The sequence below is a fragment of the Mytilus trossulus genome, chromosome 5, assembly GCF_036588685.1.
Source record: "Mytilus trossulus isolate FHL-02 chromosome 5, PNRI_Mtr1.1.1.hap1, whole genome shotgun sequence".
Taxonomy (NCBI): domain Eukaryota; kingdom Metazoa; phylum Mollusca; class Bivalvia; order Mytilida; family Mytilidae; genus Mytilus; species Mytilus trossulus.
In genome coordinates this window covers 15,855,461-15,999,639 of record NC_086377.1, presented here as the reverse complement: position 1 = coordinate 15,999,639, position 144,179 = coordinate 15,855,461, and the positions used below count along the sequence as shown (strand labels likewise).

The 144,179-nt window shown below is 32.2% G+C and overlaps 4 protein-coding genes and 2 long non-coding RNA genes across 12 annotated transcripts; 3 read left to right on the top strand and 3 right to left on the bottom strand.

Annotated features, from left to right (window-relative positions):
* Positions 1-42,729: 42,729 nt before the first annotated feature.
* LOC134717655 (uncharacterized) lies at positions 42,730-45,434 on the bottom strand. Its single transcript, XM_063580151.1, has 3 exons — positions 45,344-45,434; positions 43,399-44,870; positions 42,730-43,299 (listed from the first exon to the last, which is right to left on the bottom strand). Exons 1-3 carry the CDS (start codon positions 45,432-45,434, stop codon positions 42,916-42,918), a joined length of 1,947 nt encoding a protein of 648 aa, XP_063436221.1. The 3' UTR covers positions 42,730-42,915.
* A 10,077-nt stretch (positions 45,435-55,511) lies between these two features.
* LOC134719449 (uncharacterized) lies at positions 55,512-60,243 on the bottom strand. The gene is made up of 4 exons (XR_010107585.1): positions 60,163-60,243; positions 58,764-58,861; positions 57,598-57,674; positions 55,512-55,934 (listed from the first exon to the last, which is right to left on the bottom strand). It is a non-coding gene; the product is annotated as an uncharacterized LOC134719449 (long non-coding RNA).
* Positions 60,244-65,162: 4,919 nt separating this feature from the next.
* Positions 65,163-81,994, bottom strand: LOC134718585 (gamma-aminobutyric acid receptor subunit beta-1-like). 6 transcript variants are annotated; one of them, XM_063581205.1, is made up of 9 exons: positions 80,040-80,065; positions 76,641-76,673; positions 75,680-75,802; positions 73,870-74,067; positions 72,294-72,554; positions 70,603-70,758; positions 69,112-69,288; positions 68,164-68,211; positions 65,163-67,636 (listed from the first exon to the last, which is right to left on the bottom strand). In XM_063581205.1, the coding sequence occupies exons 2-9, from the start codon at positions 76,653-76,655 to the stop codon at positions 67,535-67,537; spliced, it is 1,080 nt and encodes a 359-aa protein (XP_063437275.1). In that variant the 5' UTR covers positions 76,656-76,673; positions 80,040-80,065; the 3' UTR covers positions 65,163-67,534. The 6 variants fall into 6 exon arrangements, with proteins under 6 accessions (XP_063437275.1, XP_063437273.1, XP_063437272.1 ...); XM_063581203.1 differs by lacking the exons at positions 76,641-76,673; positions 80,040-80,065 and adding an exon at positions 81,858-81,994; XM_063581202.1 differs by lacking the exon at positions 76,641-76,673 and having other exon boundaries at positions 80,040-80,142.
* Positions 79,332-88,382, top strand: LOC134718586 (gamma-aminobutyric acid receptor subunit beta-4-like). 2 transcript variants are annotated; one of them, XM_063581209.1, is made up of 9 exons: positions 79,352-79,443; positions 79,794-79,814; positions 81,313-81,438; positions 83,006-83,197; positions 83,882-84,142; positions 84,824-84,979; positions 86,183-86,359; positions 87,715-87,762; positions 88,277-88,382. In XM_063581209.1, the coding sequence occupies exons 1-9, from the start codon at positions 79,429-79,431 to the stop codon at positions 88,328-88,330; spliced, it is 1,050 nt and encodes a 349-aa protein (XP_063437279.1). In that variant the 5' UTR covers positions 79,352-79,428; the 3' UTR covers positions 88,331-88,382. The 2 variants fall into 2 exon arrangements, with proteins under 2 accessions (XP_063437280.1, XP_063437279.1); XM_063581210.1 differs by lacking the exon at positions 79,794-79,814 and having other exon boundaries at positions 79,332-79,443.
* An 8,213-nt stretch (positions 88,383-96,595) lies between these two features.
* Positions 96,596-112,141, top strand: LOC134719448 (uncharacterized). The gene is made up of 7 exons (XR_010107584.1): positions 96,596-96,694; positions 98,397-98,423; positions 102,165-102,191; positions 105,384-105,404; positions 107,216-107,236; positions 109,020-109,040; positions 112,121-112,141. It is a non-coding gene; the product is annotated as an uncharacterized LOC134719448 (long non-coding RNA).
* Positions 112,142-116,526: 4,385 nt separating this feature from the next.
* LOC134717654 (uncharacterized) lies at positions 116,527-128,998 on the top strand. Its single transcript, XM_063580150.1, has 9 exons — positions 116,527-116,578; positions 117,321-117,545; positions 118,056-118,418; positions 119,246-119,352; positions 123,824-125,035; positions 125,283-125,313; positions 125,899-126,158; positions 127,082-127,109; positions 127,904-128,998. The coding sequence occupies exons 1-9, from the start codon at positions 116,527-116,529 to the stop codon at positions 128,221-128,223; spliced, it is 2,598 nt and encodes an 865-aa protein (XP_063436220.1). The 3' UTR covers positions 128,224-128,998.
* Positions 128,999-144,179: the final 15,181 nt, after the last annotated feature.

Here is a 144,179-nt window from a genome sequence, read left to right as displayed (position 1 = left end):
GCTCAAATGTCCCCTAGTAGTTTTATTTTTTTTCGCTCAAATGTCCTGCGCCCTACAAAAAAACAAGCAGACGTTTAATTTTTAATTATACGTCGGTTACATCAAACATGAATATAGATAGTAATACTCCCTCAACTTGAAACTGTGAATCGTCGAAGTTTAGATATGTTCGCTATGGACATGTTATTACAAGGGACCTCAATATCGTCCAGGACAGAGAGGTTAAAACCTTTTTGAAAAAAGTACCAAAACATCGTCCTCCATCTAAAATAGATTGGAGTGAATGTCGTCAAGTCAGATGCTCTTTCCTCATTTTGTAAAAAATAGTGTAAACGGGAAAAATCTGATAAAAAAATCTCTTGATTCTTATTTAAATAAATGTATAAAGGTAGTAGATAAGAGAATTTCACATTTTAGTTTAGTTTAAACATATCTATTTAGAGTGGATTGGGAAACAAGTTTTGCAACTTATATTAATCCCTTTCTACTTTGCGGGTGCGAGTGCTGCCTTGTAGCGGCATTAGCCTACTCTTTTTCGAAATCTACAAGGGTGTCTTTAACGTGCAAGAGATATGGCTCTCTCTTAACACGGGTCTATGGCGTATCATAAGGGTCAAAAGTATATTTTGTTGCAAAAGCTATATCTTCAATTGCAAATGCTATATTAAATACTGCAAATGCTATATAAGTATTGCAAATGCTATAATAAATACTGCAAATGCTGTAATTATTATAGCAAAAGGTATTTTACCTGTATTTGTAGCAAATGCTGTATACTTACGTACCAAAAGGCTCAAAAGTATATAATGGTGCATTTGCCATCACAAATGTTGTATTTGGACTAATAAGTATAGCATTTGCACTAATATTTATAGCATTTGCACTAATTAAAATACCGTTTGCACTAATATTCAGTTACCATTTGCAGTTATAAATATAGCATTTGCAATAGTTCAAATTATTTAAATTTTCAAGAATTGTGGAAACGCCTTGTTATTTCGTTTTACTTGAGACTCCACCTATTTCTAAATTTACCTCAGCCTCTTTTAATTACATAATTGACATGGCAGAATAAGAACTCTTCTGACATTATTCCTGTAAAATTGGTACACTTCTACAACATGTGCAGCGTTTTTTCGTTAATGGCGTATACAAATAATTTGCACGGATTGATAAACATATACAAAATGTGATCTATATGAGAACACGTTGTACTAATCTAAGGATATGTCATCAGATGTGGAGATGTCTCTAATCATAAAGAATAGTGTTTACATGATAAGGTCTTGGTAACACAATTTATCAAGGAAAAACTTCAACTCGAGCAAGATATCTTGAAGCAGAGAAGACCGTCGTTTATAAAAAAAAAATTAAAAAAAAAACCAAAGTGATATTATCCTTCAACCTAAAAAGTCAATATGTAAGTATCCCCTCCAGAAATTGAATATGTACATCAACTAAGGTGAAGATCGGTGGAAAAAACACCAAGTTGGTCGTGTTCACAAGAGTGTGATACGGACGGAGGGTCCGTTATTCTTTTCATAAATTTAAAAAAAAAGACATAAAAGCTTTTACGCCAACAATTAAATCGTTATTGGCATGCGGCAAATATTTGGCGAAAGACTCACATTATCACAAAAGTGAAGAGAAAATGGGAAAGGATTCAGAATGATTGAATATGAAATGTCGTGAATATAAATACGAAATAAGAATATATGACAGAGCCATATGTATGGTGGACAGTTGGGACGTTTCCCCTTTTCGTGTTTTCGGGGAAATCCATAAATCAAGAAATTGAGAAATCAGGAAATCTAGAAATCAAGAAATTGGGAAATCATGAAAATTTTCCAAAGTTAAAAGGGTGAAAATTAATTCCTTTTATGTGTATCCATGGCAACATTCAGCATTTATTTACCATAAAATCTTGCAAAAAGGGGGGTGAACATGTCATATATCCCCCCAAAATTTGGATCAAACTAGAATTTCAATGTCTTTGAATGATACCTATTTAGAAACTGTTTTCTTAAATCTTCCTAATGATCAAATAAAAAATGGGTGTCTTTCGCCTCATTTTTTCGTAAAATCCAATCACAAAGTTCGTGCGATAAAAAGTTGGAAAAAAACATTACAATAATTGCCGGACCAATGTATGGTATGGACATGCAAATACGGACTGTCATACAGAAAACAGCCTATATTACATACATTACATAACCTTGATGTTCATATAAACCCAATACAAAGGCTATTTTAATACTCAGCTATCCAAAAATGAATTTTATTGCACACTAGCTCTCATATTTAAAAAAATCCACAGGGGCCAAAATGCGAAACTACACACCTAACTGTGGAGTGCTACCTTATCTATTTCCCAATTTCTCTATTTCCCGATTTCCCCGGCCCACTTCTCAATATATCTCGATTTCTCGAATTCCTAATTTCGTGTTTGCAAAGTGAAAGGAGAAGTCACGAAAACGCGAAATAAATGGCCGCATTCAAAAATTTGAGAAGGTCAACATTTCGAGATCAAGTCGAAATTCTAAGATTTGGAATGTCAAAATTTCGACTTTGAAAAATATTTTAATACAAATTTTATGTTTACTATGTCCCTAATACGCTTTCGTAAGAAATACTTTGAAAGAAGAAGGGTTCATGATTTTTATTAGATATATATTCTCTTGGGAGTAAAGACCAGTGAATTGATCTTTTGATAATAAAAAAAATGTTTGGACTTTAACGGCGTTTTCTTGTGGACTTTAGCGGAGGTCATTTTGTGGACTTTAGCGGAAAATTTGTGGACTTTAGCGGAAAATTGTTGTGGACTTAAGCGGTGTTGTGGACTTTAGAGGAATTGTTGACTTTAACGGTGCCACAGTGCATGATAAAGCTAAACAGGAAATTCACATAGTTAAGTCTGTGGCTGCTGTTTTATTTTTAAACTCATGATCAAGTTTATAACAAAATTACTAGATTACAAAAGGAATGCAACACTAACAGAATACAGAAGGACAATCAATGAACAAAAACAAATAAATAAGAAACATTGATCCCGAAAAATCAGGGTTACATCTGAGGGAAAATAGAACTTGCTTCTTGCAAGGCACTCACTCTGAACACAATTTGATATGGAGACAAGCATTTGGTTATGATATTTCCTACATGAGGCATTTGCCTCAATGTAGTTACGGCCCTGTTAAAATAAAAGTGAGGTAAGGTTCCCTGAGACAATATATCTCAAGTTAAATGAAACCAATTTTAAGACATTTCAAGTATATTTAAATAATATTTATACTTTTATTATAAAAAAAAATTGTGATGTGTTTCCCGATTTTTTTTGGGAAAAAAATAAATTATGAAGGAATCTGGTGCCATCTCAAACTTTCGATTAGACCTGCTGAGTTATTTATTTTCAATACATTGCAAGTCAAGTAATTTATTTTCAAACTACCACATAACAAACCATTTATTTTTGTTATTATCAAGGCTGAGTTATTTATCCCCCCCCCCCCCCCCCCCCCGAAATATCAAATGGTCGTCCCCTTAGTAATTTTTTTTATTATAAAATGTTTAAAAGTGAGTTCTCACTCAAAAAATGTCTTATCATCTGAACTTATATCAATATTTGTCAAAAGAATATTTTAAAATACCTGCATGACTGATTTATAATATCTTGTGGTACTTATTTTATATATTATGAAATAAATACCATAAGATGTAGAAATGTTTAAAGTTTAATTGACCTGACGGGTTAAAATGCACACATAATATACACATGTTACAAGAAACATAAATACATGCACTTGTTAAAATGATTATATCATTAAAGGGCAACTTAAAAAATCACTAAATACTGCGATTGGGCATCTTTGTTAATACATGTATTACATAAATAAGGCCGTTAGTTTTCTCGTTTGAATTGTTTTACATTGTCTTATCGGGGCCTTTTATAGCTGACTATGCGATATGGGCTTTGCTCATTGTTGAACGCCGTATGATGACCTATAGTTGTTAATGTTTGTGTCATTTTGGTCTTTTGTGGATAGTTGTCTCATTGGCAAATATTAAGTTGTCCTAAGATATTTTTTATGACAAATCTTAGGACACTTTTGATGTCACAGCCCAGGCCCCATTTCTCAGTCCCAGTTTAACTGTATATTATGTTTCATAAATAAAAAATGTGTTTATTAGTTTTATTACTGAAATATTTTTCCTTCATCAATAAGTAGATTCCAAATTTATTGAATCGAGAAAAGGGTTAAAAGTACCCCCCCCCCCCCCCCCCAAAAAAAAACAAAAAAAACCAACCCGGTAAAAAGGAAGAACATAAATGGTCGGTGTCTGATATTAACAAAGTGTTAAAAAAAAATCTTGAATCCCTTGATCTTTGGCTAGTTTCGGGTATAATTCTGCAATTATTGACACTGCATAGATGACTGACTAACACACCTGCAATGTGCATTATAGAATTTTATAATTGGCATGAATGTATAATAAAACTAATTCATTGTAATATTTATTATTCATTCATGCCATATTTCACCATTTCATAAAATAAGGTGGATTATATATTTTTATTCTAATAAGATAATAATCATTTAGCAAAAAGTAGGTGGACCTAGTGAAGATTAACCCATTTATTCTGAATGCATTTGCGAAATGAAATTACGAATGGTGCAAATGCTACAATTTGTTGCTTTTGCAGTAATTTACTTTTGACCCTTTTGATACGTGAGATAATAGCAAATGCTACATTTAAAACAAAAATGGCATTTGCAGTTTTAATTTTTGCATTTGGACTTACAATTGTCGCATTTGCATTTACAATTGTCGCATTTGCTGTTACAATTTGTCGCATTTGCAGTTACAATTACCGCATTTGCAGTATAATTTATAGCATTTGCTATATCTATTAGAGCATTTGCAGTATTTAATATAGCATTTGCAACAAAATATACTTTTGACCCTAATAATACGCCATACGGGTCAGCCATTTATCGTCCCCTTCCGACGGACTATCATCGTTTCCTTAAGACCATACTCGCTAATGGTGTCAAGGGAGAGCCGAAAATTGAGTTCCTAAAATTTTCATCCCAAACGGGAATCGAACCAGGAACCTTTGTGTTAGTAGTCCGATGCACTAACCACTACACCACGGCTCTCTTTTTGAAAACAAGTGAAACTGCGAGCTACTTACTGCTCACTGATGATACCCGCCGCAAGTGGATAATATTAATAGTGTAAAAATATGCAAGTGTTCAGTAAAGAGGACTGAGTTGTCAAGTGATCAATCTGAAAACGCATCATACGGTATAGCTGACTTATATAAATCCTGAAACCAAATTTTCAGAAATCCTTGTATTGTAGTTCCTAAGAAAAATGTGACGAAAAATATTCATGGGACGGACGGACTGACTAACGGACTGACAGAAGGGCAGACAGATGTAAAACAGTATACCCCCCCTTTTTTAAAGCGGGGTATAATAATTTTGAATTGAATAATAGAGAACATAATACACCTATTTCCAGAATAAGAAATAAACTTTAAATACTGTCAAAGCGGTTTGTGTTTGTATCGACCAACAAAGCAGCCAACAATGTGGTTGTGGTATGACGAAAATACTACACGGACGTTCTTAGGAATGTAATTTTAAATTCATCTACATTCAAGTCCATCCGCTTCACAGAGAGTCATATAGTAACAAACATATCACAACCGCATCAAAGCTTAAGGCTTCTTCTGAACATTTGAAGGTCCCTACTATGTATTGGCTACCTAAGCTACACAAAAAAACATTTAAATATCGTTTCATCTCGGCCTCTTGTAAGTTTTCTACAACTAATCTGTCAGTGTTCTTAACTAGTTCATTAACAACCATTATTTTTAAATAAAAGAGCTTATCATAAACTATTGTAATAAAATATATGAACATAGTGGTATAAACCATTTTTGGAGTGTAAAAAAATCTTTGGATGTTTTAGATAAATTACGGGCTTTTGATGGTCCTTTTGATTCTGCAAATAGTTTTGATTTCTCTACTCTTTACACTACACTTCCACACTATCTAATTAAACAAAAGTTTTCCTATTTAATTAAATGGTCGTTTGGTAAAGCTGAATGTAGATATATTTGCTGCAACTCATTTAAAGCATGAGAAAGTTAAATATGCTAGATAATACTTACTGGAGGTGTGATGAGATGATTGAAGCTGTTAATTTTCTCCTTGATAATATTTACGTACGTTTCGGCAACAAAGTTTATTGACAGGTTGTAGGTATCCCCATGGGCACTAATTGTGCTCCTTTAATAACAGACTTGTTTTTGTACTGTTACGAGTCACAGTTTATGACTAAACTCAGTAAAGACCCGTCGAAATTGCATTTAATTGATAAATTCAACAACACTTACCGTTATCTTGATGATATTTTTTCGTTAAATAATCAAGAATTTTCTCAATATACTGCTGAAATTTACCCCAAGGAACTTACTTTAAATAAATCAAATGTATTCGGTAATAACTGTCCTTTCCTGGATTTAGATATTTCAGTTTAAAACGGGAAACTACACACTCAAATTTACGACAAAAGAAACGATTTTTCGATCCCTATTGTTAATTTTTCCTTTTTAGATGGTGATGTTCCTTTGGCACCATCTCACGGTGTTTACATTTCACAACTTGATCGCTATGCCCGTGTCTGTTGTGACGTTTTTGATATTAACGAATGCAACCTATGTATTACTGGTAAAATACGTTATTGAACCAGGGATATCGTTACCATAAATTACTTAAAACCTTTACTAATTTTTTCCATAGATATATAAATTTGGTTTTGAAGTTTGGTTGTACCTGTAGAAAACTTATTTCAAACGGGATAGCACATCCTCATTTTTACGAAAATGTTGTTAACCGTGCCCGGAAATTTAGAAATGATCCATGTAAACCTATTGCTCCTTTAAATAAACTTATTCTAAAAGGTTACCTATTCAACACTGTAATACGATCATTGAATATTTTTTTTATTGGTATAAATATTGATTTTGTTATCAGTAGATTAAAAGTAACTAAATATTACTAGTATGTTATATACATATACACTTTCATAGATCTACAATATGTCGATACCTGTAACTTGGCATTGCACAAGGACATGGTCTTCTCTGGCTGTTTATGCCGTCTTTACAAAGTTTACACTAAATCCATTGTAAGTTGGATGTGTACGGATTGAGTGTTTAATCTTAGATGCATGATTTTTTATTAGTTGTTAGTGGCTTTGAACTAGCTGTCAGATAACTGCGAGTACTCTCAGATCTGTTCATTGTGTCTTTTTTTGTCGGGATGTATAAGTACCCGGCCACGTCCACTTGTATTTTTTGTCTATCTGATGAGTAAAGCCTTTTTCAACTGATTGTCATAGTTCGTTCTTATGTTGTACTGTTATACCACTGTCCCAGGTAAGGGGAGGGTTGGGATCCCGCTAACATGTTAAACCCCCGCCACATTATTTATGTATGTGCCTGTCCCAAGTCAGGAGCCTGTAATTCAGTGGTTGTCGTTTATTTATGTGTTACATATTTGTTTTCGTTCTTTTTTTTACCTAAATAAGGCCGTTAGTTTTCTCGTTTGAATTGTTTGTCTATCTTGTCTATCTATCTATCTTGTCTATCTGTCTTGTCTGTCTATCTATCTATCTTGTCTATCTATATATCTTGTCTGTCTGTCTTGTATGTCTATCTGTCTATCTGTCTATCCGTCTTGTCTGTCTATCTATCTATCTTGTCTATCTGTCTTGTCTGTCTATCCATCTATCTTGTCTATCTGTCTTGTCTGTCTATATATCTATCTTGTCTATCTGTCTTGTCTGTCTATCCATCTATCTTGTCTATCTGTTTTGTCTGTCTATCTGTCTTGTCTCTCTATCTGTCTTGTCTGTCTATCTATCTATCTGTCTTGTCTGTCTATCTATCTATCTTGTCTATCTATCTTGTCTATCTATCTTGTCTATCTATCTTGTCTATCTATCTTGTCTATATGTCTTGTCTGTCTATCAATCTGTCTGGTCTGTCTGTCTTATCTGTCTTGTCTGCCTATCTATCCATCTTGTCTGTCTATCTGTCTTGTCTTTCTATCTGTCTTGTCTATCTATCTTGTCTTTCTATCTGTCTTGTCTGTCTTGTCTGCCTATCTGTCTTGTCTGTCTAACTGTCTTGTCTGTCTGTCTGTCTGTCTGTCTGTCTGTCTGTCTGTCCGTCCGTCCGTCCGTCCGTCCGTCCGTCCATCCATTCATCCATCCATCCATCCATGGGTCATATCAGCAGGTAAGGTCATAAGTAAAGAAAGGATTAATAGAGACACTTTCTATGGTGTCTTTATCGAGGGTCGTATTAGAAGGTGATGTTTTAAGTAAAGAAAGGATCAATAGAGACACTTTCTATGGTGTCTTCATCGAGGGGTCATATCAGCAGGAAATGTCATTTGTAAAGAAAGGATCAATAGAGACACTTTCTATGGTGTCTCTATCGAGGGTCATATCAGCAGGTGATGTTATAAGTAATGAAAGGATCAATACAGACACTTTCTATGGTGTCTATAGGAAGGGGTCATATCAGCAGGTGATGTTATAAGTAAAGAAAGGATCAATAGAGACACTTTCTATGGTGTCTATATCGAGGGGTCATCAGCAGGTGATGTTATAAGTAAAGAAAGGATCAATACAGACACTTTCTATGGTGTCTATATCGAGGGGTCATATCAGCAGGTGATGTTATAAGTAAAGAAAGGATCAATAGATACACTTTCTATGGTGTCTATAGGAAGGGGTCATATCAGCAGGTGATGTTATAAGTAAAGAAAGGATCAATAGAGACACTTGTTATGGTGCCTATAGGGAGGGGTCATAACAGCAGGTGATGTTATAAGTGAAGAAAGGATCAATAGAGACACTTTCTATGGTGTCTATATCGAGGGGTCTTATCAGCAGGTGATTTTATAAGTAAAGAAAGGATCAATAGATACACTTTCTATGGTGTCTATAGGAAGGGGTCATATCAGCAGGTGATGTTATAAGTAAAAAAAGGATCAATAGAGACACTTTTTATGGTGCCTATAGGGAGGGGTCATATCAGCAGGTGATGTTATAAGTGAAGAAAGGATCAATAGAGACACTTTCTATGGTGTCTATATCGAGGGGTCATATCAGCAGGTGATGTCATAAGTAAAGAAATGATCAATAGATACACTTTCTATGGTGTCTATAGGAAGCGGTCATATCAGCAGGTGATGTTATAAGTGTAAAGAAAGGATCAATAGAGACACTTTCTAAGCTTTATAAATCGAGGGTCATATCAGTAGGTAATGTCATAAGTAAAGAAAGGATCAATAGATACACTTTCTATGGTGCCTATAGGGAGAGGTCATATCAGCAGGTGATTTTATAAGTAAAGAAAGGATCAATAGAGACACTTTCTATTGTGTCTATAGGAAGGGGTCATATCAGCAGGTGATGTTATAAGTAAAGAAAGGACCAATAGAGGACACTTTCTATGGTGTATATATCGAGGGGTCATATCAGCAGGTGATGTTATAAGTAAATAAAGGATCAATAGGATCATGTCAGCAGGTGATATTATAAGTAAAGAAAGGATCAATAGATACACTTTCTATGGTGTCTATAGGAAGGGGTCATATCAGCAGGTGATGTTTTAATTAAAGAAAGGATCAATAGAGACACTTTCTATGGTGTCTTTATCGAGGGGTCATATCAGCAGCTAATGTCATAAGTAAAGAAAGGATCAATAGATACACTTTCTATGGTGTTTATATCGAGGGGTCATATCAGCAGGTGATTTTATAAGTAAAAAAAGGATCAGTAGAGACACTTTCTTATGTGTCTATAGGAAGGGGTCATATTAGCAGGTGATGTTATAAGTAAAGAAAGGATCAATAGAGACATTTTCTATGGTGTCTTTATCGAGGGGTCATATCAGCAGGTGATGTTATAAGTAAAGAAAGGATCAGTAGAGACACTTTCTATGGTGTCTATATCGAGGGGTCATATCAGCAGGTGATGTTATAAGTAAAAAAAGGATCAGTAGAGACACTTTCTTATGTGTCTATAGGAAGGGGTCATATTAGCAGGTGATGTCATAAGTAAAGAACGGATCAATAGGATCATGTCAGCAGGTGATATTTTAAGTAAAGAAAGGGTCAATAGAGACACTGTGTTTGGTGTCTACACGAAGGGGTCGTATCAGCCGATGATGTTATAAGTAAAGAAAGGGCCGAAAGAGAAACTTTATATATATTTATATATATATGGTTCATCTTTCACAAAAAAAATACCGAAAGAATTGAGTATAATTTTACAAAATATTCATCATGTTTAGTGCAAAAAATATTTAACCACATCTACATCATGGTGTCATCTTTTATCCCAATTTAATAGTGTAATTTGGGAATAATGTTTAAGTGTAAGTGTCTACTTAAATTTAGCGGTATCCTTTACTAATGAAAAAAAGCTAGGAAAGTATTTTGTATGATTAAGAAAACAATTGGATTGGATAATCCTTGTAAACTTTTAGAAAAATTAGTTGATTCATTAGTAAGTCCGATATTGCTGTATTGTAGTGAGATTTGTGGTGTTTTTGTATTCGGGAGACAATTCCATTTCGGAAAAAATCCATATGAAATTATAAAAGATATTCTAGGTGTTCATTGCAAATCAAATAATGCTGCTTTATTGTAGAGCCGAACTTTGAAGGCTATCGTTGTGGTAAATGTTTTTTATATAATTAAGTTTTTTTAACAAATGTTTAGGTGTGAAAACACACTAGTATCTAAAATTTTCTGGCAACTGAAAAAAAGAACCCAATGCATGCACAAAGAAATGTATTCTATTTTAAACACTCTAGGATTTTCAAACCTAGCTGGGGGGGGGGGGGGGGGGGGGGGGGGGGGCGAGGTTGTCTATTAAACAATGTTCACCAAGTATTAAACAACGAGTATTTGATCAGTACACACAGGATCAATCATAAGAAAATCATGATTCATCAAAACTAAAACTTTTATCAATAATTTCATAATTCAAATCAGCGTAGTTCTTATGTTGATGTTCTAGGTAATATATGAGATAGGTCATCTCTGTGTAAAATAAGATTGAGGGCACACAATCTTGCTATTGAAAAAGGGCGACATTTCGGTTCACCCACCGATGAACGAGTTTGTCATGTATGTAAATCGGGTGAGGTAAAAGATGAAAATCACTTTTTACTGAAATGTAAAAAAAAAAAAAAAATAACTACAGAATAAACTTTAAAACTATTATATTAAATATACTTCCTACATGAAGTAGTGAAAATCAGCCTGATACATGTAGGAAATTCTTTGAAAGGCCCGAAAGTGACAAGTTCTTATCTACATAAATATCTGGTATATAGAAATGTGAATTTGACTTCTTTTAAAACTATAAAATATTTAATTATGCTGTATTCATTGTTATAATGTACTGAAATATATAATTGTGTTTTTGCCAATGAAATATTTGTATTTGAATTTATTCTGATATAAGAGCAAAGTCCTGTAAGACCCCTTATTAATATTTTGAAAAATGATGATATTTGCGTTAAACCCCAAAAGTGACTCAGGAACATGCAGAAATATTATCACTTTTGTCTTTGAACCGACAGTAAAGTTCCTGAGAATGTTGGGCGTTCTTTGGATGAATAAATACGCAGCCACGTCTAGTCAGAAAGGAGATTTTGCATCCTTTGTCTCGTGATGTGATAGAGTGCCAGGCTCTCTGCACGTTAATAACCCCTGGAGGAACTTCTTCTGACAGGGTCTGGAGGTGGGCTGTTGCAAGGCTAAATTTCACCCAATATACCCTTATTTACCAGTGTTATTTCAAGTGTGTCAACATTGATTTCGGCAAGGATTTGTATATCTTACTATACCGGGCCCTACTATACAAATCCTTGATTTCGGTTAAAGACCTTCTGGTTGTATTAAAGATTATTGATTTGATATCCCCATGAGCACGATATTGGTGCCACTCAGCGTTACACGACGTTCCTAATAAAACGACGATTTTGACGTTGTTCCACGAAAAGTTTCAAACGTTGACCTTAAATTCTTGTCATTTTAAAATGCCGATTAAAATAAAGAGATGTTCGAAGTTGCTTCTTTATATGGTTTTATTTTTTTCAAGCCGGTGCAAATTCAAAATTCCATTGAATTGAAACAAAATTTTAGATACATGAACAATTTTTAATTTTTATGAAGAATTGTCTGCAACAATAGCACAAAATGACAATTTGATGTCTTGCAAAATGATTTAGGTATATAAAAAGAAGGTGTGGTATGATTGCTAATGAGACATCTCTCCGCAAGAGATCAAAATGACACAGAAATTAACATTCATTGTATGGCCTTCAACAATTAGTTTCTTCTATATTTCTTAAAAGTTAAGCAATGTTCTCTCTGCCAGAAGACGTCTCCTATCTTTGATAGTAAAATTGTAAATATTTCGTTTCCTGTTTCTGTCTCTTTTCCCCAATTACACGTTTATATATGTTTGTTGTAATTTGATAATTTCGCTCCTTCAATTAGTATTCAAATGTTCTTGATTTATAAAGTAGGAGTGTGGTCATTAGTAAGTTATCTCTTTGTTATACCTCCGGGGCATTGTCTTTTTGAAATGTCCGAGTAAAACATTTCGATCTTATATGCATTAATTAATGCAGATCTCACGGTATTTTAATGCATATCAAACGAGAACTTTATTTTATATAGATTAGACCATTTCATGAAATTATGTTATGCCAAATATGCAAGAAAGTTTCTATACAGTTTAAACGTTATTATAACGCAAACGTCAAATTACGGTTACGGGGACATTTCATTGGACATCTTAGATTGTTTCGGATTTTCTACCTGCAACTCAAACAAACATACATATCATATCATTTTAAAGAAAATTAAATGTTTTTTCCATTCATATCAGTTAACAGGTGCTACAAAATGAGATATAGTAAAATTTCGTTTGATTAAAACAAGGATTTGTATAGCTATACAAATCCTTGACTAAAAACCTCTGAATTATTCTTTGTGTTATTTTGTTCATCGGGACATTTTATTGGACACGAGAAAAATGACGATGTTTTTAAAATAAGACCGCAATTACATAATGATGACTTCAGATAGGTTCTTCGGGACATGTATAATTTTTTTGATATTATCAAAATCCATTTTTGTCCGCTTTATGTTATGAAAGTGAAGACAGAAAAAGTTTGACTGGTTGAGCAGCTAATTGGGACATTTTTTCTCTTTTTATTTAAACTCTTTTGACGATCTTCCAGTTAAAAATGTCTCTTACTTCATTTTAAGTTAAATGTATACAAAACAATTGAAAATTTTTAACCATTCTAATCCGCACTGGGATTTTAAAGACTCACATTAAACAAAATTGTAACAGCGGGACACCCTGGAAATAACGTTATAGGCATCGAAATAAGTAAAGCTGTTCACTAAAAATTAGACAAAGCACAAAATCATCTATGTTATTGATTTCTGTGGGTTATTTCTTTTCGAATGATATGCATAACATGGATCTTTATTGTATAGGATAAGGGCTCGAATTTTAATAACCCGCCTTCTAAGTTAACCTATATTTCCAAAGTGACACCAATATCGTGCGCAACGTCAAAGCAAATTAACACTAGTGATATTAAGGTTCCTCTATAAAAATATAAGTAAATAAAATGCACAATGATTGTATGTATTTAGTCAGCAACCATTTGATTTTTCGAAAAAAAGTCGAAAACAATTTTTTTGAATCAATTTTGGCATTACATATAGGATCATATAGTGGCAGCTGAGGGTAAAAACAAACATTTCTTTTTCTCAGAATCAAAAACAAATTATTTTTTCTCCAAAAACTGGAAACACACTTTTTTCCTAAAAAAACATAGCTGTCCTCCCCACTTTTTACATCTCGTAAATTACTCAAATAATCGTTTTGCATTCCATGCATTCATTATAAAATCATAGATACAATTATATTAATTGTGTGGTTAACTTCTTTTAGTGGTGTCCAAACAATAAAATTTTAAGAAAAATTAAACCTAACAGTCATATATTTTAAAGAAATATAAGTTAATTTCCTCCTTTAATTAAGTTTAAATAATTTCATTTCACTTGTTTTTGATCGTTGCAAGATTAATACAAGCTATTGTTTCCCAAATAAAATTTTATATTCTATTAAAAAAAAGACTAAAGTTTTAAAAGTGAATTCAAATTTTACAAACCATTTTTAAATTATACTTTCCTGCAATCTTACATAATTAATGTTAGCTGTTATTCAACTTAATTAATAAAGTAACATGGCATTAATTTTTAATTTAAAACCCATTAGTGTACAAAGGGAAGCAACTTTAGTTGTTCTACGTAGGGGTGAAATTGGCAGGTTAATGGTGCAAAATCAGCAGGTGCCATATCAGCAGATGAGTGATCTAGACCCGTCTCGAAAAATCTAAAGCTCAACGCATCAATGAAATGACAGAAAACAAGTATTATTTTTTTTCCTTGACTGTACAGGAATAATTCCCCTTTTTAAATGATGGATAAAACCTAGTTTTATAGCTATCGAAATCTCTCACTTGTATGACATGCAAATGTTAAAAAAAATCAATTATATCAACAATATTTGTTAAAACATGTAACCTATCAAAGTATTGCGGTAGTTTTTTTTTTATTGTAGCACGTCGTATAACTGGTTTGTCGTTACAGTTGGATAAGAATCAACAACAGATAGCAAATGTCAGTAATGCAGGTAAGTTTGTTGTATATTTTGTTCATAGAGATTACATGGTATTATATTAAAAGGGTGCTAAAAATATAGTGGTTTCTTAATTTTATACATTTTGTACATGCACAGAAAGACAAATTCCTGATTTGTACCCAACCAACACTATAAAAATAAAAACAGGTGATATAGTCCAACAGATAGGTGAATAATTGTGCACTGTGTGTTAAAAGCATAAAATTTGGACCATTCTAAACAAAATAAGATATGGAGGCAAGCTTGATTTAATCCACTTCCGGTTTTATCATCAAAATGGCGGACATGCATTTGATAACTGATTAAATGTTATTTATTTCTCACAACTGATAGCCAAAGTTTGCTTTGTAGACTATACATAATATTGTGTGTTCGTGGTTTTGAATTATGTATCATTTCTTTGAAACCATCGGGGTATTTTACTCAGATTGTTGTCACTTCCGGTAAAAATATCACAATAATAAATAAGCAATGTTGTCCAAAAAAGGTTGAATATCATAGACCTTCCCCGATATATTTGTTCGATCATATATCAGAATGACGAATCGTTCGAGTAATGTAATAGTGGTTTCGACATTCAGAGTACTTGCCGGGGTTGTGTTCAATATCGTAGAGCTACATAGGGCTACGTAGATAACACCAACACCAACCTTAACACCAACAAGGCAGCAGGACCAGATAAAATACCAACCAAAATACTACAAATAACTGCTGCAGAATTATCACCAATTCTGACAAGAATCTTTCAATTTTCACTTGATACAGGAGAAGTTCCACAAGATTGGAGAGATGCCAACATAGTGCCACCATACAAGAAAGGGGATACTCACCTAGCGGCCAACTATCGTCCAGTCTCCCTTACCTCCATCACTTGTAAGCTGTTAGAGCATATAGTTCACAGCAACATAATAAAAGATTTTGATCAACAAAATATACTCTGTGACAACCAACATGGTTTCAGGAAACGCAGATCATGTGAAAGTCAGCTCATCATCACTATCGATCGTATAGCCAAATACCTTTCAAATGGAACCCAGATTGACATCATACTTCTGGATTTTGAAAAAGCATTTGACAAGGTTCCTCATTCAAGACTGCTGTACAAACTCCAATTTCATGGAGTAAGGGGCCGGACAAACTCCTTGATCAGTTCATTCCTATCAAACAGGAAACAACAGGTAGTATTGGAAGGGGCTAGATCTCAACAAGACGATGTTCTGTCAGGTGTGCCACAGGGCACAGTATTATGTCCTTTATTGTTCCTAACATACATCAATGACATGCCCGGATATACTCAATCATATGTCCGCCTCTTTGCTGATGACAGTCTACTATACAGGGAAATGAGTAACGCCAAAGATACAGAACAACTTCAGAAAGACATTGAAGCATTATAAAATTGGGAAAACATGGATGATGAGATTCATTCCAACAAAATGCAATATTATCCGCATACCACCAAAGAACAAAGAACCTATACAATACCCATACACTCTACATGGAAACATACTCGAACCAGTAGATAGTGCCAAGTACTTGTGAGTTTCAATATCAAACAACCTATCATGGAACAAACATATCCAGAGTGTTAAAGCAAAGGGTAACCGAACACTAGGGTTTGTCAAGCGAAACATGAAAGAATGTACCAGGAAAGTAAAGGCTGCTGGCTATACAACACTCGTGCGACCTGTCATAGAGTATGCTTCTACTATATGGGACCCAACCAACCAAGCAAGCATCAACACACTAGAACTTATACAGAGGAGAGCTAATAGATTTGTCTATAATGACTACACATCACGAACACCAGGGTGCGTCACTACAATGGTAGAAGATCTTAAATGGGACACATTACAGACAAGACGCCGTGACAACAGGCTATGCATGCTCTATCGTATCCAGAATGAGTTGATAGACATCAACAAGAGTACTTACCTCAAAGGTGGCGACAGTAGAACTCGTGGAGGACACAAGTTTTACCAACAGAGGGTCACCAGTGATGTCTACAGGAACTCCTTCTTGCCAAGAACAATCATGGAATGGAATACATTACCTGCCAGGGTTGCTGAAGCGGGATCAGTTGAAGATTTTCGCTCAGGGCTACAGACAACACATTAATACCAGACTGGACGATTGTACATAATATTAATTGTAACAACCTGATTTTATAGTAAATACTGTATAAATCCTTAGGGGACTAGATATGTGATGTCACCATGCGTAGTCCCGCAGAGTTTAAACGTTTCATTAAAGGAACCCAACTCTTATATGGAAGAAGAAGAAGACGATAAATGACTATCCTAACTGCTGCATAGATATTGATAGCAGCTAGGCTAGCTAATAATTCTGTAGACATTCAACACAACCCTCAGCTTAGGTCTCTCGTAACGGTGAATGTTATTGTAAAACCAATAAATGCTATCCATCATGTATCCCATGCTGTTTTTCCCCCTTCCCACAGTGTCGAATCCAATAATGGCATGGAAATAGGCAATGCATATGTGCTTTCTTGTCCTAAAAAGTTAGCAAGCTCACGAATTGAAATGTATCCGAAGTATTTTCCTGTCCTTAAGCAACTTATAAATATCAGCTGTATTTGTGACATAAAAGCAGGACACAGCCAGTACTACTACATCGGTATCATCTGTATCAATAATTCTCTTCCCGAAAATGTGTTCATCCATCAGTTATTTGACAGAAATAGAATATACTCTGTTTTGATTTTATCTACACCTGAGAAATCTATCAGTTTCGTGGTTAGCATGTTTGCCTTTGACTAAGTTTCCTTGTATCGTCAATCTTTAGATTGTCTACATTAGTTACATCTCGTCAATGTTTCGAAAGACTTCGTATTGAAGTAAATACTGGTGGATGGATGTGATTTTCTTGTGTAAAGGAATCGTCCAAGTTTCCTCTTAGATAAACTTTTCATTCTGGTACTATCCATCTATTAACATTCAACGAACGACGAATAGTATCAACAACTGCTGAGGGAGCTATATTTTTAATTGGTATACAGTCCATTGCTGTCTTCAAGAAATTGATTTCCTAGCTCTTCTATCACAGACGCTTCATCGTGGATAAACGACGTGTGAGCACTTAGTTTCTGTTCGTGGTGAGTTATATCCTCCTCATCAAGAAATCGATATATGACTGTCCCTCTGTTATCTTTCGGCCCTTTTTCAAACCCTCCATCTAGTCTTGCATTTTCTTGTTAAGCTGTCATCCATCTTCGCAGGGCTAATGGGTTTTCTGTTAACAGTATCTCCATCTGACTTAAGAACATGTGTATTTCATGTTGTTTGTCTGATAGTCAATCATTATTCCTAGGTGCATACAAAAGAGGTTTCTTAAGATGCATGATGACGGACCTTTGGAGAGTTAACGTTAGGGATTAATGTGCAGCTGTTGAAAATTAACATCTTTTCAATCGTTAGTGTTTCCTGCTAATAAGAGTTTGTTTATACAACAACATACTAACACGATTAACGAGAGTTCTTGGAACAGAATTTTCCTCACAGTGAACTGGAAAACTATTTTCATGGTAAGCTGGTTTCAAGCTGCGAGTGCCTGTTTTTTTTTTACATATCATCTGTATCCTTTTGATGTATTATTTAAGCTCTCTTTAGTTCTGTATAAAGATGGCAGGCCTTATGGTTTTTGTGTGCATAGTACAAGGAAGACCTCTATACCATCATATTGTGTATACAGATTGGTCGTAGACGATTCTTTGTATATAACGAGATTTCAAGTCAAAGTAACCCACCCGGCACTAATATTTATACACTTTGGGGATGTAGGGCATTGCAGCTATTCGTCTGTCATATTTTGACATATTATCAATTTAACTTTGAGAATGGAAATGGGAATATTTCATAGAGACAACAAACTGACCAAAGAGCAAACAACAGCCACATGCTATTAATGGGTGTTCACTGCAGTGAGTAATTACCGTACCCGGGGGTGGTCCGCAGCTGGTCCCTTTACAAAATTGTGTACTAGTTCAGTGAAAATGGATGTCACGCTAAACTCCAAAACATATTAATGAACTTAAAATAAAGTCCAGTTAACCTCTTCAGCATTTGAAGAAGAACTATCTGATGTCTCAATAAGTTTAAATCTTTAAAAGCTCATCTTTGAAGTATTATTTAGACTGTTGACTGTCTTGGTTTCTATCTTCATTCAAATATGATAGGGGAACAATTTTGTTCACCATATTAATTGCATTTTAATGGTTACTAAATAGATAAATCCATGATTCTATAACATCCTTCTTCTCACTTTTTCCAAATTAAAAGTCGACATTCTTCTTGAATTTGAACATTAAATTTCGACCGGCAGTTGATCAAACGTCCCCAAAATGCTGCTTCAACAATATTGAACAACGTTTAATGTGATTCTGATGAATTAAAACATCAGTTTTTGTAGTTTAAACTAAAAAAAAATGAGAGAGAATTAAAAAAAGTTGAAATTTTGACATGCATCCGCCATTTTGGATTTTACCGGAAGTTAACTATATTTCCAGCTTGCCTCCATATCTTAAATTAAAGAGTATAGACAGAATTATGTTTGTGTAAAATTTGGTGCTTTTAACACGAAGTGCACAATTTCTTCATGTATTGCACCTATCTGCTGGACTAATATGATTGCCTGTAAATCAACCATCCGTCAATCAAACATTGTCAAATTATAAATAAATAAACTGATCATACTATTATATACAGTAGATGTAAATAACTAAAGGTAATATATGGCTTTCAATAATCACAAAAATGCCTGCAGTACAGTCGGCTTTAAAAGGCTTGGACTTTCAAAAAGGGATACAACTCAATTGAGAAACAAAACGTTGAATTGTTTATATTTAAAGGGACACTAGCTACGAGATATATAAAACATCTAATATATTATTTTATTTGCTCAATCGTTAATGAAATGCAAATAGTGAAATGAAAAATCTCTTTTGAAAGCCAATATGGTTCAATTTTGTCAAAAATAATCTGAAAAAAGCATTTATTATGAATGATTTACTTGCAAGTGAATAATTTGACCTCATTGATCCGTTTTCATGGGAACTTTAATTTAACCCCTTAGCTTTAGATGAATAACATGTGGATTGTATGTGTAAAATTATTTAAAGGAAAAGAATGCAAACATTGAAAGCAAAACAAAGCTAAATTCTTTGATTGACTGGTTCGATCCATAGTAAATCGTTTTTATACATGTAAAACCTATGATAAACATTTATTTTTCATCCATGATATGCAATCAAATAAACCTAGAATAATCCAACAGCACGAGATGGCTAAATCAATTCATCAGTATAAGGAAATAATTCGTAAATATAACTCAACATGCAGAAATTTATAACTTCAGGTATCTCACATTCAAATGTTTATGGTAATATTCTTTACAAAGCACAACAATGTCAGTATTCACCTCAAAAACTTACAAAACCTTTAAACAGACTTATTAAGAAGAGTTATAGTTACGATATTGTTGTCAGATCATTAAAGATTGCATATTTTTGTTTTAATATTGATTCACTTGTAGGGTCTTTGCATCGGAACTAAACACATCTATTTAAAAAAAAAACAGTTGTTAGAATGACACGGGTTATGTTCTTCTCATATATTTTATGATAGTATTATACTAAACCCCCAACGGGAGGGATTGTGCCTGATATTCATATGATGAAGACATAATCTTTCAATCAGTGTAATTGAGGTCTGGAGCTGGCTTATCAGTTAACTGCTAGTAGTCTGTTGTTATTAATGTATTATTGTCATTTTGTTTATTTTCTTTTGTAACATCTTATGACATCGGACTCGGACTTCTCCTGAACTGAATTTTAATGTGCGTATTGTTATGCGTTTACTTTTCTACATTGGCGAGAAGGTACATGTATAGGGGGAGGGTTGAGATCTTATAAACATGTTTAATTCCGCCTTAATTTTGTGTCTGTCCGAAGTCAGGAGCATCTGGCCTTTGTTAGTCTTGTATAATTTTTAATTTAAGTTTCTTATGTATAATTCGGAATTTAGTATGACGTCCATTATCACTGAACTAGTATACATAATTTTATTTGTTAAAAAGCCACCTGAAGAACGCCTCCGGGTGCGGGAGTTTCTCGCTACATTGAAGACCCATTGGGTGCCTTCGGCTTGTGTCTGCTCTATCGTCGGGTTGCTGTCGCTTTGACACATTCACCATTTTCTTTCTCAATTCTACATCTATATTTATGTTTACATCGCGTATATGGTCTCAATTTTATATCTATATTTATGTTTAAATCGGTTATATGGTGATCGCATGTCTTTAGAGGTCTGACTCAACTCGATAATTAATTACATGGCGTCTAGACTAAAAATCAGTTTACAAAAAACTGATATTAGCAGAGAGACGCAGCTCCTGCAGGCAAAATAGCAGCATCAGATCTGACTACAAAATTACGATATTTATTAACTTTGTATTGGCAAGTGTATTGTTGACATTTTGAGTATCTTGTAACATTTAATTTAATGAAATATTTTGTTTCGAATATTGGAACTTGTTTTTGAATGCCCACAAAAGGGCATTAAGTTTTCTGGATTGTGCGTCCGTTAGTTCGTCCGTCCGTCCGCCCCTTCATTCGTTCTTAAATCCGTTCGTTCGTCCATCTGTCCCTCTTAATGTTTAAGTTTTTGATCACGGTAGTTTTTGATGAAGTTTGAGTGCAATTAACTTATAAATTCAGTACACAAGTTTCCTATGATATGATCTTTCTAATAATTTAATTTCCAAAGTACAATTTCGAAACAAAAGAGTAAGTCCAGTAAGACCCCTGTTTTGCCCCAAAGTATATCATTTGACAAAATTGTTAAAATGTAGACTTTTAGCGATTTATTGGTAAGAAGAATACGTTTGTTACATACATTAAATATGGGTTGTTTTTGTCAAAACTATGCAAATATATCGGATACTAGCATCATAAAGTCATGCTAAATTACTGAAGTTTAGCATTTGAGGTAAATTAAGACGGTTTCCATCATCTTAAATGGAAGTTGTCGCAATTATATTCATTCTTTTAAATTTAAATGCAAGTTGTATTTGATGTTTATACATAACATATATAAAGGTTGAAAGTGAACATGGATGCGGCCACAGATAAATGATGAATTTCTATATTTAAGTTTAAACTGGAAATCTTTCATCAGATGAACCTGCAATTTAAGGCCAAAATCAGCCCTTACCGGCGCAATCTTTTCACTGTTCAATGAACATAGACATTGATAGTGCAAATTGAGGCATTCGTGTAACATGGACACATTTTTTTTATTGTTTTTTTTAAGTCAAACGGGTGTTTGTGCTTAGGAGAATGTGTCCTTTTTAATATCTTTTTTTCAATTATTATAAAACAAGAAGATGTGGTATGATTTCCAATGAGACAACTCTTCACAGAATACCAAAATGAAACAGAAATTAACAACTATAGGTCACTGTGTGGCCTTCAACAATGAGCAAAGACCATTCCGGCATAGTCAGCTATAAATGGTCCCAAAATGACATCGTAAAACAATTCAAGCGAAAAAACTAACGGCCTTATATCTGTACAAAAAAATAACGAAAAAAATGTAACAAATGACCAAACGACAACCACTGAATTACAGGCTCCTGACTTGGGACAGCACATACATGTACATACATAATGTGGAGGGTTAAACGTGCAAAACATGGAACCCAACCCTCCCCTAACCTGGGACAGTGGTATCACAGTACAACATGCATGTAAAAACGAACTAACGGCTTAATTCATCAGATGGACAAAAATACAATTGGACCTGTAATGCAAAGAAAAACAATTATAAGTTGCTAAAAATTTTAGCCTAAAAATTAAATGTGCAAAAAAAAACAAAACAAAAAAAACAAAAAACAAAAAACGTAACAATGTCATTTTAAAAAAGTGAAAGATTGAAGGTGCGAAATTGTGAGATCTTTTTTATATTCGTTGTGTACATCAGCTTATGCTTTCTCGATTATTTCACCTTTTACTATTTTCAGTGAGTTTGACAGCCTGTCTTGATTCAGATAAGATCCATTCTGCGGAGTCAGTAATTTTATTTTCGGATATAAAAACAAGCATTGGTGTACCTAATGCAACATCATTTCAAATTAATGGTACATTTAGATGTCCTTCTGCAGGATTGTATCTTATCACGGTAACAGTGACGTCTGGGACTTTTAATGCACATTATTTCGTATACATAAACTCTAAGAAGGAATTCAATGGTTTTGTGTCGAAACACTCTCCAACAGATTACACCGACATTGGAAATTTTGAACATTCTGGAACCATCAGCGTTACTGCAAGACTTGAAGTAAATGACACATTGTACGTGCAGACTGGAAAGATTATGTATATAAGTACTTGGAACTCGTGTCTGTCAATAACTAAAATCAAATAATTATTAAAACAAAGTACATATTGTTGTGATGTAAAAGTACCCGGCCACGTCCACTTTGTATTTTTGTAGGGTTTATTTCTATTTGTATCAATCTGATGAGTTTTCAACTGATTTTTATAGTTTGTTCTTTTTTAGTACTGTACCATCACTGTCCAAGATCAGGAGAGGTTTTGGATCCTGCTAAAATGTTCAACCCGTCACTGTATGTACATTTTGGTATGCAACTGTTCGGGAGCCTGTAACTAAGTGGTTATCGTATGTTGCTATGTTGCATATTTGTGCTTCGTTTTTATTTTTGTACATGAATTGGAACGTTAATTTTCTCGTTTGATAAAAGTACATTGTCAATTTTCTCTGTACGTCTGGTGCACGCCGGTACATACGCCAATGTGTAACGCCTGCATAACACTAGATGTGAGCTATACAAATAATACAGCAATCAAAAAACAATATCATAAGGACACATGGAGAGTAACACTAGTGATCAACAATGGAAAGGTGTTCAAACAATGTTACATTCGCCTATTTGGTATAAAATTTTTGGAAAATATAGTCATCAATGCTCTTCAAGTTTGTACTTGTTTTGCTTTGAAACTATTTTGATCTGAGCGTGTCTGGTGTATCAAATTATAAGCCTGATACGTTTGATAGTTTGGATCAAGCAGGGTCACCAGAGCCGTGCAAACTAATTGACAGATACCAACTTGATATACGAGATTTTAGTCAGTCGATATTCTGTATTAGTAACGATTTATTATCCTGTTATAATTCTCACAACTTCCGGGTGAATATTGTTTGATAAGCAAACCCCAGAATTGTAGGTTGTGGGTTCGAACCCCGGCCGGGTCAAACTAAAGACTAAAACAATTGATATTTGATGCTTCTCCGTTAAACACGCTGCGTTAGGGCGTAAGAGAAAAGACTAGTCGGCCCGAAGTCAGAATAATATGTCTGGGTTAGATGACATGTGTTCCTGCAGACTGTCACCTTGTAAACTAGCACGTTAAAAATACGACTCAGCGTGTCGATCTTGTGCAAAACATGGGACATTAACATGCTCTATTCTTAAATACATATGCATATTAATTCATAATTACCGCTGGACTTTAAGCAGCAATCCATCATCAGAATCACAAGCCTACTCACAGATAGGACGAATATAGACTACAGACAAAGTTTTTGTCTGTTTACCTTAGATTTATTTTTTTAAGGCTCCTTAATGTTTGGTTCTATGTTTTAGCGATATTGTCTACGTACTCTTTGTACTTTGTATCCCGGGAAAGAATAAACCAAAGTTTATGACCTGATTTGTAAAATATAAATCTTCTATTGAAAGAAACAAAGATTCTGAGATACTTATTCACACAATTCATTTGTTCAGTTTTATCTGTGTTAAAGGAAATATGCCCCTTTTTAAACAAACAAATATTTAGTTTTTTCATGGTGATATTTGAAGCATCTTCTGACTGATTATATCTGGCTCAGATCCTTTCTAAAAAAGTCAGTAGTATATTGACTATTTTACTCTCCGTATTTTGTAACATCATATATAATATTTCATTTTAGCATGTTCAGGAAGTTCAGAACTCACAAAGCAGCCGTAAATTTCCGTTTATTTTTTTTCGAAATTTACAATGGCATTTCAGGTCTTCGTTGAATGTTCGGCGAACATTATCAGGTACACGAGATATTATAACTAAAATGGTTAGTTAGATTAAATGGTAAAAATCTAGAACATCATATTCAAGTTTGACCTTGATCTCAATTTCCAGATAAAAAAACAAGAACCTCAAATCAGAAACCCTAAGTCTGTCCCATACATGGTTGATACGATATATCACCATACAGCTATTTAAACTAAAAGAGGGGAATTATTAACTGAATTTTAACGTACCATTAAAACCAAAATCTATATGTTACGACCTGTAGCAGCTTACAACTTAGTAAAAGTATTTTGTTGATATCTTTACCGGTTCTTCGGAATAGTTGATAATGAGCCAAATTCAAAATTTAGAACATGAACTTGACTTTTGACCTCATTCTTTTTTTGGAAAACGGACAAAGGACCTCAAATATAAATATCCTATGTCTCTATCACATATGGTTTGTCAGTTTAAAAATATGTTTTTCACTTATATCAAATACAAAAGGGGAAATAACTGTCATACTTGTTTTTGTTAATGTTTTTAAAATAAATCAGACCGTTAGTTTGTTCTTTTGAGCTGTTTCACTTTTTGTCAAGTTGTAGCCGTTTTTATATCTGATTATTCAGTTGTTTATATGTTTACGGTGCTTTTTGAGGCTTACACCCACATTATTTTTGTCTCGGTGGTAGATACTTGGTGGATAGTTGCCTCATTGGCAATCATACCAAGTCTAATTATTTTTATATACATTCACATTAAAAGTCAGACTGCGGCCGTCTTATCTTACATATATTATATCAACCCTTTTATATGAATCACCAGCTGTATGTATAATTTGCGTAATAGCAAAATTTATAAAGAGCCTATACTTCGACGTAATATGTATCAATAATCCTTTCTTTATGATACATCTCAGGCTCTAAATCTGGAACAACTTGTCCATATCTGTATCAAATTTATGATCCAGTCATACCCTTAAAAAATCTTGACAACAGAAGAAGACAGGGTCACAACATACATTTTATTTACGTTTTATTGTTTGTATGATTTTGTTTTTAGTTGATAATTTAAACTAGGATGTAAATTACACTTAATATTGATTGAAAGAGAAATTGTTTTCAATATTTTAACCTATTTTTTTCATATTTCGGAACATATTGTAAAATAGATCAAAATTGCCCTACATATCACAAATGTTTAGTTATTTTATGATAACATTTTTAGTATATTATCTATTTCTGTTAGTTCTCTAATGTTGTGAGCTTCCAAAAACAATTATTTTTGCTATGTTAAAAATCGAGTTACAACTGAGAATTTTTCAGGTTTCCTATTTTCATTGAATTTTTGATAAAATCTTAGTTTATGTCTCAAATTATTGATTTCTAGTCGGGGGAATTCGTCAGCTTCCTTATACAATCCTGTTTGTGATTTTATAAAAATAGAGTCATAAAGTAATAACGGATGCTGTTTCATAATAACACAAATTAAAAAATTTCCCAGTTTTCATTTACCTATTTTTTCATTAAAGTTAGTTGAAATCAACCCAAACTCATATATTTATTCATCACTATTAAGTTGTGAATGCGCTTGTAGTATCCATCAAAAACGTAAAACTTGAGAGGTAAACTGGGAAAAATACCCTTCTAGTCAGATTTTATCCATCGTTATGTAACATGCCAAAAATTATATTAGAAATTTTTGAGTTACCTCTCTTTGTATATATAGAGTTCAGCTCTTGAAGTTTTGTAACATGTCAAATACATTGTATTACATTAAAAATGTTTGAGTTATCTATCTTTGTATAGAGTTAAACAATTGAAGTAAAATTTGGAAATTAATTAAATTGGAAAAAAGAGAAAAGATAATTTTATATTAGCTTTTATATATTTTATCAAATCATATTTATGATACAGTTTGATTATTTTGTCCAAATATTATTTAAAGGTATTTCAAAATATTATTTACTTCATTCTAGTAATAAGTGTACAGGTAAAAACTGTTCACTACATTGTATATTTTTACCATTGATAAATAACTGATCGACAGGTGTAGTTGTGTCTCAGTTTTGTGAACAAGAATATTTGAAGATTTAAGGTTGGTGTATTTTGTAAATATTTATAATGAATGTGAATATGACTGTTTGATATAAAAGAGTTTTATAAAATACAAAAAGAACAAAAATATGATATGTACATGTAAATAACATTCTATATTTTTATCTGAAGTTTTGCAAATGCAAATATGATACTGAAATTTTGTTTAATCATTTGAATTTGAAATATAGTTTTATTGAACTAATTGATAGGCATTGTTGAGAAATATTTATACTATGAAAGATGTGTTTTACATTTTAAATATAAAAGGTTCTGATAAAGTAAATATTGTTCACAGGTAGATCAATGTGATTTTCATACTAGAGGATGATATTATTGCAGTAAAATTGTCTGCCATTTCCTTATTTAGGGTATGTATATTGAATTGTTATTATGTGCCCTTGATTGATATTATGATTATGTTTAGTTAATTTTTGATATTTCTACTTGAAACATTATTGATTATTCATAAACAAATGTTGTTTACTTTGAAGACTTTCTCTTGTGTTCATATTTTGATTTGAGAAATGTTATGAATTGTAATATTCAGAAAGGGAGATAATCAAGTTCTTAACGCTTTTATATAGCTTTGGTTAAATAAATGTTTCTATTGTATTGAATTGATATTTGGAAAAGCAATCTTTATTTCAAGTTAAATTTAATTGAATTTATATCTGCATTTCATTAGACTTATGATGTTTTGTGTTTTTCTATTTTTCCACAAATATTGAACTATTCAGCGTTGCCAATAATTAATGTTATTTTCAATATATGTATAATGTGAATAGAATATATGAATCCAGTATAATAAATTCATGAACCTTACATTTGTGCTTTCGTAAGCCAGTTTTATCGTTTTCGGAGGTTACAAAAATGGCGTCGTCGACAGGATAATTATATATATACTTATAAATTGGCAACGTTGGTTAGGACAATATTTTCTAGGGTTAAAGTACTAGATATTTCAAGCAAGATGGAAACTAAAGAAGAAAAGTTACAGAAAGAAGTAGATGAATTGAGTAAGAAATTATACCATATGCACAAGGAAAAAGGTGAAAACTTACAGTTAAAGCAACAATTAGAACATAATAACAAAATCATTGAACAATTACAAAAATCAACAAAAACTGTATATGTTGCAAAAGACAGACCGTTTACAAAATTATCCGGTAGATCCGAAAAAGACAAAGATCCGATTATAAGTGATTGATTGGAAGATGCCCGAGAACATCTCGTTACAATACCAGACGAAAAAGCCAAAATTGACTTTCTTATGCAAAATCTAATATCTCCAGCTAAAGATGAGATAAGACTTAGACCGTTATTAGAAAGAGATTCTGCTGATAAAATTTTGCTTTTGATTCATAGTATTTATGATGGTGATGACTCAGTAAGTCAATTACAACAGCTATTTTTTCAAAGAAATCAAAAAGAGAATGAAACTTTGCAAGACTATTCTTTGAATCTGATGAAAATTTTTGACCAAATAAACAAGCGAGATAACACAGTTTTGGGTGACAAAGATAAAGTTCTTAAAGATCGATTTATTGAAGGTATTAAAGAACCACACTTGAAACGAGAAGTCAAACGATTCAGTTATGAGCACAAAACAATGAAATTTCTTGAGTTTAGACAGGAAGTGTTACTTTGGGTAAATGAAAATACACAAAGTTGGAAAGTTAAACTACAAATGCAAGATGCCGAAGTTGTTAGCAATCAAGCAATAAAATCAGAACACACATCGAAAGACAACTCCGAGATATTAAAACTTCTCACAAAACAACAGGAAATGTTAGAAAAGCAACAACAGCAAATTGATAGGTTGTCTAACAGGTCTAATGTTAAAACATATAGTGATTCAACAAATAATGATGTATATAATAGCAATAAACCAATTGTTTGTTATAATTGTGGTGGTAAGGGTCATAAACGTCCGGAATGTCCATCAGCTTTTCAAGCACAAAGAAGTGACGGAGATACACAGAAAACACATACTCGAGGACAATTTAGAGGTAGCGGAAGAGGTTATCGTGGTAGATATAACCAAAGAGGTAACAGATATCAAGGCCGAGGTGGTGGTGGTCCTAGTGAGTCAGAAGAGGTAAAAGAGTAGCTTCTACTGCGGTGAGTCGATCAGTAGAAGATACTACAGTACAAGTAGACTCCAATTCATTTCAGAGTAATATTTTTAAAAACATTGCTAGTAAAAGTCCAGTGACAGAAATTGTTGTTGAAAATCAATCAGCTATAGCACTTATAGATACTGGTTCCCAGGTTTCAACAGTTACTGAAACATATTTTAAAACATTATTACAAAAGAAACCAATACTACACGATATAACAAAATGGATGAAAGTCACTGGAGCCAATGATTTACCAATCCCATATTTAGGTTATATTGAACTCAATATTTCAGTAGCGAAAACAATGATTCCGAAGGTTGGTTTTCTTGTTGTGAAAGACACTGATAACGTTTGTAAATTACCGTTTTTACTAGGAAGTAATTTCTATATGAAGATGAAAGAAGCTTTAGAAGTTTATAATGAAACCGAAATAAACGCTCTTATTGGGAAGCAATTGTCAGGTATTTTAACTGTATACAATAATTCTTTTGACTGTGAAATACTAGATTCTCCGAAAATATCTTTTGTTAAGATAGCAGGTAGCAATCCAGTACATATACCGGGAATTTCAATGAAGACAGTAATGTGTACAACCAGACAAAAAGACAATAATGAAAAGTATGGTGCAGTTGTTCAGGCATTACAAGGTAACCAAGGTTCTTTACCAAGAAACATTATGGTAGTTGATAGTTATGCTGAGATAAGTCAAGGAACAGTACCGGTACGTATGATTAATATAGGATTCGAAGATATATGGATTAATCAGAAAACAAGAGTTGGTACATTACATTCAGCTTCACTGATACACGAGGTGTCACAAGACAATATTGACATTGATATAGATCAGACTCAAATTAATGTTCAAATAAAGAAAATAGATATTGCTGTTTGTAAGCAAGCTACAACAAATACAGAGAATAAGAAAATACAATTGAATGACCTCGACATAGAAAAGGAAAACCTTACCGATGAACAAATAGAAAAAGTTAAAGATTTGTTAAACAAGAACACCGATATATTTTGTAAGAACGATTTAGATTTAGGATATACAGACATTGTAAAGCATAGAATTCTTACAACAGACGAGAAACCAATTGCGATTCCTCATAGACGCATCCCACCTAATCAAATGGAAGAAGTTAGAGCACATATCAAACAATTGTTAAATCAAAACATTATCCGTAAGAGTAGTAGTCCTTATGCTGCGCCCGTAGTAATAGTACGCAAGCACGACAAGTCTATTAGACTGTGCGTAGATTACAGATTACTGAATAAAAAGACTATACGTGACGCATATCCACTTCCAAGAATCGAGGAGGCGTTAGACACCTTGCACGGAACAAAGTTTTATACTACTTTAGACTTATCCCAAGGTTATTATCAGGTAGCGACCGATGAAAGAGATATACATAAGACTGCATTTCGTGTTGGCACGGGAGGTCTTTATGAGTACCTAAGAATGCCGATGGGACTTTCTAATAGTGCGGCTACATTTCAAAAGATAATGGAAGCATGTTTTAATGACAAAAATTTTGAAATATTACTAATTTATTTAGATGATATTCTTATCTTTTCAAAGACAGTTGAAGAACAGTTAGAACGCCTGGAGTTTGTGTTTCAACGACTAAGACAGCATGGTTTGAAATTAAAATTGTCAAAATGTCATTTCTTCAAGAAGGAGGTAAGATACTTAGGACACGTTATTTCACAAGATGGCATAAAAACAAACCCAGACAAAACAAAAGCAATCCAAGATTGGAAAGTACCTACCACAGAAAAAGAACTCCGATCATTCCTAGGACTATGTAGTTACTATAGGAAGTTTGTTCCAAAGTTCAGTAAGATAGCTGCTCCGTTACATTCACTCATTACAAAAACAAATGGAAAGAAGGGAAAATCAAAACAATTCAAATTACTAAGTGCAAAAGAATTTCTAGAAAAATGGGATTCGAAATGTTTAGAGTCATTTGAAGAGCTAAAACAGAAGTTAGTAAGTTCACCAATTCTAGGCTTTCCTGATTTCAAAAAGCCATTTCGTTTAGAAACCGATGCCTGTATAGAAGGTTTAGGCGCTGTTCTATCGCAAGAACAAGAACAAGGAACTGTTGTAATAGCGTACGCATCACGCAGCTTACATCCGAATGAAAAGAATATGGAAAACTACAGTTCTATGAAACTTGAAATGTTGGCTCTAAAATGGGCTGTGACCGAAAAATTCAGAGACTATTTGATAGGAAGTAAATTTACAGTTTATACCGATAACAATCCTTTATGTTACCTACAAACTGCAAAACTGGGTGCGACTGAAATGAGATGGGTTTCTCAACTTGCACAATTTGACTATGAAGTTAAATATAGATCAGGACGATCTAATGTCAATGCAGATGTATTGAGCAGGAATGCATTAGATGTTGAGACAAATATCAGACAAATCGTACAAAGTTCTTCTTTAAGCAAATTGCGAGAGTGTAAAAACAACGATGTACAACACATACAGATAAACCAAATAAATTTGACTGATCAAATAGAGACAATGTCAACATTTCCAGAGTATACTGCAAACGAAATAAAACAATTACAAAGTAGTGATAATGTTCTCTCTGTTGTTTTAAATTTTGTAGAGCAGGGTAAACTGACAACACAGATGCTGACGAGACAAACGAAACCAGTGAAGAAGTTACTGAGGAAATTCGATTCATTGGTGATAGACAATGGTATTTTATACAGAAAGATAAATGACATAGAATGTGGTGAGTGTAAACAGTTAGTAATACCAGAAACATTGAAACACTATGTTCTTGAAACACTACACAATCTATCAGGACACCAAGGTACAGAACGAACATTAGCGTTATTACATAAACGATGTTACTGGTCAGATATGGTAAACGATGTAAAACATTGGATCAAAACATGTGAACGTTGTTTAGTTGCTAAAAATCCGTTACCAAAAGTTCGTCCATCAATGGGTTCGTTAATAGCATGTAAACCACTAGATATTTTAGCTATGGATTTTACAGTGTTGGAGAAATCTTCGGATGGTAGAGAAAACGTTTTAGTACTAACTGATGTGTTTACTAAATTCACACAAGCATTTCCGACGAGAGACCAGAAGGCAACAACTGTCGCTAAAGTATTAGTTAAGGACTGGTTTTTGAAACTAGGGATACCAAAACGGTTACACAGTGATCAGGGTAGGAATTTTGAGGGTGTAGTGATACGTGAACTCTGTAGGATATACGACATTAAGAAATCACGCACAACACCGTACAAACCAGAAGGAAATGCTCAAACTGAGAGATTCAATAGGACTATGCATGACAGATTAAGAACATTAATGCCCGAAAAGAAAGCTAAATGGCCCGAGTATTTGCCAGAACTAACTTTTATGTACAATGCAACACCGTATTCTTCAACTGGATATACTCCATATTTTCTTATGTTTGGTCATGAGCCGAGACTCCCTATTGACAATCTTTTTCATAATGATATGACAGAAATAGACACCGATTTAGACACTTATTTAGCTAATCATCAAAAGCGAATGACTGAAGCTTTGAAGACAGCTAATGAGAACATTCACAAGAAAGCGAGTGAAAGACAAGACATTATGAACAGAGGAACAGATGACAAGTCTATAGACATTGGTTCCAACATCTTATTGAAGAAACATGTACAAGGACGAAACAAAATGCAAGACAATTGGCATCCAACACCGTACAGAGTTGTTCACCGTTTTAAAGACAATGTGTACGGAATTCAGTTAGCGGATGGTAGTGGTCCCGTTAGGAATGTCACTAGAAGAGAAATCTGTGACACAGGAAAAGTAGACATGATGCAAAACTCAAGTTCAGATATTACTGAGGACAGTAATTCGAGTTTTGGAGGATGGAATGTGACCATTGTTGACCCGAATTCGTTACCGATTCAAATTGATCATCAGGAATCTGGCGAAGATGAACAAGATGTAACTACAGCTAGCGTAGATGATGACAGTTCATTAAGGAGATCAAAACGAACAAACGCTGGAAAACATTCAAATCCTTTTAACTTGCCAAAGTCTGTCTTGTTAAAAGAAACATCTGTTCATGGAAACATAGAACCAGTGAAATTTGAACAATTGGGCGAAGCAATTGCTGCATTAGGAACTAGTCTTGGACAGAGTTTAGGACAAACACTCCAAGAAGGATGGTTAAAGCATAATATGTCAAACAATTAGATTTATGTTGAAAAATGTTAATTTTGAGAGAATTATATTTTATTTGTATAGTCAAACGATCAGAATATTTTTATGCTAGATCATTATGATAAGTATGGTAATGATATTGAATATGTAGTTGTGTATTTTTTATATTGTTTGTTGAGGGCAACAAAAAGAAAACAAGGCAGATTTGTAACATGCCAAAAATTATATTAGAAATTTTTGAGTTACCTCTCTTTGTATATATAGAGTTCAGCTCTTGAAGTTTTGTAACATGTCAAATACATTGTATTACATTAAAAATGTTTGAGTTATCTATCTTTGTATAGAGTTAAACAATTGAAGTAAAATTTGGAAATTAATTAAATTGGAAAAAAGAGAAAAGATAATTGTATATTAGCTTTTATATATTTTATCAAATCATATTTATGATACAGTTTGATTATTTTGTCCAAATATTATTTAAAGGTATTTCAAAATATTATTTACTTCATTCTAGTAATAAGTGTACAGGTAAAAACTGTTCACTACATTGTATATTTTTACCATTGATAAATAACTGATCGACAGGTGTAGTTGTGTCTCAGTTTTGTGAACAAGAATATTTGAAGATTTAAGGTTGGTGTATTTTGTAAATATTTATAATGAATGTGAATATGACTGTTTGATATAAAAGAGTTTTATAAAATACAAAAAGAACAAAAATATGATATGTACATGTAAATAACATTCTATATTTTTATCTGAAGTTTTGCAAATGCAAATATGATATTGAAATTTTGTTTAATCATTTGAATTTGAAATATAGTTTTATTGAACTAATTGATAGGCATTGTTGAGAAATATTTATACTATGAAAGATGTGTTTTACATTTTAAATATAAAAGGTTCTGATAAAGTAAATATTGTTCACAGGTAGATCAATGTGATTTTCATACTAGAGGATGATATTATTGCAGTAAAATTGTCTGCCATTTCCTTATTTAGGGTATGTATATTGAATTGTTATTATGTGCCCTTGATTGATATTATGATTATGTTTAGTTAATTTTTGATATTTCTACTTGAAACATTATTGATTATTCATAAACAAATGTTGTTTACTTTGAAGACTTTCTCTTGTGTTCATATTTTGATTTGAGAAATGTTATGAATTGTAATATTCAGAAAGGGAGATAATCAAGTTCTTAACGCTTTTATATAGCTTTGGTTAAATAAATGTTTCTATTGTATTGAATTGATATTTGGAAAAGCAATCTTTATTTCAAGTTAAATTTAATTGAATTTATATCTGCATTTCATTAGACTTATGATGTTTTGTGTTTTTCTATTTTTCCACAAATATTGAACTATTCAGCGTTGCCAATAATTAATGTTATTTTCAATATATGTATAATGTGAATAGAATATATGAATCCAGTATAATAAATTCATGAACCTTACATTTGTGCTTTCGTAAGCCAGTTTTATCGTTTTCGGAGGTTACAGTTATAAGGGCGTCTTTTTTTTCTGATTCCACTACAGTAACAGTTTTCCGCTCTACAAACTTGGCTATCACGGGATCTGTTTGTTAAGGGTTCTTCTTTTTTTTTTTTTAAGTCAACATGGCCTCAATACTGAAGAAAACATCTTGTTGTTGGTTACAATTCATGATTAATACGTATATCCGTGTGTATATATAAAACGACGTGAAATATATAAATACAATAAGAGACTTTTAAGGGCAACTAAGGGGAATAATTCATTTAGAAAATGCAATGTATCAGCAAAAAACAGATAAGAAACAAAAGTAGAATGACGGATGGGTTACTTTTAACATATTGCTTAACATGAAAGCAAAAATATTACGACATTACGGATGCGTTTAATACTGGATCAAGATAGTGTTTAACATAAAGTAAATTAAATTGCCTTTACTATAAGCAACTAGCCACCAATTTACCAAACAAATAACATATTTAAGAAATATACTGAAATAAGTAAATTTTGGAAATAAATAACCATGGTTATCTGTACTTAACATATAAATGGACTTAGTTTGTATACTAGTCAACATTACATTCATTCTGTGGTAAAAGTTTTAAATTGAATAACTCACTTAACCTTACCTTAATCTTAACTTTCTCCGCGCCAGAAGTTAAATAAGGCCTCCAAGATGCTATTCCACCCTTTTCTATATTTTTCGCTGTTATGGCTACGTTCCATCCATAACATATTCTATGCAAACTAAATTCTTGCCCTTGTTTTACTTTTTATATTGAAAACTAGTAGAACTATTGTCCATCGTGTAGTATATTAGCACGCATTTCATATTTTTCATGTCCGGGCCTTACATAGTCGACTACACGGTATGTCATTTTCTCACATTGTTTAAGGCCACATGGTTGCCTATAATTGCTAACATACAGTTCATATGCACTTTGTTGGATAGTTGTTTTTCATTGCCATTATACTACATCTCTTTTTGTATTTTGATTGGTAAACTTCTACCACATTTATATCTGTGCATAAAACGACAGGTGAATTATAAAATGAATGTTTTATTTACAAATTGTTCGACATTTAGAAAGATCTTCCTTTCACGATGAATAGCTGGTGCATGGTAATCAATGTCAATGTCTATGTCATGCGTCTTTTTTTAAATGTTCATGTAAATGCATATACAGTTTTGCACAAAAGATCGCGAATATTTTTTTTATATATTTACAGTGGGAAAATGTGTCACCGATATAAATGGTTCCGTATATGGACGATAACGCTATGGATACATCATTAAAGTAATTTTAGGGAACGTGACAAACACATTGTTTTTTTTAAGGAGAACTGTGCTGTAAACCAACCCAATCAAACAGCTCTACAACAGTGGATCAACAAATATCCATTGGGATTTCATAAACATGTTTAACCACGCCGCATGTTTGCGCCTGTCCCAAGTCAGGAACCTCTGGCCTTTGTTAGTCTTGTATTATTTTTAGTTTTGTTTCTTGTGTATAATTTGGAGTTTAGTATGGCGTTCATCATCACTTAACTAATATATATATTTGTTTAGGGACCAGCTAAAGGAGGCCTCCGTGTGCGGAAATTTCTCGCTGCATTGAAGACCTATTGGTGACCTTCTGTTGTTGTCTATTCTATGGTCGGGTTGTTGTCTCTTTGACACATTCCACATTTCCATTCTCAATTTTATTACATAAATTGTTTTTGATAAAATTTAAATGAAGGCAGAGGAATTACCACCGCAGGCCGAATCAGGTAGTGTCATTACATGGTTTAAATTAAATGTATGCCTTCATGTTGCTTTTTTGAAATTTATTTTAGAAATGATGCTTTTTATAAGAATACGTTGAAAATTTGAGCATAATTTACCACATTATTTTCAAATACTATACAATTTGACATATTGCATGTTCCACAGTCATTGCAATCTTTATAAATCATAAGATTTCAGATGACGTCGAAATTGAATTCATTGTCTCACAATCAGAAACTCGTTATTTATCTTGATACATTTATCATCTATTCCGTTTATTAAACTTTATACCTGCCACGGGACTTTAGGCAAACAACAATATATCAATCAATTAAACTTTATAAAATCACAACATAATTCATCTTTATGCATTCAGTACTTCACATTTTTTGATACTGATTAAGTTGATTGGATAACTTGCCATGCTGCTTATGTGTGTAGACAAAAACATATCCTTCCTAAATCTTTTATTAATGTTTTCAATCTGGTTAACGGTTCTACACCCTTAACACACTATCTCTTCAATCGTATTTAAATATAATTGTTCTTCCATTTTTGTTAAAAGTCACTGTGTATTTTTAATATACAAAAATCGAACATTTCATTTTTTACTGTATTATGTGATATATAATGTAGTTAAATGCAGGTAAATCAAAAGTCCTCTAAATGCTGTTGGTGACATTTAATGCTGGTGAATCTAAAAGCCATCTTAACACTACAGTAACTTATTACTCGAATTGCAGTTAAATTTAAAGTTACAATTAAAGTTAAGACTTCTTAACGTTACTGATAACATGTTATGCAGGTACATGGACATGCCTTTAATCGCTATTGATAACATTTAATTCATAAGCCCTCTAAATTTCTTCTGATTATGCTTAATAATATACAATTAATACATGATGATCTTAATCTTAAGTAGTGGTGACCATTTATATGGGTATTTTAATACCTATGATAAAAATAAATATACATATCATGAATGTTTTTTTCTTTTCTTTCGTTTAAGTGGCATTTACAGCTTGCTTAAGTGCAGATGCAACTATGAAAAGGGAATACTACATCCAATTTGGAGACATGAACACATCATTTGGAGTTGGAAGTTTGACAGAAGTTAAATCCTCAGGAAGATTTACAACCAGGGATGCTGGGCTTTACCAAGTCATAGCAAATGTAAATTCGTATATACATTAAGCAGCCTTCGCCATTAAACAAATCACGCTGTCATCATGTCTGGTTTTGTTGCTGAGCATTCCAATAGAGGCGAGAGTCTTGACTTCGAACACTCTAGTATGACTTCTGTTATGATATACTTGGGAGTCGGCGATAGAATTTCTGTATTTCAGATATGAATGTTTATCTTCACACGCAAACTTGTTTGTCGATGGTCAAGATATAAACAATGACACATTTGTTTTTAGTTTTAGAGCCAGCTGAGGTCCAACTCCCGGTACACGATTTTCTCGCTGCTTTGAAGGCCCATTGGTGGCCGTCGTTGGTTGTCTGCTTTTTGTTTGGGTTGATATCTTTTTGACGTATTCCCCATTTTCATTCTCAATTTTGATAATGAAGATGCATATCTGATGACTACTTTTCATTTCTATGAATAATAAAATGTTTAATTCTTTAAATAAATTTCAATTTATAGAATATTTGGTCTATTTTATGTTTAATAGATTTAAGAAGATGTGGAATAAGTGCCAATCAGACAACTCTCCATCCAAGTCACATTTTATGAAATAAACCATTATAAGTCAAAGTACGGTCTTCAACACGTGCACTAATAGTCTTTCGCTTACTAAACCGAAAGCGTTTGAAAATGTTTTGGATACGAATCAACTAAATTCCTTCTTTACAGGATTATTTAAAAAAGTATCGTTATGAAGTTTAATGAATTTTCAGAATTTTGTTTAGTGATACTTATAAATTATGTTTTTTTCTATGAATATCAGATTATTACATGGCATTTTTCATATCGCATGTATTATCAGCCCTAGGTTTAATATCAGCTCAAGAGCCGCATGGCTCGAGGGATGATATTGATCGAGGGCTGATAAGACATGCGATATGAAAAATTACATGTTATGATCTTTTTATCATATGCTTCAACAATGGAGAAAAATAAAACATTAATTTATTGATCCTTTTACGTGGTTCTCAAAATGAAGTTTAAAGATCCCTAATGTAGTAAATTCGATATGAAATCTTTCTAGAATATGCCTCAACAGAGAAGAAAAACAGCTCTTTGATATATTTTAATATGCCATTTGGACGTTAAAAAAATCAACAATTTACACATAATGAACACTGTTTGGAAAAGTCAACATTTTTAAAGTTTAAAACTTTTTTATTTATTTTATCATTATTATTTTATTTTTTTCAATTGTACCCCGAGATAAAACTTATTTGTACATTTATTTATTCATTTAATTTGAAGAATTGCCTTAGTCGTGTGATATGACTTTTGATATCAACTGCTTCCGGTTATTATCGCATGCTTTGCTGTAATTTATCTGATGACATTTCGACGTCATTCGGCAAATTCCTGAAAATATACCTCACTGGTACGTTTCTTTGTGAAAAACATAACAAAGTTTGATACAAAAAAAAATTAGGAATCAGGAAAATATATTATAAAAAAATGCAAAACAAATATTACAACTAAAGCATTTTTCAAAAGTTTAAAAACTAGTTTTTGTCTGTATGTCTTCTGTTGAGGTATATGATAAAAAGAACATAACATGTCATTTTTCATATCAGACTCCTCCCTATCGCCTCTCAGGTTGATATTATTACCTAGGGCTAATAAGGGGTCTGATATGAAAAATGCCATTTTATAATCTATATATATACTTATTGTTACACCCCGATGATTTGAAAGCTGATAGGTTTACTGTGATCTCCGTTCCACACTTGATACACGCAGATGTCCGATGTTTTGTTCTGATTCGTATTTTACGGAAGAAATAGCTTACCTGGGCCTTACATTATATACTGACTGAGGTCATCTCCATGAACCCCCCTCCCCTCATGCAGTTATTTGTATCTCTCAAACTATAATTTTCTTCACCAAGTAAGAGATTTGGTGACAATATTAAAAACACCGAGTATTCTGAGTATGTTAGTGCAGTGCAACAAGTAGATTTCCTGCACAGAGTGAACAGAGTATCGCAGAGGCCCAAAAAGTAACTACGGGTATATATCCTGACAAGAAATCCCCGGAAAGTTACAATATAAATAAGAAGCTAAGGAATTAGTGCCAATGAGACAACTCTCCATCCAAGTCACAATTTATGAAATAAACCATTTATAACTAATACCAAGCGAGAAAATCCATCACCCGGAGGAGGTTGTTTACTGGCCCCTTGAAACTAATTTATACTAGTTCTGGAAAAATGGACGTCACACTGAAATCCGAAACATATATTTTAAATCACTCTCGAGAATTACCCGTACTCAATTCTAATAGAGAATCTTTAAAAATAAACCATTAAAAATTTGAAAATAATGCCTAAACTAAGTTACATTATCTTCATTTGAAAAATAGAAATAGTGATCTCATTCACAGTGAGCACGTAGAAATCTTCTACCAAAAAAATCTCTGCGCAATAGTAAAACTTATGAAAAGTTTAAACAACTCGACATAAACTTCCAACAGCACGACCTAAACTGTATCAACAATCCTTTCTGTCTGCTTCAAATTCTAAATCAGGCTCTGAAACAACTGTGACATAGCTATAGGAAATTAATGGTCCATCCATTACATGCATTACTTAAAAAAATCTTGGCAAATGAGGTTTTGACATACTTATGATATACATTTTCTTTTTAAGCTTAAATGATTTTATTTCATTGAAGCTTTGACTAAGATGAAATATATACTATATGATAAATTGTTTGTCTCGAGAGATGTAACATTTCTTGATAAATATCGTAAAAAATATAATTCACAAATTTTCCGGTTTCCTGTTTTCACAGACATCATCATGATGAAATTCTCAGTTATTTACTCATTATCATATGAAGCATATTTCTTAATAATTTTGTCAGTTTCAGTTACTTTTACCGAGAATAGAGTTACTGTTAAGAAATTCGAAGGATTCCTATTTTCGTAATAAAATATTAGCTTTTTTCTCAATATATTGATTTCTGGTCATAGTAATATTGTTTGTTTCCTTATTCAGTCGTGTTTGTGATGATTTAAATAGAATGATTAAATTGTACATGTTGTTTTTATAATTATTCGTATTACGATGATTTGAACTCAAACTCTGCTACATTTGTATATTCGCCACTATCAAGTTGTTATGACATCTTGGGTACAAAAACACTGAGGCGGATCATGTTACAGTATTGAATATGTATAAATAGTTATCAAAGGTACCAGGATTATAATTTATTAGCCAGACGTGCGTTTCGTCTACATAAGACTCATCAGTGACGCTCATATCAAAATATTTATTAAGCCAAACAAGTACAAAGTTGAAGAGCATTTGGGATCCAAAATACCAAAAAGTTGTGCCAAATACGGCTAAGGTAATCTATGCCTGGAATAAGAAAATCCTTAGTTCTTCGAAAATTCAAAGTTTTGTATACAGGAAATTTATAAAAATGACCACATTATTGATATTCATGTCAACACCGAAGTGCTGACTACTGGGCTGGTGATACCCTCGGGGACGAAACATCCACCAGCAGTGGCATCGACCCAGTGGTGTAAATAGTTATCAAAGGTACCAGGATTATAATTAAGTACGCCAGACGCGCGTTTCGTCTACATAAGATATGATCATATAAGTCTTTTGTTCATTTTTTTTAAACTGAAAAAACCCAAACATATACATATAGTCCTTATTGAATACGGGCATCAACCTTGGCATGCAAGCGCTCTACCATGTTAGCTAGTCACTTTGTTGCTTATTGAGCAATAGCATAACGCTTGTATGCGTACCAGCGACATTAAATAACTATAAATTCCACGTACAGTGCAATACTTTCCTTAGAAACGGAGTGATAACGGGAAACAAGGTGTTTTTAAAAAAAAAGTGAAATCACAAAATCTGAACTCAGAGGAAAATCTAATTGGAAAGTCCATAATCACATGGCAAAATCAAATGAAAAAACACATCAAAAACGAATGAACAAGAACTGTCCTATTCCTGACTTGGTACAGGCATTTTCAAATGTAGAAAATTGTGGATTTAAGCAGGTTTTAAACCTCTCACATAAATCATCTGTGTATTTAGGGTACACTAGTATTACGTGATGTATCCTTATTAATGGTTAGTAGGGTGAATAATTAATTTACAGAAGCAAAAATGGAAGAAAAAAATTAACAGAGGGCAAGAAAAGTTTGCCTTTAACAAATTGCAACATTTAACATTGAAAGCAATAACTAAAAGAACATTGCGGATGCGTTAATATACGATCAAGATAGGGTTGTACTTTCTAAATACCAGAATAAAATATGTTCGCATGTCATGTGTTTGATTTTTTGTCAGATTTTTGGAATCCTTTGGCTTTATCCATTTGAATGCGTTAAACAAATTTTCCACTAACCGTCATTTTTCTTTTTATAAATATTTTACATTTGTAATTGGAAGCCATCAGTAAAAATCTTATAACATCTTCCTTATTCTTTAATACTTTTTGAGAACTTAAACTTGTCAACGATATGGCTATGAAAAATCAGATGAACATGTTACGTCCCTTTAGAAAAACAAAACAATACTGAGAACAAATCTCATTTGAGGTTTCAACAGACGAAGAAAGTGATAATAAATTGAAATAAATTAAAAAAACACATTTAAATCTAACAAGTTGTCAGTGTTGGCATCTGTTTTTGTAGGATCAAAGGAAGTAGTCATTAATCATGTTTACTTAATGCTAACTGTATTGCAGACTTGCTAATCTTGATAGGTCACTAGTCTAAATTTTACACGTTAAGATAGTCAGTAAGATAAATTCGTTACATAGTGTGCTAGTGACGTAATACGGTATATACGGGATTAGTAAATTCCATATGGGGATTCGAGCTTCGCTGTTATCTAGTTTGCGTCTTGATAGCCGTCGTGTACACATACATTTTTAGATATACAGATATCAAGATATTTATTTCAACAACGTTTGTTATGTTTGTTACATTTACAAGAAAATCGAATAAGTTGAGATATATAAAATCCATATGATGATGCTGCTTAGGGAAAGTCACTATATAAAAACGGATAATTAACAATAGGAAATAAAAAAAAATCTCCTCATTACTGTCAATCCGGATTGACATTTTCTGTAGAGATACGCATCACATTAATCATTAAAACAGATCTGTTTTAAATCTCCAAAAGTTTTGATTTCCTTATTTTTGCTGTACTACGTAATACACCTACGCATTTCAGAGCCTCTTCATAACACTGATATGCTCTGTTTTTATCACCGGCTATCTCATAACATACACCAAGTATTGTTATTGAGTCTGATAATTTACCTAACTGCATATTATGTTTATCTTTTAATGTTAAATGTAAATCACGTAATGCACGTTTTCTACTGGAAATATCACCTAGATGATAATAGCATAGAAATCTAAGGCAGTGAGACATTACAATGACCGGTATATCAATATCCTTGTCTTGAACCTCCAGTACTAGTTCTTCAGGTATTAATCCTGAGTGTTGCACGTAATTAATACTTTCTATAGTAGCCACTTTCATTCTTTAAACTAATGTGAATGTGGGATGAGCATTTGTTCTGTAGTAATACGCATCACATTCATCGTAGTCATTACAGCCAATCGGGATCATTTCTGGTGTTCATCGTGGTATAATATATTCTGTTATTTCAAGTGTAGCTTTGTACTGACCTGTGACATAATAATATGACGCGTATAACAACCAACCTGACACGGCATCCGTCGCAGTACCGTCTTGTAAATGTCTATGATAACGTTTGTTCATGTAGAAATCTTTATTAATGGTGGTTGGTTGTGGCGGTATTTGTGCTGTATGTTGACTGAGTTTAGCCTTACAATAATTACACGCACCAACAATAAAGGCAGATTGTTCATACATGAGTAAAGTTTCAATAAATGACAATACTTCATAAAAACGTGAAGATATTGGAGCCATATACGATCCACACATCCTGTAAAATAAAAAGTCTACCATGATGAACGAAGTTTCATCCTGTGTTCTCAATAAACGATTAAATCCATTTTCAGCCGCAATTAAATCTGTTATCAACCCACCAATTCCACCATTTTTAATACTTTCAAGAACACTGAGTAGTATTTTATTATTACTCTGATCGATCTTTCCTAGAAACATGTTATGTTCAGGTATAAAGAAATTCGGACAATAGCAGTTGTTTACCCATAGCATTAATTTATCAAGGCAGAGAGAAAAACAAATAAACAATTTGGGCAATTGAAACATTTCTAAGTTAACTTCCTCTGAGACCCAGAATAAAGCCGTCTTCAAAAAGTAAGAACACAATAAATCTTTGACACCTTCATTCTTGTTAAGAATACTCTTTAATGTTACTTTGAGAAGACCATAACATAAGAGTTGAGTTAAGTTGAACGAATGAACAAGTAGCTTTTCTGCATTAGAGAAAGATATTCGCCATAATAAATTACTATCCGATCCGATCTTAGGTCCTATGGGTACTAACAAACATCCACTCTTCTTAATCTTGTCAATTACGGGATTAGGAGGCCATTGCTGTCTATAACGAACTGCCCATGGAATGACATTAGTAGGTAAATATTTACTTCGTAAGCAGAATGCTAGATCAAAATTTTGATTTGGGTCTGAAAGACAAGGGCCATGCAGAGAAAGTGGTAAATCTCCAAATTTTGGCTTCAATGTATTAAAAAAGTTGTTGATTGAAAAATATGAGCCTTTTCCAGTACTTGTATAAGAATCCAATTCCGTTTGGCCTTTTGCGATGAATTTAAGTCTAGTAAATCCAGGATGATCAATTGATTTCTCCATAACTAGTATACTACGTTGTTCTTGGTCTTTGATATCCCGTATATTCTCAATATCATCATGTACTTCATAAGTGACATACATCACATCTAAGTCACTACCTGGTAAATCCAGTCCTTCTGCTAAACTTCCGCTTGATATTTTTTTTAAACTTGGGATATGATTTTTATAGATCATATCAAGTATTATAAATAGTCGTTGTCTGTTACGTATGTCTATTTCAGTACCAACTTTTTTTGTAAGTTGTTTTACTAATTCTTTTTCTTTTGAGTCATTTTCAGCAGATGCTAGATACTCTACAACAATTTACAAATATACATACATCTATATACTTACTCATTTTAAAACGAATGAAGTTTATATATGTAAAATTATATTTCAGAGATTTGTTGCATGCATTAAAAAAATATTATCTAGCGTCTTAAAATGTAAGCCAAGTATTTCATTGTCATAAAATGATGAACGTCTCCGAAGCAGAAGACTTTCTACACTAAGTATAGTTTTTTTTTTTATTATTATTACTATAAATGTGAATACAATAGAATTACACGCTACTGTCATATAAGTGACATACTTTTGTCAATACAATGGAATTTCACGCTACTGTCATATAAGTGACATGTTTAGCTAGCTATAAAACAGGTTAAATCTACCATTTATTATATATGGAAATGGAATACTGTACATTTTGAATATTACTTGGAGTTTTGTATTTTTTGTTTATTTATTTTTTGATAGGCATTACAACTGTTATAAATCGTGGACTAACTAGTAGTAAATATGACTACACTCTCTTTTTCGAAATCTTTAGTATACTGTACATGTTGTATGCCTGTTATCCCAAAACCTGATTGTATCATTGTTTTTAGTAACTATTGTTAATTTCTTTTTACTATTTTGACTGTGACTGTGTCCACAATAAACAACAGTCTTGCCGATTGGAATTCGTGTAAATTAATCCAAAGGGGATAACGAACGGCCTGTACAAAACAACAAAAGACAAGAACTGAAATATAGGCTCCCGACTCTGTTTTTAATTTTTATCTTGTTATTCTCTTTTTCATATAGTTTTTGGCCTCGGACTTCTTTTACAATGAGTTTTACTTTGCGCATTGCTATATTTTTCTTTAATTATACAGTGGCTAAATGTATAAGGGAGGATTGAAATCTCACACATCATGTTTATCTCCGACCCATTTTTGCGCTTTTAGTAGTCTTGTATGTTACTTTAATCTTAGTTCATTTATATGTTTTGGAGTTTAGTTTGACGTCTATTTTGATTCAACTAGTTCACAATTTGATTTATGAACCAAATAATTTTCTCGCTGCGTCGAAGACCCATTAGTGGCCTTAGGCTCTTGTCTGCTCTCTGATCGGATTGTTATCTCTTTGATATATTCCCCATGTCCATGGCCATTCTCAATTCTTTTCGTTAATTTAAGATACGTCAAAATCTATAACACATCTACAATTACTATTTTATTAAAGTTGATATGTTTGAACTTTTCATTTTGCCATTTGATCAGGAACTTCATTTTTTGAAATTTTCTATGAGTGCGGTATTGTTTTCATTTTACTTTTTTACATCGAAACCTAGTAGAAACATGTCATCATCTAGAATTATACATATATATACAACTCGTCTAAACATCAACCCAACAATGTGAGATCTGTAAATTTGCTTTCGCAAATTTTTGGTTCTTCCCTCGCCGGGATTCGAACCCATGCTACTGTGATATCGTGACACCAAATCGCCTGCACTGCAGCCGTCCCGCTAGACCACACAACCACCTGGGCTCTCAATAAAAGAGCTTTCGCTGACCATGTGTTACCTTTCCACGTCAGTTTTTATCTAGCGGCGTACTACAGTACATGATATATAAGGCATGAAGATGTTATTGTTACAGATCAGCTAAATTATCTATAGTAAAGGATTATCTATAGTAAAGGATTATCTATAGTAAAGGAATATCAAAGAAAATACCTTCATTGCAGTCTGTACAGTTCAGCAAGTATTCTAGGTATTCATTTGAAGACTTGTCAGGATATCTTAGGTTTATTATCCACTGCTTTTTTGTTTTCCTTCTATATAAGCATTTTTTAAATATTCGCTCAAACTGCCTGATTGTCAAGCCGAAAACATCATTTGAGATTGTTATCCCTCCGTCTGAAGATTGGTAAACTAATGATGTGTATTTACGCCTCCCACGATAAGGAAATCGTTTAACACCGTATCTTTCCGACAAAGTATTTTTTCTCATTCCATAAACATTTTCATCTTCGTCCTTTTCTTGGTTATCGTGAACTCTGTCCATGACGAGTCTAAAAATAGAAACAAGTGAATATGTGTGATACTGCTGATCAATGTTACCCCACCGTGCTAAACGTATAAAGTCAGGAAGTTGTTGAATGATGAATCTGAAAACGCATCACACGGTAAAGCCGACTCATATAAACCATGAAACCAAATTTCAGAATGCCTTGTTATGTAGTTCCTAAGAAAGATGCGACAAAAGATATTTATTGGACGAACGGACAGACGGACTGACTGACGGATGGATTATGAATGAATGGATGGACGGACAGACAGAGATAAAACGGTATACCCCACTCTCTTAAAGCAGGTTTATAATTATTATATAACTGATCATTACATAAAACTAAAAAGATATAAAGTTATTAAGCATTATATTTGAAGTTTAACATCATGATATTTAATGTCGTGTGTTGTTGTTGACTTTTTTTTTAAGTCAGTCTATTTAAAAACCTGACTTAGCTATAATTACTTATTTTTTGTACAGTCGAGTAAACAGATGAGACTGTATGTAAAATTGCAAATATTGTTGAGCGGCGCGGAATTCCATGAAGTACAAACCAGTCAACGTCTGAAATAGCCAATATTTGAACTCGACTGTACTGATTCTTACTCGACAATTCGAAATAAATCTGAATTTATTCGAAATTACTTGAACCAAATCTTTACTCACTTTGACTTTTCCGATTTTTACTCGGCCATAAACGTTATGAGCAATCTGAGAGGCCCATGACCTTCGGAAACGTCAAACTATAAGTAAACAGTATCAACAGAACGTTGGATGATTATTTTTCTCAACTGTACAAATAAAAGTATTTATCATGTTTATGTTCAAATTTTAGTTTCTCAACAACAAGATAAACGTTAATACCAATAAAGACTATAGTTTAAGATGTTAATTACTGAGTTAAATTGATAACCGTTAAAGATAAGATTTTGAAGGGAACAATAAGAACTGAACAGGTACAGTCAAACTTTATAACCAAATAGAAGGAATTTTTAAAGGTTTCATTTAATCTGTGATAACAAAAAAAAAAAAATATTAGTTATACATAAATTGCGTTTATTTAAATCAATTATGCTACAACGGACACAATCGCAAAAGCAAGTTGTAAATACAATACTGGTACAGGATAATCAACGTCTAAAAAAGAATTTGACAATTATTTTTTAACCTTTACTTTCTACTTAAAGACAGTAACATCCTGTCATTGAGCTTTTGCCTTTTCACTTTTACATAAATATCAGTTTAATTGATTAAGCATTCGTTTAAAGCTAGGAAACAAAGACAGAGAAAAAAATCTGGTTAATTATTTGTAAAGTACTTTTCCTCATTTAAATTTATAGTATTCGCATCAAAACCAACCAAAGAAAGCTACTTATCAAAAGTGATAAACACTTATATTGAAACACGTTGAAGGAAATTGAAACTAATATTAGTGTTATTTATACTTATTACACATACATATGTAGTGCAAAACATTTGTTTCATATCAAGTTAAAAAGTTTATTGATTAAAATAAATATTTTTATGAGCCAATCTTGACCATATATCATTAATAAATAATTGTAATGTTTAAAACAAAAGATATGATTTTAAGGCACAAATTCAGAAAAATTAAAAAAAGTTTTTTTTACATTTGCCATTTGTTTAAACTTATTTCGAAAAAAAATCCGATCGATGTATTCTTTTTCTAGTATATATATATATTCACATTTTTCAAAGATAGTTTATGTTTTGAATTATGCACTACTGTCTTATGTAAAGGTGTTGATAAGGGTTTGTAGAATAGAGAATAACGGCTAAATATAAAATAGAGAAACATAGACCAAATAAAAAAGAGATAAGTGTAAATTGACAAAAAAAAAATAAAGAATTGAGAGTAATGCAGTGCTAAATTATAACAAACAAAGAATAATGGGCATAAAAATTAAAGAATGCAGAAATGAAAGACCTCCTTTCCTCTTATATAGACGAAACGGGCGTCTGGCGTACTAGATAATAACCTTGGTACCTTTGATCAGTTTTGACAGTTCTAGTTCATATAGTAATAGGTTTAACTCACTATTCAAGAATTATTTGAAACAGCAATAAATGGAAACTGAAACAAAGGGAAAACATCTTCCGTATAACGAAGTACGTACTTTACCGAGAATATATAATTTTGTTAGTATTAAAATAAACAGTTTGAAGTAACGTATCATTAGTGATAAACTCTTGTGATTAAGAGGAAATCGGAACACAACGTTGGTGATGTTAGTTTAAAATCTAACATTTAATACATACATATCCAGATGGTCACATACATAAACAAAATTATTCAAACCTATGATGTCAACGAAACATTGGCAGTGCCATGGCAAACAAGGAAAAACGTCCGAATACAAACTACATGTACGTACTAAACAAAGAGCTAAGCACCACGAATCCCATCAAATAGATTAAGTGCATTAAGAAACTATTTTTTTTTCGGGGGGGGGGGGGGGGGGGGGGGGGGGGGGGGGGGGAGGGGGTACCGTATTTAAAATATCTAATGCAAAAATAAATTTACTGTCAGACTTGTTTAACAAAATTCGATATGTGAATGAAGCAATCGAATCTCGTTAAATAGATGTGATATTTTACCGAAGTGGAAACTATGCAAACAAAGACTTCCACAACTGTAAGGCCGCTTTCGACGAGAACATTTGTTAACTAAAAATATAATAATGCAAGCACTAAAAACAACTACAAGATGACAGGTTTAATAGTTTTATACGACTCAAAAAGAATGTGGCAGTGTGTTATCATTGATATGGTTGTAATTATAGCTGAACTGTTTACAAACATTTGATGTTTTGAAATACTAAGGCTTTTCCACCACTAGAATAGATTACCTTAGCTGTATTTGGCAAAATCGGTAGGATTTTTGGTCCTCTATACTTCGCACTTTGTTTTGCCTTTTTTATTGCCTTGTTTTTTATTTTAGCTTCAACGATGAGTCTTTTGGAGACAAAACGCGCGTCTGGCGCAAATACAAAATTTAAATCCTGGTACATGTATCTATGATAAGTTTATTTTAAATTAAAAAGATAAAAAATGGAAGAAAAGTGTGTTCACCATTTTATTGGATTCGTTTTGGCTCCGAAATTTACCTAATGTTTTTTTTTAAATTTTTATATGGCATGCAGGACTTCAAATCTACTAATAATGGTGACGTCATCTATTGAATCTAATAGTAGAGGAAGTAGCAATGCTATTGTAAGAAAGAATAATCAACAGAAGTCTAGTATGAACTACATGTACAATGCAATTTGTACGTTGCAAAGATAAATAGAATTATATAATGTTTACACACAATCCGCGAAAATAACCCTGATAAATGCGTAAAATTAGATGTTTGGAATCAGGTTTTTTTCACTGATACCTGTTCATAGATTTATAACAATTTGCATAGCAAGTCTTACATCATCAATTATGTTTCAAGAATTAAACTGTCAAAGATTCAATTAAATCAGGTCGATGATTAAGAATCTACCAAAAAAAAGTTCCATGAGTGCACTGGATTACAAGAGGTATACAAATAACTCAGATAAAATATATCTCTGAACTGTTTTTGACCATGCGATTACAATAAATAAGAGTATATTTTCGTCACATTAGTACTGTGGATTTAAACAACAGCAACACAAAACCTTCTATCTGTAAAATAACTGCTTTGTATTCTCATACCCCGAACCTATATATTGAAATATCGATATATAAAAATAAATGCATGTACATACACAAATTGGTAAACACAGTGTATTAATATTAGACATGTAAACATCTACAAGTGATCATAAAAACATCCAAGTGCCTGTGAAATTTCTTAAGACGAAATATATGGATTTGAATGGAAAATACGAATTATCAATATTTTACATTTCAATAAACTTCCGACGTTCTTCCGGCTTCTTTGGAAAAAGTCAAATAGTATATAGCCCATGATCAGCTTCATAATACTTTAGAGAAAATACGAATTATCAAAAGTATTTGAGATTTCAATAAAAGAAACCTTACACATTCTCTATACAAGACAAAAATGTTATAAAATCATTATCGAACTACAATGTAAATTTAAAAAGTTGAATTTCCATTTCCGTAAAACTAACAAAAAATTGTCCAATCAACCAACTTATCGACTCAAAACCAACTGTTATATTCCTGACTTTGTAAAGAAAATTGTATTTGCGAAATATATTTCATATTTTTAATTCATACTGCTATGATATAAACCTTACCTTTCCTTCAGGGAGATTCATTAAAAGTTGTACTCTCTGCTCAGCTCACCACTTCTTAAAACTTCCTCTGAAAATAAAATTGATGATATTCTAGTTCAGGGTAAAATACCATAGATCATGATTGTATTTTATCAAAGTGATGAACACTTATTATAAGTATTTAACATTTATAGAAATTTAAATTAAGGAAATGAAAACTCAACATCCGTGATAGTTATTATCGAAATTTATTTTATTTTGAAATTATATGTACAAAACTACTTAAAACAACATGTACGCTGCAAAGTAGAAAACGTAATGTATGATTTCGCAAAAAAATCGTGAACCCCCCCCCCCCCCCCCCCCCAAGATAAAAACGTTAAACTAGAGGTTTCAAATTCTACAGTTATCTCATAGACATACATTTACAGTTTTAGTTTTCTATTTGCTGACATTTTTAAAGCTCTTAAAAGTTGAAATTTGAAAAAGAAATAATTTGAGTGAAAAATAAAAATTATCAATATTTTCCATAATTTCAATTAGCTATCGACATTCTACCGGGTTCGCTTCTCATAAAAAAATAAAACAGCCAATGTCAAAATGAGAGTTCAGTAAAAAGACAAACAACTTTTACATGTATCATGTACAACTGGCTGAAGTTGAATCAGTTTAAACACTAGATGTATTATGCTATACGTATCGTCATAGAAAATGATTGTTTACCGTAGTTAAAAAAAAAAATAAAACACTTGCTTTATTTCTCCTTTATACAAGACATAAAATTTTTTAAATATCAAATCGAACTACAATGAAAATTCAAAAAGTTGGAAGTCCGTAAAACCAATCAAACCACTCGATTGTCTATATCAACCAACTAATCTATTCAAAACCAACTGTATAAAATTGAGAATGGAAATGGGGAATGTGTCAAAGAGACAACAACCCGACCAAATAAAAAACAACAGCAGAAGGTCACCAACAGGTCTTCAATGTAGCGAGAAATTCCCGCACCCGGAGGCGTCCTTCAGCTGGCCCCTAAACAAATATATACTAGTTCAGTGATAATGAACGCCATACTAATTTCCAAATTGTACACAAGAAACTAATATAAAAATAATACAAGGCTCCTGACTTGGGACAGGCGCAAAAATGAGGCGGGGTTAAACATGTTCGTGAGATCTCAACCCTCCCCCTATACCTCTAACCAATGTAGAAAAATAAACGCATAACAATACGCACATTAAAATTCAGTTCAAGAGAAGTCCGAGTCTGATGTCAGATGATGTAACCAAAGAAAATAAACAAAATGACAATAATACATAAATAACAACAGACTACTAGCAGTTAACTGACATGCCAGCTCCAGACTTCAATTAAACTGACTGAAAGATTATGATTTCATCATATGAACACCAGGCACAATCCTTCCCGTTAGGGGTTTAGTATCAAACCATCATAACATATATGAGAAGAACATAACCCGTGTCATGCCAACAACTGTTTTTAGAATAAATGTCTTTAGTTCCGACGCAAAGACCTTATCAGTGACTCAATATTAACGCCAAAATATGCAATCTTTAATGACTTGACAACAGTATCGTAATTATATCCCTTCTTAATCAGTCTATTTAAAGGTTTTGTAAGTTTCTGAGGTGAATACTGACACCTTTGTGCTTTATAAAGAATATTTCCATAAAAAATTGGATGTGAAATACCTGAACGTATAAAAAGTCTGCATGTTGAGCTATATTTACGAAATTCAATGATGTCTTTATACCGATGATAAAATTTAGTAAAAGTTTTGACTAGTTTGTGATATCGAAAACCCTGGTGTAATATTTTTTTAGTAATACATCAATTTCTCTCGTTAAAATCTAAAACATTGTTACAAACACGAGCGAATCGTACAAGTTGAGATATATAAACACCGTAAGATGGTGACAAGGGAACGTCACCATCTAAAAACGGATAATTAACGATAGGAAATGAAAAATCATCCCTTTTATCATAAATTTTAGTATTCAGCTTTCCGTTAGTGATATAGGTATCAAGATCGAGGAAAGGACAGTGGTCATTATTAGTATTAGCTTTATTTAAAGTAAGTTCAGCAGGATAAATTTCATTAATATACATACTGAAGTCGTCATTATTGAGAGCCAAAATATCATCCAAAAATCTAAAGGTATTATAAAAATTGTTTATCAGATGTTGTTTTGATGGGTCTTTGCTTATTTTTGTCATAAATTGTAACTCATAACAATACAAAAAGAGGTCCGCAATAAGTGGTGCACAGTTAGTATATTCCTGACTTTGTAAAGAAAGTTGTATATGCGAAATATATTTAATATATATTAATTTATACTGCTATGATATAAGCCTTACTTTTCCTTCAGGGAGATTCATTGAAAGTTGTACTCTCTGCTCAGCTCACCACTTCTTAAAACTTCCTCTGAAAACAAAATTGATGATATTTCAGTTCAGGGAAAAATACCATAGATTATAATTGTATCTTAACAAAGTGATGAACACGTATCATTAGTATTTAACATTTGTAGAAGTGTACCTTTAGGAAATGAAAACTCAACTTCCGTGATAGTTATATAACTTTATTTTATTCGAGGAAAGACAAATGGGAATGAAGAAATTTATAGCAGGATCGGCTCACCCTTCTGGAGCACCTTAGATAACCCGAAACCTGGTATTTTGTTTGGTAAAAGTTATGGTTTCTGTGATGTGTTTATTAGACTGCTTATGTCTTCTAGACTTTCGTTTTTGCCACGACGTTTTCGACTCATGAGTTGTTCTAACAGAGTTATAAGAATGTTGCCTTTTTAACTATCCTTTTAAGTATCTTACGCCTCCCCGTTTTATTGTTTTTGTGATTTTTTTTTATTATCAATTATGCAATCAGATTATACAGAACTAAACAGTCCACTTCTAATTTTGGGATATTGAGTCATTATGAAGTTCATTCATCAATGAATATTCAAATCGCAAAATCAAAAGCACAAAGTCATCCAACAAATGGAAAACAACAGGCATATCATTTTAATTGAAATAGACATTTTACCAACAGTGAACAATACAATTTGTAAAATGGAAACTTAAAACATGATACAAAAAACTCATCACAGAAAGCAAGTTTATTTGGTTTTTTTTACGGAAGACGCAGGTTCCTCTAAACAGAATTTATCTCTTTTAACAATGGTGTTTCATTTTATTTTTCAATTTTGAGTTTGAATGACCCTTGGTATCATTCGCAATCTTTTACGATATCTTTTTGTGTATTTTTTTTATGCAGATGCTTTGAATATTTGATCGTTTTAGTCCACTGTAAATGTATATGATATGATGATGCGGCGTGATTTAGATTTTCGCCGAAATTTACTCAAATCGCTGCAAAAAAAAAAGCAAATGTCGTCCTACATTACACTAAATTTATCTCATTATTACACGTCTTGCATGTGTTGCTTGAAATAACAATAAACGAAGACCACAGTGTCGGAACGAAACTGTACCGTCAACTAAAATATCCGACATTGAGAAAACTAATATAGTTAACTTTTACTGGGATAATGACTGTTAAACTCTCTGCCAAGACTATATAAAAGAAAAGGTACATTTTGAAATTATGGTAAAAACGATTGGTTTTTCTATGTTTATTTGACATTTTTGATTGCTGTTGTGTGTCCGTTTTTTGTCGTTTTACTCAGAGTTCCAGGAATCTAACGAAAACGTTTGGATGCATATATCATTTTTTTATATGATTGGTTCATATTTATATAAACAAAGTTTAAGCTATCAAAACGTTATATAGTAACATAAGAAATCAAGGTTTCTATCAAGCAACTTGTTATTTTTCGAATGTCGGAGACCCGTTTATCAGTTTCGCTAATGACCAAAATATAAGAGAACCGTACAGTTATTGATCAAAACAATTCAAACTTTTGAGCCATTTTAAACTATTTTTTTATATTCGATTATTCAGTTACAATTTATATTATTAGGATATCTGTTATTGTATTTCTATGTTTCAATATTACACCACTTCTTCATGTTTTGGGTGGTGGCTGGTGCTTGTTTATACCAGTTGCGTTCGTCTGCACCTGTACTACATCAGGGACCTGTTGTTAATCGGTTGTCATTTGCTGGTGTAATTCATCAGTGTTTCTCGTTCTCACTTTTTTATATAGATTAGATCGTTGGTTTTTTCCTATTTTAATGGTTTTACAGTTATTATTTTGAGGCCCTATATAACTTGCTTCTTTGACCTATAACGGTGTACTTTTTACTAGTTGGGACTTGGATAGAGAGTTGTCTCATTGGCATTGATAGCACATTGTCTTATATCTATATAAATTCTACAAATGAAAAATGAGAGAACAATGCATTACTTTTATTGTAATAATAATATTATTTAGAAGACAGAACATTCTTAGGATTCATCAATCTAAACTCATCTTATGATTCAGATTTAAGGTTTAGATGTCATATTTTAAGAACATGTCTTCCGCATGTAAACAATTACAGAGTAGATGTCCTAGCTATAACTTTATCGAAACATCAGAAAGATTCATGGATTGATTGATATAGTTCTTTGGTGAACTTCGGAGACTTCAAATATGAACTATATGCTGAATTAATTAATCATCTGATCCCCTAATCGGAACAGTAAAATACACGAGGTTTTAACATTGTTTTTCCTCCTGTTTTTTCTACTCTACTTCAGAAAGTGCGGCCTTTTAGCTCGATTTACAACTTCCGGTGTACCACCAGTGTGAACTATCCGTATACGTTGCATTATCTGTAATGAATCAACCTTGAAAAATGTAGTTATATTTCAAAATATATATAGTTACCACTATTATTATACAATAACGTGTCAATTTTTTGAATCAAGAATAGAGTTTTTTTAGATACTTTTAATTTAATATAATCATCAGATATACATGTACACTATAAATAAGTACACGAAAGGATTAATAGATATTCTGACTGGCTTTTTATGGCAAAGCAATGGAATTTTGAGACATGTTTAAATTTTTGTCATATAAAAAAAAATTAAAATAAAGATTGCTCAAACGTTCCTAGATTTGCCATTGGTTTATCATGTCAACCCGGTTTTGGCTAGGATTTATGTTGCTAAGTCCAAAATCTTCTATATTGTGATTTGTATACTGTTGTTTACATCTTTTATATCTGGGCGTTATGTATTCGGGTTTAGTTTTCTGTAATTAGTTAATACTTCAGTTTCATTATGTATATCTCTTTCATATTCATCTGTTAAAATTTACTGTTTACAATAGCATGAATTGTTCTATATAATAAGGATGTTCTTATCCCGTGCATAAAAACAATGCCGTATTTGGCAAAACCTTTTCAACTTTTGATCTTCAGTGCTGTACAACTTTGTACCTTTTTCACTTTCGATCTTTTATATCTGGGCGTTATGTATTCGGGTTTAGTTTTCTGTTATTAGTTAATACTTCAGTTTCTTTATGTAAATCTCTTTCATATTCATTTGATAAAATTTACTGTTTGCAATAGCATGAATTGTTCTATATAATAAGAATGTTATTATCCCGGGCATAAAAACAATGCCGTATTTGGGAAACCTTTTCAACTTTTGATCTTCAGTGCTGTACAACTTTGTATTTTTTTCACTTTTGATCTTTTATATCTGGGCGTCACTGGTGAGTCTTGTGTGGACAAGGCGCGTTTTTGGCGTATTGAATTTTAAACCTGATGCTTTTTGTTATCTATTAATCATGTTTTTCTTTGTCTAATATGTTCTCCTATTTATTTGTATTGTAGTCCTGTAATATTATGTTGTCATTTCAATGTTATATTTAACTTTGCCATTAAAGTGCGAGGTTTGGCATGCCACAAAACCAGGTTCCAGCCACCACTTTTATTCCCCTTTAAAAGTGTCCTGTACCAAGTCAGGAAGATGGCCATTGTTATATTATTGTTCGTTTCTGTGTGTGTTGAATATTAACGTTGAGTCGTTTGTGTTTTCTCTTATTTTTGAGATATTAAGATAAAACGTGGCACGGTACTTGTCTATCCCAAATTCATATATTTGGTTTTCATGTCATATTTGTTATTCTCGTGGTGTTTTGTCTGATGTTTGGTCCATTTCTGTGTGTGTTGCGTTTCGGTGTTGTGTCATTGTTCTCCTTTTATATTTAATGCGTTTCCCTCGGTTTTAGTTTGTTACCCCGATTTTGTTTTTTGTCCATGGATTTATGAGTTTTGAACAGCGGTATTCTACTGTTGCCTTTGATTATCTTTTCCGCTTGATGTCATAGTATGATTGAAAGTAATATTGTGTCGTCCTTACTACGTTACGTTGCCATTGTATATTTGTTCTGCCTTCCTGACATTTCCTTGGAAGATTTGTTATAAACAATGTCATAATATCTGTTCCTGGAACTTTTCGTGACAATAATATACAAGGTACTTACGTCATCATTATATGGATAACCCCCGAGTTTGAGTTTTGAGAAAACGAAATGACCGTCTACTGTAATTTCATATGAAGCTACAATAAAAAAAAAATCTTTCTTACATGTGTATGATAAACAATTTTCAGGACATAAGTGATAATAAATATATTACAAAAAAGCTTGTCCTTTGATATATGACCATTTATAGTTACTTGTATTGATTTATTGTGAAAATTCTCAAATTAGAAGTCTATGCATGTTGACTATTTTATTTTCCGATTCGTCCAGATTAGGAACATAATCAAGCTTGCAAAGCGATGTAGACATTTCTTAGTAACTGATTTATAGATCGTTAATTTTGATTTTGTCGTGTGTCTATGTTGATGTATCTTAAATGTTCATCGACATCTACATTTATTTTAACATGTAACTGGATCAATATAAAAAAGATGCCAATGAGCAACTCTCCATAATAGAAAAAAACATGACACATAAATTAATTAGTAAAGGTCACTATACGGCCCTGAAACAACGAGTAAAACTCAAGCCGCATTGAATATTACTGAGCTTTTAAAGGCCTCTAAATGACAAATAAAAACAGTTTAAACAAGAAAACTAACGATCTTATTTATAAACAAAATAATGAACGAAAAACAAATATAATATACAGCAACAAATAAAAACTACTACATTACAGGCACACGCAAAATTTGCCGGTTGCAAAGTAGTTTGAAGGCGCGCCAACTGTTCCCTAACCAAGGACAGTATGATACCAAAAGAATCAACTAAACAATTCATTGACAAGAGTTTAACTCATTAGATCGATACAAAAAAAATTGGGATTTGATGGTCGCATATTAAGTTTACATGCGACGCGTAAGCGGAGACAGTAAACGGGTATTTGCGACCATCAAATATCAAATTGATGCCGTCGGAGCTTAAAATACAATATTGTTATCTCCATTCCAATGAAACTGACAGAAAACAACATGAAAACATGTATTCAAAATATGTTATATGCCGTCTGCGCTTGCTTGCGCGTGCGTCCCATAGCATCAATTGTCAATTGATGCCATGTATATAAGCGACGTTATTCAATCAAAACGAGCGTTTCAAACATTGTTGCATTAGAATCTTTTTTTTACGAATGCATGACATAATAATTATATAATAATATATTATACATTCTGGTCCCATAGTGCTCCTCACGACTGCGTCCGGGTACACGGCAAGAATCTCCTCTTTCAATCTCTCAAATCTTCCACCTGAACATCACCCATATCTGTATAAAATAGAAGAATCACAATGAACAAATGTATATCAGCGTTGTGTTAGACTGTTCATATGTAAATGAAACAATACAGTACATTTGTTTTTACAATAAGTGTTAACTTGATATGCGACCATCAATTCTCAAATTGATGCCGTCGGAGTTTCAAATACTATACAGTTATCTCCTAATTTTATTTTTATAGGTTTAGTAATCTTATTTAAAAAAAAATCTTGAACACTTCTTTTGAACACAGTAAAATACTCGGAGTGGGGTATGTTTGTTTTACTATATATACTACACTATCAGTGATAATAAATTTTCTTATTTATCGTTTGAATTGTTTTACATTAATTTTGTCATTTATTGACCTTTTATAGCCTACAACTATGTATGCATGGGTTTTGCTCATTGTTTTTAATAGGTTGGATACATATTAGGTCTTTGTATATTTAATTCTGCTCAAAACAAATTTTATCTGATGAACTTTTAATTGTTACACAAAAAAAAAACAAGATCCTCTTGTAGGCGTGAATGAAGTATAACAAACATTAAGTTTTAGTTTAAACCTAGTTAACTTCTTTAGCTTAAGTTATTAAACTCCTTTAATATACAGTGTGATACATGAAATACTTAAACACTTTTAACCTAATTTTTAGTATCCTATTTTTCCTAAGTTTGCAGAATTCTCGGTTATATCATACTCCGCCACAGTTGATAACTATGGATTTGAACAGTCACGTTTATATAAATAACCTAATATAAATAATTTGCAGTATGTAATTGAACGACCGAAACCTTTTGGTAACAATTCATTATAATTAGCTAATCATTAGGTTTAACCAAGGACCTATATTTGTACCTACATTTGTACATGTGACATCATGCATTGGCGGATCCAGAAAGGGGGAGGGGGTCCGGGGGTTGGGAGTAAAAAGTTTTGATATGCAGTAGACAGAATGTCACTTAGAGTTTTGCAGCGTGGAAATGAACATATTCAGTCGACAAATGACCTGCAAATGTGTTTGTTGTATATTATTTGTTATTATAGCTTTTTAACTTTTCCATAATAACACTATTACTATTATAAACTCGTTAAAATAGAATATAATGACATGTATAATATGCTGCGTATGATATATCTTTTTGCAGACATTTTTCTTCTAGATTGGTCTCCCTTGTTTAAGAAGGTTAAGTATAGAATTAAGTAAACAGTTATGCCATGAATAATTATTGACCAGCATATATATACACACATATATAATATTTTTTTAAGGTTTGTTTTTAAATATAAGACTTAATAATCAACTCACTGGTATTCTATAGTCACTGTGATGGTCATAATATATATATATATATATATATATTGTCTCCGGATAGCTTCTGTGTTTTGTTAAAAGAGACCTCCACACGTGGTATTGTTTACATGTAGCTATGTAACTATTGATCGATAGAACACACTTGTATTAGTATTTTCATTTAAATTTGACACTACACACGTTACAAAAGATTTAAATAACATAACAAGGAAACAAAATACCTTGACAGACATTTGAACTATATTCTTTTGATTTGAATAGTTTGTTAAATATTACGGAATTTTAAATACGCTTTATAGAAAATGTAGGCATTATGTATTATGATGAAAAAAAAATTGCAACCGTTTGTAGCGAGTGAGCTACAAAAATTAAGATAAAAATTCGAATTGCATTTATGGCGTAAGATTATTAAACATTATACTGTCTTTAGTAAAGGCTTAAGTCGGGTTGCTGGTACAAATATTAGGCTTGGGCAATGAAGAAGAAAAGTATCCACAATCGACTTAAATTCATTTAATAAAAAGCCATCTACATCATTTGTTAATTTGAAGAATCGATGCAATTATAAAAATATTAAACAATACGAATTACTATTCGAGGCAAAACATTATCATGCTGCTGAAATGACACTACTAATTGTTATTAGTGAATTAACAATAATTATTGAGTGCGGGTGACGGAAGCGGCCGACGAGCCTGTTCCACAAATGCAATCTGTTTGAACGTTATCGAGTTATCTTTTTCACACTCATTTTCATTATTTTGTTACTATATTTCTTTCTTCAACATAGCATTGCGAAGAAACATTTCCTTTGTATTTAGCTTAAAAGAATTTGTATTCTGCACATTTACTTTGAAAGTTTTCTATTAATTTTAAGAACGAGTTTCTTCGCCAACAGCAAGAGTGTTTGACTTTTTGTTGTTATTTTTAGCAGACTTGAATTTCGGGCACAAATTGTGAACTAAAAGTAAGTAAAAATTACTGTCGTATATTTAAGGGAAAACTTAAGCATATTTATTGATTTCTCAAAGTCTTTTGCTAGTAAGTCTTTTATTTTGGTTGGCCAGGCTAGCGAAAACCTGCGAGTCTATTTTCAAATGAACATTTATTCTACTAAATTATAGGGATCTGTTATGCTTGGACTTCGTCCTTTTGATATCGGTTCACCCCACATGTATTCAAACTGTAATCAGTAAAAAGTCATTTTATTCACACTACGCCAAAAATCCCCAATTCACTAGGTACCAAAAGACAATGGAGTAGTATGCATAACCCTTTTTGGTTGAAATCAAGCCAAATCATTTTCATTATATAAATGGAGTGTATGTGCTTGATTTCAATATCGATAGCTTACTTCCTTATTCATTCTATTGTCTATTGTTTCAATAGTTTAATTATTCACTTTGAATTTATATTTCTTTAAACAGTTTTAAACAACTTAACAGATTTACTTAGGTTGTACACAAAAAAAAAGAGAAGATATTGTAGAGTTCAAAAGTATAAAGACATTAGAATTTAAGACTTTGTTGAATTAGTATGGCTGTCGCTTACAATCGACAACAGCTAAAAGTAACGGATACAACTCAAGACACAAAAGTTGGCGACAATGATACAGCACGTCTTATGTATTATTTGGATTGTGTATGTACTGTCTTGCAGCTAGAGGTCACCGACTACAGCATCAAGAGACTTAGAGACTATGAAAACTATTACATTTTGACTACAGACGAAGTAAAGGAACTACTTCGTCTATGTGTTCTTTCTTCGCCAGACAAATTGGAAGGTCAATGTTTTTTTCATTCCTAGGAAGTATGTGGTGTAGGTAGAAGTAACAGATTTTACAGAGTGGATTCGACTGAAACTGGATTTGTTGCTTCTCAAAGTGTCTTTGTGGGAGCTGTTAAGGTTTCTGTTACCAAGTTTATGGTGTATAAAACCAAATGGATGAATAGAAATTATATAAACCCTATGAACAGAATTACGAGAGTTGTGAATAATACTACAAAGAACAATGATGAATGGATTTATTCTTCAACATCCGAGTCTTTAGATTGTTGTGCTATTCAATAGACTTATAAAGGATATAGACTTGACAATTGTCTATAGATATAGGAAGATGTGGTGTGAGTGCCAATGAGACAACTCTCCATCCAAATAACAATTTAAAAATTAAACCATTATAGGTTAAAGTACGGCCTTCAACACGGAGCCTTGGCTCACACCGAACAACAAGCTATAAAGGGCCCCAAAATTACTAGTGTAAAACCATTCAAACGGGAAAACCAACGGTCTAATCTATATAAACAAAACGAGAAACACGTATATATTACATAAACAAACGACAACTACTGTACATCAGATTCCTGACTTAGGACAGGTGCAAACATTTGCAGCGGGATTAAACGTTTTAATGGGCCCAAACCTTCTCCCTTTTTCTGAAACAATAGCATAACATCACAACATATAAAAACATACGATAAAATATCAATTAGCAGACTTAACTCAATCAAAAAACGTATGATTACACAAAGAACGAATAAATTTGATCTGCGATATCTGAATACAAATGCACAGTTAATTAAATATTACAGACAAACAGTCATGACCAAAAGGCTATCAAACAAATTCAAACACACTGAGAAATATTTAACCAATCAATATTCACTTTAGAAAAAAAACGGTTTTTTATAATCTTGAAGTTTATACAAATGTTGTAAGAATAAGTGAAAAATTGAAGATATTACAAATAATCAAAGCTGGTATACAGCCAAGATCCATATAAATAAAAAAATGACAAAAAAGCATTATAAACAGTATCAACAGGTCGAATTAACAAGAAAATACGATTTGAGAGTACTCGCAGTTACTGACAGCTAGTTAAAAGCCAAAACCAATTAATAGTAAAAAATCATGCATCAGAGACTATGTCTGTTTTATAACCATCAAGTTTTATCATGTATCTAAATCAAATGATTTCTTTCTCTCAAACTGTGTGGCAATGGTATTCGCTTGAAATGAATAGAAGTTGGTTGTGATATAATTCATAAATTCGGGGAGTAACTTAGCAAGCTCGAATAGCCAGACTTGTCGGTGTATTATATCGTGCCTAGAGGCAAAATGTGCTAAATGGATAATATTGAAAACGAATAAGTCGAATTGTATATACCGATTTAGACCTACAACCGGGTCTGTACTTACATGATCAATACGATGGGCGCCACACATGAAGCATGAATTCACATACCTTTCCGGGGCACCTACGATCACCTAATTGCTCAGTCTTTCGCTTTCTATATTGGTTTGTGTACTGGTGTTTGACTATTTGTCTTTTTTTTAAATCTAAATCTTGGTCAGTTAATTTTTCAGTTACTAGTAGGAATATCGCTTTGGTACCATTCCCCTTCGAAAATGAACTGACACTGCCAGGACAGAAAAAATACCAACGTTCAAATAAAATGAAATGTTTTGGTGCAATTATATCTCTTATTTTGAGAAAGAGAAACCTTTTAACGCAATAATTAGAAATTCGTTTTGAATAAAATAAGAATAATATGTAGATTATTATAAAAACATGTCCAACATGTAGCGTTAATCTTCGCTCCCGACAAATAAAAGCTACAACCATTTCGTTTGACAACGGTCCAATATGTTCACCTGATTTCAATGTTATCTATATTTAAAAGACATATGTTGTATAGATAAATATGATAAATAAATAATTTATAGGCGTTCAATTAATTCGATTGTATAGGGTTCCGAGAAATACCACAGTATTACAACTAAATCGTCTAAATATATCGACAAGGAAGCTATTTTATTTAAACAGATCTTTAATAAATTATCTTTCGCTAACCTATTTATAACTTGCTGACAAATATTTTGTAGGACGATCAAGATTGTTATTTCAGTTCAAGATAAGAATCATTAGCATCTTACTGATGAAGAACATCCGAAATATATATTACATGTTCATGATTTTACTATTTTGTTTAGTGATGCTGTGCCATTTTAGGCTTAATTTTGTAGTGTATCATGGTATCATATATTATCTTTGGTTATTATTCAAACATTTTTCTATAGGTAATTTGAATGTATATTTATATGTGTTATATCAGTATACTGTATCCGAAAACAATAACCCTTTGCACTACTATATTACACGATAGCTCTGACTATCATTTAATGTGCAGTACTTTAGAAATTACTATTATATATGTCGAATATTTAACTGAGGTGTTTGTAAATTATCGGAGTCAATAGTAGGAATGTTTTGCTTTCATTGTCACAACGGAAGGACGTTTTGATATACCTTTAGATGGACATATGTATATGTAATATGACTAAAAGCCGACATAGATTGTAGGTTACTACTTGTTATAAATTAAAGTCAATCAATTTTCCAAAGAACGAAAATCAGAAACATCTATTTGTTTTCATTTTCACTAAAATTTCTGAAATTTTATAACATTATATTGAGTAAATACTTTTCGATTCGCGTTTACTTGTCACTCCCTTTGATAACCTCATTACCAAAGTTTTCTACTCCACACTATTACAAGATCTTTGAATATTATGTTTATCGGTTTAACTTTTGGTTTTGTTATCTACAAATTAAAGCATAACAACAAAGTATTGCTCATATGATTGAACATTTACGATCCTACGTAACATTCTATCGATACTTAAAGGAATATTTTGGCATTGCATCATTTAATCTTGGTGCATCTGACTGTTTATGTTTATACGATAAATTAGATGTGACTGAATTTTATGGTCTTAATTTTTTTGTAAGTTTTTATAAGCATTTAAACCAACTTTAAGTAACGGCGAGGTCTTCAGATATGTACTTGATTTTGTTGTATTGCTATGAGTTACAATTTATGACTAATATTTACAAAGACCCATCGAAACAACATTTGATACAAAAATTTAACAGGTGTTGCGTGGCCAAAGTGGGGACAAGTTCCATTAGGAACCTAAATAATCCAGACTAATGAAGACACTACATTTTATTAATGATGTTAACCATTCAAGTATAATATCACAACTGACCTGCACTATTCATGGTAACCACGTGCAAGAATACAACTATGGGAAAACCCTGACATTTTCATATTGCACGTGGTTAAAATAAACAAGATACCGGATACATAAATATTTGCGGTCAAGCCGCTGACAAGCTTTAATTATAGTTCCTAATTTATGAATTAGTAAAAGTATTCTTTATCTCTTATCTATCAACATGTGATAATTATTTTACATGAAATAGATGATCGTAACACAATACTAATAGATATCTGGATGATATTTTGGCTTTCAATAATAACGACTTCAATATGTATACTACAGAAATTCATCATGTTGAACTTACTTTAAATAAACCTAATACTAACAATGACCACTGCACTTTCCTTGATCTTGATATCTATATCATTAACGAAAAACTTGATATAAAACTTTATGATAATCCATTTCTGAGTAGCAACATTCCAGCAGCACCTGCATACGGGGTAAATATCTCCCAACTGAAACAATATTCCCGTGCTTGCATTTCCTATTATTATTTTCTTGGTTTAGGGTTGCTGCTCACAAGGAAGCTATTAAACCAAGAGTTCCAAATGGTGAAGTTGAAATCATCCCTTCGAAATTTTTACGAACGCCATCACGAGTTGGTTGGCCGTTATGGTATAACCTTTTCACAAATGATATCGGATATGTTCCTTACGTCGTAACTACAATCCCCTTCCCTTTCATGAATGTTACCTACCGAATTTGACTATTTACCGGATTTGTTATCACATAAGCAACACGACGGGTGCCACATGTGGAGCAAGATCTGCTTACCCTTCCGGAGCACCTGAGATCACCCCTAGTTTTTTGGTTGGGTTCGTGTTGTTTATTCTTTAGTTTTCTATGTTGAGTCATGGGTGCTGTTGTTTGTTTGTCTTTTTCATATTTAGCCATGGCATTGTCAGTTTATTTTAGATTCATGAGTTTGACTGTCCCTTTGGTATCTTTCGTCCCTCTTATATGATAAAAGAGATGATTTTTCATTTCCTATCGTTAATAATTCATTTTTAGATGGTGACGTTCCCTTGTCACCATCTCATGGTGTTGATATAAACTAGTCCACAAATAAAACGATACGCGACTTTTTTCCAATTTCAAGATGAAGTTTTCCGTTTAAAAGACCACTATGGAAGGTAGTAATACTTAATGACCATGGACATGATGGAAGTATAAATCCGTTTAGAAAAAAAAATTCATGACTCATTTGGCTAAATTTGATATTTTTGACAAAATTGACATAAAACGACGATTTTAAAAACAAAGAAGTTCCAACTAATGATACCAACCTCTCATTTAAAGGTTTAGACCCTGTTTGCCATCAATTCTTTTTTTTATTAAATCGTACAATTCTTCGTTTATTTGTAAAGCAAAGTCCGGCTCCACAAGAAATCGTAAAATGAAAACATTATCCATTAAATTACCATAGACAGTATATGTAAACTAAAATTGATAAAAACGATAACAATCGTTAAACTTATGCCAAAGGTTCCAAATTAACAGTGTGTTGTTTTTATATCTTAAGCATTAATTTTAGACGAAAACCTTTTTTTTTAAACTTTTTTGCATTTATTGAGATTTCAAAAATTTTAGCATTTCATTCAAAATGTACTTCGGTCGACTCTTTTACACCCCAATTAGGTTACAAAAAGAAACATTCAATTCTTAAATGCAGTGAAAATGGAAGTCACAATAAACTCAAAAACACGTTTATAATGGAGCAAGATTAAAAAAAAACATACAAAAAAGACACATGTACATGTATTGTCCAGCCGATAATATCAATATAAACTACTATCTATATAAAAATACCGAAATTCCAGGAAGATTCGAAACAGAAACAGAAAGTCATTTATCAAATAAAAAAAATCACAACTCCAACAAATCAAGCAAATTTTACAAATCGCATTATAGTTGAATAAAAATTAAAAAAAAATCGCAGTGTTGCAATAAGGACAAGAAATGTCAATCATCAATATGATGTATATATTAAATCTAAAAAAAACGATAGCACACAAACTCCAATGATTTGTCCTTTCTGTATCAAAGGTCTGGGTTTTGTTTTCTTCTTTTAATTGGAGTATCTTATTAGATGCATTTAAAAACATTTGTTAGTACAAGTTTTGGGTAAAAAATGTCTTTTTTAATTTGGCAAATATTTAAGTTTATATGTCATTGTATATTCCAAATAACATGCAAATGTGCTGTCTCTTTAAAAACTTTAAATCTTCAATACTATGGAAGATTTTCTAAATGTTTGAACTTGTGCAATTGTTTCATGTGTTTTACAGGTATGGTTTTATCCAAAGAAAAGTGATGCTCGACCATCTCTAACTTTCGATCTACTCGTAATTTTTCTATTGCTTTTCCAGGATTCTCCTATCAGCTTAATTGCTTTCTCCTGAAAGAAAAAAGCAGTTTCGATAAACGGTTAAAATATAATACTTCACGTCATAACGTCATATGGTCTCTGAATGATGGAAAGTTGACTCATTGGTAATCATACTCAATATCTTATTTTCATACAGAGAAAGTATCTTTCAAATACTAGACATTCTGTCAAAACAGTGAATGGTAGTCAAAATTACGTGTTATGATGGTCATGTTTAGAATAATTTCAATGTACCATAATCAAACGGGATTTACTTGACATATGTCTGTCAAACTATTTAATTTATTTTTTAGTTTAAAAATCGAAAAAGTGACGGTCATCGTTAAAAAACAGGTGTCCATCAACCATAATTCTTTTAGTAAAAAACACAAACAGTTGTTTCCTTTGAAAGACATATTTCCCTTTGAAACACTATAAAAGAGTTTACTTGACGGCTTCATTGAAGAATTATTGTTCCAATGGTTTAGTTATCTCTATATTTAATTTGTAGTTGGTGTTTCCAAATCGGTTTTATGTAATATTAGTATCATATTTACCTGGTATTCTTTTTCTAGTTGCTGTACCTTTCTTCTTCTCCAGAAATACTGAAAAATAATGTAGAAATGATAAGTGTACATGGAAATGGGACATTATATTTTTAATCAGTAAAAGGCAAGCACAGCTGATATATTTAAAGACAATATTGTTTATTCTACCGGTATTTAAAACAGGTTTATTTTATGAATGATGTCGTTCTTAGAACCACAAAGGTTGATTTACGAATACACTTTTATGTAAAACAAGTAAGGAGATGAGGCATGATGGCCAATGCCACAACTAACAACCAAAGCTCAAACAAAGTGAATTTATACAATTATATTAGTCTTAAATAAACCGAAATACCACATCACTCGACAATATATACACTTATGCGGTTTCCTCGGTTTTAGTTTGTTACCCCGATTTTGTTTTTTGTCCATGGATTTATGAGTTTTCAACAGCGGTATACTACTGTTGCTTTTATTGAGGACATATGAAAATAAGAAAAAAGTGGTAAGATTGATACAGACCATTTGCTATAAGTAACCACACAATTCAAGCAAGAACACTAACGGCTTAGTTATGCACGAAGCACAATCCATTAAATAAACGAACAAAATCTGATATAATACATACAACAACCACTGAATTACTGGCAAACTTATTTTATCTTGAGTACAATGTAGTTAACATTTATAACCAGGTTTAACCCACCTTTTGCAGATGTTCTGTGCCAAATCAGGAATATGTCAGTTGTTATCTACAGTATGTTTCTATATATGATAGTGTTTGTTTTTGCTGTATACATGTTGTAGTTCAGTGTTTCTGTTATTTTGTTGTTTTATTCTTATAGTTCATGTGTTTCCTCGGTTTTAGTTTGTTACCCGGATTTACATTTGTGTAATCGAATTATGACTATTGAGCAGCGGTATACTAGTTTAACAGTTGCCTTTATTTATACTTACACTCCCGACGACAATCATAAAGTATATCAATTGGAAGACGCTGTATATAATTATAAAGATAATAAATGCCCAGAAGTCCATTGAATCTTGGTTCGAGTTGTCTTTAAACCGGGTTATAACTGCGTGCCAAATACTGATGCAAAAGTTGAATATCATACAAAACAATATGTATATATCCTAAAAAACAATATAATACAAAACAATATGTATATATCCTAGAAAACAATATATTACAAAACAATATGTATATATCCTAGAAAACAATATAATACAAAACAATATGTATATATCCTAGAAAACAATATAATACAAAACAATATGTATATATCCTAAAAAACAATATAATACAAAACAATATGTATATATCCTAGAAAACAATATAATACAAAACAATATGTATATATCCTAGAAAACAATATAATACAAAACAATATGTATATATCCTAGAAAACAATATGTATATATCCTAGAAAACAATATAATACAAAACAATATGTATATATCCTAGAAAACAATATGTATATATCCTAGAAAACAATATAATACAAAACAATATGTATATATCCTAGAAAACAATATAATACAAAACAATATGTATATATCCTAAAAAACAATATAATACAAAACAATATGTATATATCCTAGAAAACAATATAATACAAAACAATATGTATATATCCTAGAAAACAATATAATACAAAACAATATGTATATATCCTAGAAAACAATATGTATATATCCTAGAAAACAATATAATACAAAACAATATGTATATATCCTAGAAAACAATATGTATATATCCTAGAAAACAATATAATACAAAACAATATGTATATATCCTAGAAAACAATATGTATATATCCTAGAAAACAATATAATACAGAATAGTATATATATATCTTACACACAACAATAGTATATGCAAATACTAAAATGATACATGGTTAACCCCGCCACATTATTTATGTATGTGCCTGTCCCAAGTCAGTAGCCTGTAATTCAGTGGTTGTCGTTTGTTTAAGTGTTACATATTTGTTTTCGTTTTTTTTTTACATAAATAAGACCGTTAGTTTTCTCGTTTGAAGTGTTTTACATTGTCGTATCGGGGCCTTTTATAGCTGACTATACGGTATGGGGTTTGCTCAATGTTGAAGGCCGTACGGTGATCTATAGTTGTTAATGTTTGTGTCATTTTGGTACTTTGTGGATAGTTGTCTCATTGGCAATCATACCACATCTTCTTTTTATACGTTAGTAAGTCAATGACATATACTTTGAATTAGTTTTCCTGACTTCGAACTTATCTTTATTCAAAGACTAGAAAAGTTTCCGCATCTCCGTTGTGCAACTAGAGTTTTTAATAGTTTCATACTTCTGATAGCGATCTTATAATTTGAGAGGCATACTATTGAAATTCTATTGAAACAACAATATTTAGAAATTAATTTAATAAATTCAAAGACGGGTACATATTATATGAAAAATACTTACCAATTTAGTAAGATACGATATCTTAGGTAAACTCTGATTGGTGACAAATCTGAAGGTAACGCCCGTCAATGTTAATGTAAACCCTAGCTGTAATCTGTTCTGTGGTTTAGTGTTGTCGACAGCAAATGTTGTGAAGGATAACAAGCTGATGATGGTCTGTAAAAAAAAGAAAAACTTTGATAAAGAGTTTAAGTTGTTCCTCCATCATTTCATCTGATATTCTCTCCAGTTTGTGTTGTTCAATTAACGGAGTGTCTATTCGTCCGGCTAGCTAACAGATTACAGATTGTAGCCGGACGAATAGTTAAAAATCTCTATTCGTCCGGCCATCCGTCTGCGAATGCGCAAATCTTCAATATATAGGAGTGCTTCCAGAACAATAGCGTGTACATGTTAACTGTGAGGAATGAGCCTGAAATCGAAGTGAAATTGATGATTTACCCCCATTTACCTTATGGAGTCAAAACGCATTCGGGAAAAAATACTATATCAAACTTGCTTGAATGAAAAATACTATATCAAACTTGCTTGGATGCATTATTTTCAAGTTCTACTACAACGGAGATATATGAACATACTGATATGCCTCGACTGTGAATAAGACACCAGTGTTGGGGTACACGCCCCCTTTTTTTCTGTTGTATTTAATACACATCTTTTTCTAAAACAATCTTATCGAAAACAAAATCCTACTTTTGGGGACAGGTTACACGTGCCTGCCCTATTTCTCTAATTTCCTATGAATTAAAAATCGCCGAACAATTTAAATGAAGAATCGTGCATAATCATATGGGGACCTTCCTTTAACCAAACTTCACAGAAACAATAAATTCAGGATCTTTTGGAATCATAGATGAAGCCAATAATGATTGGCCCGACTATTTACCTTACATGAAATTCATAGGCAGAACTACAAAAGAGAGAATCATCCAATCCCCCCTCCTACCCAAATTCCTTTAGAATATTAAGATAAAAAAAATCTGAATCAAATGTATAGTTTTTTTTTATTATTAGAATGAGTTCTTTTTCATAAAACGATGTTAAACAAATTTGTTTGAAACAACTCGTGCTTTATTTAAAACCTCCAAAACACAAAGCTCTATCTTTATCATTATGTTTTTGTCGGACAAATAGCGAAAAACCGTAAAAATACTATTTGTCCGGCTTGCCGGATGAATAGATATTTTTTACTATTTGTCCGGCTAGCCGGACGAATAGCCACTGCCTTCAATTAACAGAAACTAAATCGAAGGTCTGTGGTTCTCTTTTGCGATTCCAACCTTCTTCATCAATGACACCTGGCCTCCTGAATACAGTCAAGAGAGACAAAAGAGTCTCTAAATACCAATAATCATTCAATTGATATGCATTATGTTAATCTCATCCTGACAGTTTTAACTGAATTTTGTATATGAAAACTTTTAAAAATAAAGTCAAAAGGTAGAAAGCAAGAGCACAAAAAAAATAGTAGTGTAACAGCTGCACTTTATTAGTTCTTGAGCAAGAAAGTTCCCCCATCACCCCTTTGTGTTTTTTAAAACATGTTTAAAAAAAGGTTGTAGTATATTTTGCAATCGAACCAAACATCACGAAAATGTAACATTTTTGGGGGCAGATACGTGCACGGTACAATGAGATCGAGGACATAAAGAGACATAAAATGTTTCCTTGTCCCTAATTAATTTACTTACCATTATGATTAGTATATTCCACACAAAGAATCCAAATTGTCTGACAGCTAAAGTTTTCACTGTCAATAACGGAAATGATATATTTTTAGTTTCTGAGAATTCTTTTGTCATCTGTTTAGCTTCAGTTACTACATAGTCTTTTAGTTCCCATTCTTGGACATCAACAAAACATGAAACATTCATTGAGCTAAGTTCTTGTTCGTCCTCTAAAATCTCAAGTTCTTGGATAGGGTGCTCTGATGTCAGTACTACACTTATATCCTGAAAAAATCAACAATGCGGTTATGCATTACAAGAGACGCGAAAGATACGCATAAATCGAAAATAAACTGAGAACGCCATGGCTAAAAAAAACCCAAAAGACAAACAGATAAACAGACAAATTATAGTACGCAAAACACAAAACATATACAGACTGGTACATAATAATAAAGGTCACATTTGTTATCCATGTTCAAACATCTCAACAAAGATATAAAACGACTTATATATATGTTATATATAACGTAATAAAAAAACTAAAAGTTTTGGAGATATATATTAGTAATGTATTACAGAACTAGTTGGATTAAGGCAGTCTAAACCTCTTTTCGTTATTTTAAAAGTGCAAGTATTATCATCCTTTTCAAAACCATATACTGTGTTTAGGGGACGGGGACGCGGGGTAATTTATTTCTTATATTTTAGTTGATATACTATTTATAGTTCAGAGGAATAGAACGCGTTAGTTGTCCGTAAGGAGCAACCTATATTTAATTAAAAAGTCTACATTGTGTCTTTTTCATATGCACTAAACTAATATCAACTGTCTATATTAAATTCAAAGGTTAAAAGCTAGGTCTATTAATTTAAAATTATTTGTATCTCTAGACAAACAACATAAGATTGGCCCTTTATTAATTTAAAATCTCATCTACAGTATATGAAATACACAGACAATGTTGTTACAGGGGTGTATTAGAGCTACAATTGGACGAAATCAATATATCTGATATTGAGATAAAACAATGATATATGTATATGATAGTGATCTCTTGAACAAAAGACTTGACAAGACAAAAGAAGATTATAGCAAAGACTGTGTAATTAAGTCCGCTAATAATATCATACAATGAGATCAATATTTGTTGTATCTGTGTTCATCAAGGCATCTAATTATTGCAATGTATATATTTGAAACAACCTCGTTATAAGTGTATACGTACGACTATCTACAAATGTATACATACATTGTATGTACATGATATACGCACGTGGTTTAGAATTTATAGTTACATATTTTAAACTGTGTCATATTCGTAGGAGGGTAGAATTTAAAATAACATTTTTCAGATATATGCATGTTGGGCTTTCGTGTCTTCTTACCCCAAAAATGCGAAAAATTAGGGAGCAACTATTTCACTTCAGCGGAGACGAAGGTTAGGTTTTTTTTCAACGCTATCAATCAAATTGGTTTTTTTTTTAAATAAAAAAGAAAAAAGAAAAGGTAAAAAGAAAAAAAGAAAAAAAAATACCCCCCCCCCCAAACCCCTTTTGAAGTTGAATGGTTGTTGCCTTACATGAGTTCTGTACATACCTGAAAATCAAACGGAAACATTCTTAGTTCCAACATTTCTGCGAAAGTTCCTTTGATCCTTCTCTTCTCCACAATAAACGCCTCTCCTCCTTTACCAAAGTTAAGTTCCTTCCATGACGATTGTTTCGGACTACCAAGTACATTCTGGACCACTAACTTGGGGCTCCAATACTGGTCTAACTTCAGATTATCTGAAACCTACAAACAAGTATAGTTAATGCAGGTTTTTGTCACTATGAAATGATAACAAGAAGTAAGATCGATTTATTGATTGTCATTTGCTTAATGTTCAGTGGGAAGTACTACATATTCTGATCGAGAAAATAAAATACCAAATCAATAAATAACATCATTTTCAGTTTACGCATCGTATTTGCTATTAAGTTTAATTATAATTTGTATTTTCTGTATTATTTTTTTCCCGCTTTGATGGTAAGTGAAATATTTTCAATGTAAGTAAATTTGAAAAAAACAATATTGTTTTTTACACTCGACTAGCGTTTAAGTTTATGTGATTTTCTCAAGATGTCATGTTATCCGTTTCGTTGGGTTGCCGTCAGACTGACATAAGCCAACATCTCACTTGTTGTTTTGGGACAATTATGCCGCAAAGGATCTTTTAAAATTTCAATCTCAGAAACATGTTTAACCCCGCCGCATTTTTGCGCCTGTCCCAAGTCGGGAGCCTCTGGCCTTTGTTAGTCTTGTATTATTTTTAATTTTCGTTTCTTATGAATAATCTGGAGTTAAGTATGGCGTTCATTATCACTGAACTAGTATATATATCTATTAAGGGGCCAGCCGAAGGACACCTTCGGGTGCGGGAATTTCTCACTGCATTGAAGACCTACATGTATTGGTGACCTTCTGCTGTTGTCTGTTCTATGGTCGGGTTGATGTCTCTTCGACACATTACCCCTTTCCATTTGCAATTTTAATTTTCGTATTGTATGCCTTGGATGTCTTTTGCAGAATAAATAACTTTTTAACAAGATAATATTTTTTGCATATCATACATGTATATGCAAAACAGAGTGGTGTTTTTGAATTGGTCATGCTTGTATCTCTCATATTATGAGCTAGCATTGTCTTTCGATACTGTCTGTATTTCGGGTAACGGTTTTGTGTACAGTAAGTCATATGCTTGATGCTACACTATTTTGGAAAAAGAAATATTGAAGACAAATTACAAAAAAAACCACGAACAGAATGAACACAAGGAACTATGTTATCTTATAAAAAAGAGTTATGTAATAGGCGAGCTATCCTTGATTTTATATATTTTTCGTTAGGCCTACAACACCAATGTATTTGCATCAACCAACTTTCTAGTACTGATACTTTATTGTGTATGTACAACATTAGTGGTGTATCATGAAACGGTTGGTATGTGCTTTGGACTCAAGGACAGTGACACATATTACATATAAATAAATGGAAATACGTTATAAACGTTCATCTGATCAACTGTTTAATTCATGTAAAATTGTAATATTAGAAAAACTATGTAAATTTATCAAAGTTATAAATGTGAAAGTCAGTCCTACAAGTTAATTTCATTGTATTGTTCACACATGCTTGTAAAAATTGTACCTCATAGTTATATTTATGTATGTTCTCTATAACTATGTAATTGTAGTTTTATGAGAAATAAAGTATTCGTATTCGACAGTAGCCCAACAACACAAATAATCAACAGCTGCATAGTATACTGGATGATGTAAATTATGTAAGGAAAATCTCACGAGCAAAGAGAACATACATTGAATGTAAAAGATATGTTTTTTTTTTATTTATTACTGTCGTATACCTTGCTATGGTCTAAGCTTGGTTCCCGCCATCTTGCTTTGATAAAGACGTCTGCTGAGAACTGCTCTTTGACTGTTTCAATGTTACTAATCTTGAGAAAAGTTACCTTTATGAAAACGCTTTTCTGGAAAAACAATAAGCTTCATAAATATTAAACTAGATTGACAATTTCAGGGGGCAGCATACATTGTACTTGATGAAATAATTGTTCAATGTGAATTTTAATTTAGTTTAGTTTAAACAATATCTTATTCAAATTAATTGAATTGGATTGGACAACAGGCAAAGCCTATGTGAGCCCTCTCCACAATGAAGATAAGCAAAATCAAAAAATACTGATAACTGCTACGTGGAATAATAAATGCATTGACTATCTATACATGTTTGAACTAGGATGCATCCATGCATAATAATTATTCATTTTGTAAAAACCCTCATCATACTTTTATAAAAAGTTTTTAGAAGAGTTCATAAACGTATATGAACGTAGAAATGAAGGAACATTATACTAAACTGATCGAGCTTTAACGAGAGAGAAAATGAAGAATATTGAAGTTTTTCAAATATTAGATTACAAAACTAATGAGATTGCATTACTCAGCTTCTTTTTACAGAGATTATAGACAATATATCTAAATATCTAACAGTTTACCATTTATGTACAACTGCAGGATTGTTAAAAAATAAATTGTAACGTATTATTACTAAGTAAACACATTTTATATATTCCTAAAAATAAAACCAACATTAATAATTTACAACATATTTGAATTTTAAACATCATGTTAGAAGATTTAAAATTATGTACAGGACACAATACATATACATGTCGAGGGATGGACATATATTTTTTTTGTTAATAGTTGAGGATTGGGTATTTGTCTACAAAGGTACTTGAACGCTTTTACTACAATATATGTTTTTTAAAGAAAAATGAAGGAGGGACACTTAGCAGTACTCACCTGCGAACCTGACATGGTACATGTACATCAAAGCTAGATTAGAAGAGAACTTTGCTAATATCGATAGGCCTTTTTGTTGCTACAGGATTTCATGTATTGCACTATATACATGTAATAGATAAAGCGGATAAAAGATTGATAGATGACTATTTAACGTCCAGTGGCAAACTAATTGTTAATTCATAGCGAGAACGTATTAACTGTAATATGATTATAAACCTTGCTTGGTACTAGACCGACATGCTTAGCTTGCTTTTGCATATGCTTTTTCACGGGACCACAGGAAGGCATGTAACTCTATCGGTAAACATTATTCTGACTCAGAGTTGACCTGTCTTTGCTCTTACTTATCATAAGGAGAACCTTCAAATACAGTATTGCAAGTCATTGGTTTGACCCGGCTGGAGATCGAACCCAAGAACTTCCGCATTTGCCTCCTTCGAGGCAATTACGTACCCATGGGACCAACGAAACGGTATTAGTTAATAGAGGTTAAATTTGGTTAAAAAGCATCTCGTGTTTTAATTTACATGTTACATGTACTTTGGCTATCCCGTTTTTTACCTTGACCTTTGAGAATTACGGTCAGTAACTACGACATAGGCATCGAACAAGTAATACACGTAAAATTGAGAATGGAAATGGGGAATGTGTCAAAGAGACAGCAACTCGACCAAATAAAAAAACAACAGCAGAAGGTCACCAACAGGTCTTCAATGTAGCGAGAAATTCCCACACCCGGAGGCGTCCTTCAGCTGGCCCCTAAACAAATATATACTAGTTCAGTGATAATGAACGCCATACTAATTTCCAAATTGTACACAAGAAATTGTACACGTGCATATTATGTTTTACTTTTAAAATTAGATAAAGAATTTAGCATGTGAGACAACTGAATTGTGGGAATGTTTTACCTCTAATAAAAATAGTTGTAAAATACATATTTTAACTTTGCCTACCTTATTTTCCATTATAAAGTTTAATTATATCAATATCACACATGTGTAGCATAACAACTATACATATACAAAACATTAAAGGTTGTTTTTGTCTTTGTCTTGTATATAGTTTAAATTTATATTTATAAGGAATGTTATATGATAGACGCTGTAGTCAGGCTTGCATTCAAAACGAAGATCAAGGATCAATCATTTAAATAAGTTCGTGTCAATAATAAGAATGATACTATTAGAACTTTACTTACAATGATTGTCGAGGTTTCCATAGGATATATATATATTATAACAAGAAAAAGTAAAAATCTACATATTTTGTATAAGCATGTCCGATGTTCTATAAATTAAGGCTCGATTGGTCTATTTGGTATGGGATTTGCTCAGTGTTGAAGGTCGTACAATGACATGTAGCTGGTTATGTCTGTGTCATTTGGTTTACAGTGGAGAGTTGCGTCATTGGCAATTCTGGTGGAAAGTTGTCTCACTAGCAAGCATACCACATCTGCTTTTCATATAAACAAACAGCCCAAAGTGTGACTAGTTTACGTTTCAACTAAATCACACTTTGTAAGCAGTCGGGGTTACGGACTGCACACAAAAAAAATCATTCTAGTTCAAATAATATCAAATCAGTTGATGGTTGTGTAAGCTATAAATAACTTTGTTAAAACAAGTTTCTACATTTTGATTTTCTCAGTAAGAAAGTTTTTAACTTTAAAAAATAAAACTGTCTTATCATAGATCACAGTAACATACCTTTGGTTTGGGTTTTATAGATTTACTTTCCCCGTTTACTATTTCGGCCATGTTCAATTCATTCTAAATGTCAACTTTTACAGATTTAACTATGCCAAAATGGGATATCATTCAATTACACGTTGTAATTTCAGTAGAGAAAAAAATATTGTATGTATAACCAAATACTTTTAAACTTGCATTGTTTATTTAAATCATCGGTAAAAAGAAATATAATAATAGTTCTAACAATATAATTTGACAAAATTTTATACTGGTGGGATCCAATTAGGATATCATATGTTTTTGTCACATTAAAACCAAAACTACACAGCATGATTTATCTATTCATGATTACAATAGCTTTGATTGTTTTGCTGATTTTCATTTCAAAGTAAATAAGTCGATATAATGTACCTCCACCCACACCCCTTCTCCCTTTTCCATCTTCTCATCCATCAACTATGATGAGGTGTGAAGAAGATATCGCTGGTACAAAAAAAAAAAGTAAAATCACATATACGCTGAACTCCGATTAAAATTCTTAACGGAAAGTCCTTAATCAAATGACAAAACCAAAGCTCAAAACACATCAAACGAAAGATTATAACTGTCACATTCCTGACTTGTTGTATAAAACCATTTTTCGACCGATTCCGATACATTGATTACCCAGTACAATCACTCATCGAGGGACCACATAATCTGGCTGACTTGTTGTAGTAAAACTATAAATCTACATTGTAGGAAGATGTGGTATTATTGACAATGGGCCAACTCTCAACAACAGACCAAATAATTCAGAAATGATTAACTATAGGTCACCATACGGCCTTCAACCATGAACAACGCCCACACCGCATAGACAGGTAACAAGGCCCCGAAATTACAAACGTAAAACAATTCGAACGGGTAAACTAGCCCATTTTGAACCTCGAAAAAATTTAAACCGTCATAATTGATTTTTAAATGTCTTCTATATACAGTGGACAATGGAAACAATATACATGATATAGGAATATATCACAATTCTGATCAATACACAAATCGACAATAATGGTTTAAAAATAACTTAATTAAATGCACTATGTAATAAAATGGACGATACAGCGGTAAGTCCTCTATGCTTGTCTGGTATATGTACATGTAGTAGTCATTCCTAAAATGTATGAGTAGGTCATCGTATGTTTTGTTTTATTTTATTTTGCTCATTAAGCGCATGCACAGATGTAAATGTATCACCAATTCAAATATCATTGTGTATGTACCAGTACCCTATCATCAACTTACAATAACAAATGCCAAACAAATCCCCAAAAAGGGTGGTGGTGAAACGTTCTCCTTATGGTTAATACTATTTCATATTATATTTAACTAACCCAATCTTACTTACGAAAATGTTACATGTATCACAATTCTAATAAATATACAATAATGGATTAAAAAACTAAAACACTTACAGGGTAAATTGGATGAAAATGCGGTAAGTTGATTTTCCTAGTCTGGTTTGTTGTGCACGAGTTGCTTTTTTTTGCTTATGACTTAATTTCATTCAATACAAAAAAGAACATGCATATTGTATCGAAATTTGAATAATAAGGACAACCCTACACCCTTATCTAACCTTATGTCAAACGTATCCAGTGATGACCACTTTATAATTGATGATATTTAGTATCATATACTAAATCCCAAAATATCTACTTACATTTGAGGCTCGTAAGATTGTCCGATCTCGAATACTATTTTTAACAAGGATTACGGCATTAGAATTCGACATTGTTTATAATGTTATACAATACTAAAGTTGAAACTGTATTTAATTGGGAAGGATTAACAATACGAAATTATAGTGGGTTTATTTCATTGATTACCAAGTTAGTTTAAACTGTAAGGGTTTACTTTTAAATGTATGAACACATGAGTATTAAATGCTTTGTCCAAAACATGAACAGAATTTTAAAAAAGAAAAGTACGTACAACTATATACATTGTACATACCCGTAGCCAGGGGGTTCAGGGGATTCGGACCCGAACCCTTGAAAACAAATTGTGACTGTTAAAGTCGTGTTCGTGAGTTCAAATACACCAAATTTCTGGCTACATGCCTGATATATATTATGGTTAACGTAACACGTGCACTTGTTTCTGCGTTAGCAATTTTATATTTTACATGTCTTTACGAATGCAAAGTCCTCATTCAATAATGTGGGTACGTAACATTTATACAGCTGTTATATTTCTCAAATATGTTCGAGCGGGAACAAAATATCAATTTCCAACCTAAATGCCATTTCTTACCGAACCAAAGAATTCCTCATATATACACGTGATTTGGGGATTTTCAGAAGGGTAAGCACATCCTGCTCATCACGTTGTTCAAGTTGAGCTATTCGGGTTTTTTTGTTGTTGATTGGTACATTCGAACCCTTTTGATGTCCTTAATTGATTATTTACTGTGAGTTTGAAGAGCTACATGTAGCAATTACTCTCAAAATAATAATAATCATACAAATAAAAACTAAAGATGCTTTCGTTGTTTTTTATGACATCAACAGATTATTTATTTTATTCAATTCCACATTTGCATTCGTATTGAATATTTTCAAGGATATCATCTTCGCTAGCCAAGGGTTACGATCCAGAGAACGAAAGTGGATCGTAACCCTTGGCTAGCGAAGATGCAAGGATATTTGAGTCTTTCGCTCTTAGTATGTATCACGCAGTAAAGGACTGAATTTACGTGGAAAAATCATACTGTAGCATTATGCTTATATATTTTCAAACATATGCAACATATATCAAATCACACTCGTTTCATTTTGTATAACCACTGTAGGTCTTGTACATGTAATACTTTAAAAAAAAATGTGTACCGACCATCATTGCATTGGCATTAATTTTTGGAATAATCAAAACGATATGTTTTGATAACGAATAAACATGACGTTTTGTTTAATTCATATAATATTTTGTTACAGAAAAAGGTATATCTAAAGATCGTTTTCTTAAAAATAACAGATATAGAGACTGTAGCAGAAAACTATGCCGCTAATGTTTTCATCCAGGCAAGATGGAGAGAGAAAAAGTTGGATGGTAATACAAAGGTAAAGTTTAAAATCTAAAAGTGTACTCTATAACCAGATTGTTGACGAGATCGTAACACTCATAACACATTCTGCAATATATCTGAAAGACTGCGATAGCAATAACTATATGTGACAGATTTTATAAACACAAGCTTCCTTAAAATGTAACAAAACCTATAATCAATAATTAGACATTTTTAGTTACATATACATTCAAAACTATATCTATTTTTTTTAACAACTACCTGTACAAGTGTTTTCAACTGTCATTCTAAAATTATATTTGTTTTGTTTCAAACGTTCAAAATAAACTCTCGTCTATGCCTCGGACTTTTTTTTTATAAATATGACCAAATATTGTATAAACTATATTTACATGGAAGTCTCTTTGTGATCTCGGCATTATATTCCAAAATATCTTAGACTTATGGTCCTACCTTTGGTTTTTCTTTCCTGTCACCATTACCACTTGTAGTTTTATATGCTTCAATCCTTACGGTAGCGGCCATTTTTTTAAAAGTATGTTTGATACAAGTTAACAAGTGAACTTAATTGATCGAACAGAGAGACAATTGTATTTTTAGTCAATGTATTGCATTGTTTGTACCAAATATTGTTTTTACAATAATCGATGCATAAGTATTGAGTACCTTTTTGTATTTGAGTTAACTGTACATATTGTCTATGGAATTATTAAAAGCATAATTTAAAATCCATTACCTCTGACTAACATTTGGTTTGTTATATAAATGTTAAAAGGAAATCACTAGATTTCATCATACAAAGCTCTTAAGGTCACTAACAGTTAGGCCTTTTAGTTTGACTTCTCGTTTTTTTTTAGATGAGACTATTGGGTTTAACGGTTTGCATGGATTTACACGAAGTCTAGTCATTGTCTGTGGCCTTTACATGTTTAGCTTGCTGTTCGGTGTTAGTCAAGGCTCTGTGTTGAAGACCGCATTTTAACTTGTAATGGTTTACTTTTACAAATGGTGACCTAGACGGAGAGTTTTTCACATGTGGTTTATATAAAATTAGTCAGAAAAAGTAAATTTATGCAAAAACGAAGCTTTATTTCAGATGTGATGCTTACAATAAAGATGAAGAAATGAAGTTAAACGTCCAGTGGCAAATATCTTATGCATATCGTGACGGGAGCATTTTTATGTGATGTCAATATGAGTCCGGATTTGTCTAGATGTCCGTATGTTACTAGATGTAACTACATGTAGCATGTTATTGACGAGAATTGTCAGTTTTCCTGTTGAAAATCGGTGGTTATAATTAGTTACCCCTGTACTTTGCATGCCTCCGCCGCAAAAAAAAACATAAAAAACAAACCAAACTCATCACTTCATAGAGTACGGGGAGTGGCTTTATAATCGCCAGAACTCAATCAATTCATCAGACCCACATGCTATATTTTGTATCTCTCACACAACCTGTCGAAATAATAAGGAATAAAGAACAGCTATTATCATACATTTACTTTATTTATTCATATACGTGAAGATATTTTGTTAATTTCTTATTTTGATTATAAGAATGAATGAATAAGTTTTTCGTTTACATTATACCTTTGCAGGATAAAGTCAACTTTAGCGAGTACTGGAGTCCGAAGTTAGTTGTACAGAACTTAGAGAATAGTGTTTTAAACAATGTGTGGAAGGAAGTTACGGTTGATAAAAATAACGAGGCTTACATTGTGGAAAAACGGCGGATAAAAGGAACATTTAAAGAAAGACAAGAATTGCATGATTTCCCTTTTGACTTTCAAGTAAGTTTTATAAGTGTGATTCAAAACGAGAGACGAAAGATACAAGAGCCTGAGAGGGATATTGAAATTAACTGCTAGTGATCATTTCTGAATTTAAACATTATTGTCATTTTGTTTAGTTTCTTTTGTTACCAATTCTGACATCGGACTCGGACTTCTTTTAAATTGAGTTTTACTGTGCTATTGATGTGAGTTTTTTTTCTTTATTGGGTAGAGATATAGGGGAGGGTAAAGATATAAAAAAAAAACATGCTTAACCCCGCCGCAATTTTTGCGCCAGTCCAAAGTCGGGAGTCTCAGGCCTTTGTTAGTCTTGTTGATTTGTAATTTTAATTTATTTACATATTTCGGAGTTTAGTATGACGTCGGTTTTTACTGAACTAGTACACATGTTTGTTTAGGGGCAGGGTATGGCGCCAACACAGGTTTTTTTTTTTTTTTATATATATATATAATTATTTGTGTCCTGTTTAAATATATTTCTTCTAGTAATTTTGGGGCTTTTAATAGCTTGCTGTTTAATGTGACTCAATGCCATGTGTTGCAGGACGTACTTTTACCTACTAATATTTTATACAATGTGACTTAGTTGGCTCGTCGTATAATTGGCACCTATAATACAACTTTTAATTTATTGTTCATGTATCATATAATTACGATTTCTGTTTATTCTTTTAATTGAAGGAGATAAGTGTATCCGTAACCTCTGAACATCCCTTAGATGAAGTAGTTTTATTAGAAGATGAAAACGAGATTAGTTCTCTAACAGTCACGTGTTTTACTGGAGACCACGAATGGGAACTTAGAGATTTTGTTGAAGCAGAAATCAAAGAAATTTCTAAAGACATTTCAGACTTTGTTTCGGCAACGTTTCCGTTGTTAAAACTGAAGACTTTGGCTAGAAGAAAATTTGGTTATTTTATATTGAACATACTCTTAGTAATGGTAAGTTACAGAAAAGGGTTATTTAGAGATTTACCTATATACTTTACAACATAAGTACATGTAAGATAAGCAGAATAATTTTTAATTAATTACAGTTCACAGTATACTGCACGTATACTTTGATACCTTATTCAATTCAGTCTGATCTAGTCCAGTGGACAATATTTCACGCAATTTTAGAAAGATATGTAAATTAACAACGGCGTAGGATTTAGTTGAAATTCGATATCTTTCTCAAGGTTATGCACACTAAGCACAAGGTGTGTCTGTATATAATCTGTCAAAGCACCAGATCCCACTCATCATTGACATCAAAGAGTTTTGGTCGATTTCACTCTCATACATATATTTCAATAGATATATGCACACGGCTGTAGTTTGGACAACCAACAGATCAATTTAATGAATACACAAAAACATATTTCATTTGGCACACCTCGGCGTATATAAGAGTACCGAAATCTGCCTAAATTTTCTGATTTGATGATATTTTCAATATACTTATATTATCCTAGACAAAAGACAAAGGTGTTAAACAGTAATGCAAGTCACATTACTTTCTTCAACCATGAGCAAAACCCCAAAACTGTTTAATGTCATTTCACACGCACATTGATTTGCGTGCACTCGAATTAATTGCAGTCAGACATTAACATATAGAAATCCCGTTTTCTATTTCAGACCTTTATTAGTTGTCTCCCTTTGACGATATTTGCGGTAAGTCGTGATCTGATAGAGAACAGGATCTTCCTGGGATTTTTACTAATTCTGATTGGTGTAACGTTTAGATTCATCACCAATAAAGTTCTTCCAAAGATTTCATATCTAACAACACTTGTAAGTATGATATTGTTATTTCGTTTAGTTTCAAAGCAAGTTTTATGTTAGAGAAATAATTAAAAAAAAAAAAAATAAAAAAAAATATAATATCCTTTCAAGACGTCATAATTATTTGGACTTGTTTTATGTCATCAGGTTTTTCTATTTCGCATTTTGTATCTGTTCGTGACCTGGTATTTTTATTCTTACTCTGAAACGCGTATACAGGAATCTCTGTCTTTTAGTTTATGTGTATCTTATATCATATTTTTTAAAGTTAATTGTCGAACGGAATACGATTTAAATTAAACATTTTCAACAGATAATAATAGTGTCAATATATCTCTGGCAAATATACTTCAGGATTTTTTTTTTTGAATTTGGAAGTGACCTGCTTTCAAGTTCTCAAGACATGTAAGATTTTAAATGAACATTTTTTTTACAAATGCAACAGAAGAAGTACATGTCCTCTGAACTAATGTGATTTTGTATAATTTCCACAGAATTAATCATTTTGAGAAAATATTCATTGGTGATACATGCATAAAACCTCATTTAATAGAAGTTAATAATGTCAGATTATCTCAACTGCTCTGATACATTTCAAAACACCGCAAAAAAGCACAAGACATGTACGAACGTGTGAGAAAATAAGTTCACATATGAAAGCACAAATGAAAATATCATGACGGATAAATGTCTGGACAGGTGCTGAGTGTATCCTCTTTTATTTATAGCACCTGTCTTTTAAGCGAAATCAATCCAAATGCATACGCAACCTATGTAACAAATGATACATGTAATTGTCATATCCTACTCACTAAATGTCTAAATACATGTATATATATATTTAAGCCTAATACATGTATACAATATATATATATATATTAGACGAGTTGTATATATATATATATATATATACATGTACATGTACAGGTAGTACAGTAGGACTTTCAAACGATAAGTGTACTAAAACTGGACAAAAAGGAGTAGTGATCAGTTTGGCTATTCAGTCAGGTCAAGTATTTTATTTGCATTCTGATGTAGTTATATTAGTTTGTAGACTGGTTTGTACTTAGCTTTCCACTTCAAATATGTAGTCCGTCACTTATTGTGACATCCATTTTAATGAATCGAAAAAATTTAGAACTTTTATGTTACATCAAAAGTAGGGTAAATAAAAAAAAATAAGCCAGTGATTTTTTTTTTCTTTCTTTGTAGGATAAATACATATTGACTTGTATGATATTCATGTTCCTTTGTACCATTTGGCATAGTATATTGTCCAGAATAGATGACATTGACATACAACACACAGCTGACCTCTGGGCGTTTGTTTCTCTTGTTATATTATATGCACTTTATCATCTAATATTTATTTCCGTTGTACTAATAAAGGTATGTACACTAACCATCTAAAATAAAGATTATTTGACGAGATTTTAATTTCCCGCTTAAAAATGTGAATATTAAATTTATTCAATTTCTATCGATCTTATGCATGTTATAGTGTATACACATGCATGTTGAGTAAATGATATTCTCTAATTCTATGGAAAACTATCCCTTTTCGAACCCATTGTATACAAAAAATTAATCAACGTGTGGTTGCTGGTGATCTCAAAGGATCATTGGATGATTTTAAGGGTCATGACCTTTTTAGCTGACTGGATGAATCAAAATATGATAACAGGTGTTAATGAAATTGACAACTTCGTGTAATGTGAAAGGCACTCGAAGGGGGGTTTTCGGTTTACAAAAAAAGAAAATGTCTTTTAATCATTAGAGATACAGATTTTTACATAGTTACTCGTGGATTATCGGATTTATCCAATCTCGATAGTTAAATTATAAATACTAAAGTCCTCGCCGAGGCGGCTCGGACTTTAAAATTGATAATTTAACTATCTCGATTGGATAAATCCGATAATCCACTGGTATCAATGTAAGAAGCTATATTTATGGTGATATTTGGAGGGAAACCATAATTCAGGACAAAGAAAAACATCTTAAACAAAACAAAACAAGCAAAGCAAAAAAACACACAAAAAAAATAACAAAAAAATAACAACACACAACAAACTGGCAAACAAACAAGATATTTGTAAAATTTTAAATAATATGTCACACACTTTTCAATTGCATCAACATTATATAATGTTTTCTCTAACTCTATGGAAATTTATCCCTTTCCGAACCCATTGCATAAAACAATTTAATCAACGTGTGGTTGCTGGTGATCTCAAAAGATCATTGGATGATTTTAAGGGTCATGACCTTTTTAGCCAACTGAATGAATCAAAGGTGTTAATGAAATTGACAACTTCGTGCAATGTGAAAGGCACTCGAAGGGGATTTTCGGTTAGCAAAAAAAGAAAATGTCTTTTTAATCATTAGAGAAACAGATTCTTACATAGTTACTCGTGGATTATCGGATTTATCCAATCTCGATAGTTAAATTATAAATTTTAAAGTCCTCGCCGAGGCGGCTCGGACTTTAAAATTGATAATTTAACTATCTCGATTGGATAAATCCGATGATCCACTGGTATCAATGTGAGAATCTATATTTATCAAATACCGAGAATAATAATGCGGTTTACAACCTCTTTTTATTTATTGTCAAATTATATTTCAGTGGTTTTAATTTCTTTTAAGCAAAAAAGGACGAGAAAAGCATTATAAATCAAACTTGCATTTTATGATCAAAACAAAGTATAAATTTATTCATATTTTGAATCTTTCTCTTTTAGTACTTAATACGAAGAAGTTTTATCATGTCAAAAGAACAATCATATCAGGTATGCATTAAAAAATGGCGAATATTACATGTCACATTGGTATCGTTTATTAACTAATATGTTTCATAAGAATAAGAGCCCTAAACATAGTATCTTAATATGGAATGTCTTAGTGTCTTCGTCACCTTCCAGTTTGTTCACAGGGACACTTAGTCTATCAGACTCAATTTCTTACTTTTCAAGACCTCAAATTAAATTTCAGAATTATCCAGTTTACACCTACAGGATAGAAGTGAATGTCAGATATTTAAACTTCATATTAAGTCAATTAAATCACAAATATGTAAATGGAAATGTGAGAAACATGTTAATGAGACAACAATCCAACGACAAAAAAAGTACAAAATACTGTAACATAGTGTGGTGACCACAAAACACGGTCTTTACAAGCCTATACAATTTGACACGCTTTCAATCGTCAAGATGTTAAAAAAGATTCTAATGAAATTGACGGAAACAGTCAATTGTACATGTATGTAGTTATTTGTGTATTTTATTTATTTTTTAATTGCAGGAAAAGGCAGTAAGATTAATGGGTGATGCGTGGTTGATATCCCACAAACACTGACAAGAAGTAATAAGTTCACATTAACATTCAGAAGAGTAAAGAGTAAATACACAGATGTTGTTCTATCAATAAAACATTTTAAAAAAAAAGATATGCGTGCATTAATTTTTTTCTGAAGACCTGTTTTTTTCAAATAAATAAATAAAATGTAAGGCTCCTTTAAACACAAAAATACATATTCAATCTCCGTTAATTCATCCTTGTCCAAACCACGTACTCGTATATGTTAGATCTATCAAAATGATTTTTGACTGAAATTATCAACCGACTCCTAATTGGACCTCTTGTCATTCAATGATACTTTTGTTTTATCATTTGCGCTTTTGACATGGTTCTAGATACCTGTAGTTATAATAAGAAGGGAGACACTGTAACATGCAAATCGAGACCAGGAAACTGGCTCCTAGTATGAGTCATATTCGGTCTTGAATAACAATCGTAATACGGTCATTACCGACATGACTCATAATAATATAACAATGTCCGTCTGTCCGTTCGTTTGTTCACGTTTGACCAAAAAACATAGACAATACTCCAATCTAACATCATAAAAAGTGATTCCTTTCTGTTGGAATGTTTTTCGTGTCGTTCTGGAGTTATAGGACAGCTCTTAAATCTTATTATGTTACAGTCATTATCCAACTACTACGCATATGCTTTACGCGTTATTCGCAAGGGAAGCCTCCGTTTGCACATAATGATTAATTATTCCAGAGTTAATGAACTTTAACGTTTAGGGTAATGTAAGTTTTGTCCATGCTGTATACTTTGACTTGACTATGATAAAGTCACTTTACTTGAAACATTAAACAATTGTTAAATGAAGGGTTTGTTTTAAATTGATGATTCAGTTAATTTCAGCTTGTCATTCAAAATCAAGTTCTTTGACTCTTTCCTTCAGATTTTACGGTAATTTTTCATGCGGTAGCCTTTATATGTGACATTAAAACATGCATAAATTTCATGACATGTGATTATTACAATTACAGATTGTAGATATCAATTTTTGTTATTTAAATTCAATAAGTCACAGAATGATGACAGAAATATCGTATCAATTGGAAGATATATACTCCGCATGCAGGTGCTGCTGGAATGTTGTTACATATAAATAGAAAGTTCACAATTAGGAAGCTGGAATCTTCCTTTTAGTCATTAAATTTTATTTTCGTCAATTTCTTGATATAAGACAAGATTTGAGGCAGACTTAGCTATCTGTTACATACTTTATCTTTAATTCGATGGGATAGATGCGTGCAACATAGTCATCACATTTTGAATTATTTAGTGAGAGAACATCATATATACAGCGGAAAGTAAAGTTAATGGATATTGCTCACCTCTTTTTGATTCTTCCTAAGAAGTTCCTGTATGCAGTCAGCCTCATTAGAACAAAGGAAAAAGTCGACAGCAAGAGGGACACAATTGGTTCTTATGGAAGTGCCGATAGTTTATTGAAAAACACGTCCTCCAAACGTAACAAGAAATCGAGCATCTTGATAATGTCAGTATCAAAGAAATTTTTGTTTGAATCAGAGTGATTCTTTATAAAGCACGAGTTGTTCCTCCCTAAGACACGAAACCTGTATTTACGTTGGCCATTCTTTTTTATGAAACAAAGCAATAATAACTCTTTCAATTTGTCTGTTAGTTCTTAATGGACAATACTTGTGCAAAGTGAAGAAAAGTAAAATGTTTTAATACTGTTACAAGATGAAAAAGTCTTATACAGTATGTACTCTAAAGTACCAACATCTGTTTTACGCCACCTGTAGACTAGATAATTTCACAGAAGTTTTGAAACCAGGCTTAGATTGCTAATACAATTGATGTTAATAATTTTGAAAATAGATTTTATGATGCACTTTATAGACCCAGCAATATACCGTTTTTGTAGGGACACGTATGTAGTTTAGGTATTCAATACAATGATGGAAAATCCAGTTCTCTATTTTTTGACCTATGATTATCAAAGATTTGCTTTTTGGTTAGTGTCGTTGGTGTATATGTTGCGTTTCTATGTTAATTGTCAATGCCTAATTCATTTATCAAGCAGTTAATGTAATAAGATTTACAGACACGATATTGTTTGTGGCTTAATCTACAGTGACAACAACATATTTGCCATGGAAGTAGGATAAGTGTTTTGAAACATTTTGTTTTTTTAAAGATTGGCGAAGACTTGGTATTGTATTGATAGACCCATTCAGGTTCTTAATTCTGATTTGGATCAACAGTATATACGTCTTCTTTCTCGGGCTAAGCCATTGTCTAGAATAATCTCGACATAATCAATCAGTATTTTGATGTTGTGTTTTCGATTGATGGATTAAGGCTCAAGATATTTCGGACCCATGGATAACACATATCACAGGGAAGTGTTATTGGTAATGTTGAGATCACCGCTTATAACAAGGCAAGCCGGATTATGTGAACTAGCAATAAGCGATTTAGACTTGGGAAAATTTAAAATAAAACGATAGTTGTTCGAACATGATTATGAAGATTCGAATGTGAGTTGATTCCTGTATGTTTTTTCCTATAATTTATTTTGATAAACTTGTAGATTTTACTTGTAGTCGTTCAACAACATAATTAGAAATGGGGGACCAATTATATTAAACTAAGCATCCCTACTATGAAACAATGCATTTTGAAGAATAGTGAACGTGTTGTTTTGCTTGATCCTCGTCTGCGTACTGCAAACAAATTGCTACTGTTAACCCATCTCAGCATTATCAAATTCAACCCATACATGATACTATAATGAATAATTGTTTGTGCTTTTTGAGTAGATCCCCACTCTGGTCTGCTTTAGTATTGGTTAATGCGGGGTTCACACATTGCCGATTATTGCTCTCGTTTGAGATCAGACGGCGATACAACACGAAACGTGATAAAGTCGGATTACTATCCTCAATTATCTGGAATGTCATATCACTGTCTGAACGCAGTCGTTTAAGTTCGTAACAGTTCCTACGGGTTGGGAAGGGTCTGAATAGTTCGGCGAAGCACCTCGACAGTTAGGTGAGTCCCGTAACATTCAGAGAAACTCAGCCGATTTTATATAGTCGGATTACAATCGTCCCTATGTCGTGACAGATTTTGCTGTATCGGATCAAAATCCTAACAATGGTCTGTGTATTCTGGACTGTCTTCTGTGGAACGGGGATGATCTGGAGAAATTTTTCATTGATGTTTTTCTGCTGATTGAATCCAGATTACATCAAGATCTTGTCGATTGCGAACCGTTCTTGCTGAATCCGTTCCGAGTGAGTCCTGTAATTAATACGAAATTCGTCAATGATACCTACGTCAGAGTCCCGACAATTAAAGAATACAATTCGACTGAGACAGGACAAAGCCGTTTGCAATGCGATAGAGCGGACCGTGATAGTATTACGTTCCGACAGTACCTGATCATCCCGAGTATGCCAAAGTTGTTGAACAGATAACTTCCGTCAGCGTCGGTTCACTGTCTGGTCACTGTATGATCTCTGTCGGATTACATGCGGTAGAATCGGGACGCAGTCGTGATAGACTCGGTAAAATTTTACCAGGTGAAAAATACATTGTACACATTGGATTAGAAGCGGATTGAGAACGGGATTATCGGGATAAATTCGCTTTGAAACGGTTGAATATCGACGCTTCCTAAACAATACCTGATTGTTGTCGTGATAAAATTATTTGTTTTACAAATTTTAATTAAAGTTTGAATTTCCATTCACGATTCACAGGATCTTGGTCAGAATTTTGACAAATTTTAATCGGGAATGGTCTTGTCAATGACGGCAGTAAAAATCGTGAATGTGTGACATTAACATCAGCGTCAAAATCGTATTGATTTCCAAACACGTCTAACAACTTATGGAAATGTTGCAATTTCGTTTATAACGACAAACGACAAAACTAAAATTGAGAAGGGATATGGGGATTGTGTCAAAGAGACAACAACCCGACCATAGATCAGACAACAGCAGAAGGTCACCAACAGGTTTCTATTGGTTAGATCTCTTTTTATCTAATTTACATTTTTACATAATTTGGGGTTACCATTTTCAATTACTTGATACTTTGTGTTTTTACGACCATTAGGGCAATCCGATTATTTTAGTTAGATATAATTCTAGGTTAACAATATAAAAGAATTATAAATATTTGCTCGAATTTCAGTATTTTTGAGATTTTACTTTTTAATGGACGTATGGATAGCTTTTTCACTTTCAGAGGCTTTTCACATGTAAATGCATATTCAGGACAAGTTATAAAAGGCATATGATATTGATCCCTGTATTATATCATATACTGAGTCAGATTTTAAACGTTCTCAGTGTATATAACGTGCGAATCCAGCTAGTTCATTTTTACTGTTATATGCGGGTATGTCTATTGTAGAATAAAGGATCATGGGAAAACTGTATTTGTTTACGTTTTGAAAATATCAAGTTAAAGGATTTTAAGTTAAGTTTTAACATATTTTCTTTGTGATATGTCTTTATAATAAACAAACATAGCATTAAAGTTCAAATAAGTGTTATAAAAGCATCATAATATAGCATATCTATTATTGAAAGCGATCCATTTTAACTATAGATGCGATGAATTATCACTGTTAGTGCAGTCATTAATAATGTAGAATTTTCAAAGATGCGAGGAATTTTTATTGTAGAATTATGTGATAAATGCACTTGCAACAAATGAAAAAAAACTTAGTTGAAGACTTTAGGATTTATGAAACATGTATTTTCAAATTGAAATACAAACTCCTCATTCATTCTTCATCAAATATATAGCTTTTCAAACTTGTAACAAAAGCGATTCTCAAAATGTCATATTGTATTCTTCAGATTACGTTTCTCCTTGATTTTAACTTATATAGGGAATCACTGGAAGGTGACAGCAGCGGGCCCTCTTAGGCAGTCAGTGGGCCCCTACTTAGGAAAAATTCTAGATCCGCGAATGGATACTACCGCAGAGGTAAAACCATGCACATTTGGGTTATTGTACGCGAAATGCATGCTACAATTCATTTTCGTGATTTTATACCCTTTGGAACTCTATGTGGGCTATTTCAGCAACTAGGCAAAAAAAATCCCCAAACTAGATACACGGTTAGATTCAGCATGTCAACGAATTCCAAATATCTATATTAAAGGACTTTTGTCTATAAATTTGGACCCCACAAAATTTAAAAAGGGACCAAAAATATATAAAAAAATGCATGCATCGGATACATTTGTTCTTGAAGGCATGACTGCAACAATAGGATGAATATACAAAAATATCTTATTCTTGGGTCTCATTGGGGGGTTCTGATCCCGGATCCACTTACTGTTTTGTCAGATTCCCGTATTCAGCTTATTGTTTTGTCAGATTCCCGTATCCCGCTTATACTATGCAGTTCTAATTTTTATCCGTGTCCCGCTAGACTTCATTTCCCGTTTTTCACTACACAATCATTTGACTTTCACCTGTCACGCTTGCAAAAAATCGGCAATCCGGCATGACGCTTATACCCAAATGCAACCCACTTTTTTACTCTATTTTGACTCATATTGAGCCCATTATAAATATATTAAAAAAGTAGCGTAGATTTTTTTTATCCCTTTTTATCTCGTCTCGTTTCGTTTTTGAGCCATATATAGATGTCGTATGTGACAATGAGACAACTCTCCATCCGAGTCACAATATATAAAAGTAGACCATTATACGTCAAAATACGTTCTTCAACATGAAGTCTTGGCTCACACCGAACAGCAAGTTATAAAGGGCTCCAGTGTAAAATCTTTTAAACGGGAAAACAAAGGTGCAATCTATATCAAGATGTACGTAATTAGTGGTGAAGTGTCATGGAAATGGATAAAAAAAATAAGGATAAAGATCCCTATACGCTTTATAAGAAACTAAATGGAATACATTTGAAATTAATGTTATTTCTGTTGAATTTATTAGAGTGTTTTAAAACCAAACTTTCCTCCGTAAGTTAATTTTTATCAAATCTTTCTCTTACTTTATCTATTTTTTTTAGCAAGTCGGCTAAATTAAGGCTTTACAGCTAATTTCCTAATGCATGTAAAGCAAAACTTTGGTTGGCTTGCTTTGTTAGTATAATTGTTTATACAAACTTTGTAAATAAGATTGACATTTTTAAACAATATGAATAGGCATAGTTTAACCTGTATTTTTAATATTTGAATTAAATTGGGTGTTATCATAATGATTATCAAATAAAAAAAAAGCAAATCAACTAAAATCTTGCTCTACATGCTTAAAGAAATGAGCTGTAATAGATAAAATAAAATAAAATTATACAGTGAAAATGCACCGCATATACAATAATAATGATTCGCTCCACAGTGAAAATGAAAGAAAAGTATCATTATTCGACAGTAAACATGACTGGCATTACGAAATCATCATAGTGGAATGTAGTTAAATATGAAGAAACTGAATGACAAAACATATTCTACGTTATACAACTTTAATAATTGTATTAAAATGAATATTTTTTACTGCAACAACATCTAACCTGTTAGTTATAAAGCACCTGCACGATCTGTTCGTGAAATGTCCTAAATATTCACCTATTTTGGTATATATTTCACAACTGGATGGCTTTAGGCGCGATAAAACCCCGCTCGCATCTCTTACTTTGTTTTTTTAGTATTATGTATTTCTGAACATATACATTTTAACTAATTTTCTTGATTTTCTTCAAAAATTAAAAAAAGTTCGTCTGTTTATCTATCATTCTACAGTAGACATTTATGGCATATACAGTAAAAATGATATTTTAGGATCCGCACTTTACATACACTGGTTCTAGTCAACAACCTTTCCGGTTGCATTATTCCTACACCGATCTTAATGAAAGCAGCATGTTTAGCGGGGAAGCATCAATTACCAATTGTAAAGTCTTGAAATTTTTAATAAACCATTTTTTAAAACCAATTATTTTGTTGGCATCCTTTAAGGTCTGTCCGTTTGAATTTTCCTTGGAATTTGGTATCATAATCGTACTTTCACTTTTCAAAAAACAAAATCATCGACACTGCTAGTGTTATTTACTTTAGTATTTGAGTCATTCCAGTGAGATTCCAAATTTAAAAAAAAAAAAAAACCGAGAGCGAACGACCCTTTTATTATTATGTCTGCATTTGTTATTTATGTTCCCGAAATTTAAATGAAGATCGGAAAATGAAGATAAAAAGATGTAGTTTTGTCCATGTAACTCAATTTCGCTTGATTGATTATTAGTTGCTTGCTGGCAAATATTTCTTGAATGTTCAGTACAAAATGTGTCTTCGATACCGTACATTTATTATTGTTAATGGAAAAACAAGTTGAGTCTACATGTTTTATTTTTAGTATGACTGTGTAGGTGGCACGGTAGTATTTCAATTCCGAATTTTGGGTTGCTCTTTTGTGTACCCTACTTAGGTCAATGTATCTGAACAGTGTGATTTGACAAAAAATACAGTATCAACTGGACATACTTTCCCAAACTGAGGGATGAATAAGGTGTAGAAAACTATGAAATAATTTTACATACAGAAGAAAATTAATTTCTGAGAATTTTTTTAAAATTTGTATTCACTGCACCATAAAAGACGTAAAAACACTTGTGGCCTTAGGTTTTTGAAAATAGCAAAATAAGTAAACGGTCATGATACTTATTCAAATTCATTCCTGGATAGTAAATGAAAGTACTTCAGTTAACTGTGAATGTAGAATTTTTTGCAGTGTTAGAAAGTGGTGAAAATTCTAAAATGGGTATCATTACCCTTTATGGGCAAGGAAACACTACCGTACCATCTGTACAGGTACACCATACATGTGACTTTAAATTTAATCCGGTTTTAGAACAATCAGTATACTTTTGAATCAGACAATTTTTATATACATGTGGCAATACATAGATTGACTAAAAAAATAATATTCGTTTCAGTCTTTGACATCAGTTAAACGCACTGCAAGCGACAATTAAACCTCATAACACAGTAATTGTATATAATTCAGTTTTGACAAAATGCATGTATATATACTGTGTAAAACAAACGCCTTATCATAATGAAATGTAACAAAAATACCGAACTGCAAAGGAGATGTTATAAAATTACAAAATCAAAAACAAACAGTTGAAGACATTAAGGTCCCGTTGTGATGTTTATCTAATATCTTTAAAATATGTTATGCTGGAATTTAGTCGTTCCATTTATTTATAGAAACCAGGGGAACTCCAATATATTTAACTTTCGATATTGACCAGCAAGATGAAGAAAGGTGCATTTATATAACTTACTTTTCGTCTTTATAGATCAGATCGGCAACAACGGAAAAGAAAAATGAGTAAACGAAAAGGTAGTTATGCATACGAAATGATTAGTGCTACAGATAAGAAACACTGATATCAATATTTGTGCAATTTATTAATTTAATTATAAAACTAAAAGTTTGATGTTGTCTTTTTTGCAATTTGACTTTTAAAGTTGGAGGGCAAACTAATAACACACATGTTTTTATTTTGTTTTTATTTCTGAGGTGATATCTATTTAGTTGAACTAACTCGATCAGTAGGATATCTGATAGCAAATTTCTTTAGTTGGGGCCTCATTGGGGGGTTCTGATCCCGGATCCCGCTTACTGTTTTGTCAGATTCCAGTATCCCGTATTATATAAATATGTAAGACAGAATGACATATACTTATATTCTGTTTGCAATAGCATGAATTGTTCTATATAATAAGAATGTTCTTATCCCGGGCATAAACACAATGCCGTATTTGGCGAAACCTTTTCAACTTTTGATCTTCTGTGCTGTACAACTTTGTACTTTTTTCACTTTCGATCTGTTATATCTGTGCGTCACTGGTGAGTCTAGTGTGGACAAGGCGCGTTTTTGGCGTATTGAATTTTAAACCTGATGCTTTTTGTTATCTATTAATCATGTTTTTCTTTGTCTAATATGTTCTCCTATCTATTTGTATTGTAATGCTGTAATATTAAGTTGTCATTTCAATGTTATATTTAACTTTGCCATTAAAGTGCGAGGTTTGGCATGCCATAAAACCAGGTTCAACCCACTACTTTTATTCCCCTTTAAAAGTGTCCTGTACCAAGTCAGGAAGATGGTCATTGTTATATTATTGTTCGTTTCTCTGTGTGTTGCATTTTAACGTTGAGTCGTTTGTGTTTTCTCTTATTTTTGAGATATTGAGATAAGACGTGGCACGGTACTTGTCTATCCCAAATTCATGTATTTGGTTTTCATGTTATATTTGTTATTCTCGTGGTGTTTTGTCTGATGCTTGGTCCGTTTCTGTGTGTGTTGCGTGTTGGTGTTGTGTCGTTGTTCTCCTCTTATATTTAATGCGTTTCGCTCGGTTTTGGTTTGTTTCCCCGATTTTGTTTTTTGTCCATGGATTTATGAGTTTTGAACAGCGGTATATTACTGTTGCCTTTATATACAATATTGTTTTTATGACCTTTGCTTATATAACTGCATTAAATCTATATCATAACTCATAATTCATGGATATACAGCTACACTAATATTTTCAAGATCCAACAAGGAACTTATTTGAAAGGTGAACTTGCATGTATATAGATACTCGTTATAAGGCTAAGTTGTAATATACTATTATATATACACGCTGCAATGTGTAATTAAAGGTGCATACATGAAGATTTTTTGCATCTTGCATACGTGTGTTTACTTATAGTATGGAGCTTGAGATATATGTTACAACATGTTTTAAGTTGAATAGACATTTTTACAAAACAGACGATTGACGTGGTTGTAAACAAAATAAATATATGTGGATCTTTATTTGTGCATTAGCCATTTTCCGCCGATTAAAATTCCATAGGAATATAAAAGATTGATCAAGTATTGATTTGCCTCCGGAGGCAAGGGAAAATGGGCAATGATAAATTGCGTTAAAAACGATACGTTGTACATAGTGAATTCGATATTTTTAAATAATCTGAAATTTAAATCACTAAACCTCAACACAAACATGTAATAAAACAGTATAAAAATGCAGTCATCTTTCTTTTTCAGCAATGTTCAGTGAAGACGATGATGAATGTGAGATTTTGATCGTTTGTAGTTGTATATGACACGCACACACACACACACCTACACACTCACACCAATACACACATTCATTTATTTATCAATACATTCATTACCCATCGATCTATCCATTTATTAATATTCCATCGATTTATCTATGTTACCCAACCATTATTATCAATCATACAAAACAAATCATGAAAAAATTAAGTTCTTGAATGTATTCCAGTGCATGACATACTGTATAATTGTGTAGGGTATATGTTGCACGAGCAATAGTACAATGTAATAGGTAGATTGATATAAGCGTTAAGGACAGATCCGATCACTCAGCAAATTAGTGTCATCTTACTCTTTTTATGCTTGCAAATAAACGTATCCTATGGTGGGTACTAAAGTTTCGACTTCTCTAAAACAATCGTATATTTTTATGGCTTACGCAGTCATAGTCAAACTAATAGCCATAAAACAGTCAAGGTTCCTGAAATAAGTTAAAAAACAAACTATAACAAACTAATTAAATTGATTATTTTATTAATGTTTGTAAATACAAAACTTCGGAAGACAAGGATGCGTATAACCAAACCCGTTAAGAGGTATCTGAACAAAAGGGACCGAAGACATAGACATTTTTATCTAAGGTAAATTCATCCGGAGGAAATTGGTGCTTAGTTTCTTGATTAATGTATCAACAGAAAACTTAAGTTAAAAAGAAGAAAATTAATCCCCTCCCAAACAAAACTATTCAAACTCACAAAATATACCATATGTAATTCAATATTTATAACAGTTAGTTTAGTTTACTGAAAATGAGTATACCAATGATATGTCATGTAAACACAATAGCGTTACTTTTGGGCTGGTGAAAACATCGGGGACCATACTTCAGTAACGCCATCGACCTAATGTGTACCTCTTGAGTAGTTCACACTAAAATACGTTTAACCGGAAACATTTAATATGTACACTGTTAGTAAACAACAGATTTTTGATCATATTGATAACTATTGATATATTATGTTATTACACGTACAGTTCAATTGGATTGCCAATTATTTGAATTGATTTGAAAAACACGCTCACTATTTCACTTATACCTGTAAGCCTCTGACAGTTAGCAGTATACATGGTATATTGATATAATGATATTTCTCAATACATTCAGCATAGTTATTCAGTACCTAGAAAGATCACGAACATCAAATCAAAATGCTTTGAGATACAAAACATAAGCGTATATATAAGGTAATATATATATTGTTACCCTTCATTATCTGATTTTTTTGTCTCCTTAATCATAATATCATTGGACAACAAATTGTTGTAAAATTGTACGGAAAAGCAAAGGTTTATTTTTGTTTATGTGTGACATATATAGGGAATGGGACCATAACAAGCATACTGTCTTCAGCATGTTCAGAGACAATCTGGAATTACTGTTTTATCTAAAAAATAAAATTGGATAGTCCTTGCATTAACATGTTTGATAACTTTTAACTGTTATACACATATGACGACAGAATAATGTGTGGTGCTTGTCATTCACTTTACGACATTGATGATCATTTGATTCATAAACAAGGTAAGAATTAAATTTGAGAAAATGAGATAACATTATTTTGAGTTGTACCATTGCTTACTTATCAAAAGTCAAACATTGATTTGAAAGCAGCAGGTTGGAAATTAATGAAAGTATGTCAATATCACGTAAAGTAAAAAAGTCATTTAACGTAAATGATAATGTTCAAAGGTATGTTTTCCTAAAAATAAAACTTACGGTGCTCATAAACCTGCTCGGTCTGTTCATATATATTCATCATTTATATATCTGGATAGCTCTAAGAGCAATTCAAACCTGTCGTGTCTCTTACCTGTAGTATTTACTTATACATATTGTAAAAACAACAAGCTTGATTTTCAATTAAAAAAAAATTAAAATACCACTGTCTTTATTATTCTACATTAGAAATATAATACAGATACTATTGAGAATGGAAACGGAAAATGTGTCACTGAGACAATAACCCGACCAAAGGTCAGAAAGAAAAAAAAGAAAGACCACCAATGGGCCTTCAACAAAGCGAGAAAATCCCCCACCCGAAGGCGGGCTTCATCTTGCTCCCAAACAAAATGTATATTAGTTCAGTTAAAACGGACTTCACATTAAACCCCGACGAATATAAATGAATTAAAATTAAAAAAAAATATACAAGGCTAACAAAGGCCAGAGGCTCTGGACTTAGACGAAGCGAAACATACGGCGGGGTTAAGCATGTTTTGTGAGATCTTTACCTTCCCCGAATACTCTAGCTTTGTTAGGTTTTTTTGAAGTCCCTCTTGTTTAATTACCCTTGACGTTTAATAATTATGGGTCGATCAATTAACCCCTAAAAAAAACTGAATATAATGATATAGAAACAGTCAGAATAGTAATTCAGGATCACCACATTTTAAAGTCTACTATTATCACAACGTTTAATAAAACAAAATGCAATATTATCTATATTTTAAGCAGAATAGCTTTGGGTATTTGTTATAACATCTTTTAAGTTAAATAGCATTTTTGGGTGTAAATACATATGGATCTTATTTTTCCATACGCATAATCTTCGCCGATTTAAATTTCACAGGAAGATAAAAGATTGATTTGCAGCGATGCCCCCGGCAACAGTTTGTTTGGGGGGAAATGGGCAATAGTGTTATCCGTTATAAACGGTGCGTTGTACATATCCGCCGTAGAAGTTAAGAAAATGCTTTTGCTTACATTTTTAAATAATCTGAAATGTAGCATTTTCTTTTGAATGAAGGTGGGATTTTGATCTCGGTTTTTGTCAGATTTATTTGTATGTTGGTTTGAATTTAAGTCAGTTGTGTTGTGTGTTCAAATATAGTTAAGATTTTGTACCCCAATTATTGTCAAATAAAACCAATACAATTGAGAATGGAAAAGGGGCATATGTCAAAGAGAAAACAACCCGACTAACGAACAGAAAACAGCCGAAGGCCACCAATGGGTCTTCAACGCAGCAAGAAATTCCCGCACCGGAAGTGGGTCTCAGCTGGCCCCTTAATTAAGATATGTTCTAGTTTAGTAAAGATAGGCGTTATCCTAAACTCCAAAACATATAAATTAGCTAAGATTTGAAAACTATACCAGACTAACAAAGGCCAGAGGCTTTGAACTTGGGACAGGCGCAAAAATGAGGCGGGGTAAAACATGTTTTGTGAGATCTCAACCCTCCCCCTATACCTCTAGCCAATGAATAATTGCGAAACACACAGCAATAAACACAGTAAAACTTAGTTATAAAGTCAGAGTCCAATGTCATTATAGGTAACAAAAGGAACTAAGCAAAATGACAATAACACATAATTACCAATGACTTCTAGCAGTTACTGGCATACAAGCTCCAGACCTTAACTGATTGAAAGATTATGTCTTTATGTATGTTTGTGTTGTTAATCCTAATTTTGTCTATACAACTGTTATAATAGTTGGATGTTTAGTTTGCTAATAAGGTTTAGGTTTAACTCTTCCTTGTAACATGCCTGTACCAAGTCAGGAATATGACGGTTGTTTTTTTATTGTTTGTGAATTTCCCTTGATGTTTCATAATATTTTGTAATACTTCTATTGCCAAATCTACCTGACATTGTATGATGGAATTTTCCGTGTAAATATCCGTAGATCAATTATTATCAAAACAAATATGACGGAAATAAAGAAGTAAAAATATTTTTTTCTCTTTTCAGACTTTTCAGGCGGGTGTAGTTATATAGGTATGTAAGTTTTTTGTTTACTGAGTGATATCATTAATGGATTAGTAGTGATCTTGTATATGTTTTAACTGTTGTTCCTTGTGTTCATTTATATTCAAAGTCTGCAATGTTCATGATGTTTATACTAAAATATGCCTGTGTATCTTTAGACACGAACAACGATTCCAAAAGGTTTTAAAATTTGTCATTCAAATTAAGAAAATGAATATGAATGAGGGTTACGAAATTGGTGAATTTGTAATGTCAGATAGCAGTCGATTTACTATTCTCTATTGTAAGATGCATACTCACTTAGTATAAAATAGGGGCGAAAGATACTTGAGGAATTGTCAAACTCATAGATCGAAAATAAACTTACAGGGCCATGGGCAAAAACGAAAAAGACAAACAGACAAATAATAGTACGCAAGAGACAACATAACGAACTAAATACTAAGCAACACGAACCCCACCAAAAAATGGGGATGATCTCAGGTGTTCCAGAAGGTTAAGCAGATCCTGCTCCATGTGTGGCATCCGTCATGATGCCCATATTATTACAAACCCGGTAAATAGACACTTAGGTAGGTCACATACGTGAAAAGGGAACGGGATTGTAGCTACGACATAAGGAGCTTATCCGATATTATCTGTGAAACGGATATTCCATAACTGTCAACCAACCGGTGATGGTGTCCGTAAAATTTACGAAGGGATGATTTCAACTTCTCCATTTGGAACTCTTGGATTAATAGCTTCCTTGTGAGCAGCAACCGTCTATCAAGGAAATCATGATAGGAAATACAAGCCCTGGAATATTGTATCAATTAGGAGATATATACTCCGTATGCAGGCGCTGCTGGAATGTTGCTACATACAAATGGAAAATTCACAATTTAGAAGCTGATATCATCTCTTATGTCGTAAAGTTTTGATTTCGACCGACCCTCATTTATATAAATAATCAACACAATCTATAGAATACATCTTATACAGTAGATATCTCCAAGTTCAAATCAATAGTAAAACGGCTTGCCAAAAAAAAAGAGACGTTTCCTCTGTAAAGATCTTTTTGCAACAATACACATGAGAGTTAATGTCTTATATTTGTACCTTCTGTCGAAATATTTGTATATTTAAAATTAAATCACTTTCTTATTTTATATGCTATTCAATCTGATTGTCAAATGCACCTGCGCGCGTTCTCTTCTTTTTAAACATTTGTGAAGTAAGTCAATATACCTGCATGCTACGAGCTTTGGTATAGAAACTCTTCAATAACTCAGGTGCCAGCTTAGAAATAATGATATTCACCAGTGTCTATACACATATCAAAAGACTAGATCGACAAAAACTGAACATACTATGTAAATACTGATCATAAAACGTCATTTAATTTACAGAAAATAATATACAGTGAACATTTAAATCATGTTTAGGTGATGTTTTGCGACAAAAGTAGAGATTACACACTTTAGAAATTTTGTAAACACACGATAATATTTTATGTAGAGTTGTTCAGCTTAAATCAATATGAAATATTAATTTAATAACTCATTCGCTATAATAAAGACGCTATCAAATTGATTGTCTAACTGCACATATGGTGCCGAAAAATTGTACCGTTTATTTTAATACTGCCACTGGGTTGATGCCTCTGCTTGTGGACTGATAGTCCCCGAGGGTATCACCATCCCAGTAGCCAGTAATTAGGTTTTGGAATGCAAATACGGATTTTGTATTATAAAAATTTGCTTTTACGCAATTTTTGAAATTTTTTGAAATGAAGGAATGTATCTCCCTCATGTTAAGCTTTGATGCCATGCTCGGCTATGGCTATACTTGTTTGTCCTTTTTTATTTATAGCTCTTCATCCATTTAATAAGCTTTGGATTTTCAAATATTTTGGTCTCAAGCATCATTAAAGAGACACTGATTGTCGAAATGTGCATCTGGTGCACAAAAAAAGTACCGTATATCGTATATCGTTGAACAGTATCTTTATCGAAGTTGTTCTAATGAAATATCAAACAACGAAAAGGAAAATCTAGGGAGGTTTTAGACATTTGTAATCTGCAAGGTTCTAATATTTTGGTAGGTGTACAATTAGGATTAAAATTTACACAGTATGCTTATTGTTTTGACGTAAGTTTAAACAACCATACTTGATAATGTGTGTCTCTTTTATGTTATGCAATTGTATACTTTAATTTTATAAAAGATTTAAAATATTTTCCGCCAAATCAGCGTGAATCTGTTTTTAGTTAATACAAACAAAAAAAAATTCTCTTGTTTTTAACGAGCTGATAAAAAATTGATGACAGTTAACCAAATATACCATAGAAAGTATCCTAAAACTACTAAATATTTTAAGTTAATGAAATATATACAAACACAAATATGTTTACAGTGTTGTTCCTTTATATGGTCATTTTGTGTCTCCGTTAGGGTTATTTCGTCTTCCTTGGTATTTACATCGTACGAGCCGTAAAAAAATTATTCTGGATACAAAATAGGAAGTAGTTGAAAACGTTTTGAACGTTGCATACTACACTTCTTGTGAAAAAAGTACTTTTGTTGGCAGCAAACTGATCAAGCTAATATTAAACATACTTAAATATTTTTCTCGAAAAGTTAATACGCTTTACTGCATTGTGACGTAAACAAAATCGACCATTGATAATAACTTGAATTTGTCGTATGACAAAAACTTTTCATAGAGATTGATTTGAGTAGATCAACAAACTAATCTGTCTGGCGTAGATTTGATACATTTCCGACAGCTAAGCGTCTAAGTGGCCTTTTCGTTGAACAATCAATAGAGAGATGTCGTTCGATGCCCAATTGAACAATTATACATGAAAGACTAAAGAACGGGAATTTCGACACTTACAAATCACAAAAAAAAAAATAGATATGAGTATTTATTGTAAACGGTATCATGATTAAAGTCTCATTAAAAAATCGAGCAATGACTAAGCAAATTGAAGGAGATTTTACGAATACATTACCTGCTAGATTTAAATATATTATAGGTGTGTAATCAGGATTAATTTAACACAGTTTGTTTTTCATTCTGAAGCAAGTTTTAATAATCATACATATAAATGTTTTTACATTATATAATGCAATAGCATGTGTAAACATCCTTTTTCATTACACATTAAAATAATGTAATAAAAAGTATAATGTTATGTTTTCCTTATTTTGCAGACCCAAGTTTGGTTCCAAATGGTAAGTTTGAATGTTAACAGATTAATATCTTGCACTTTTTATTGTAAAGATAATGGTTTGAAAAAAAAAATACTTTAGAAGATATCTTACAAAGTATATAAGATATCTCATAAAGTATATAAGATACCTTATAAAGTACATAGTATATCTGATAAAAGAGTGGCGAAAGATACCAGAGGGACATACAAACTCATAGATCAAATAATCTTACAACGCCATTATCTTTGTTTACTCATCGTGTATTGTATGCAATATACCATTACCATATTTGATATTTTAAGAACAATATTTTTTAAATTTTAATGATATAAAATGTTTTTCACAACTATTCATTACATGCATTTCCACAATTATTTGGAATTGGAACAACTCTTTTCCAACTGGAATTTTATCAACAGCGTCATTCTAGTTGACAAAACTGAAGTATATTCAAATATATTTTGCAGAATGGTCTCTATACACATCAAAATTATGGCAGGATAATTACTATCTGGCAGAAGCATAAGAAAGGTTTTCTGCTGATATGTTGTGATCAAATTTGAAAACAACGCCTTTCAAGTAGTTTATTACTTGTTTAAATAAATTCAGAGAGTTTGAAAAAAAAGTATTTAAAACATTATTGTCTTCTTATAAGTCTCCATTACATTCCCGCGGTCAGTCTGATTGAAAACATAATAAATAAACACTCATGTTAAAATATTTGCCAACAACATCTGTGGAATCTGCTTTTAGTAAATACAAACATTAACATTTTTCGAAAAGAAATAAGCAATACTAGTGAAAAATAATACATAATAACTAGCAATGGCCTAATTTAGATACAAACCCGATTCACTCTTGGGGATGATATGTTAAGCATTAAGTCACAACATCTCTTGTTTTTATCAAGCTGATAAAAACCTGATGACAGTTAATCAAATATTCCATAAAAAATATCCTAAAACTACTAAGACACTTTAAGTTAATGAAATATAAAAAAAATTGTTCACAGTGTTGTTCCTTTATATGGTATTTTTTTTGTCTCCGTTGGGGTTATTGCGTCTTCCTTGGTATATACATCGTTCGAGCCGTAGAAAATATATTCTGGATACAAAATAGGAAGTAGTTGAAAACGTTTTGAACGTTGCATACTTGACATCTAGGATAACAAGTACATTTGATGGCAGCGAATTGCTAAAGCTAACATTAAACATATATAAATATTTACCACGACCAGTTTATACGTTTTCCTTCATTGTGATGTAAAAAGAAAATCGACCATCGACAATTACTTGAGTTTGTCGTATGATAATAATTTTTCATAGAGAATGATTTGAGTAGATAAACAAACTAATCTGTCCGGCGTAGATTTGACAATATATTCGAAATATTCCCGGCAGCTAAGCGTCTGAGTGGCCTATTCGGTGGACAATCAATAGGGAGATGTGGTTAGATGTCCAATTGCACAATTATACATCAACAACCAAAGAACAGGAATTTAGACACTTACATATCACCAAAAAAAAAAAATCAAATATGAGTATGTATTGTAAACGGTATCTTGATTAAAGTCTCATTAAAAATAGAGCAACGACTAAGCAAATTGAAGGAGGTTTTACGCATATATTACATGCTAGATTTTAATTATATTATAGATGTATAATCAGGATAGATTTAACACAGGTTTTTTTTCATTTGAAGTAAGTTTTAATAATCATACATATAAATGTTTCTAAATTATATTATGCAATAGCATGTGTATACATACCTTTTTCATTACACATTTCAATAATGTAATAAAAAGTATAATGTTATGTTTTCCTTTTTTTTAGGGTTATTGTATCTTTCGAACAGTAAGTTTGAATGTTAACATATTTATATCTTGCACTTTTTATGTGAAAGATAATGGTTTAAAAAATATCCGATAAACTTTAGAAGATATCTTATAAAGTATATAAGATACCTTATACAGTACATAATATATCTTATAAAAGAGTGGCGAAAGATACCAGAGGGGCATACAAACTCATAGATCAAATAATCTTACAACGCCATTGTCTTTGTTTACTCATCGTGTATTATTTGCAATATACCATTACCATATGTGATATTTTAAGAACAATATTTTTTTAATTTTAACGATACAAATGTTTTTCACAACTATTCATCACATGCATTTCCAAAATTATTTGGAATTGAACAACACTTTTCCAACTGGAATTTTATCAACAGCGTCATTTAGTTGACAAAACTGAAGTATATTTAAATATATTTTGAAGAATGGTCTCTATACACATCAAAGTCATGGCAGGATAATTACTATCTGGCGGAAGCATAAGTGTTTTCTGCTGATGTGTTTTGATAAAATTTGAAATCAACGCCTTTCAAGTAGTTAATTGTCCAAATAATTTCAGAGAGTTTGAAAAAAGTATTTAAAACATTATTGTCTTCTTATAAGTCTCCATTACATTCCCCATGTCAGTTTGATTGAAAACGTAATGAATAAACACTCACGTTAAAATATTTGCCGACATCATCTGTGGGATCTTTTTTTAGGAAATACACACATTAACATTTTTCGAAAAGAAATGAGTTATACTAGTGAGAAATAATACATGATAACTAGCAATGGCCTAATTAAGATACAAACCCGAATCACTCTTGGGGATGATCTGTTAAGCATTAAGTCACAAAATCTCTTGTTTTTATCGAGCTGACAAAAACCTGATGACAGTTAATCAAATATTCCATAAAAAATATCCTAAAACTACTAAGACACTTTAAGTTAATGAAATAAATACACATACAAATATGTTCAGTGTTGTTCCTTTATATGGTCATTTTTTGTCTCCGTTGGGGTTATTGCGTCTTCCTTTGTATATACATCGTTCGAGCCGTAGAAAATATATACTGGATACAAAATAGGAAGTAATTGAAAACGTTTTGAACGTTGCATACTTGACATCTGGGATAACAAGTACATTTGATTGCAGCCAATTGCTAAAGCTAACATTAAACATACTAAAATATTTACCACGACAAGTTTATACGTTTTCCTTCATTGTGATGTAAAAAGAAAACCGACCATCGATAATTACTTGAATTTGTCGTATGATAATAACTTTTCATAGAGAATGATTTGAGTAGATAAACAAACTAATCTGTCCGGCGTAGATTTGACAATATATTCGATATATTCCCGGCAGCTAAGCGTCTGAGTGGCCTATTCGGTGGACAATCAATAGGAAGATGTGCTTAGATGTCCAATTGCACAATTATACATCAACAACCAAAGAACAGGAATTTAGACACTTACATATCACCAAAAACAAATCAAATATGAGTATGTATTGTAAACGGTATCTTGATTAAAGTCTCATTGAAAATAAAGCAAGGACTAAACAAATTGAATGAGGTTTTACGCATATATTACATGCTAGATTTTAATTATATTATAGATGTATAATCAGGATAAATTTAACACAGTTTTTTTTTCATTTTGAAGTAAGTTTTAATAATCATACATATAAATGTTTCTAGATTATATTATGCAATAGCATGTGTATACATACCATTTTCATTACACATTTTAATAATGTAATAAAAAGTATAGTGTTATGTTTTCCTTTTTTTTAGGGTCATGGTTTGTTTCGAACGGTAAGTTTGAATGTTAACATATTTTCTTGCACTTTTTATTTTAAAGATAATGGTTTGAAAAAAAATCTGATAAACTTTAGAAGATATCTTACAAAGTATATCAGATGTCTTATAAAGTACATAAGATGTCTTATAAAGCATATAAGATACCTTATAAAGTACATAATATATCTTATAAAAGAGGAGCGAAATATATCAGAGGGACATACAAACTCATAGATCAAATAATCTTACAACGCCATTGTCTTTGTTTACTCATCGTGTATTGTATGCAATATACCATCACCATATTTGATATTTTAAGAACAATATTTTTTTTAATTTTAACGATATAAAATGTTTTTCACAACTATTCATTACATGCATTTCCACAATTATTTGGAATTGGAACACCGCTTTCCTCACTGGAATTTTATCAACAGTGTCATTCTAGTTGACCAAACTGAAGTATAGTCAAATATTTTTTGAAGAATGGTCTCGATACACATCAAAGTCATGTGAGGATAATTACTATCTGGCATAAGTATTAGAAGGGTTTTCTGCTGATATGTTGTGATAAAATTTGAAAACAACGCATTTCAAGTAGTTTATTACTTGTCCAAATAATTTCAGAGAGTTTGAAAAAAGTATTTAAAACATAATTGTCTTCTTATAAGTCTCCATTACATTCCCCCTGTCAGTTGGATTGAAAACATAATAAATAAACACTCATGTTAAAATATTTGCCAACAACATCTGTGGAATCTGCTTTTAGTAAATACAAACATTAACATTTTTTCGAAAAAAAATAGTTATTGTCCAAAATCACTAGGAATTGCCTGATTTAGATTCAACCCCAATAATCCTTGGGCATCATCTGTTAAGCATTAAGTCACAGATTCTCTTGTCTTGATCGAGCTGTTAAAAATCTGATGACAGTTAACCAAATATACTATAAAAAATATTCTAAAACTACTTAAACCTTTTAAGTTAATGAAATATATACAAATGCAAATATGTTTACAGTGTTGTTCCTTTATATGGTCATTTTGTGTCTTCGTTAGGGTTATTGCGTCATCCTTGGTATTTACATCGTTCGAGCCGTAGAAAATATATTCTGGATACAAAATAGGAAGTAGATGAAAACGTTTTGAAGTGAGAGGTTTAGCGCTATAAAACCAGGTTCAATCCACCATTTTCTACATTAGAAAATACCTGTACCAAGTAAGGAATATGACAGTTGTTGTCTATTCGTTTGATGTGTTTTATCCTTTGATTTTGCCATTTGATTAGGGACTTTCAGACATTTTGTGATTTTACTTTTTGCATACTATAGGCATCCGGGGTAACAAGTACTTTTGATGGCAACAAACTGCTAAAGCTAACATTAAACATACTTATATATTTACCACGACAAGTTTATACGTTTTACTTCATTATAATGTAAAAAACAAATCAGCCATCGATAATAAAAAGTAAAAACACAAAAATACCGAACTCCGAGGAAAATTCAAAAAGGAAAATCAAAAATCAAAAGGCAAAATCAAAAGTCCAAACACATCAAACGAATGGGTAACAACTGTCATATTCCTGACTTGGTACAGGCATTTTCTAATGTAGAAAATGGTGGATTGAACCTGGTTTTATAGCTAGCTAAACCTCTCACTTATATGACAGTCGCATCAAATTCCATTAAATTGTCAACGATGCATGAACAAAACAAACATACTCAAAGAGTAAAAATGTCAAAAATAGGGGTACAACAGTCAATATTGTGTTATCATCTTAATATCTCTACATAAACAACAAATGTAACAAAGAAGCACAAAAAGGCATACATTAATTTAACATTCTCATTTTGCTTTTCTTATACGGCTGAATTTATCTATGTAAAGTCTACCCATAATGATAGAAGGTTTCATTACTGGTTTAAAAATGCGCGTTTGAAATTCGCACAGGTAGACATAAAAATAATTTTGTCGTATGACGGCATACATAAATGAAGACTTACGTAAAGTTGATATAACAAAAACAGACTTAACAGTAAAAGTAATAATAATAAATAAAATAATGGTGTGTTTCAAAGTATGACGGGATACATAAGAACAGTTTCACGTCAAATACGGCTGAATGTATCTATGTAAAGTCTACCCATAAATGATAGAAGGTTTTCATTACTGGTGTAAAATAGCGCGTTTGAAATTCGCACAGGTAGACATAAAAATAATTTTGTTGTATGTCGGCATACATAAATACAGACTCACGTAAAGTAGATATACCAAAAACCAGACTTAACAGTAAAAGTAATAATAATAAATAAAATAATGGTGTGGTTCAAAGTATGACGGGATACATAAGTACAGTTTCACGTCAAATGTATATCATGAAAAACAGACTAAACAGAAAAAGTAGTGTTATTGAATAAAATAGTTTTGTCATTCATAGTATTCAAGATCCTTAAGTTAAAGTAATATCAATCAATGAAATAATTTTGCCGTTCAAAGTATGTGGTTTTACATAACCACTGAGTCACTTCAAATGATTATCTAAAAAAGACTTATAAAAGAATTATATAATAACTTGAATTTGTGGTATGACAAAAACTTTTCATAGAGATTGATTTGAGTAGATCAACAAACTAATCTGTCAGGCGTAGACTTGATATATTCCCGACAGCTAAGCGTCTGAGTGGCCTATTCGTTGAACAATCAATAGAGTGATGTGGTTCGATGCCCAATTGAACAATTATACATGAAAGACTAAAGAACGGGAATTTCGACACCTGCAAATCACAAACAAAATCAAATATAAGTATATATATTGTCAAAAGTATCTTGATTAAAGTCTCATCAAAAGTTGAGCAACGACTAATCAAATTGAAGGAGGCATATATTACCTGCTAAATAGTAATACTATTATAGGTGTATAATCAGGATTTATTCTATAAAATGGTTTACCATTTTGAAGTAGGTCCTAATAACCATACCAAAATGTTTTTTTTATATTACATTATGCAATAGCATTTTTATACACACCTTATTCATTACACATTTAAGGAGTGTAATGAAAAGTATAATGATAAGTTTTGTTTTTTTTTCCAGATCCGCCTCCTTTGGGGAATGGTGAGTTTGACTGTTAACAGATTTATATATTGCACTTTTTATTGTAAAGATAATGGTTTGAAAAAAAAATCTTATAAACTTTATAAGATATCTTAATAATTATTTAACATACATTATCTTATAATGTAAACAAGAAAGTTAATTGGTGCATGCACCAATTTTTGGGCCGGAAGTAAGGAGGATTTTGGTGTACAAAAAAGGTGCAAAATGCTTATATAAATAATCTGTATATTGAGTCGACTTGAATCTGCAATTGCCAGAACTGTTCCAATCCAATTAGTTTTGGTCATCCTATAATATAGTACTTAATTGTGTAGTTGATGAATGGGATATAATTTAACGCATGGCGTTTCTCTTCAATGAAAGCGCTTCTGCAAGAATTTACGCATATGGTCTATCATTTAAACATAGAGTCAAATACCCATAAAAGTATAAATGTTGAGTCTTTTTTTTCTCATCGTGTACTGTATGAACTATGCTGTTACCATGTTTGATATTTCAACGATATCAAGAGTTTTCCACTACTATTTACTACTTTTACTATTAGTTCAGATTGGAACACCGCTTTATCCACTAAAGCTTTATCAACAGTGTCATTGAACATATCCTTTGATGAATGGGTCTAAAATAGTTACAAAAACAACTATAAAAGAAGTTTATTTCAAATAATTTCAGAGAGTTTGCAAAAAGTATTTAAAACAATATTTGTCTTCTAATAAGTCTCATTGACCTTCCCCGTGTTAGTTTAATTGACAACATATTAAATAAACACTCATTTTAAAAGATTCAAGTCCAAGAGATCCAAGTCAGGAGCCTCTGGCCTTTGTTAGTCTTGTATTATTTAAATTTTAGTTTCTTGTGTACAATTTGGAAATTAGTATGGCGTTCATTATCACTGAACTAGTATATATTTGTTTAGGGGCCAGCTGAAGGACGCCTCCGGGTGCGGGAATTTCTCGCTACATTGAAGACCTGTTGGTGACCTTCTGCTGTTGCGTTTTTTTATTTTGGTCGGGTTGTTGTCTCTTTGACACATTCCCCATTTCCATTCTCAATTTTATCAAATATGTGTGGACAATCTGTTTTTAGTTGATACAAACATTAACTTGTTTTCGACAAGAAATCAGAAACTGTACCTTGTCACTAGCAATTACCTAATTTAAATACAATCCTGTTGACCCTTGGGCATCATCTGTTCTGTCTCCAGTCATAAATTCACTTGTCTATAATTTTTCATCGAGAATGATTTGAGTTGATAAGCAAAATTATTCGTTGGTCAATCAAAAGGGCGATGCGGTTAGATGCCCAAATTTCCAGTAATACCATCAACGACAAAAGATAATTAATTTAGACATCTACGAATCACTGAAAGTTTCAAACATTAGTATATAATGTGAACAGTATCTTGATTATAAAGTCTTACGAAAAATCGAAAAACGAATAAGTAAGTTGAGGTATGTTTTGCGCGTATACATAACCTGTTAGATTCTTTTTATATGATAGGTGTATCATCAAGATTTTTTTGGCACAGTATGTTGATCATTTTAAAGTAAGTTTTTAAAATGCTACATAGAAATATGTCATGCAATATGGTTTGTTTACATACCTACTTCATGCCACATTTACATCATGTAATAACAAGAAAAATGTTGTTTATTTTTGTTTTTTTTTTTCAGTGCAACCTCTGCATGGTGAGTTCGATTGTAAACAGATTCTTATCTAGCACTTTGTTTTTTTAAAGATAATAGTTATTATTTCATATCGGTTAAGAATTAGCTTTTCTTAGTGAACAAAAAAGGGGCCACATGACATTCTTTATTATTTATTAATAAATTCCATCGGTCATTAACAGAACAAAATGGACCAGAAAACTGGTCTTTAACGAACTTTTATACATGTTAATTACCGATGAGGCGTGGTTTCTCTGTTAACGACTGGTGGGGCGTGGTTTCTCTGTTAATGACCATAAGGCCTGGTTTTTATGTTTAGAGAGATGACCCTTAAATACACCATTTTCCTGTTTTCAATTTTATATCTAAGTTGTTGAATTGTTTACCATATGTTTTCCAAAATTATATAAAACTTTATTTAGTAATAATATACCGAACAATGGCTCTGAATTGAATGGCAGTGACTAATGTATAGCTCCATGTAATACTACGCTATAGAAATCTTTGCTATAGAAATCGTACAATTACTTGAGTTTGCTTTGAACGTTTTGAATTTATGAAAATTTGTAAAAAAACATGGTTCCTCAATGAAATAAACATTATAGTTATTGAATAATTGGTCATTATCGTGATACATGGACTGCCCGTAATGACCAGTTTTATAATAACTCTTATGTTAACAAAATATCTTATAAAGTACATAAGATATCTTATAAAAATTGTTCATTTTATAGTTATTTTATGGTGATGTTGTACCCTTTTTGAATTATATTTTGTAGTGTACAGAATCATATTACATGATCCTTCGCCCTGTAAGATTAATCGTTGACTATTTATTCAGTCATTCTATATATATATATATATATATATATATACAACTCGTCTAAACATCAACCCAACAATGTTAGATCTGTAAATTTGCTTTCGCAAATTTTTGGTTCTTCCCTCGCCGGGATTCGAACCCATGCTACTGTGATATCGTGACACCAAATCGCCTGCACTGCAGCCGTCCCGCTAGACCACACGACCACCTGGGCTCTCAAACAAAAGAGCTTTCGGTGGCCATATGTTACCTTTCCACGTCAGTTTTAATCTAGCGGCGTACTACAGTACATGATATATAAGGCATGAAGATGTTATTGTTACAGATCAGCTAAATTATCTATAGTAAAGGATCCTACAAATTAATGTAAGATACAGTCACAGAAAATAATTATATTCATAAGTACGTCTGAGTCAGTGACAACCCTACAACAGATGTATCCATCGGATCGCCATCAATGATGGTGATACATGGCTGTGTACATATATATATATATATAACTCGTCTAAACATCAACCCAACAATGTTAGATCTGTAAATTTGCTTTCGCAAATTTTTGGTTCTTCCCTCACCGGGATTCGAACCCATGCTACTGTGATATCGTGACACCAAATCACCTGCACTGCAGCCGTCCCGCTAGACCACACGACCACCTGGGCTCTCAAAAAAGAGCTTTCGGTGGCCATATGTTACCTTTCCACGTCAGTTTTAATCTAGCGGCGTACTACAGTACATGATATATAAGGCATGAAGATGTTATTGTTACAGATCAGCTAAATTATCTACGGTAAAGGATCCTACAAATTAATGTAAGATACAGTCACAGAAAATAATTATATTCATAAGTACGTCTGAGTCAGTGACAACCCTACAACAGATGTATCCATCGGATCGCCATCAATGATGGTGATACATGGCTGTGTACATAATGTATATACAACTCGTCTAAACATCAACCCAACAATGTTAGATCTGTAAATTTGCTTTCGCAAATTTTTGGTTCTTCCCTCACCGGGATTCGAACCCATGCTACTGTGATATCGTGACACCAAATCGCCTGCACTGCAGCCGTCCCGCTAGACCACACGACCACCTGGGCTCTCAAAAAAGAGCTTTCGGTGGCCATATGTTACCTTTCCACGTCAGTTTTAATCTAGCGGCGTACTACAGTACATGATATATAAGGCATGAAGATGTTATTGTTACAGATCAGCTAAATTATCTATAGTAAAGGATCCTACAAATTAATGTAAGATACAGTCACAGAAAATAATTATATTCATAAGTACGTCTGAGTCAGTGACAACCCTATAATAGATGTATCCATCGGATCGCCATCAATGATGGTGATACATGGCTGTGTACATAATGTATATACAACTCGTCTAAACATCAACCCAACAATGTTAGATCTGTAAATTTGCTTTCGCAAATTTTTGGTTCTTCCCTCACCGGGATTCGAACCCATGCTACTGTGATATCGTGACACCAAATCGCCTGCACTGCAGCCGTCCCACTAGACCACACGACCACCTGGGCTCTCAAAAAAGAGCTTTCGGTGGCCATATGTTACCTTTCCACGTCAGTTTTAATCTAGCGGCGTACTACAGTACATGATATTTAAGGCATGAAGATATATATATATATATTGACACCGAATGTTTGTGGCACAACATCGTAGCCACAAGTTAACAATTTTTTTTTCTGTGACGTATTAAATTAATATTCAGATCCATTTTGTTACATCTTGTGATCAATTTTATTTGGCAATCGTCAATGACATGTTTAAGCACTATTGAGTGAGTTTAACCGAAAACTTTCACAACAAAAATGTCATATAAAGTGGGGAAAAAGACGTCTATACAAATGAACGATTTAATGATGGAATAAAAATGACGTTTACACATAGATACCATGACGTTACAAAAAAGACAGCACTAATGCGTATATAAGTACATGTGTAATTCCCGCGGTACTACGATTTCCCTTTTTTGTACATACAGTTTCGATATAATCTATGCGGTGTAATTTACCAGTCTTGGGACCAAATTTCCCTCGCCTAGCGGCTTGGGAAATTTCACAGTCCCTCGACTGGTATTTTCCGAAATACCGCTCCATAACATATAATATATTTCTCCGAAAACTTCTACAACAAAAGGAATTTTTTTTTGAAATACTAAACGTTTTTGTCTGGCGTACAAATTGATTTTTTTTTGAAAAATGTGTTTGCCATATTTGAATTTTGTATATCAAAAATGAGTTTTGTCGTTCGAATAAAATCGTCTTAAACAAACTAAAACAATGTGGGAGTCTTTAGATACAAAAGATAAAAAAGAAAGATTTACTTCTTGATATTTTTACATGGGGTTATCAAACAATATAAACAATTTTCACATATTGTTTAAAAAAGATGAATGTACTATATATTATGATACTTCAAATGAGCAATAACAGGTCAACGTACAGTCTTCAACAAACTTCGAAACGTAAACAGAGTTTTGTTAGCTACAAAGCCCACAGGTGAAAAGAGTACGTCACTGCCTACTAGGTGAATTAAAAACGGAAAACAGTTCTGGAAGTCAGTAATCAGTGACAACAACTATACTATTTACTTAAATGAGGAAGTGATTAGTATTCTCATTTCGGAAAGCATTTTAAATTTGTATCGTCTATCTTTCGATTGTAGATAACAAAAGTAATCTTCAACATCTTTTATCTGAAGAATTAGTACCATCGTTTGATAGCCGAATTTTAGTAGTAGGAGCTTATGAAGCTGGAAAAACAACCCTAGTGGCGAATTTAATCGGTAAAGCCATTCCCAGAGAGAGACAGAGTACTGATGGAATAGATGTGCACTTCGCAAAATTGTTATTTGATCTGAAGACGCAAAAACTTCTGCAAAACACGAAAGGTAATATTTAAGTACTCCATTCTTCTAAAAATTAAAAAAATAAATCGATATTCCTTTTACATATGTATAAGTTATATCATAATGTATATAAGGGCCTCTAAATATCAATACTATGGCATTCGATGTCCTTTCAGATTGTCATAGAATACATTTGATATTTTACAGGAATAACTTGTTTTTATAATCAAGGCAAATATAAAGAATTGTTGTTTCAATAAACAAAGAGGTACACACTGGGAAACACCATATGGTGTTGAATTTTTTGTTATTAAACATTTGAGCTTAACGATTAAAAGAAGAAAAATCCAGATTTCGTATGTTATACAGCAGAGATAACAGCAGTGTGTTTCACCGTGAAGTGGACAGCAAAATTGAAACATGCAAACATGTTTGAGATTTTCTCTTACATACCGGAACTATCTTACTTTTGAATGTGTGCTTTTGTTGTGGTTTTTTTTCAAGAAATCATGAAACTGAATTCTACTTTGATTTTATATTTATTTTCACTAGGTGTTCACAGTTATCATAAGGCAATTTACCAAAAGGTTTCAACATATCTTAAATCAAAGACAGAAGAAAGACGTTTACAAGAGTTCGACTTCATCCCGGTGAAAACACAATCAGATATACCAGATGATGAAATTTTACAAAAACTTTCTGAAAGTATGGATAAATTTTGCGATTCCAACGACCTGCAAAATCGTGAAGTTATTCCCATTCCGGTATTAGATTTTGCCGGACAGATTATTTACCATGTAACTCATCAGACCTTTATCACCTCACATGGAATATATCTTATCACAGTTGATGGCAGTAGGAATCTCGATGATCCTATTAATGAAGGAGGTGGAGAGAGGAAGATAACAATACTCGGTAGGACCTGTATATGAACATCAGTATGATAAATTTACACGTATATGCTAGTATTATTATGATACATGTACACGTATATATTAGTATTATAATTGTACACGTATATACTAATATTATAATTGTACACGTATATATTAGTATGATGCATGTTCACGAAGAAGAAGGACACTAAGTTAATTGCATCTTTATGTATAAAAAATGTAATACAATAACAAAATGTAAACATTGTTTTTGTTAGTTTGAACCCCGCAAGTGGAACTTCAATGTTATACGAAAAAGATTATACAGGTTTTTGTCGGCTGTATCTCTCCTGGCACTCTTACTTCCTCTACCAATAAAAACTGATGGCCATGAAATAGCGATAACCAACAAACATCAATAATTTAATCAAAGCATCAAATAAGTACATGAAATACTCCCTAATTTTGTATGTCAACAATGTACATGGTTGCAACCATATCAATTTTGGTTGTAAATCTTATTACTAGTTACTCATTTATTATTTCGAAATAAACAAAAAACCTCGAATGCTAAAGGTGAAGCTCGGAAAACCAACGGCCTGATTCAAAATTGAAATCTACAGTAATGATTGTGTGAAGAAATTATACATTAATGAAATAAAGAATTGAAAAAAAGTATATGTACAACATTAATATCGTATGTGTTCTGACAGTATTTTCATGTTTATCGTAGTGTGCATACAATCATGAAAGTCTTTCTGTCGTTAATTCACATTGTGTTTGCATATATCATTATACTTTGTTATTACATGAGCTTTTTAACATATTTAGTCGTCTGTTATTGATCTTTTGTAATGGATTTTGTAGACAATGTCCGACAATGGGTTTCATCTATTCTGATGTATAGTCATCCTGATTGTAAAGACTATCCAAAAGTGATGTTTGTAGCAACACACAAAGACCTTGTCTGCCAGGTAAAACGACGTTAAAAGGCTATTGTTGATATATAATAAGAAATGTAATTTGTAGCATATAACACAATACAGATTGAACCCCTCCTTACAGGAGTATCCTTCAGTATTCAACAATGATATTGTGTTCTGCAATTGAGAGAAATGTACCCTAAGGACTTGCCTGGATTTTTGCACGGATTTACAACATCATTATAGATAATAAGGCTCTGTGCACGCAAAATACCATCCAGTATTAGTATTCAGTGACAACTGAATTTTGTGGGTAATACCTACCTAGTTCCCAATTCACATATAATCCTGCTGGCCACGTTATTACCGGTGACCTCAACATTGTTGATAACACTTCCCTACGAAATGTGTCATCGAAAGGTCCAAAATATCGTGAGCCGAAATCCAACACAATTGGAAATACAACTTTGAATGTTGATGGATTCAGTCGAGGATTATGCCTGGCAATGGGCTAAGCGTGAGAAGGAAGACTTAGACACTCTTTCCGAATGGGTTAAAACTCTGAGGTCGTTGATACAAATCAGAATTAAGAAAATGAATGGGGCTATCAATGCCCATGCTACGTCAATCCTTAAAGACCCTAATGTTGCAAAACACTTATCCTACCTTCGTGACAAATATGTTGTTGTCCCCGCAGATAAATCCCCAAACAACATCGTGTTTGTGTGTAAAACGCATTACATTAACTGCTTGATAAACGAAATAGGTATTGACAATTCACTTGGAAACCCAACATATACCCTTACGACACTTACCAAAGAGGAAATCCTGGATAATCATAGGTCTGTTCTATGTTCCTTTGGAATTTCAACCAAAGATGATGAACTGGATCTTCCATCACTGTATTGGATACCCAAACTGCATAAGTGTCCTTACAAACAACGGTATATTTCTGGGTCTCCCAAGTGCTCAACGAAACCTCTTTCTAAATTATTAACATCTATTTTATCAACAATCAAAGACGGGCTTCAAAGTAATGGTGAAACTGCCTATTCTAGAGGTGGCGTGAATCAGATGTGGATACTTAAAAATTCTAAAGATCTTTTAGAGTACATACAATCTAACTCTCTTTCATCTTGTAATAGTATTAAAACATTTGACTTTTCTACACTTTATACAAGTATTCCACATTCCAAACTAAAAGACAAATTGAAAGAGTTGGTTTGCTTTGTTTCATAAAAAAGAATGGCCAACGAAGATACAAGTATCTTGTCTTATGAAGGTTTAATCCTACTTTGTAAAGAATCACTCTGATTCAAACAAAATATTCTCTGAAACTGACATTATCAAGATGCTTGGTTTCTTGATAGACAACATATTTGTTACGTTCGGAGGACGTGTATTTCGACAGACTATCGGCATTCCAATGGGAATGAATTGGGCCCCTTTCTTGCCGACTTGTTTCTTTATTATTATGAGGCTGACTTCATACAGGAACTTCTCAGGAAGAAAGATAAGAAGTTAGCAATATCTTTTTACTTTACGTTCCGCTATATAGATGATGTTCTTTCATTAAATAATTCAAAATTTGGTGAGTATGTCGATCGCATCTATCCCATTGAACTAGAGATAAATGATACAACAGATACAGTTAATTCGGCATCATATCTTGACTTACATCTAGAAATTGACAATGAGGGTCGATTGAAAACGAAACTTTACGACAAAAGAGATGATTTCAGCTTTCCAATTGTGAACTTTCCATTTCTAAGTAGCAACATTTCAGCAGCACCTGCATACGGTATATATATCTCCCAAATAATACGATATACCCGTGCTTGCATTTCCTATCATGATTTTCTTGATAGAGGGTTGTTGCTATCAAGTAAGCTTAGCCTATTAAATCAAGAATTCCAAATGGTGAAGTTGAAATCATCTCTTCGTAAATTTTAATGACGCCATCACGAGTTGGTTGCCCGTTATGGAATAACCGTTTCACAAATGATATCGGATATGTTCTGTTATAATAAAACACCCATGCAACCACGCATCCCATATTGCTGATAGGACCCGACACACATAATTTCGTGTTTCGGTAGTTAAGCTTGGAAGGGTCATTTTAAGATGCATTATTTGAAAATAATCAAATATGAAAATTATTCATGCAGAAATAATTTGATTCATTATTTCAAACATAAGTATGTCACAGATTTCCGGTGAAGGAACTGCACCAATTGCCGTACCTATTAATTGTTTGTAAATTTTCCCATCAAATTCAAATACATAGTTTTCTAAAATGATTTGGACTGGCGAGGCATTGACCTTGAAGTTTGATTTGTCAAAATTGTCATAGGCTCGTTCAACCGCACCCAATAACGCTTCTTGAGGTAGATAAGTAAACATCTGTATTATATCATACGAAACTAACAGGCTGTTTGCCATATGTTTTTATTTCTCAATGATATTAATCAACGATGTAGTATCTTTTATATATGTAGACTGATTTTGAACTATTGGTATAAGAAAATAGTCAACGTAATGACCTATAAGTTCAGTTTCAGAACCACTCTGTGATATAATTGGTCTGCCAGGTGGAATTATATTTAATTCATTTAATCCATCATGTTGTATTTGTTTAAATGTCTCTATTTCAAGACGGTGACTTTTGGAAAAATATAAATTCTCCCTAATCGTGCATCTCTTAATTTTTGACCATTTGTTAAAAATTTAAATGATATTTTGTCGATTATGCCTTGATCGCATAATGATTTAACATACTCAATGACTTGGATTTTCAGTTCTGCCATGTTAAATGAATCTAACTGGCAGTGATGTTGAGTATTTAGTTGTCTTGTGACTTCTGTTATGTAGTCTAGCCTGTCTAAAATAACACAATTTGAATTTTTATCTGCCTTTTTTATTACTATTGTTTCATCATTTTTCAAATTGCGTAGCGCTATTCTTTCGCCCTTAGTAAGATTGTTTTTTTACATTTCTTTCTATTGGTAGAAAAGACAATTCAAGCTTGGTTAAATCTATATAATTTTCCAACGTATGGCACGTAGAGGCAGGTTTATATCCTGTATTGCTACGAAATGGATGAATGTCAGTTTTTTCTTGAATGAACATATACCGACATCGTAATTTTTTAGCAAATTCATTGTAGACTTTTAGTATAGACATTTTTGCATTTTTGCTTGATGGCGTTGATATAAATTTCAAGCCTTTCGCCAACAGGATATATTCCTGATTTGATAATTTGCGTTTTGATAGATTAATTACATGCTTTTTTGCATGTGCAGTTCTTTGCTGCATATTGTATTTATTCCGTTTTTTTTTATTGTAGAATCGGAATTTATGCTTTTTAGCATTTCTATTAAAACGACGTGCCATTTTTGAGTTCACATTGGGTGATTTTCTTAGCTACGTGCCTTTGTTGAGCTCACATTGGGTGGCTCAATTTGTTATAACAAAACACCCATGCAACCACGCATCCCATATTGCTGATAGGACCCGACACAAATAATTTCGTGTTTCGGTAGTTAAGCTTTGGATGGTCATTTTAAGATGCATTATTTGAATATAATCAAATATGAAAATTATTCATGTTTATATTGATATATTGATATTTTAATTCTTCTTCAATATATCTAGTTATTATGACAGATCTACCATCATAAGGGGTCCAACTGTCAATTTAATGTTAAAGTCTTTAACTTTGATCTACTAAGCATATCTCCAATACTTTTATGTTTGCTATACGCAACTATTGGTGCTGTATTGAATATTTGTACACAGTTTTCGTCGAACTGTAATAAATGCCAGTGTTTCATTATACGTTTCTTTATTTTACGTATATATGGATTGTATTGAGTTATTAAAACTAACGGAATACTTTGTTTTTCTTTAGATTTGTTTTGTTGTAATAAATCAGTACGGTCAATTGATAAAGCATCAGTAATACTATCATCTATTTCATTGTTATCATAACCCCTATCTAATAATTTCACTTTGAAATTAGTTAGATTGTTCATTAATTTGTTATTGTCACTTGTATTTCTAATTTGCCGTATTGCTTCACCTTTAAAAAATCCTCCTTATTTTATCTCATGTATATGTGTATATAACATTGTTCTAAGAAAGCGTTATGAATTAAGAAATAACATTGCATGCGTACAGTAAACATGCCACTGTGGCAACACTTTAAGTAAAAACTTACTTTTACACATGCACAAAAAGGAGAGACATATGTACCATGATACCGTATAGCGGGTTATTTTCGCGGGTGTAAAATTTCGCGATTTTCATTGAACAAGGTATACGAAATATTTTGGCGGTTATTATTTTGGCGGATTGAAAACTTTTATTAATACCTTTGTATGCACACCTTTAAATTCGCGGAATTTATTTTGACGATTTAGTTCTGTCCGCGAAAATAAGCGAAAATTTGCACCCCGCGAAAATAACCCGCTATACGGTATATGGTTAGACAAAACTATAAACATATTTGTTTGTATTTCAGAATGACATACCAACAAGACGATCACAAATGTTGGATTGTTTATCCTCCTGCTTCATAGATGAGAAATCTAAGAGCCATCTTATGTTGGACAAACTTTTCTTTGTTAATGCCATGAATAATAACGACCCTGAGATGGAGGAATTAAAGAAAAGTCTATCGAAGACAATAACCGAAAATCCTCAGTGGGAACAAAAAGTACCAAAACAGTTTTTAATTCTTGAGATGATGTTGGCAATGTTAGTAGATGAGGGGAAATATATCATCAGTCATGAAGATGTTGAGAAAATAAATACACAAATGGGTGTGAAACCGTTGTCTGAAGCAGAGTTGGAGTTGTTTTTACGCGTTCAGAATATTTGCGGGAAAATGACATACATTGAGTATCCAAACCTCCGAAACTTTATAGTTATTAACCCAACTTGCTTAATTGATGTTCTGAAGTCTATTGTAACATCAATGCCTGACGCATCCAGCCTACATCAAGGACGTATTACCAAGGCAAGTTTGAAAAATATTTGGAGTTCAAAACAATTTGTCCCTTTTCTGCAGCATGAAGAATATTTCCGAACGCTTTTGGTCCACTATGACATCCTATCAGAAATGAAACGTTACGACAAAGAAAGTGGGAAAACAATATTTGATGATTGTTATCTTGTACCTTGTATGATTACGAATCGAGATGAGAAAACCTTTGTGGAACGACATCTTATAACAAGCAAATGTGTTGGGTTTGTATTTGAATTCAAGGCTTTGAATGTTCCCGACGCAATACCAAGCAGACTCATAGCAAGCGTGATTAGTATCTGGAATATCAGACGTTATGAGAATGTAGAGTTGCTTTTCCCTGGCTTTGTAGCTGTTACACTGGATAGAAAACACGATTTAGTGGTAAGAACGGAACGCAACACAGTAGCAGTGTACATCCTTCACAAGGAAAGAAAAGAGTTGATAATTAAAGATCTTGCCTCCAGTGTACGACAATGTTTAGAGCAGAATCTAGGAAGGATATCAGAAGTGTATTCGTTCTCATTTACTAGTGAAATCACATCAAAGAAATACGTTCCATTTGATATCAAGATGAAACATGGATGTCTTTCACAAGATTGTGTATTGGATGCAAGTGAAATAGACGGAACTCAGCCCGAATGGATATGTGACAACCATGGATATAAAACACCAAAGTCTGAACTTGATATTTGGTATACTAACAGGGTAAGTTATTTATTGTTAAAAAAAACACATCTCCGAAACCTGTTAATTAATATCCTAACACTTTGCATGTTGGGTCTGTATGTATCAGATGAAAGTAGTTAAGTGATGATGCTCTTTTGAATAAACAGATCTTCCATGTGTCATTGAGGTTTCATTTTCGGTTTAGGTTGTGATTCGGCTAATGAAATATCAATACAAAGTAGATATATTATTTGCATTTTTTTAATTGATAATTTGTTTCTTCCAGACTGTCTTACAGTGCACAGATTCTTGTCAAGGTACAGTCATTTTTATCTAGCTTTTCCCAATTGGCAATGTGAAGTATTGTCATCCTTTTTTGCATCTGTTGTCTATGTTTGTATATATCAAGACATTTCGTCTCTAAAACTTTTCGAATGCTCCTATCGACAGAGGGAACATCACGGAAAACGGTTTCATATTGTAAAATTCATAATTGATAAAATTTAACACGATTAAAAGGGTGCATTCATACACAATTTGCCAAAGTTTAATTCCAAATTATTCGAATAAATGACTCATCTGCATTTGTTCATCTTAGCTTGACATACTATTGATTGTTATGTGTAATTTCGTTCCCATACATAAAGACACATTTTTTAAGATCTTAATATAATTATGAAAATATTTGTCAATTGTTTCATCCATCAATCCGATTTTAATAGGCGTTGATATTGATTTAGTCATTCATTCGATTAATTGTGGAAACAAGCTTTTGCAAATTGTGTATGAAAGTATTGTGATTGGCTGAACACATACAAATAACTGTTAACACGTCAATAAGTACACACATATAGTTTCAGAAACAAACTTATCACAGTACCAGATTTGTTATATTTATTCAGGTATTCTAGACGCGGTTCTATCGATGTTACCCAACGATGCACAGTTGTTACGGATTGTCAACAGCCTGACGAAGGAAGAAGTTCGTAGCTTGGCAGTCAATCTTGGGATCTCTAATCCTGAATTTGATGCCATTGATACAGACTCTACGTCTATGTTGAAGTTTTACAGTCTTCGTACTTGCAGGGAGAAAAACAAATCATGTAAAGATTTCGTCAAAGCCATGGAGGCTTCTGACATCAATAGACACACAATGTGTCAGGTACTTATGTTATATGTCGATCAAGTTGTTATAATTTCTGATCAATTTGAAAATGAAGTTTCTTTGAAAGAAAAAGTTAGGTGTGCTACATTTTGTTCATGTTCCAATTACAAAGAAAGTTTTAGCACTTTCTATCGGTTTTGTTAATAAAGTTTTTATCGATGTGACTGCACTAAGTCATACTTTTAAACCATATTAAACAAACCATAAATAACTTCTGCTGCACTGCGAAATTGTTTTTTTTCAACAATATTGTTGAATATTTTTTTCCCTCGGATGCCAATTATTGTTGATTTAGACAAAAACGTGCTTTCGTGGATACAAAAGTGTACGTTAATAACGTTGTTCATCTGTACCCTCTACATCAACGGAAACTGGGAGTCAACGAATTATAATGATTGCACAGTACATATTCACAAATACGAGATTTGGAAAAAATGACGATGTTTTATATTCTGAATTACATATAATTGCATTTCACAAAATGTTGATAAAACATCTATTTCAGTGGAGATCACTTCTAATCTCTCATCATAACTGTCAGAATAATCTGTCATAGAACTGTTTTTCACTGTCATACAACAGTTCTACCCTACAGTTCTCTTATATACAGCGTATAGAGTACAAGGTTTCTTAATAGGAGTAAGACAAATCAACAACACCAAGAATAACTTGGATAATCATTTAAAGATCTTAATAAGCAGACTGTCATTTTTTTCTAGTGAGCGAAAGACATGTATACTTTTTGTCAGTAGTAATTTTGTAATCCTTCATATTTCAAGATAGGATCTGATGTAAACTTTGATTCTTGATCTGATCTCATTTCCCTTACTACTAATTTGGGCTCCTTATTTCAACTTGTATGTTTTCAAAATGCTGTTAAATAGGTTAAATTAAAACTCAAAATATAATGTTTGTTGTAGATTCTACGACAAGCAGAAGTGCTGACTGGTATGATAAACAATGTTTTTAAATAATGACAAAATGCCTGTATACTTCATATTGTTGAGTGCACTACTTTTTATAATAATTGAAATATCAACCTACTAGAAACGCTGAAGAGCTCATAAAACAAAAGAAAATGACCAAATTATAAAGCCAAACCCGGACGAAAATATAAACCTATGCATTCGGAATATGTAATTTATTTTGAAGTGATTAATGCAATTTTGTTATAGTAAATTGAATGTTATCATATACATGTAGTCTAACAACTGATATTTAAACGCCAAATGCAACATGTACAAATCATCTAAATTATAAATATGTTTCAGGACAACACTTCATTGATAGGTTGTTCATTCTAAATTTAAAATGGAGCTTGCTTGATAATCTAAATGTTACTGGCAAGATACGTTTCAGTCAATGTTTAATATCAACATACTAAAAACCAATACATACATGTTTTATAGAAATAACTATTCACATAAAAAGAAAATATTATGCTACATTTTTTGAATTCTGGAGAGGAAAATATATATTTTTCTTATATAACAACTTCATCCGCGTGTGGATCTCCAGTCAGACAACATTCAAGGGCTTACAGCTACTGCTCTGACTTTCTTAAACGTCATCAACGGTTGAGATAAAAATAAATAATGATCCTAGGTTATCATAAGTACATATCGCCCCTCAGAAAGACCTAATAATTAGATATTAAGAGTCTACTTTACAAAACATACAGAATGGTCTTGAGTTTTCATGTCTTACAAGATGCTGATCAATATATAAATAACTTCTTGTAGAATTGCCAGACAAAATTTTGAATCTGCCACCAAGTGATGAGATGTTAGATAAATTAAGTCTCCGCATTGGTAAGGAATGGATGGTTTTGGGATTAGAACTTGATCTTCAAATCGAACGTCTGGAACAGATAGAATATGAAACCGTAAAAGTTCTGCGGGAAGTCAGTAGGCAGATGCTTTATTGTTGGAGAAATAGAGATGACAACGCAACAACAAAGGAACTATTGTATGCTTTAGCAAGATCTGGACGAAATCCACAACTGATTACAGAAATTCTAGAAAATTGTGACAGTTATCCGAACATAATTCCTGTTGATTAACATTTCTAGAATCATACTGTGACATGTATGAATCATCAGATGATAAATGTTTGATTACATCAAATTTCCAGTTGTTATAAAAAGCTTGTCCTGATGTTAGTTTGCTTATAAATAAGCTGTGATTTGTATATTTTAACAGGTGAAATGTTACATTTAGTTGCTGTTCATCATAACTTTTTGTTATAACTTTCGTTTTGGTATTGAAAGAAACCCGAAAGTCTGTATTGACCAGATTGGACTTTTTCTATGACATTTTCCCACTACTTAGACGTATTATCAACAAATTTTATTAATGTTTAATATGAAAATAGGAGATGCGGTATAACAGACAATAAGACACCTGGCCACCTATGTTTAGATAAACATAATGTAAGCAAATATAAGTTACTGTCCGTCCTTAAACTACATTGTATAAGAACACAAAACAATTTACCGTATAGTTAGCTATGAAAGGCCCTGGCATGACAATATGAAAAAATTAAATTAAGGAAACTAACGGCCTAATATTTTCTTTTTTTTTTATCTGGTATACCCACACAAGTACATAATATTTACATGCGAGGCCCTTGAAAAAGCTTAATGTTGCGGTTTAGTTTAATACTAGTTTGCTTTCCATTTAAAAGAATAGTACTAGTATTATGCATTTATTTCCCGTGCCTGAGGGAGATATGAACATGAATTCAACCAAAGATATTCATATTTCACGAGGGCTGTGATTTTTCGCGGATGAGCAAATCTTCATATCTCCCGAACCCAAAGAAAATAAATGCTATGGTTTTTTGTCGAGCCTTCGACTTTAGTCGAAAAAGAGACATAGCGATCCTACATTCCGTCGGCGTCGGCGTCGTCGGCGGCGTCAACAAATATTCACTCTGTGGTTAAAGTTTTTGAAATTTTAATAACTTTCTCAAACTAAACTGGATTTCTACCAAACTTGGACAGAAGCTTGTTTATGTTCATAAGGTAGTATGCAGAAGTAAAAAAATTTTAAAATAAAATTCTATTTTTTCCGTATTTTACTTATAAATGGACTTAGTTTTTCTGCCATAACATTACATTCATTCTGTGGTTAAAGTTTTTGAAATTTTAATAACTTTCTTAAACTATACTGTATTTGTACCAAACTTATACAGAAGCTTGATTATGATCATAAGATAGTATTCAGAAGGAAATTTTGGAAAAATAAAATTCCATTTTTTCCATATTTTACTTAAAAATGGACTTAGTTTTTCTGCCAGGAAACATTACATTCACTCTGTGGTTAAAGTTTTTGAAATTTTAATAACTTTTTTAAACTATCCTGGGTTTGTACCAAACTTGGACAGAAGCTTGTTTATGATCATAACATAGTATCCAGAAGTAAATTTTGTTAACAAATAAATACATTTTTTGTGCATTTTACTTTTAAATGGACTTAGATTTTCTGCCAGGAAACAACGCATTCACTCTGTGGTTAAAGTTTTTAAAATTTTAATAATTTTCTTATACTATTTTGGACTTGTTCCAAATTTGGACAGAAGCTTGTTTATGATCAAAAGCTAGTATCTGTATTTTACTTATAAATGGACTTTTTAAAAAAGTTTTAAAAACATACTATATTTTTACCAAACTTGGACAGAAGCTTCTTAGAATCATAAGACAGTATTTATTCCTCTTTTGTTGAGCCTGCAATTAACAGCATAAGTAGGCGAGACACTGGGTTCCGCGGAACCCGTAAAAAAATTTTTATCACATGAATATGAAATTTTAGTTTGCATACCTTTTTTCCTATCCAATCAAATATTGATTAAACTATCAACATGTCTAAATGTTTACCTCTTACATCTGTCTGTTGTAATAATATGCTCTTTTTAAATTACATGTATATATCTTATTAATGCTTATATTAGATAAAATAACCCTAACACATATTTTTGTTCGTCTTATTTGTTATGAACGCACGATTTTGGGCCAGTATGGGGATGTCAATGCTACCCGTTTCCGTCTTCTTTATAATGAGATTTAAAGAAACATTGAACGCAACCTCGTCTGCTGTATTGATTGATGTGTTGAAGGTGGCCTACTCCCCGTTTTTTTGTTTAACTTTTTTTGTAAATTTCGTATTCTTTATTGAAATTAAAAATAAAACCATTGCAATGCATTGAACTGTGCATTTTGGGGCTTGATTTGCGCTATTTTGTGTATGCCTGTTGAGTATGCTATAGTGTATATGAAAGCAAGTATCATAAACTACGTCAATCAGATTCATTTGCGAATTTTACAACTTTTCAACTTTTTCAACAGTTTTTTTCTTATTTATGATACGTACAATGTATGAGCCTTGCTACAAACCTTCAGAATAGCCCAGATATTTGTAACGTTTTTTTTTAACATTAAAATCATCAAAAAATTAGCAGTGCTTAGAAATTCCATAAAGTTTACATTTAGCAAGGATGTACATGTATGTCAAACATTTTGAGCACACCCAACCCCCCTACACGGAAAAGGACTCACATTTTGTTTTTCATCTTTTGAAAAGAAACTTACAGGAACGAATACATAAATAAGGAGATGAGGTTCCATTGACAATGAAACAACTATTCACAAGTTCACACATTTTAAGGCAAATTTAAGGCCTCCAACAATGAGAAAATCCCACATCGTATAGTCGGATATTAAAGGCCCCGATATGAAAAATATAAAATAATTTAAATGAGATAACGAACGACCTTATCTTTCACGAAACAGTTAATGAAACACAAGATGACAGTCACTGTCCTGCGACAACCACTTAAAAATAGGTTCTTGATATTTGGACAGACACATTCGTTAATTTTTTTCGTATATTTAATCTTTTATTGTTATTTTAACACTTAAATACTTTTCTGTGTTTGTCTATTTTTTCTGCTGTACAGGTGTTAGAATGACCGATACGTTTTTATACTTGATGGTAGGTTGTTTTCTGTAAACTTTTATATACGTATATAATACAGTGATGTTATATAACAACTATTCAAAATTACGTAATTTTAAACAATTATGGGTGGGCATAAGAGCATAAGCAATAAGTGAAACCCATTCCATATATATTCAGCTATAAAAAGTTTCAACATGACAAAGTTTGTCACATTTCAAAAAGCTAAAATCAACGGCATATCAATGTGAGAAAAAATTACCGGCGGAGAGTTATCTTATTGGCAATCATAGCATATCTATTTGTTTTTATAATAGACAGCAACCTACCACTACCACGGAATGACAAGATCCTCAATTGGGACAAGCACCTCCAATAAACTCATCATTGATTCCAGCATATAAATATAATACAACAGACTCACGTTTGGTCTCACAAAATGATTCATAAAGAACACTTGAATAACCAAAAAATGAAAAAAGCCAAATAAAATTAGTAGTTGAAGAGCTATTGAGAATTAACGATACATTATGATGATAGGTTTTGTCAAATACAGCTAAGGTTATATAACTAAACCCACATACTACCTTAACTATGGTGGAGACCACAACATATGAAAAAACTCTACAAATTATTTTAAAACGGTTTGACTCATCACTCAAAAACACAAACAAAAAAGAGCCAATTCAAGAGTATATGATATTGAAAAAACGATAACAATTATATCATCCTCCTTTTTCTCGCAGACTAAATTGAATTCTAAGACAGCCCATGAACGAAGTTATTCTTAGAATGTTTACCGGACAGTTGTCGTAGTTAGACGATTTGTTTCTATGTGTGAAGTAGTAATGAGTTTTACCCATTGTTTTCTTTGTATCTATGTTATCAATGACAATGATGAAGAAACAAGCGTGAAGTTGTATAATTTATTTGAAGATTAATTATTATCTTCAAAGAGCATTAGCTGTCAAATTCGAAATCTTGCTATATTTGATTTGATGCCATTTACAAAAAGTAAAAAACAACAGTTATTGGTTCATGGAAAATTTTACATTAATTAATGTTTACATTCTTATCTGTTTAATAACGGAATGCGTTTAAAGCAGGCGTAGCCCATCATCAGCTAAAGATCAAGTTGGAGAAATTTCAATACAGTTTCAACATCATTGGCGATGTTTTTTTTTTTTTTTTTTTTATCTTATTAGTACATAAATAACTGTTAATGACACACTTTTGTATTCTTTTTTCCACTTGTATAATTATATATTTGAAACAGAATCAATTTTATTTCAATTTATTTGGTCTGTATCATGTATTAGTTACGAGAGCATCTCCGATTGGAATTTCTACCAATTTTCCACGAACATCTTGATCGACGGCGGTTACATCGACGACCTCTACATCCTTGACATATGCCATAATTCTGAAGACAGGATATGTCGTTCTGGTTTTGATTCAATCTACAGCCGGAAGCGTTCTGATCTTCGTAAGGGCTTAATACCTGCAACAGAAGTTTAAACAATATGATTTTCATTATTTTAGTAATTGAATGGCTCGTGTAGTTTTATTCTTAATTTTGCACTAAAAGACCGGATAAAATATCAATATAAACATTTTGTATAATAAATATAAATTATCAACCAGTAAGGCATACTAACGCATTGTTCCCATGTATACTATTATAGTTGACTATTTATCATCGTTTATATGTTTATATCTTATAAAACCAACTCAATTTGGAGCATTGATTCTGTTTACTATGAGTTAAAACAAATTAGCATAAAACATAAACAAAAAATACGTATTCCATTTTCACATTTCGCAATTCTTTCGCTGAACAGTTGCTACATCTCCTCTTCAAATCACATTAATTTTATATTATTGTTGATTAAAATTTCACAAGTATCAAAAAACACACAAGATGCCCTTCTTGATATGAGAATTCATGTGGCAATCCATGCACTCTTTGTAGATAAATTGATTAATGAATCCGTATCATCTCAAAATACTTTTTTCGTGTGTATTTTTGTGTAATGGTACTACCGGTTTCAATACGATATCAAATATGATAAAAACAAAAAGTTAAAAAAAAAAAAAATCGAGAAAAATCCAAAATGGAAAGTCCCTATAAAGCAAATGACAATCCCAACAGCACAAACACATCAAACGAAAGGAGAAAAACTGGTCTATACCTGACTAGCATTTCAAAATTAAGAATACTCTTTTTCGAAATACTTTTCTACTTACTTTGCAGTTACTTGAGCAAGTCTTTCTGTAATCTCTGAACAGTCCCCTCCACTGTAAATTAGTTATCGCACTACATTTCAGATGGAAGGCGCAGTTATTAATACGATATCTCAATGGATTGCCTTTGTCAAATGTTCCTACAAAGATATTAGCATTTAATTTAGATGAAAAACTGACTTCCAATATTATCAGTACAAGATGATCGACAAACTATGAAAATTAAATATTGGTATACTAGATAATAAAAGCACAAAGACAAATAAAGGACGACATCAAAAGTTCAATGAAGAATAAAAAACTTAATTCATATATGTTTTCTTCACTAAACCCCCTAACCCCTCTTGACTTAATTTGGAAAAAAATGATTGACCAATAAGGTTATATGTAAAATATCGATTGTCAATCTATACAAAACTTACAGCAATTTGACCCCATCCAACCTATTTGAATTAAGTTTTGTTTATCCTTCATTGATTTGTTGATGTCGTCCCTAATCATCATGGGCTAATGCATAGCCGTGTCCATATATCGGCGCTGTTATCGTTCGACGTAAGGTTCGGTCATATCTACGTGAACCTTATTCTTGCAAGTGTATAATTACAAAAAAAACCAGACATTTATTAACGGACACATTGGTATCAGTGGGATATGAACTGTGTGAGCCTGTTGTAAAAAATTGGAAGTATACAATTTACAGAACAATGCATGTTGTTTTTTTGTCCAAATTGGTTCTGTTATCATCATACGGCTAATATAAAACATTTGATCAATAAGCAAATCAATAAAGTTTGAAATTTATGAATCCATCTATTAAAATGTGTCGAGCATATTTGTAACCTGAATTTAAATGCTGACTGTGTTACCTGAGACAACGTAACAAGAACTATCTGGAAGGTAGACACCACATAATCTACTCTGCACTGCTGTTGTCAAAGTTATCCGGTCGCCTCTAACATTGTTCTGTAAATAAATACACAGTCATTTTTTTTATTGATAAATCAAAATAAATAATTTTACTCTTAAGGTGGTAATTAACGCTCCAGGGAGATAACTCCATAAAATCAGCTAAACGTTTTAATTGTGTTGCGTTGTTAAGATAATATTTAGCTATATAACCAGTGTAATTTTTCTGATAAAATGGTTGGTTCAAATTTTTTGAAATTTTGATATTTTTGTCAAAGGGTCAAAGTAAATACTTTGTCAAAATTTTATGAAAATTAAACGAGCCAAATTGTTTTTAAGTAGTGAACTCACAACATCAGCTTGGATAACTGCAAAAGTGAGGTGGTCACATAAATCGATTTGCAATACTCTGTGTTCAGAAGACTTCACAAAAACGAAATATTTAAAAAAAAAATTAGTCGCACGATAAACGCGTTTACAACTAGTGAACCATTTGTCACTGGACGTAATGCATACAAAAATCAGTTAATCATTCTTGTAAAAGTACAACAGGAAGCATGCAACGCTTTTTATTATATTTGTATTGTGATATTATGAACTTGTGAGTTGTAGTAGATTTTTGTTTGTTTTCCAATGAATTGGTTAACAGTAGAGTGGTATGGTTGAGATATCACAAAACATATTTACAAACGCCTCATGTATGCGCCTGTCCAAATTCAGGAATCTATGGCCTTTGTTTATCCTGTACAATTTATCTTTAAATTTTAGTTTATTCATATATTTCCGAGATTGTGTGATGTCCATTTTTACTGAATTATTGTATATTTTTGAAAAGGGACCGAAGCCTACCTCCAGATGCGGTATTTTTGTCGTTGTGTTGAAAACCCACTTGAGGCCTCCGGCTGTTTTCGGCTCTATGGTTGGGTTGTTGTCTCAGCATTACACTTGTTTCTCTTGTTTACTGAAAGTTATCTATTTTACTTACTGAAATAATTAGGATCACAGAAATAGTTCTGCAAATGTCCGGGAAGGCAAGAGCATGCTTGGGAATTATGTATGATACATGCCAGGGTCAAGAAGATTACAGACAAAGCCGTAAGTTTCGTCATGTGTACTTTATTTCTGAAAATAAAACCGCATTATATATTTCAAACATTTTCATTATTGTTATTAGTTATAAAGCATACTCGTAAGATAAAAATCTAACAAATCTCTACCTCAAGTGTTTTCTTCATTGTAAAAATAGTTTAATAACTGACCATGCGGTAATAAACTGTTCAATATTAAAAGCCGTATGATGATACAATTTGTTATTTCCTGGTCATTTATGGAGAATTGTTTCATCAACAACCATCACATATCTCTTTTGTATGCCCAACCTACGAAAGTAGAGGGGCATTATGTTTTCTGGTCTGTACGTCCGTTTGTTCGTTTGTCCGGTTGTTCTTCTTTCGTCCATTCGTCCGTCCGTTTGTCCTGCTTCAGGTTAAAGTTGTTGGTCAAAGTAGTTTTTGATGAAGTCCAATCAACTTGAAACTTAGTAGAAATGTACCCTATGATATGATCTTTCTAATTTTGATGCCAGATTAGAGTTATCATAAAAAAAAGAAGATGTGGTATGATTGCCAATGAGACAACTATCCACAAAAGACCAACATGACACAAACATTAACAACTATAGGTCACCGTACGGCCTTCAACAATGAACAAAGCCAATATATAAACCGCATAGTCAGCTATAAAAGGCCCCGATAAGACAATGTAAAACAATTCAAACGAGAATACTAACGGCCTTCTTATCCCATTTTCACGATCCACTGAACAAAGAAAATAATAGTGCGGATTGGGCATCCGTGTACTGGGGATACATTCGTGTTTATATATATATGTAACCGACTGTTTATATAACCCTCTATCAGTTCATACATGTACGTATATGCAATGCAATGCAATCCAAATAATGCCCCTAACCTGGGACAGTGGTGTAACAGTTCACCATAAGAACAAACTAAAAAAGTCAGTGAAAAAGGCTTTAGTTAGCTCATTAGATGGATACCAGTAGATATACATGTACACCTTACAAAAGCACAGAGACGTTACGCACAGTTTTCGGTTTAGTAATGGTAACGTTAGTCGACGTAATTTTCATTTATTTCAACCGACTTTTGTACAAAACGTTCAAACTTTGCACTATTTTTAATACATATGACTCTTTGATGTTTGACTACTTATTTAAAAAAATTATAGACTTTGAACATGACTGATTATACATTTTTGATGAATTATCTTTCCATTCTTGGTTTTTTTATAATTTCAATTTCATTCTCAGCTTTTGGAAAGATAACGGCAGATCGAAATTGCTCATTTTATTAAGATTAAAAATACTTGATGGAAATTAATGAAAAATTTAGCGTTTGCTCAACATTGAAGGCTTAAACCAATCTTTAAAACAATTACATTTCAGTAGTAACATTTGTTTTCATAGTTCATTTGTCTGTCACAAATTTAAAATACCCCGAATTAGCCTGGTACTGAAAAATCTTAAACAATGGCTCTATGGTAACATTTAACGGAGACACGGAAAACCTGGGAAAAAAATTAGAGAAGCTACAACATGTATGTTAGAAATAAATAGGCGTTCATAAAATTAAAAAAAAATACTTTTGCATGTAGAGGTGGCGAACCTTTTCTATGAATTATGTGAAAATATTGTAATATCGAAGTGCTTGCTTTCATTTTTGTATACTCGGATTTTCAAATCTTACAGCTGTATAGAATTTCGAAAATGGCCACTAGATGCGAATTGACATGATATTTGTCGTAACCGTTTCACACCATGCATATAATCATATTATATCCCACCTGTTTGAATTTCATCGTAATCCATTCAGTAGTTTTTGATTTTTTCCCCTTTATATGTGTTTGGTAAGTTATTGTTGTTACGTCTTTCACGGCAAAAATGGCATTATGAACACGGGGCTTATTGCTTAATTATGTAATAATACTTAAAATTAAATATTTCAAAATTAGGTTTTATTTAATATCGATTAAACTGATGAACCAAGACAAGTAATTATTTGATAATACGCATAATTGATTTGTTTCTTTCTGTCCTACTTATGCATCATGAAATGGTCAAATGAAAAATAGACCGAATACCGTGCGTAACGTCACAGTGAACGTTACTGGGTACTTGTTTATCCTTACAGAAAACAACACACTAAGTACTGATCTGAGAGTACTTGCAGTAACTGACAGCTCGGACATAGAAACTAACCAACAAATTAAAAAACAAATCTTGTTTCTAAGACGAAATTATCAATACATGGTTTTGTAGGTAAAAGACATCAAATATAATACTACACACTGGTGAATTAACTGTAACATAATGCTGAGGTTATTAACATTCATTTGACCAAGGCAAAACAGTCATGTTTATTTTATTTTTTTATAATTTGTATAAATATGTTTAAGGATGTTCGGTTGTCATGTTTTTATAACTTTTGTCAGATGTTTGAAATCCTCTGGTTTTATCCATTGGAATGCCTTAAACATTTTGCCCATGGACCCCTATTTTTCTTTTTATAATCTTTAACATGTATAATTATAAGCTATGTGTGAAAGGCTAATAAAATCATATTAATGTGTGTATAGTTTTTGAGAACTTTAACAGGTCAATGATAAAACTATAAAAAAATAAATAAAGAGAGAACATTTGCCGCCAAAATTTCAATGGCTTATATCTCGAAATTCAAGCACATTGACCCCTATATTTTTTGTTGGCTTTTTTATTCTCCTTAATGAATCAAAGTCTACTAGTGTAATGAAAATCTATTTCTTTTGAAACTGAGCAGCGAACTTCCTTAATCGTCAATACTGGCTACATAATATAAGAATGTATGTGTTCAAGGTCAAATCTTCACTTTCCTTGTCTTACCCTTGTATGCAATTCATTTCATGATTAGGTTATAGCAGATTAGAAAACAATTGCCCTATACCTAAAAAAAAATCGAGAATTAAAGGGGCGCAAAGGCATAAGGAATAACTGTCGAAAATAATTTTAATTTGATAAATTAATACTGATACAAAAAAGATTCATGTACAAAATAAAGGAAATATATAATTACTGATAAAAATAATTGTATAAATATTTTCAATAGAATTTTACAAAATAAGCGTCATTTTAAAATGTTTTAGAAAAATGCCCCATAATGTTGAATAAATGATTACCCCCTCGCCTACCCAGAACCTCATTGATACGACACTTCCGATAGTTTGTTTAAAAAAAAATTCTGACCCTCAATTTGATGAATAAAATATTGTTGTCATACAGATGACAAAACAAATATTCTATATTTAGATTTTCCCTGTTCCTTATGAATTCAATTTGAAAGAAACTACTAACTGATAGCGTAAAAAAATAACATTTTCTGACTCGGAGAAAAAACATACCCCACTCCTTGAAGATAAATAGTTGCTCTCTTAAGCGTGCTGATATTTTATGAAAACCTGGTGCATACATTTTACAAATAAGCGAGTGAAAGCATCATATATGCATTGCCCAAATTTGTAATTAAATTTCACATGACGTTTGACATTTATCTATAATAAAAATATTTTTTTTAATAACCTATTAGTTTAAAAAAAAGAAATATTGACTAACTAAAATACCATCTTCAGTGATTGACTGGGGAAGATACCAAGTGACAAATACAAAGATCTACAAAATATCAAGTCAACAAAGATGAATATAAGAACAAAAGTAAAAACCAAACTGAGCTTCCCCAAAAAACACCAACAACCAACAAACAAACAACAACAAAATGGGAACTAATTACATGTTGTTACTGCTTCGGGAGGGTGTTACATTTCTGTAACTGTTTGCAGTTTTTGATTGAATAACAAATAATAGAAAATTTAACATCCAATAATAAGAATTATCGAAATGAATATAACGAAATATGAAAATAATCATATGTAATTATTTTGTACAGAGGTCTTACCAGCAATCAAGAACAGTGTCAACAGTCGTGTTATAAATACGATTACTATTTTTAAAATGAAAGAAAGGAAAAGAATCAGTAAATATAATGAATACGTTTTACCTATCAACTTTTCTTTTCTTTTTATCTTATTCCCGCTTATACCAGTAACCAGTAATGAATAACAGTTTGTACAAACAAATATTTTATGTCTATTTTGTTATTTTGGTTCGTTTTCACCTTAGGCCTAAACTTAACATGGCTGTCAGTTTATAAAAAAAAAGTTGTATACATGCCAATGTAAATGTCGTTTTGGCGCATACAATAATCCTAAAAAAATGTGACAAATGTAAAGAAAAATAATTTTAGGAAATAAAAGTAAAAACAAACAAAAGACGGTAAATTCAAAAAGGGAGAAAAACTACAAAATCTGTTTTGAAATTTTACTGGATATTCGGACTCCTTTGATTTGATCCATACAATGCCATTTAAATATGCGCCCGAAGGGTAAACATTGTATTAGTCTTTGAAACTGTATTAAAGATCGGATATCAGTATTTAAAATTATTCTTAGCATTCATATCTTATGTATCTGAGTCATATCATACTATTTTTGATTTTAGAGCATAAACTAACTAGAGGCTCTTAAGAGCCTGTGTCGCTCACTTTGGTGTATGTGCATATTAAACAAAGGACACAGATGGATTCATGACAAAATTATGTTGTGATGATGTTGATGTGTTTGAAGATTTTACTTTACTGAACGTTCTTACCATTTACATTTACAATTCTCTCTTTCTTTAATGAATTTTGCCAATTAGTAACAAAGAAAATTATTTTGTAAATATTTAAGGAGTCAACTGACCATTTTGTAATGTTGACTTATTTGTAGATCTTACTTTGCTGAACATTATTGCTGTTTACAGTTTATCTCTATCGATAATAGTATTCAATATAATAATAACCAAAAAAACGGCAAAATGTATTTAAAAAATTACCAATTGGGGAGCAGCTACCCATCAACCGGTTGTCCAATTCATCTGCAAATTACAGGGCAGATATATTGACTTGAAAACACCTCGTCAGATTTGCTCTAGATGCTTTGGTTACAGAGTTCTTAGCCAAAATCTACTTTTTACCATATGTTCTATTTTTAGCCATGGTGGTCTAGACTAGGTAAACTAGAAACACTAATGATGTTTGTGGCTAATTTGGTTAAATTTGGTCCAGTAGTTTCGGAGGAGAAGATTTTTGTAAAAGTTAAGTTACAGACGACAAATTTTGACGGGATGTATTATGGTTTACAAATGTCCGGTGTCCGTCCGTCTGTCTGTCCGTCCGTCTGTCCGTCCGTCTGTCCGTCTGTCCGGCGTAAACATGTCGCACCGTAACTTGAGAACGACTTATCCAAATTTCATGAAACTTAATATAGTTGTTTCTTATGATGGTCAAATGATCTGTATACTTTTTGGTGAAAATAAGATTAAAACGTTTTGAGTTACAGCACTTTGTAACTAAAAGAGGGGTGTGTTTTTTTCACATGTCGCACCGTATCTCAAAAACAATTCTTGATTATGGCTTAAAACTTTAAACACTTCTTAGTTATATTAATCTTAATATCTGTATACTTTTTGGGGATGATTCAAAATTTCATTTTTGAGTTATTGAGTATTTTGTAAAAAGGGGGAGGGTTTTTTTACATGTCGCACCATATCTCAAAGACGAATTCTGATTATTGCTTAAAACTTTACACATGTTTTTGTTATATTAATCTAAAGATCTGTATACTTTTTGGTGATGATTCAAAATTTCATTTTTGAGTTATTGTGTATTGTGTAAAAAAAGGGGGAGGTTTTTTGTACATGTTGTGCCGTATCTCAAAAACAATTTATGATTATTGATTTAAACTTTACACACTTCTTTGTTATATTAATCTAAAGATCTGTATACTTTTTGGTGATGATTTAAAACTTTATTTTGGAGTTATTGAGTATTTTGTTAAACAGGGGAGGTTTATTTTACATGTCGCTCCGTATCTCAAAAATAATTTATGATTATTGCTTAAAACTTTACACACTTCTTTGTTATATTAATCTCAAGATCTGTATACTTTTTGGTTTTGATTCAAAATTTTATTTTAGTGATATTTAGTTTTTTTGTAAAAAATAAACAGGGTTGGGGGTTTCACATGTCCCGCCGTATCTCAAAAACAATATATGGTTATTGCTTAAAACTTTCTCAGAAACTATTTATGATTATTGCATAAAACTTCCAGACAAGACGTCGGGCGTATCATGCGCTCATGGCGCAGCTGTTTATTAGAAGCATGTAATAATTAGGAAATGGTTGAACTAATTATATTTAAAAATAGGACTAAAATGAATTATAACTTGTAATGGTAAATGTAAGAAGCATGTGATAATAATTAAGGGGGGGTAATTTTTTTTCAAAAATAAAACGACCTACCTTTCAACTTTTTTGTTTATGTTTTCTTTGTCCTATCGCCACATCTTCTTTTTATCCAAAATCAATAATAACGACCTTCATTATTATCTACGGAAGCGTATTAGCGCCACACATTTTTTTTTTTATTTTTCTTCCTATGTTTGCGTTATAACGCAAACCTTTGCGTTATAACGAAAACATTTGCGTTATAACGCAAACCTTTGCGATATAACGCAAACCTTTGCGTTACAACGCAAACCTTTGCGTTATAACGCAAACCTTTTGCGTTATAACGCAAACATTTGCGTTATAACGCAAACCTTTGCGTTATAACGCAAACCTTTGCGATATAACGCAAACATTTGTTTTATCTTATTTCTTATTTAAGATTCAAAGGAAACAGTAGTTATTAATGGAGGAGGCTGGATATAATAAAATTTATCACCTTTGTAGTAATTGCAAAGTAAACTACTTGAATAATTAGATCATATCAATGACTAATAATGAGCATAATAATATAAGAAGATGTGGTATGAGTGCCAATAAGAAAACTCTCCATCTAAGTCACTATTCGTAAAAGTAAACCATCATAGGCCGAATTACGGTCTTCAACACGGAGCATTGGCTCACACTAAACAACAAAATATAAGGTCCTTAAAAACGATATCCAAGTTACTACTAGTATATATATTACAAAGAAAATTGAGTAAATTGAGGTTATACCTAAGAAAAAAATCAACCCTGCTAATATAGCTATAACCGAATATAAATATACTCCCAAAGTAAGCTCTCGTTTGAGAACTGTGTAAAGTAGGTTACATTCAAACAAGCTACCCTTTGGCCATTAATGTATAGAATGAAGATGTTTCATCAATAAAATTATGTTATCTCTATTCAAATTGCTACCCAAGCATCTTAAAAATACTTCATTATATTGAAATGAAAATTCAATGACTTTCTATCAAAGAATCTTGATCATATTCTGAGATTTAAAAAAAATGTTTCCTTATTAATAATTCATTTTAAAGCAGAAAGATCATTTTGTCTATTTGACTTGGAGGTTTCACAATTGTATGACATTATTTTTGATCTTTCAATTTTAATATGACTATATACTATATCTATTTTCTTGTTAAATTATATACTTTTCTGATGCACAAATCAGTCTTAATTTATGTATAATTGCACTTCAATTATTCCATTATTCCTATGCATATTTATTATAATGATTTGGCCTTGTATGTATGTTTCTTTTTTTATCTACTAGTAAATCACATCCGAAATGAATGACAGACGGACATATATACAAAACTTAATGAATAATTGAAATAAAGATGTTTGCGTCATAACGCAAAGGTTTGCGTTATATCGCAAAGGTTTGCGTTATAACGCAAAGGTTTGCGTTATAACGCAAAGGTTTGCGTTATAACGCAAAATGTTTGCGTTATAACGCAAATGTTTGCGTTATATCGCAAAGGTTTGCGTAATATCGCAAAGGTTTGCGTTATATCGCAAATGTTTGCGTTATAACGCAAAGGTTTGCGTTATAACGCAAAGGTTTGCGTTATATCGCAAAGGTTTGCGTTATAACGCAAAGGTTTGCGTTACAACGCAAAGGTTTGCGTTATAACGCAAAGGTTTGCGTTATATCGCAAAGGTTTGCGTTATAACTCAAAAGGTTTGCGTTACAACGCAAACCTTTGCGTTATAACGCAAAGGTTTGCGTTATATCGCAAAGGTTTGCGTTATAACGCAAATGTTTGCGTTATAACGCAAAGGTTTGCGTTATAACGCAAACATAGGAAGAAAAAAAAAAAAAAAAAATGTGTGGCGCTAATACGCTTCCGTAATTATCATTATGTTTTTTTCTATACTGTTTCCTTTTAACCTTAGATTAACCTCAACAATCAGTTACACACATTTTAATTTATGAGTAAATAACATGTGTTATAAAACGTATATATTTCATATGATATTCAACAAATCTTCAACTAAAACACGGCTTTATTCAGTGTTTCGAGAAAAGTTATCGCAAAAGAATAAGTAACGATGGTCAAGTATTGCGATTGAATCCAGATATTTTTTATTGTGTCATGAAAAAATTTGTATTCAGAAAACACTTGCAACGTCAGTTTATTAACTAATTCAAACAACTAAAATGATAAACATTGGGAAATAGACTGACTTAAATGGAAAATGGAAATGAGGAATGTGTCAAAGAGACAACAATCCGACCAAAGAGCAGACAACAGCCGAAGGCCACTAATGGGTCTTCAATGCAGCGAGATACTCCCGCAACCCGGTGCGTGCCTCAGCTGGTCTGTAAACATAAATGTGTATTAGGTCAGTGATAATGCATGTCAAAATGGCAAAAGAATATTATTTGTTTCAAAGAAAAATCAAGGGTTGGTTTTATAAAACTATAAAAGGTTCTTCGAAATTTGAGAGAAAAAAAGAAAAACAAAATGTTAAGAAACATATATATA

What these genes read in the sequence shown, in the direction of transcription:
- LOC134717655 (XM_063580151.1), bottom strand. Translation starts at nt 45,434, where the DNA reads ATGATACAATCAGGTTTTGGGATAACAGGCATACAACATGTACAGTAT. An exon ending in TGTAGTCATATTTACTACTA is followed by an intron (nt 44,871 to 45,343) that starts GTTAGTCCACGA and finishes AAATTGTTGTAG; the next exon opens with AGTATCTAGCATCTGCTGAA. An exon ending in CAGAATATATTATACCACGA is followed by an intron (nt 43,300 to 43,398) that starts TGAACACCAGAA and finishes ACATTAGTTTAA; the next exon opens with AGAATGAAAGTGGCTACTAT.
- LOC134718586 (XM_063581209.1), top strand. An exon ending in TGAACATACTCTTAGTAATG is followed by an intron (nt 84,143 to 84,823) that starts GTAAGTTACAGA and finishes TTTCTATTTCAG; the next exon opens with ACCTTTATTAGTTGTCTCCC. An exon ending in TTTCATATCTAACAACACTT is followed by an intron (nt 84,980 to 86,182) that starts GTAAGTATGATA and finishes CTTTCTTTGTAG; the next exon opens with GATAAATACATATTGACTTG.
- LOC134718585 (XM_063581203.1), bottom strand. Translation starts at nt 81,929, where the DNA reads ATGGCCGCTACCGTAAGGATTGAAGCATATAAAACTACAAGTGGTAAT. An exon ending in TGTTTCCGTTTGATTTTCAG is followed by an intron (nt 72,555 to 73,869) that starts GTATGTACAGAA and finishes TGATTTTTTCAG; the next exon opens with GATATAAGTGTAGTACTGAC. An exon ending in TTATGATTGTCGTCGGGAGT is followed by an intron (nt 68,212 to 69,111) that starts GTAAGTATAAAT and finishes ATTATTTTTCAG; the next exon opens with TATTTCTGGAGAAGAAGAAA.
- LOC134717654 (XM_063580150.1), top strand. Translation starts at nt 116,527, where the DNA reads ATGACGTTTACACATAGATACCATGACGTTACAAAAAAGACAGCACTA. An exon ending in GAGGAAGATAACAATACTCG is followed by an intron (nt 118,419 to 119,245) that starts GTAGGACCTGTA and finishes TGGATTTTGTAG; the next exon opens with ACAATGTCCGACAATGGGTT. An exon ending in ACAAAGACCTTGTCTGCCAG is followed by an intron (nt 119,353 to 123,823) that starts GTAAAACGACGT and finishes TTTGTATTTCAG; the next exon opens with AATGACATACCAACAAGACG.